The sequence below is a fragment of the Rhopalosiphum padi genome, chromosome 2 (genome assembly GCF_020882245.1).
Source record: "Rhopalosiphum padi isolate XX-2018 chromosome 2, ASM2088224v1, whole genome shotgun sequence".
NCBI classification, from domain to species: domain Eukaryota; kingdom Metazoa; phylum Arthropoda; class Insecta; order Hemiptera; family Aphididae; genus Rhopalosiphum; species Rhopalosiphum padi.
The window spans coordinates 19,898,816-20,010,166 of record NC_083598.1 but is presented as its reverse complement, the minus strand read 5'-3'; the positions used below and the strand labels follow the sequence as shown (position 1 = coordinate 20,010,166).

The window sequence follows — 111,351 nt, the reverse complement described above, 5'->3', positions numbered from 1 at the left end:
CCTAATCCGTGTGTTCTCTCGAACGGTTGGAATTTTCTTATTATTATATTTAAAAATTATAGCAAATAATAATAACGAAACTCGAATATAGATAATAATTACTATGTATTTCGTAAAAACCGAGAAAATCTGCACTGATTGCACTTGAGTACCAAAGACAATATATAGACGTTTGAAAACCGCGGGATTAGTGCGAATAGCCTTGGTTTTTTTAGTTCATTTATTTCTAAGGAGTATGTAAAATATTAGTAGTTCCAGTATCGAAAACAATTATTTAAGAATTATTATTTTCCAGATTCGATAGAAACATATTAATTTTTTACACCGGTGTTCAATTTCGAAAATAAAAGCGTTTATACAACTGCTGTGGTTCAGCTTCTCACCCATGGCCCGCGGCACAAACACCGGGGCAAAATAACGATTCGACAGACAGCCCCGAAAACAGAATTTTGTTGCACTCTGCGTTCACACGGCCGTACGCGCACAGGCGCACGTTATATTGTTATTTATAATCATAATCACCGACGTTATTATTATTGCTATACAACGCAATCGAAACGATGAGTGCGATCGGCAAACGCTGCCGCCGGAATCGCGACGCACGCAGCGGCAGCGGCGCAATCGCCGCACGACCGCATAGGACGTACCGGCCGAGTCGCGCGTCATTCTCGTGCAGCAGTGCACATTGACCGGATCTCGTCGTCGCCGTCGTAGTCGTCGTTGTCGTTCTCGTTGTCGTTTGCCGCATAACGCATTTCCGGGAAGAAAAGAAAACTAAAACTCATCACCAAACGATATAATTTACATATATTATTTATTCGATAAGAATCGTGAACTCCAAACAGTCGTCGATCAAAATTTAAAGTTTTCCCTCCCAGTCTCCCGCGAAGATTGTTACACACGCACACGAACCGTACACGTATATACTTGGAGCGGCATATAGCGCACAGCGAATATCGTTGTGCAACGAACCGACCGACCCGTGCAAGTACACCTGCACGCACGCACGCGAGTGTCCGGTGACCCGAGTGCACGCCCGCTGCATCAGGACATCAGAGTCCGCGGCCGAGGAGACATCCAATATTTTATACATCTACTGACGACGACGACCAGTGAAAAGTGATACGCGAATCATGTCGTCATCGAGTGAGTAAAACTACCACCTTGCAATTATTAAACGTTATGTTATATTTTAGTAATACGTGCATAATATACAGGGTGTGTCTATAATATGTATTGAATACTAGCTGGTAACTGGTATACAGTAGGTGTGTTTACTCCCGTGCAGTCCCGTGAAATGGTTTGGCGTAGGTATCTAGATACTGTGAAACTGTAGTAATTATGGATTGCTGTATAATGTCGATAGAGGCTGGTTGTGATGTGTAACTCAAAATATACGATTTTGATTTGACGTTTTTTAACGTAAAATTTCCAGACTCACCCTGTATATTATCCAGTACAGAGGACCTCGTATAACATGTATTTTTATACTTCATATTTATATAGCATTATTATTGCGTACAAGTTTTCGACTTGCACGCCGAAGACGGTGACTTTTTCTCTATCTCTAGCTATGTTTTCTTTGTTTCGTTGTTTCGTTGTTTCGTTCTCGGGGTGACGACTGGACCGCGACCGCGTGTTTTCTTACAGTCACGCCCGTCGTTGGTGGTAGATTTTCAGCCCTGCAATCACATCTTCAATTTCTGTGTGGATGTGAATGTTCCTAACCCGACAACCCGTACATCATTATCATTATACGATAATATCAATCGAACTAAAATTTTAAACGGTAACGTTTATAGTGTACGACATCATTTTAACGTATTTTTTTAGTAAAATGCATTTTCGAAACAACGAAAAGATCATTCGTCGAATATCGTTCATATTTGTTAATAAGATCGTGAACAACAACAACGTAACACGGCAATGCAATCAATTGCAATTTTTTAATATAAATTCGCCGTTTTTGCGCAACTAAAAGTTCATATAAGCTGAAAGCAATAAAACGATTTAAAAATAAATTAGTGCCTCGTTATGTAACTTATTTAATTTTTTTAAAACTTACATCCCCCTTCCAACACAAACCCCGTTGACTACCGTGTTGTTGAATGATACAGCAATCACAGTGATATAGCTATTATAGTCATGACGATTTTTCTAGTTTCTCACTTATACATCTATATATATATATCGTAGCAGTGGTCTGCTCTATTATTACATCAACGACTGCGCAGTTATAACTACGCATAATACTCAACTCTAGATTTTTAGTTGCGCGCTTTTTTGCTTTTGAATTTTGATTCCATTGATCTCGTATTCTTCTAGCTTTCGTCATATGTATAAAGATCGTCATGTGGTGTTAAATCTCAAAGTACATATAATTCAATGTGATCGAAATAATCTACATTTTTGATAGTGATGATATTTTGACCAGCTACAGCCACTACTCAAATGTTTCGTTTAGCTTATCATTAATATTTAACCGAAACGGAATTACCTGTTTGCCATAGATTATTATTATGCCAAAAGGTGTCCCTCAGATAAAACTTTGAAATATATATATATTATATATATGATATACCAATTACGCCAAATTATAATTATATCACTTTTATATATTTTCCACATTTAACACTGTAGATATTCAATTATATCGTTATATCGTTGAAATCATAGTAAACATTTAACTAGTATTACTATAATTAAAGTTGTACAATTCGATTGCGAGTTTTTGATATACGTATAAAAAAAGTTAATATATAATGCCGAGTAACAAAATAAATAAAGTACAAATTATATTTGTTGTACAGCTTTTATTTTTCAATAATGGTATTATAACACACAATTATAATTTATTTCTTCACAACTGTTAAAGTAAAAGGAACATACTCAAAGAGACAGTTAGTTTTTATAAACAATTCTCAATCTGTAACTTATAAAAAAAGTATAATATGTAATTTTGATTACCTACATTATTGTTACGTATGTAGAAATGTAAATGCTATGTCAAAATTATTTTAAATTATGGTATATTTTCTCTTATTTTTAACTTGGTTTCAAATAATTACGTTGACAAAAAATTAATATATTTCTATTATATCCATCATAAAGTGAAGAATTTTTTGGTGAGATAAATGAAAGTTTAATTACAATTTTGAGTTTTAACTTGTCGATAATACATTTTTTTTAAATAACTTATCAATAATACATATCACATTAAAAAATTATAATAAGATCCAGTACCTATAGGAATTGAAACGTATTAATATTTATTAGGTATACTAAATCAGATACTAATTCAGTAATGCCCTAAAATGGTACTTTACAGTATAAAAAAACTTAGATAAAGAAAGTTGAAACTATTTATATTCAAGACACTATTATATTATTAATGATTAAATAACATATTTTTTCATAAGCCAGTCACAACAGGTTAATGTTTATTATAAATGAATAAAAGGTAATAAGTAATAACTATAACCAATTGGCATGATAACTTTTGTGCAAACGCGTGTAAATTATATGGGTAATTAAGGTGATTTTAAAATAAATTGTTTAAAGTAGAATAATATATTATTTATTTTACAATTTGTTTAGTTTGATAAATTATAAATGGGTTTCTTAAAACAAAATTATACATAATTAATTAGTTTCCATTGATTTTAAATAAAGTTTGATTTGAATGTCGACCATAATTACACAACAATCGTAATTTAAACGATCTTGAGTGCACGTACTTACTCAAATTAATACTGAACTTGTTTAATAAATTTGGTAATACTGAATAAGTGAACTTGATGATTGAATATAAGCCATACTCGCTTAGTGATGCGATTAGTAGTTACGACCTTAATTTATTTAAAGGCCAATTATATACTTTAATACTCACAGTATCATCTCTCTTATTCTAAAGTTACATTAAGATTACGTACTCCAAAGTTCATAATTAAAAGTAATTCATTAGCATCATATTATATATTAAGTTACTAAATATTTTTATATACGATAAACATAATTTAATATTTAAATATTTTGTTCACTTTCATTAATAAGTTAAAAAATAAATATTTATAAATTATACAATATACATAGAATGATTTTAATATTTACAAGCTATAAATATATTACTTTTAAGTATGCTAATAATTTTGAATGAAATACTTACTTAAACATGTTTAAAAACAATCGAAAAAATAATACTCGTTAATCTCATCGACTGATAACAAAATATAAGTAGATAATATACCTATTATGTCTATTAGCCATATACCTATAATAATAGGCATATCTTAAACTTTTCCAAAACTAATTTTCTTACGCAATGAATACCCGTGAACTATTTGATAACTAACGTTCAAAATAATATAAAATATTATATTGATTCATTATCAGTATTTTATAATAGCAACTGTCTTCAGTAAAATTATATTATTATTTTATAATAGGTAGTAAATTTGTACAGTCCTATGCTGTTAAAATGTTCTTGCGTTAGTAAATTTTAACTCTGATAACTACGAATAAACATTTAGATTAATTGTTTAAAAGAACTTTTATACATATATATATATGTATATATTTGAATAGCTAGGTTTATAATAATTTACTATTTACCTGAAGGTCTTTAGATATAATATATATTTATATTTTTTAATGGCTCAAACGTCTTATCATGTTATTTTTAGATTCAAAGTCAAATGCCGGAATATATAATATTATAATTTAATTTTTAAATTATGATTGGTTACAGTTTAGTACACTCGTTTCGATGTAGATAATTCAAAAATTGACCTAGGTTGACCCTATCATGTATTTAAAGAAATTGCAATTTGTACAATTGAATTAAAATAAAATACTAATTATTATTATTATTATTGGTTAAAATACATCTTTGGCTTCATAGGCCGATATTATTTTTACGTTTACATATTATTATATAATAATTATGAATTAAATCCTATAGGTACTTTATGTAAAATTTAACGTATTCAATGTACCTAATTCAAAATTATTTAAAAGTTATTTCTCAATTAAATTTAATTATTTACATTTAATGTAACTATTACATTAAAAAAAACCGGTAATTTTGCTCTTCTCTGCCGGTAGTAGGTGTCGAGTGAACCCCGTCATTGAATAGTATTTCTAAGGTATTTTATTATGTATTTATGTGGCTTATAAATTATAATTGTTTATTTTTCTATTATTACTACGGCAGGTTGAACTAACTAACTGGCTTTAGCCAAAAATAAATCTTACGTATTTTATAGTTATTGTTTATATTATTTCACATAATAGTTGTTATAAACTAAATCAATACTAACATACCATAAAAAAAAATGAAAATATTTAACGTGTAAATAAGTTTATGGTATTAATAACTTAAAAGTTAAAATATATCTCAATATTTTAAACATTTAATTTTCAAATCACAAATAGTATCAAGTCTCTAATAATAATATTTTTGATAAACAACAATAAAATTAAAAAAATGATTACCTATTTTTCCTTAACTTGAAATGTCTAAATTTTATAGTTTTTTTTACACTGACTCTGCACGAATAAAAATGTTATAGGTCTATTAATCGAAAACAAGTTTTTTGAAAATTACATAATAGACATTTTTTACTTTTGACTCTTTAAAGTAAAGTATCAACCAGATCAATTTTCTTATAGAAATTACATAGTTGATAACAAATTGAAGATTGATACATTTTTACTGCTTCAAAGGTAGATGATAGAAATAAAAAAAATATGGTAAAACTATACTACAGTTATCAATGCTTCATAGTTCACTCACAATGTAAAATCTAAAATAATTTTATTTGTTGGTTTATTTATTTATTTGTCTATTTATTTCAATTTTTTTTAGTGTGGAAATTATACAGTATAACTAAACATTTTTAATAAATATAAACTACAATTATGGGTTTCAAAAATAAAATAAAAACGCTTGCCAAGTTAGAGATCTGCATAGAAACTTTCTTGATTTTCAATTTTTAGAAATGTATTAATTTTATGCAATATGTATGTATAATGTACTTTATTTTCATTTTCATTTAGTGAGATAGATCTCCGAAACCAGAGAGCGGATTTTGTTGTTTGAGGTCTTGATAGATTCTCATTAGCTAGGAGAAGTGCGGTGAAGATATTCAGAACATTATCTTTTATAGTTAATTCACTACAGAGCTTCATAGCGTTTTTTTATGTTTTTCAGCTTTATAGCTTTATAGTGAGTTAAAGATTGAAGATAAAGTTCTGAAAATCTTCACTGATGCACTTCTCCTAGCCAATGTAAGTCTAACAAGAACCCAAATAACAAATCCGTTCTCCAGTTTCGGTAATCTACCACGCTAAATGAAAATCTAGCAAAAAATAACTATTTTTTTTAACTGTGAGAAATTATTTTTTAGAATTAATTTTTTTTGAAAATTTTTAATCTCACATTTTGTATCTACTTGATAATCTCTTTTTAATGAGCTATCAGCCAAATTTTTAGCTACTTATAATAGTTTTGGAGAAAGTTTAAAAAAATAGACATTTTGGGACTGTTCACGCTGACGTTTTTGTAGATTCAAATCGTTTACTGCTTGGGTGTGATATCGGATCCCTCTCATTAATATTTTTTGTTAAAGCTAGTTTAATTATCCACCTTCTCATTATAACTGAGTTACATTTTTATCATTTTCCTATTTAACAAAAATTCATACTTCTTTCATTTCAATTATTACCATATTTACTTGATTAAAAATCAATAAAGTAAAAACATCATATATTATACTATTTTTATTGTTCGCACTATAAAATATTCGATTACTTAAACTAACAAAAATAACGACAATTTTTTAATTTATCATTCTAACTACAAATATTATTAGTATACAAACATTACTATGTAATAGTTATTAACATTAGCAATAGGTATTTTAGTTTACATAGGGCGTAGTAGTAAGACGACTTATCATATTATGTTTGAACTATTTACATATTTTTATACCCAGAACTAATTTTGTTTCATTTGTTCGGTACATTCCAAATTAATTAGAATCACAAAATTATTGATTATATCATTATTTAATACGTACTTTGACATACTAGTATACGACATACTACGATATTATACATAATTTCATTGATCAGAATAATATAATATTATAGTAAGTTATTGAAGCAACAATTAATTGAGCTCATAAATTGTACTGAGTCAATTCTAAAAGTGTATGTAGTTGTTAATGATTGATAAATCTAAAAAAAAAAAGTTGCACACACCTATATAAAATATGTATGTATATAAATAACGTTAACCTAATAAATAAACAATTATTAAAAATGCACAACTTTTAAAATTTAGATTGCCGATTACAATCTTTTAGTATTCTATTATTAATTATGTTTTTGTAATTTTTAATTGCCTAATGTATACTATACTGTATACTATTTATATGATAATGATGTATTATATTCCGCATTTGGATTACGATTACTTATAACTTATAAATTATAGATTATACCCATGTGTAGCTCAACTAATCGATAGTTCGTGTAGTTGAATCAGTAATATATTGGCTAAAGCAACAAGCATTGGAACGATTCCAAAACTTAAATTTACTTAAAAAAAGTTGTGTCATCTTAATCTCAACTCTTTTACGAATAATAAAAATATATTTATTAATAGTTATAATTGTGTGCACATATGTATTTAAAAAAAGTTTAGTGACAAATATATAAAATATATAGGAATAACAACAAATTTCCCGTTTATCATATTGATACAGATTTACAAAACTATTACAAGAAATTGTATTGATTATTTATTATCAAAAATAACATTGAATAAATAATAAGGTTTATCGAATATTATTGTATTATTGACATTAAAAAATTGAATGAAAAAAAATATGTGGCCGCATTCATCAAAATAGTTGATAAACAAATCACTCAGTTTATTTGAATAAGTCGTGTGGGATTTTAAATGTGAAAGTCCATTTGAACTTGATGATTAAACACGAACTGGAAAATTCCAAAAAATGTGCCCAAAATTCATGAACATAATGTCTGTAATGGACATAAAACGATCGAACAATGAGCTGCTATGTTGGTACACTGGTTTTACTAATTTGGTATATAATTGTTGAATCCCAAATTTGAAGTATAGCCACAATGAAATGCCAAGTTTAATTTCTTGGTTAAATGGTAACCAGTTAAACAACCTGAAAATTAAAAAGGAATACACACCATTGTATGTTGAAATGAGTTTATTGTTAGCTATTTTTTTTAGACTATTCTATTTTCGAACAAGTTGATTTCAATTAGAGCAGCTTTACAAATAAGTTATAAAATATATGATTATTGTAAATTTACCAGGCAGAGCAAATTCAATTTGAAATAAAATAAAATACATGGCCATACTTGTCGGTAATATATTCTACGACTGTAAAGAATCCAATCGTAGACCAGTAATCCATTAATGACGAACGTTCTTTACGATCTTCAATGATTATGGTATTGTAAACCATATATATAGATATAACTATTTTAAAAGTAACTATAATAAGACGACCGAATTCGATCATATTTAAATTTAAACTCTAAAAAAAAAAAAAGGTTTACATTGAATTGTTTACTAAATTACTGTCGACCAAAGGTAGCAACTTGAATTATAATAACGTGTATGGGAAAATTTCTAAGTATAAATAACTATAATCACTATGGATTTCATAGTCAATAGTATTTAATTTATTAGTTAATGAAATTTAAATATTTACCAATAGTATACCATATTATGTTAAAAAATATTTATTTTAAGTTTTAAAATGATTAATTAATATAATATGGTTCCCTTACAATAAAATATAATACCTACATTATTGTTTAATAACTAACCATGGTTATTCTGTAACAAGTTAATATGCCATACTATTAATTTGTATTGATAAATTAGCATATTGATTATAAAACACACGTGTCAGTAAATCAAAATAATCGGTAAACAAACCAGTAAACTAAAGCAGCATCAATCATTTGTAGCATTGATCTAATCATTAATCAGACTTCAAACAATGACGTTTAGGGATACTTGTGTTAAACTGGAAGTAATAACGTAAAGCAATTACTTATTTTCTTTTGATTAATATTAATTTACGTATGATGATTTGTAAATAGTTGATTTTCTAATTTAGTGGGTATATAAAAACATATTATTTGTGATTTTATATAAACTGAACCTACAAATTTTAAAATTATAATAATTTAATTTGAATGATGTATTTATAGCTCTTATTAATAGATAAAATTGTACTATATATTGATGGGTTTCTTTTTAGTAAATCAATGACTGAGTTATTATGTCAGTATCTATTGCTTATTATTTCGACTTAACAAATGTTTCATAATTTGTTACGTTCGACAAATAATAATAAATATTTCTTTTTCTAGGCGATATTTATTTTAAATAATTGTATTCTTCTTTTTTTTGTATATTTGTATAGTTGTATGTATTTTTAAAATGCATATATGTATACTATCTATACTATGAAATATTCAAGATTTGCTACCTATGTACGTTATATACCTAACATTTTTTTTTTATTGATTTTTCGATTATTTTCAGACAATGCATGGGTGACATTAGCCACGAACGATTCTTACTCCTTGGGAGCGTTGGTCCTGGCGCATTCATTGAAAGCCGTTAGAACAGTGCACAAATTGGCCATATTAATTACACCTGGCGTAACGGCGCCTATGAAGTACGATTGAATATACGAAACGCAATGCATAACATTAATTTCTGCTCCACTTATCTTCTTTTTTATTCGTGTAAATTCTAAACAATTTTATTTTTAATTGTTATGTAGACTACAGATCGAAGCCGTATTCGATGAAGTCAAAGTGGTGGACGTATTGGATTCCAAGGATCAGACACACTTGGCCCTGATGTGTCGCCCCGAACTAGGAGTGACTTTCACCAAACTGCATTGCTGGACGTTTACCGGCTACGATAAATGCGTGTTCCTCGATGCAGACACTTTGGTATAAGCAATAATTTTCTTATTAAATTTTAATATATCGTATTCACGATGTATGTGCGTACGATAAAATAAAGAAGTTTGTTGGTATCAATATTACGTCTATAGGTAGATGCTAGATTTTCTTACGGGATACCGAATAATGTATTATTATTATTCCCTTTATTATTTATTATACTCGTCGATATCTATAATATTATTAATTATATATATTTACGTTATAAATTATAATAATTATAGTTGAAGTACTCCATATTAGCTCCAAAAACAACAATACATTTCCTCGATCAATTATCATAAATATTTTTAAGTAAACAATATTATTAATAATAATATATGTACATTTTAAATTATTAATCAATTAATTATAAGAATACTTTAAATACTTTTTTAATATTAAGCTCAACTATTTCATTTTAAGTTTGAATTTAGGTATAATTTAAGACTAAATTGTTGGTCTAACAATAACTATTACTATAATATGTAATTATTCGATTTTCCAACCGTTATCTTATAATATTTTCATCTTAAAAATATAAATAACAAACACAGTAATTCCACATAAATTCCCTGTCCATTTCATTATTACATTGAGATTCAATTACATAACTACTTCTCGTGTCCTAATTGTAAAATATTTTTATCACATGAATTAGGTATGAATTGTATATGTATACTATATTAGATATGTACCAAAATGGTAACACCATTCATTCACTCGTATTTTTATTGATCATATTTCGTGAGAAATTTGAATTTTGCCAAATTTTTATCAAGTTATATGATGATACTTATTATTTAAAATACATAGTATATATTTATTAATAATAGTCAATACACATTAGTGTTTTGATTCTAAATAAAAATTTAGCCTTCCCTCCCTCTACATTTTTATATATAAAGCACCCTGGTATGTTAGTTTGTGATGGTGGCTGTAACGTTGTTGTACGGAGTTCAACATTATGGCGACAACATCCTTTTTAGCTATTTTAACTCCGTAAGAAAAATGTCATCTGTTTTTTTTCTATCGTATATAAGTATAAACAATATTTTTATAACAAAATATTATCTCGCCTATAAGTCTACGTATATAGCTGGTTACTAGTACGTTACTACCAAGAAATTATGATATTAAAATTTTAAAAAGAGGGATGCGACCGTTTTATACATGTACATGTTTATTTATAAAATACTGGTAATTATAATTTTCTTTGATATATCTAATATTGTCTAATCAGTGGCAAATTTTAGTTTAGTTTATTATGCGTAGTTACGAAAATGTATATTTATTCAGCACAGTTATTTATTAGTATTTTTAGACTCGTGCCAACGTCGGAGCACTTGAGACATTTTGTATTTGGGGTCGTTCCAAAGAATTTTAGGTTCTCTGCGCATTTACACGGTTCTAATATTTAAATGTGTGAATCACTTACATTAATGTACTGAAACTGAAGTATAATGTAAAATCGGAGATTACAAAAATACTGCTTAATGTTATTTTTGAATATACATTGTAACAGTGCTACTTATATAGGCTAATTATGTATTGCTTAATAAAACATTTTCCGACAATCCTACCATGTAAGCTAGAGCTATGTAGTATTTCGTAATAAGTCAAATATACAAATTAGGTTTTAAAACAAATTATTTTGTGTTTGCATTAACAATGTACCTGTAAGTATTCTATCGATACAAACAATTTAAAATCTCAAATATTCTTAAAAGCAATGCGATAATTATAAAAAATGATTATTAACTTTTTTTCGGCACTTGGGATATTACAAATTATAATGTATTTTATTTTAATGAGTATTACACATTTTCACTTTGACAAACTACTCATAGTACTTAGTACTCAATAATATATAATATATCTATACGTTGTAATGTATCAACAAAATGAGTATAAAGAAAAATAAAAGCGTAAATATTGTAAGTATATCGATTTCTGTTATAATAATATATTATTCGTTATTATGTATATGCATAATGTATATAATATATTGTGTTTATGTATTATGTATAATTGTATAATACATAACTATATAGGCAATAAAAATAAAAACTCATTTTTAAAAATTATATTGCAAGAAAACAATACTTCCCGAAGTAAAACAAACATAATATAATTCAATGATTACAAAGTTCACTTTGATTGTAATAAAAACAATTTTTAGCCGGACTTTGAACAGAAAACTACTTTAGGTAATGCGTCATTGTACGTCATATTTTATCAAATTAATTGTATGTAAAAGGTGTTGCAAAACTGTGATGAACTATTTGAACGTGAAGAATTATCGGCTGCTCCGGATCCAGGGTGGCCAGATTGCTTCAACTCTGGTGTCTTTGTGTATAAACCTTCTCAGGACACATTCGGCCAGCTATTAGAATTTGCAAGGACTAGAGGATCATTCGATGGTAAAGTGTATTTTATTATAACAGTTATTATGCATTGAATACGATTGCATCTTTTTTTTAGGAGGAGACCAAGGGCTGTTAAATATGTTTTTCAAAGAATGGTCTAACACAGATATTTCAAAACATTTATCATTTACCTACAATGTAGTTTGGTCATCTACGTATTCATATTTACCGGCACTAAAACAGTAGGAAATCAATGCGATCTTCTTTGTTTAAAAATGTAATATAACCAAAAAAAATTCTCAGGTTTGGTCAAAATATGAAGATCGTCCACTTTATATCTTCTAGCAAACCTTGGCTTCAGTCATTTAATACTGAGACTAGACTTGTAACTTCAACCCACGGAGGGTCTGGATTACAAGAATTATTGCAACTTTGGTGGGATTTGTTCTGTCGGCATGTCCATCCTGGACTTTCCACCGAAATGGTAACATATTACTTATGTATTACTAAATTCGTCAATTTATAAGGTTTACCTTTACATTTTGGGATCGAATACCTATGTACTAAAATCATTGTTTTAACTGTTTGCTTAAACTAACTTGTGTTGTGTAAAGCTCAAATAGGAATATTCAAAAGATCCAGTGTTACAACTACTCGAAAATGGTATGTAAAGTGATTAAACGCTTTACTAGATATTAGTCTTAACATTTAGTTTTTAAATTTTACATGCATACACTCATCCTTAATAACTGCTGCTGGGGCTTTCTGTTGATGGTTATTTGGCTTTTTGCATGCGATCATTTAGTTTTATATGGTGTATTTTTTTAATGATTTATTTTCACATGTTCTATAATTTTACACAAGTAACTTGCACCGTTTTGTTTTGTTTTTGCTTTTTTACACAGATAGAAAGTCGCCTCAGTAGCCGTTATTCCTATGATTTTCATCCCAAATCCCAAAATAACAATTATGCGTGTGATAATTATACTCCTTATAATAAAAATCATTGCACTCCTGATAATAATTATACTTTTAATAGCAATACTTCAAATAATAATTATTTTCCTACTCATGATCCTCCAAAAGAGGAACATTATGATTTTATTGACCCTTGGGATGAGTATTTGGTTGAAAAAGTTGAGCAAACAAATTATGAGATTGAAAAAGAAAATGTTGATGGTGATAGACATTTGGTGGAAGTATACTCGAATAACCATTGTGAACAGGAAGTGGTAAATAATTATTGTATAAATAACTTCCATACGGAAGAGCAAACAAGAGACTGTAGTTTTCAGAATAATCTAGTGGAAGAATTTAATACATTTGGAAATGATGAGCAGAATAGAGAACATTGTGAAGAAGTTAGAGAATTCAATGAGCAAAAGCAAGTGCAAATGCCAGAGCCAGATCGGTCAATAAGTGATAAACAAAATCCTGCATGTTCTGATGATATTCCCAATAACCCTATCTCCAGTCTGAGTGTAATTAACTGTCGTCCTGATTCTCCGACACATTGCGAGGTACCTAAGGACCAGATTTGTCACATAGATGTAAGTATTGTATAATTATTAAGTGTACATAATCGTATAATTTAATATATCGTTACATGTATAAAATATAATAATACGTACTTATACAATCAATTTTAGAAATATTCTAATTTCAATGTATGTACTTTTAATGTATACATTTTTCCAGGGTGGTTTGGCTGGACAATTCGCAAGGGTTTCATTGGGTGAAAAAACCATTGAACAAAAAGCTTTAGAAGATTTTCTTCGACGCCAATCTTGGGAACAAGGAAACATGGATTATTTAGGCAAGGACAGTTTTTCTAATATATGGTCTAAGATAAATGAAACTCTTGGAAATACTCCAGAAGTTAATATTGAGACTGTTGCTGTAAAAACATCTATACCACCAGAAGTTGTGCACACTGAAGAACCAAAGCCATTGAAATCTGCTTTGAAAAAAACATCAACTACTATTCCACCAGTGAGTTCTGAGATTGAAATCGATAGTAGTGATTCGGCTGTTAAACAACTGGAAAAGCTTGACCTGTCCAAGGATATTTTGAAAGAGTTAAAGACACCCGATACTCCTACTGTTACTGCACCAACACCTCCGACTACACCCGCATCCGTAGCTCAAGAAATAGTAAAACCAGTAGTAGTACCAGTAGAAGTACCTGTAGAATCTGTGAAAGAAACAATTAAATCTGATGTGCTTATTAAAGAGTCTCAAGAGTCAGCGGAGTTAAAATCGACTAAGCCAGAAGCGGAACTTGCAAAAGAACTGCCGATATCTGAAGCGTGTACTTTAAAATCAGTAGAACAAGAATTACCGATACCGGAACCAGTGGATCCTATAAAAGAAACACCATCTTCTGTTACCGATACAGAGCCAATAGTTGAAGAAAGTTCTAAATCACCTGTACCCAAAGCGGATGAGCCAGTAAAAAGCGTATCTCAATCTGTTGAAACAGCTCAAGCAACCCAAACCTCTGTTGATAATTCCACACCTTTAGTCTCAAATGATCCACCAGTAGCCCCAAAACGTACTAATAAAGGATCGCAGAGTGTTTCTAAAAACGCTAAATCTCCTGAGAAAAAATAAAACTATTATGAAACAATATTATAATCAATCCATATATTATTATGTACACGTTTTGTTTTGTTCCTCAGATTAATATAGTTTTATTGATTTTCTTTTTTATTAACAAAAAATAGGCTAAACTAATTAATGGACAATCGGAGCCAATAATTGTTTTAGGTTAAATTCTTGCACACTTTAATTCTTATTTATATGCGATTTTCATTAAAATATTTTATTAAACCAATTCACGCGAAATAGTAATTAACTATTTGATTATAATAATATTTTAATAGATGAATGGATTTATATTTTTAAAATATGTGAATACTTCTGTTGTTATATCAATGTTTGGTTGCCTATACGTGTTATTTTCAAGGAAAAAAAATAAATTTTCTCCTGAGTATAATATTATATTTATTAATATTGTTGTAATTTATTTATAATATATTAAATCACCCCATGTTTTTTTTTTTTAGTTATTTTGAGTAGATAATTTTAAAATTTATCTATTGATTTAATTTGTGTATAATCCAATTCGCCAATAAGTAAAAATGTGATATTCATTAATTAATTGTCATAATTTTTCTAATCATAAGTTAAATTAATTATAGTGAAAATATATCGACTAAAATAATAAAAATAATCTTGAATAAAATATAAAATAGGATCGTTCTTGTTGTGTCGTTACATCGATGAATCACATTATAAAAATTATCTGATTTAATTAACACATGACTAAGAAATAATTGAATGATAATATTATATTATAAATATGATTATTCTGATTATATTTGAACCAAATTAAGTTCCCAATAATTGATAATTTTCACCAAATGCTATGTTCTATGTTATATTACCAAATACTAAATAAAAATTTTACTATAATCTCAATCAAATGAGAATATAGATAGAATTCAGAAACAATAAATAGCATGTAGCATTAATTACATTTTATTATTTAAGACACGTATTTTTTATTTATAAATGTCATATTAAACTGCAGAACTCTTTACTTTAATTTATAAAAATTAATAAAATACACAATTATTTTACTTGTTTATATACAATAATAATATTGATAATATTATATATTTCAACTTTCAAGCATATATTTATATGTTAATATATACTCAGAATAATAAATAATTTTATTTATTTATTTTATGGACCGATCCATTTGATAAAAGAAAAATATATGTACAATTTAATAAAATAATAACAAAGACAACAATTATTTTACAAACAAAAATATTATATTATAACATATAGTATGTACAGTGTCTCGTGAGGATTTACCCATTGCAATATCTCCTGAAATAATGGATATAATGAGATATCATTATTTCATCTTATTTACGAGACTCGCGGGAACAAGAACTACTAATTTCACATTTTAATTTTAATTTAATGTTTTGGTAAAAAAAGTTAAAAAATTGTTTTATTAAATTAGGAATATTGAAAAAATCTAAGATAGCCATTTTGTAAAGTTTATTTTTCTGAAAATTTTGACGTTTCAATATTTCATTTTCAAAAGTTTCATGATTTTTAATATTTTTTCTAGTTTCGAGAAAAATTGTGAATTATATAGTACCATATAAATTACAGTGTTATCAAACTCGTGCCCATAAAATAATACGAAAAATTAAAAATATTCTCAAAATTAAAACAATATTAAAAATCACGATACTAATGAAAATAAAATGTTGAAACGTCAATTTTTAAGAAAAATAAACAATAAAAATGGCATAATTATTTTTGAAAATAATGAAATAAAAAAATATTTTTTTTAACTTTTTTACCAAAAAATTGAATTAAATTAAAATATAAAATACTTGCAGTCCTTGTTCTTTCGAGTCTTTAAAAAAACAATAGAATTTAGATATCTTCATTACTTTAATAGATATTGCAGTGGGTAAATCCTCACGAGACACTGTATATATATATATTATGTATACACTTATATATAATTATATAATGTTACAATAATATTTAAGTTGGTGTTACATTGTTTACATGGTGATCTATTGCAAATAACTTTTGATTAAACCATTAGAAAATCAAAAACATTGCTACCTACTCTAAAATCTAGATGAATGGGTTGATACGAGAACAATTAATCCAGTGTTTCTTATTAAAAATTCTACAAAATTAGATAAAAATAATAATATTAATCATCGATTACACAATGCAAAGGTTAGTACATTATGTTCCAATTTTATTTTTAGTTAATCACATATTCATGTACTGCAAATATTGGTAAGATCAAACTCCTAACTTTAATATCAATTTGTATTTTGACATTAAAATAATTAAATTTATTTTAGATTTGTACAAATTTATACTTCATATATTTATATATAATTTAAAATGTTGAATTGATTTGTGTTAGAGGTAATTAACTTTAATATGCATTATATATAATATATAATTATATGTCTACTAACTCCTTTTTTAATCAAAATAAATGTGAGAAATATCCTTAGATAATGGTGATTTTAAAAATAGAAAAATGATAAACTGCCTTGTAATGTTTTTGATTAAATCATTTAAATATTAATTTGTATTTTATTATATATGCTGTATTTTTTAATTTAAAAAAAATAATTTGAAAAATGAATTGCTATTAACAAAAAGATACGTTACAATCGTGTAAGACAATAGTAGGTACTTTAAAAAATTATATATATATATACTTTACAATTTTAGTCAATTTAATGTACCATCTACACATTTGTCAATATATATTATTACCTATAAACCCAAAGAATTTATTTAAAGACAATAATTGATAAATCGACTTTTAGGACGGTCGTATACTCGTATAACAACAGTTTTGGAAAATATACTAATTGAATTACATTTTTAATTAATTGGTTAATTATTTTATTTACCCTTTTTAACTTATAGATTTATTACTCACTTGAATTATTAATAAAAAAGAATATTATCGATTATTCAAAAAACTAATTTCAGGATTATTTCAAACTAATTACGCTTTTTCACAGATAGCTAATTTAGCCTAAGTATATCTATTATCAACACGTTTTTGTTTGTTAATTATTCATTATTATACATTGTATCTATTATACACATTTTATTATACCTACTATCCCAAATTATATGTTTTACAATTAGATAAATGTTTTTTTAAGTATAATTAATAAATAATAATCTGTTCATAAATATACTTTCTTTAAATGATCTGTAAGTGTTTTTTTTTTTTTAATTAATATTAATTATTCTTTAACAATCTACACTTCTACAGTTTGCACACAATCTTAGTACTTACCCTTATTGAATAGTTTTAACTAATGTATTTTTATATAGTAAAATTAATGTTTATTTTAAAAAAACCCTCATGAACGTACCTATATATAAATGAGTATTAGTCGTAGCCCGTAGTTAATCAATTTTCAGTTAAATTTGTAAAAATGCTTTAAAAATATCAATCCAAGTGGCTATAATAATATAATCACAGTAAAACAATATAACCTATATAATTTATATTATATTTCCATAAAATTGTACACGTTTGATCAATAAATTTAATAATTTATAATATTTTGATAATTATTCTATTAGTAATTGTTAGATACATAAATAATTATTATGTAGGTAACTGCTTACTATAAGAATAATAGTTTAATATTACATCAACGTGTAATATTCATATTTCTAGGTAAATGTATATCTCGATATCGCGTTAGCTCATATAATACAATTTGTAAACTTTTTATCATTGTTAAATATTAATACTTGTGACAAATAGAATTTATAAGACGTAAAATAATTTATAATAATTTATATTTAGTACCTACTTATCTGTTTTCAATTTTACATAATAATCATGATGTCATTATTTCATTAGTTTCGACATTATATGATAAATCGCTAAGAATAATATACCGAGAATAATATGTAAGTAGGTTTATTGGTACACCTATTCCATATTATTGAAAAGCTTAAAAAATATATTATTTTCTTGTTGGGTATTTTTTTTCACTATTTCCATAGCTCATCTGAAAATTTACCCACTTGCCCTGGTCGTCGAGGTCTTGTGAAAATTCTTATTAATATTCATCCGGTAGTTTATCAGTATAGCCGGATACACTTGCAAAAAGTGAACAAACCAAGTGGGTTAATAACTTCCTACTTAGTCTACTTCCTGTATTATGTAGATGCACTATACGTGCAGTTTTTATTTTTAGTCAATTAAATTTGGAAAACAATACATAATTATGGGTAGGTAGGTTTACTGCAATATTATTTAGTATTATAATACAGTATGTGTATGAAAAGATAACCGTTATTGTTGATTGTAAGTTAGTTCACGTCGAAGTGCATTATTTCAATAACTCAGTGACTATATGTATTATATATAATTATTTTTCTAAGTATAGGTAAATATGTATGTATCTGCAGGAAAATAAACCCTCAATTATATATACAGTAAAATTATTTATAAAACATATTAATATACATGGATATTTTTGGTTTTTTACTTATTTGAAACTATTAAACTTTATAAATGTATTCAACAAGTATTTACCAATTACTAATTTACACAGTATTATTGTCTTTCATAAAACATTGATTTTGTAAATAAACTACGGCTATGATAAACCAAAATTCCAATCCATGTGCAGAAGAATATCTAACTACACGTGATAATAATAAGAACAAAAAATTCTTTGTGAATTTATTAGTTGTCAAATGTAAAACTAAAAGGGCAACTTTCTTAAAAAAAAAAAAAAAATACTCAATAGGTAGATACTCTGGAAAATTATTTTTTATTGCTGTTTTAGAACTGACAGAAAGACCTCTGATCTTTTAGAATCCCAATACAGCAGAATTATCTGCATTTCCTTATTTGCATTACTGATCAAATTGTTACGTGTAATAGAATTTTGTAAATATATATATATATATAGGTACAAGAGTATATAACTGTAGCGTATCACTTAAAACGTAATCTTCGAAGAGTGTTATACGGCAACCCGTGTTATATTATTCAACAGTATTTTGTTTTAGATTTTAAGCGAAGCCCACGCAATGTATAATAGGTACAATACGATTGTTTTTAACGGAATTAGTATTAATCGTTACATGTTATACTTAAAAAAACAATAATCCTAGAGACTTACCTAAGTCTTTTTTAACGTGTGTGGTATGTATATAATATAATATCATCTATATATTTGTATTATTAAAATAGACATCATATTATTATATTAATTTTTATACTACCTACCAATCTATCACGCCACAACGGTAATAACTGAGTAAATATTCATAAAATCATAAATATTCAATGGTTTAAAATTTCAACATTGTATATCATCGGCATATTTCACTTTACCAAATATACCGAAATACCTACGCCTATATATAGTAATATATAATAAGTATATCTTACAGTTATTCATTTCTAGTGTACAATGAAGTAAAATACAAAACCCTTCCCAAAAAACTGATACACCCACGACCTTAAGTGTGAATATTATTTGTAGAATGTGTATACCTATATATATATATTACCTATATATTCAAAATAATATGATACTATATAGGTACAAACCTATCTATACATCTCGAGGGTAATACGCGTGTATAGGAATGAGCCACGATATATAGACTATAGAGGTACCTAACGCAAAGAAACTTGATGTTTGTTGGGTCTAAGGATTACCAGATTACTCATATGTATGTATAAATAATATTATATCGCTTACGTTTACAGGTGATATATTATATTACTTATAATGTTTGTTCAACAAATTTCACACAGCGCCTTAAAAACGTTTCGAGATTCTTTATTTCAGTGCAAGTACCGGCTATTGTAATAGCATGGAACATAAAATCCAATTCGTTTAGGTACATACTTAATAATTAATAATCAATATATAAAGTCCGAGTCTGCACCGTTTTAGCTTTTCTCGACATAAGTGCACACGGGAGGCAAAACGATAACTTACTATATATAACTATACAATATTATACAATTTATTTTTTAGGTACTATATGAGCATAATAATTGTCTACGTCCGTTATTGTTAACTTTGATCGCCGATCGTCCTGTTCTTAAACGAAGGTTAATTTTCGAATAATCGTGTAAAACGCTGATTACTGCTGCAGTGCGTGTCAATCAACGGTCGCGGGAAACGAGCCCGCGTGGCTAGATGACTTAGATGAACTGTATTATAAGAGTTCTAACAAGGATCTACGAAACAAAATTATATAGAGAGTTAGGTTAGGACGGTTAGGTTTGAGTTTCTACTTATTAAGTTTCTTTATATAAATTGCCATTATGTTCGATTTTATAAGTTATTATCAAAGATAATAATTGTACATTTTTAAAAGGAAAAAGGAAATATAGACTGGACAATATTCCTACAAAATATATTAGTAAATCCTTTGGAAAATTTTTTGTAAGCTATCTATGCAGTAAGTTTACCTATTCTTTAAGTATACATGAATTGACAATACAAAAGTATTGTTAAACAAATTGTACATAAATTGGTTGTTTTCGCTATAAGTTTAAATCATTTATTTTTTTGGTTAATATTCTCTTTTACTTTTGTATTAATATATATACTACATATTTTAATGTTTATAATATGATTCTAATTTGCTTTCGCGATAATTATTATTATTGTATCATCACTCTTTTTAGAGATCTAACACAATAGAGGTTTTAACTTAATATAGAGATAGACGACCATCGTGTTGACTATACATTGTAATATCGAATTTCGTTAATCGTGATGATTTTATTAATAAAACATATATATATTTATATTATTAATTATAAGTTTGGATTATACTGGTATGGAATATAATATTTATGCTACATATTATGGTAGGACGTAATCGATATCAATGCGTACAATAATATGACCGGAGATCATTGTCCGGCGACGGGATATGCAGCCGTACATAGGTAGGAGGTACCCATACATAATACACAATATTATATAAAGTAATAAATATTGCGTACGGATAAAATATAATTATATACACGGACGCGCGTGTGTCGGGCATAATATTTAACGGATCCATTACGGACGGGCGAAAATAGAAATAGAAAAAAAAAATGGTCTCGAAGTCTTCCGAATGGGACCGCCGCACGCGTACAGATCGACAGTACAAAACTGCGTACACTGCACGCGCGCGGGTAAAAAAACACCAAATAAATGAAGTGCAATGACGTAATTTATATTGTATACGTTTAACAAGTGCAGCAGCAGTACGCGGCTCGTGTAATTGGACGAAATCCGCCGCCGCCCGTTGTTTATGAATGACCTCTCTTTAGCGTTGCCGTCGTGGTCGCTGTACGCGGCGGCTGGACGGTGTGAATCGCACGCGCGCGCCCCACACCGGTGTAGTGCCGCCGGACGGCCGGGCCGATGAATCGCCGCGCACCGGCTACGGATGAACCGTCGTTTTACACTGTACGGCGCGCGCGGACCGAGCCGCCCTACACCGGGGCAGTGCGTCCAAAACGGCGGCGGCCCGACGGCATGAGCGGCGCGGGCCGCGTGCCGGTATGCGGTTACACTGCGCCCGACGTGTCGAGGAGTCCCCACCGCTTAGACGACAGCCGCGGCGGCCCCCGCTTGTGCGGTGCGTGCGTGCGGATCGCGCTGATACTAGTTGCGCTAGCCAGTTGCCACTCGCCAGACAGTTTTGGAGTGAACGCGTTTGTGTTCGGTCCGTCCGAGCCCGTTCGGTAAATGCGCGTTTGTTGTGACGTCGTCGAGAATTATAATAGAAACGTATATTATTCCGAAATCGTCATCGCACTTGCAATAGAAATTCATTCGTTCGAGTCGCGACCGGACAGCCGACGGTAAAATAAATGGTATATAGTACTTTAATATCATAGCGGTGACTGCTGGTGGAAAACGGACGTAGTGTAGAGAAGAGGAGAAGGCGTTTTTGTTATTGTTGGTTGTTGTTGTTTTGTTGTTGTTTGTTGTTGTTGTTGTTATTATTATTATTATTATTATTGTATCACTGTGTCGTCGTAATATAATATCGTAATTATTGCTGCCACCAATTATATTATAATACGCTGCAATAATATATAATATTCCTCCGTCGCCGGTATATACCTGTGCACCGGAAACACCATTACACCTTGATGTGCACCAGCGGCGGCTACAGCTGATCGACCTAACAAGACCACCCGCGCACCGAAGACGTCAACATGTCCGGTTTACAGCAGCAGCAACAGGAACAGCACCAACAGGTCAGCATCAAAATGGAACCGACGGGACCGAGCAGCCCTACGCCGGCGGTCAACAGCAACCTGGTGGTCCGGGTGGACCAGAACTCGGAGACGGACTTGCAGGCGCTGTTCGACACGGTGCTGAAGCCGGACGGCAAGAAGCCGCTCCAGTTGCCGTTGCGCATGCGCCAGCTGCCCAAGTCGTTCTTCAACCCGCCGTCCACTGGCTCCAAGTCGCCATCCATATCGCACAGTCGCGAAAACTCGGGAGACTCGGCGTTCGGCACTACGGCCGCGGGACAGTCGTGTACGGGCGGACCGGTGCCGATGCACTCGCGCGCGCACAGTTCGCCCGCCTCGTTGCAGCAGACGTATGCCGTCGGCGCGGCTAAGCAACAGCAGCAGCAGCAACAGCACGCCAAGCAGCGCAGCTACGACGTGTCCAGCGCCATCGACGAGCTGGGACCGCTGCCGCAGGGATGGGAACAGGCCCGGACACCCGAAGGACAGATTTACTATTTGAAGTGAGTACACCGCACCGTTTCTATACAGTCTCGCTTTACTGCGCCTCCGACCAACCCCCCCCCCCCCCGTCCCCGCTCAGCCGCTCCTGCGCGGTGCCTCTGACACCGTAGCCACCGGACGATTCCGCTTTTACCGGCTCAGTCGTTCCCGTTCCCCGTATAAAGAGCGTTTCCCCGCCGTCGAGACGCGGTTATTTTGGCGACCGCGGTGTCCAGACGCGCGACGCCGCCGGTCTATATTTAAACGGGCGCGCCAGACTAGCGTCGTCGCGCGACCCACGGCCGAACCCTTTTCTTTTGCGCGTTAACATCGCGTACGATATATTGAGTGTGTGTATGTGTATTATTGTATGTAGGTGTTTATGTTTTGTATAGTCATCGCCGTCGTCGTGATGATCATGATGTGCAAGGGTGCAATTTCACGGTGTAAAAACCGGGGGCACTTTTGAGAACTTTTTTCCGGTTATATTCTTGAGATTATACACACAATAGCACCAATCCCCCCCCCCCCCCACAATAAGCCACAATTTGATTTTCATACATAATTACGTATTAATTAATGGTTTTGTTTGCTGTTAAAAACTAATTGACCACGAGTGTGCCGATTTCAGAACTTGGGGTACACAACGTACACCCGAACCACTCCTTAAAATTGCCCCCATAATTATATTATATATGACGTAAACTGGTCTGACGTTGCGTATCATCGTATCAGCTGATGATCACTAGTGCAGACAATATATTATACTGCACAATATATACAATTTAATAATGTATATAAGAGTATACACAGGTATGAACGTACGGGTGAGAGACTTGTTTTCGCGATATCGGTATACCTATACCGTCAAGTCGTAGTAGAAGGGGTACAGATTTCGTACTGCACAATCCGTTAATGCAGTGTATTGCGTTTGTTTAACCATAATATAAACATAATCATATATACCAATATAAGTACAACGGGAGGGAGTCGTCCATAATTTACGCTGTCGCCGAGGAATACTGCTGCAGGTGTAGGTACGCGACGAACCGATTCCGGGTAACACCCCGACAAAGCGGTGCAAATCGCGTATCGCTTAGTTATTTACATTTCAAACCGATCAAACCGTTGGGGTTGGCAGTATCGGCGACGGTGTGAACTTGAAACGAGATGTAGGGACGGACCTCCGCGCTCCGTAGGTACGTGTCGAGTTTTATGTATTATTTGATTATTTCAATAATTTAGACCAACAGCAATATAATTATAACGTAGTTGCTACGTTGGTATGTAGGTGTATTAAAATGGATGGTATACCTGCAGTGAAGCACGTCGGTACTCGTATCCTTTAAAAAAATATTTCAACTCCGATTTCAATAACGTAGTCGTAAAAGTGTATAACATATAAAAAAAATTCGTTGATCGTACACAAATTTTTCACTACTTCGCAGTATTTTTTATATCTGAGCGAAACACAACTTATGACTGTATGTGTCAACAGTCTAATACTTTGTAATGCGTTATCGTTGAACTATCAGCTGTAAAATAAATAATAATAATTGTTGTTAATAATATAAAACAGAAAACTTGATAATGTTTATCTGTATGTATTTAAAGTTTAATCGTAATTATACACGACTCAAATCAATTTAAAAAATATTTCGACTCGTTCTATGATTCTATGAATTACCAATATCGATAAATATAGATATTTGTATGCTTATGTTCGGCGCGGTTATTGACATTGGTTTTCTCAAATCTATTAAATTCGTTGCTATCACCGTACCAAGTTCAAACTGTGTTTCTTTACTACCGGTTCGATCTGATTATTTTAATTTTATTTCAAAAATTCAAGATCCAATTTTAGTTTGATATTGCATAAAATATTAAACATTCATTATTATACATAATACATATAAATATATAATGCATGTAAAAATAATCAAACAATAAGTGCTATGTGTTGTAAACTACGTTTATTATATTATACATACCTATATATAGTACTGTGTGGTGACAAGGTAAACGAATAAATAATATTTTATACCTATAGCCGATAGGTAATAATTGATTTGATTAGTAATTATTTTTGAACTTGAACGATTGTCAATCATTACAGATAACCATGATTATAATTTATAATATACTGATATTAATAACATAGGTGTTTAGCACTTTATATACAGATAAATGCGAGCTGCTTAATTACCCGGCAACAATTAACTCGTTCTTGTAAACTTTAAACTTTTGTTTAAAAAAAACTTACTCTATCTATTATATATCAGTATCACTAATGGTTTATTTGTTATAAATATTACATTATATATGTTACTTATACTAGTTGTACTAAATGTAATCTAAACACGTTTATGGAAATGTGGTTATCGTCTATATATATATACACACACATACACACACAAACACTCGTTAGAATCTAGAATTTAATATAAATTTAAAATGTTCACAATTTACGTACAAGTGTATAATAATAATTATTTTATTATATGGTTAAGAATATAAGAGCAGCTTTATCACAATAGCATCATAATATTATACAGTCATGGTCAGTTTTTCTGTTACTTTTCGTAATTTCGCATGTATGAATGTGTCTAAGAGCCGTGCAGTTCTGCGAGTACTTATACGTACTTATTATAATATATTATGCTGAAAGTTAAAAGCTTAATTTAAAATTCGTTGCTAAACAAAATAACACGAAATTCTCAATCGTATTTCATAGTGTACTTGGATTCTATCACATTTTTATCAACGTGACTTGCTCAGGTTGATAATTTTTAATTTAACTCGACACGTTTTTTCGCTCGTTTAAAACGCCTCCTGGCTGATATGTGTTTAAATTCTTTGCGAAACAAAAGCACGTTTACAAATACGTATACTAAAGTAACTAATGCCCTAATAATAATTATTATTATCCCCAAGATTATCCCCTACCCACGTAATGTGCAAATAGTGAGTTATAAAGACCAATGTTTATTTTCGTTTGCATTTTCTAGGTTTGTAATAATAAATTATTGTACGCCTAAATAGCATTCATCGTCGTATTATACGGACAAGATCACAGAATGAGTGTACTAATCAAACTTAAACGTACAAAATCTTACTTATGGCATATATCGTTCGTCATCATACATTGATAGTCTCAGCGTAGGCGTTGAAAATCGTTTCTACTCGAATTGTGTAAATGTTATAATATATAGACATAATCGTCATTCGTATAATATCTCGTGTATTATGCATTAAGAGTTAAATCGTTGTAATTTTGTGTTGTTTTTTTGGTGTACACAGTTATACATGTATAATATATAAAGTATATACATACCACCCACGCTCCAGTTCAACGAATAGCTAAAAACATAATAATAATACATAATGTACATAATATATATATAAATATTATACATATATCCGCTGCTTCTTTGATATTTAATGTCTAATTTAAAAAATAACTTTTATAACGCTCATATATTCAGTATACACTACGCACATAATAATAATATATGTATCTACACTTCTTATAGTTACGAGCTAATTATTCTCGTACGAATTTCATCACTGGTCAATTTTAGATAAATGTATATAAACCATTTCTGTATCATCATCCTTTTACGGTTATTAAGTAATAAGATAAATAACTCAATTTTGTTGTGGTTTTTTTCCGTATAGAAAATTAAACAATTTGTTTGCAATCGATAAACTCGAAATTATGCGTTTAATAATAAGGCGGCGTGTAAAATTGCGGGTCAAACGTTTAAAACCATTATTAATCCGTGTGGTGTGTGTGTATATATATTTATATGTGTAGCAACTTTAGCTGTTATATTATAAACGTTGTAGAGCTGTCAAAATATTGACATTTAATTATACACAATTTTAAATCATATAGTCTCTATATATAGTATATACTTTATGATATATAAGAAAAACAAAGAGATAAATCTAGCCATAGGCTGACCTATTATATATCGTAATCGTTTAATGTTCGCATTGTTTTTAAATTTCAACCAACTATTTCCCAAGGGATTTGCGGTACCGGTTTTTGGACTTGGAAATAACCAATCGCGCGATGACGTGATGATCCAATAACGATTTTTGTCCCCTCGAAACCAAACCGCGCCAAATGTTCATAAGTGCGCGCGATTATGACGAGGAAGCTTATATGCGAAACCGTATCATACATATTATACCTAATAAATTAAACGCGTGCTCGCTCGTATATACAATACACTACGCGAGTATTATATACCTTTATGTCGTATGTTTTGCAGTACCCGCACTCGTATATATATGTGTATCTCCATAACGTATGTAAAGAAAAAAAGTGTTCGTATGTCCATGCGCGATATTATTATATATTATTATATTATTATAATTATATCTTATATATCGTAGAAGAAAAGAAAGCGCGGAGACCCATGCAAGCCGCCGGAGCGGGGTGTGATCGAGGCCACGGCTAGAAGACACACTCGTACTCGCACTCGCACGCGCACGCACCCCGAGGCGGCTTGGCAAACCGCATATATGCCGACTTTTTATCCGCCTCGCCTTAAAAAACACACACACACGGGCACATCATACACGCGTGTATAAATATGCCGCCGATATTATACGATATATACATGACGTATGTATGACGTGACGTATATAATATAATATATAATATACTACCGGGTGTGTGGTGCGTGTGCGTGCGCGCGCGAGTTTTGGAATAAAACGCCAGCAAACAACGCTATCCCCGGTCGTCTCGCGAGAGCGTCGACCAAAGATGACGAGGAAAAAAATATCGTTTAATAATATTAATGATATACGCAAAATTGTATATTATACAGGATGATTCACCAAGCACACTCACCCCTTTTTTACTATTGTGTAGCAATTGTACAAAATCTGATTTTTAGAAAACTTAAAAATAGGTACCTACTTTAAGATGATATTTTCAAATTTTTGAGATTTTTCGTACTACTTAAGAAGATAAAAACAACTTCTATTATTCAAATGACCCCCCTCCATTTTATTGTAAATTATTTAACGGATCAATAATCAATTTTCTGAAAATGTTAACGTATCAAAATAAAAATTCGAACGAAAATAGTTTTTAAGTTATTTAACTTTGTGTACTATAAATAATAGGTGCATGATGATGAGTTTGAAAGATATCATGACTATGGAGCTATGATGATTTGAATATTTTTGTAATTAATATTAATTTATCAGCGTTAAATACTAAAAAATGCTAATACATTTTATAATTTGTAAAAATGATCTAAATACACTATAGAAACAATATTACTTATTTTGTTTTATATCTTTGCAATATACCATTTTTAAAGACTATATTATAGAATAAACATTTTAATAACTAAGAAATTGCTCGTTCGAATTTTGAACTAGACATCACGTTAGAATTTTCAAAAAAATTATCCCTTAAATAATTTACAGAATAAAGGAAAAATCCAATTTGAAAAATAGAAGTTTTGTATCTTCCCTAAATTGAATCTACAAAAATCTCAAAATTTTGAAAATATGGCCATAAACATTCCAAAATTCTGAATTCGAATAAATTCGTTATTAAATGATAAAATAGAGGTAAACATGCTTGATAAATAATTACTTTGTATATTATGTATAGTGTATACAAAATAGTAAATACACATATACCGGACACTGAACAGGCGACAACTGCAGATTTTCGCTGTTTTTATGATTTGTGTTTTTAATTCCCGACTTGTAGTATTATATAAATATTATTATTATTATGATATTTCGACTCGTTTAACTATATGTACATACTAAAATCATAATATCCGAACGCGGCGGCGCAGTATTATATGATATATTTATGTATCGCCTATACATATTATAATGCGTGTGTGATGATTATGCATTGGCGTTTGGGTGTTTTTAAAAATAGTCGCGTGTACATATTATGCGCGAGTGCGTCCGTTAAAATTATTTATACGTATAATATATACAGCGCGCGGCGGTGCGTGCTTGCGTACGTAAGTGCGCGTGTGGAAACTTTGGCAACAATTCCAGCGTCCGCGCGTAATGTGTACGATGTGATGTGTACTGCACATTGTAACGTAGTAGATGAAAACGAATCCGATCCCGTCTGCGTGTGTATATCGTATGCGATTACGATATAATACTATATATTCTCGACACGACGAAAACGGAGGAATATATTTTTTTTCGACTTGTTTAATGTTATATATGATAATAATTTTTATTGTACATATTTTGTAAATCGACATTCTGCAAGAGTCCGGTTTATGATTGGCGCTTTTGTGAGGTCCAAACCCGACTGCAGCGGGTCTCCGCAATTACGAGTGCTGCAGTATAAAATATAATATTATGTATTGGTCGCTGCTGTTATATTACAATATTATTATGCATACCTATCTCCTCGTTCACACCACTGTGGCCTAACGTATTATATTTTATATGGTATGCGTGCGATGAGTTCGGGAGGGTTTATTTTTGTAATTATTTAAACGGTAATCATCTTAGTTGCAGCGTATATTATAGTATAACGGTTTACGAAAAGAATAACCTATGCATTAGTTAATTTTCCCGCACCCCACGAAAAAAAACCCAAAAATAATTACGACTCGTCTACTCTCTGTATATAACATTTGATGGCGGCGTACATATTATTTAAAGATAAAATTAGATTTTTTAATAATTATACTATACACATACTCTTATATAATTTGAGACCAGAGGGCAAAGATTACGTATTGCCCAATACTAATTCAATGGATATAATATATGTACGTATATAATATATTTATTGATAATATTAAAAAATCATAAAATCGTCTGTTATAATTAAATATTTATTCGTATATCATACTATAGTGTATAATAATGGCGCACCAGACTTTTTATTGAATATCTTTATTGAGAATAATGTTTAAATATTTGCTTCATACGAGATTATCATATCCTAGTTTGAATTTGGATTTTAATTGTTCATTAATTTCAATATGCTGCGAAACTTCCATTGCATCTAAATACCTATATGTTTTAGGCTATAGATTTAACATAAATGAAACATTTCGCTCGTATAACAATTATTATTATTATTATTATTTTTATGGATTACTTTAAACACAATTTAAATTTAATAGATATTTCTAAATAATAATGGTGCGTTTAAAAAATACGCCGCAGGTAGCCAAAGAACATAATACTCAACAGCGTAGATAGCGCATGCAAAAATGGTCGCATGAACTTTTTAAGATTACAAGAATCACGGTCGACATCCCAGACACTTCGGCAAGTTTAATGACTACATATGTATAATTATATATATCTGTGTATCATAAGGTCTGTGTACGCGCTTTGTGTCTTAATTTATTTTGGAATGCGAAAAATATACAACAACTGGTTATGCGATATAATATAGATATAGTGAAAAAAATTTACGAAAAAGTTGCTATATTGATTTATAATTTAAATGTCAGGGAATACATTTTTTTCTCCGAACCTCCACAGTGTCATAATAAAATTTTCGGCGTCCAAAAATATATTAATATAAATATAGTATAATGGTATAAATATTTATATTTATAATATTATATTGGATGTATGTAAATATATGTGTAATAATTGTCTGATCGAAAACGGGGCGATTAGGATAGATGAGAAAAAGCACTGTTATGTTGGAAGGGAAAAAGAGAGCGAGTGAGAGAGAAAACGAAGCGCATCGGATCGGGTTGCATAACGTCATCTGCTCCGGTGGAAATGGGGAAAATAATCGAGAGAAAGGAAATGGTGAAAATCAGTGTGAACCCGATCAAGGTCATGGCCGCGTCGAGATTTTCCACGTAATCCGTTGGCTGTTACTTGTATTACAACCGTAGGTTGGACACAATATTGTTATAATATTTAATATTATATTAATATGCATATATAGAGCTCTGAGAGAAAAACCGCCACTTGCGGCAGCGTGAACACAGACCGTTTAACGGATTTCGTGTATGTTATTATAAAATATAATCTTATAAATTATAATATTATATTATATATTATACTATAGAAGGCTAGGTGTCTGCGTTTTATTTAAATCGATTATTTATTTTATTTTTTTTTTTTTTTTGGGAACCACTAACCGGTCCTGTAAACACTCGTCAATGGGAGACCAGGCGCCCGAGCTACACACGAAATCTGGTCTTTCTACTAATAAACGGTCACACACACGCGCACCACAATATATACATGTATACATATGCTCACATAATATATACTATACATGCTCGCACAAATGCGGTAGCGGTCAATGGAAGCCTTCCTTTTATTTATATATTATTATTAATTTTTTTTTCTATCTAACGGAGCTGTGTGTGATAAATCTTAATTTATTAATGTCAATTTATAAGATCGGAAAACACTGGAGTGCATATGTGAGTCACTTTGTATATACGGAGATAAGTCCTACTTTGTGAGTGTGTGAGTAATGTGTAATTATTATAGGTCATCCCGTGTCAATTGGATTTATTTTGAGAAAACCACTGGGAACCAATTAGTTCTTGTTTCGGCATGGGTTTATTTATGTATGTATTATTATTTTTTTATAATATTCGATTTCATTAATAACACTATATTACATCACATTATTATTGCTGCGCACCCTTCTTTGACAAAAACAATCATTTTTATTTCTCTCCGGGCGCGTATTGTGCGTGTCACCTTATTTAGAAAATTGTAATAGCTTGTCAGCAGTTTGATAAATGTGAAACAATATTCATTATTATTATTATATTTAAATTAAATAATTGTGCCTATTAAACACAAACTAATAATATGTGTATTAATACGTGTACACATTTTCTTTGTCCACAGAGTATAATATTTTAAATAAAACATTTTTTAGCTTTTCCAACATAACAACAATTTATCTTATATAGTTTTTAATATCTTCACACGAAGACAAAATCACGACACACAATATTATATAATATATACGATGATTGTATATACGCACTTTTCGTTTTGTGTATCTATAAATGAGACTGTACTCACTGGACAAATACTACCTAAGACTTGGGTACATCATTCGCTTCATTATATATAATTTAAAATATAATGTTGTTCATCGTTGCAGTATTTTAAAATTTACTCTTGACTGGAACAATTAGATTTACGATTTTTTGATAATAGGCATAGTCGAAATGTTTTAACACCATGTAATTTTTGCGTTGCAAATTATAACTAATTTAATTACATTTGTTATAATTCAATCGAAGGTCAAAAAGGAAAACATTTCATCGTCATATTAATTTTAAGACTCAATTACGTAATAACTATAATTTTCGCACGTGCATGGTTACGGATGTAATTTAGGCTGTTTTATAGGTGTTTTATCGTATATTTTGATGATAAAGCTGTCACGCGTTTAGCAGAGAGAAATAGAGAATGTATAGTTAAGTGAAATACATCAGCTATAGCTATTATAGTTTTTGTTAAATTGTTGAATATATTATAAATTAATAAATTAAAATTTATCGAGGAAATTATTCACCAAATGACTATACATTGAAAATATTTTATAAATTGTATTTATATTGTTGGAGTTGGTTAATTGATTGCAAGAGAAAAACCGTTTTAAAGTTTCATAATTGTATAGTACATACAAGATACAACATAGGTTATAAGTAACCTTCAATAAATGCGAGTGTGAATTATATATAATACATATTATGTAGGTACCTAAGTTTTATAGATACAAGTTTTTTTTTAAGCGAGTGAGAAAAAAAATCCTGAATCATATTAACTGCACTATAGCATAAATATATTTTTTATTTAACTTCGTTTGAAAATTGTATACAAGTAATAAATCCATAGATGTGTTTTATTATAAAACCATCGTTTAAGACTTTTCGTTGGTGTTACTATTATTGCAGAATGTATCTATTTATATACATATTATGTTGCTTGTTGCTTTACAGTAGTTTTTGATAATAGTTTATATATAAAAATATTATCAGTTATCGTTTCGATTGATAATACAATATTTAAATTTATATCATTTTGAACACTACGACACGTACGTAAACGCGGTATAATATATAGCTTTAATAATATATTTCCTTAACATAATATATAGTACTTTCACTATTATATGGATTGTACTTGACCCGAAAAGGGTTGAAATTAATCATTATTTTCTTATTTTTTAAATCCTTGAAACAGTCGATCGCCATCTAATACCTAGTATATCATAGTATTAGTATATGTTTATATTAGTATATTACCAACTATAGCGCTGGAGAAATTGTAGGCTGCCCGCAGAGTCTATCGCGAAAAATAGCCGTTCTGTGTGTAACTACGTCGCAAAAAAAAACCACGCATAGGTTATGGGTGTTACACAACCGACAGGAATGAACTAGTCAGAAAGGAAAGAGAAAAAACTGCCGTCTGTATATTACAAGAGGTTATATTATGTGCAAACGAACACGACCAATAATAATATCATGTTATCTCTGACCCACACGTTGTATTACAGTTTATGCTTATATTATATTATTATTATTATTATTATTATTATTATTATGTATTGTATATAATGGTTAATGGTGCTCGTGCGATTATAATTATATCTTATAATAATATTATATTATTATTATGACGTGCTAATGTGCCATTTGTGTTATTTTATTGTATTCATACGATGAATTCCACGAAGTAATTTGACGCAGACCGGATGTGTTACTAAGTCTATAGTGCAAAATCGGGATGAGAAAAAATTGCCTAAATCATTTGTGACAATATATTAAGAAGTAGGAGGAGAAGAACGAAGGAAACGGACGGAACCCGTCGTAATTGAATAATATGTTGTACATATGTGGTATACGCGATCATAATGTGTCATGAACCATACATCATATATTATTAGTTGCAGTACATATTAAAATAAGTATATTATATATGTTACGTTTTTATTATGCGTATAAAAAAATAATAATCTTATTATAGTTCGGATTTACATAATACACACACACCTATCTGCAGTGTATGTTTTTTAACCTATAACATAAATATATTTTTATGAATGAATGGCCCACTTATTTTCTTCATCAGCCTATCTGTAATATAAAGTTATAAACAAATAATACATTTAATCTAAAACTTATAAACTTTTATTATACCCTATATTACTTATATTATCTTTTAAATACAATTTTTTTTATAGATGTTTTTGAACATCAGCACAAATTATTATATTATTATAATATGAAATATAATTGTAGCGATAATATGTGACAATTCAATTGTTGCGCGCGGTCGAACACATTTAACATGTTAGTGTAAAATCTTGTAAAAAACGTTGTATACTCACCAATATTATATATAGGTATCTAACAATGATATATTATATATTTGGACTTTGATCATGAGACCTTTGTAATAACTAATACTTGATATGTTATATACTATGAGACTATATTATTATTAGCGACCCTATATAGTGACTCACTAGGTGAATATTGATATTGCATTACTTTGAATAATCATAGTAATGGTTAATGAACAAAATGTAAATCTAATCAAAGAATTGTTTAATGTCAGAATTTGTTTAAAATGTAATAACTAATAAGCTATAAAATTACTCAACAAATTAATTGTTTAAAACGAACCCACATCCTTTAAATATTTTCTTATAAGTTTAAATACTAATTAATAATTAGATTTTTTAAAACTTAATTCGTATGTAAAGTTTATAAATACGTAATATATTCTATTTGGTGTAAGTATTTGGAAGATTTGACACTAATAATAATAATAATTTTAATGAGCAACTCTCAAATTCTATGTAGGTATCTGGTATACGTATATAATTCATAATAAGTAAAATTATGAACTAATTGAATTATAGACTATTTGTTTTACTCTATATCATGTCAGTTGTAGTAAGTTACACCAAATACACATATTATAATATATATATATTTAAAAAAAGAAATTGCATTATTTTTTATACATTATATATTTATATTATTAAATCCATAGTTAAATCCATTAAATATTTCAATATTTTTATTTAAATCATTTTTCATGAATTAATATTTTATTTTCATTTTAATATTATCACATATATATATGCGATCAAAACAAATATTGTGAAACAAAATTTGCTTATACAACATTATAAAGTAAAATATGCATCATATTTCAAATACATTATTTTTCTTATACCTAACATATGACATGGAATATGGTGAAATTCTATCGTAAATACTCAAGTACTTCAAATAGTTATGCTAAACTCGTTCTTATAACATATTATAGTTAAAATATTATTAATATTTTTTCTACAGATAATAAAATTCGTAAAAAATTGCCTATTGGAAAATTACTAATACTTTAATTGAAATATTAATTATTAAGATCGACTTTATTTTACTTTAAAATGATATGTATTTTTTTATAATATAAATAAACAGAACTTTTATTTTTTTTAAACTTTTAATAATAAAAGTAAAAAAAAATGTTAATATCGATAAAGAATTAAAATTATTAATATATTTCAATAGTATACTATATTTTTTTTTTATTATGTATTATAGTAAAAGGTTTCATTAATTCTTTTGTTAAAAATAATATGTTAACATATTATACTCTTTCATGTATGTACCAACTACCCGCTGATTTTATTGTATAAAATGCGTGTACCTATCTATACTATGTATAATGTTTATTACGAATATTTTTATATTGATATGATGCTCCTATGTGTTGCATATTGTGACTGAACTAAAATCTTTTAAATCAAACCTAAATATTTTCAATGCAATAAGTATCATACTAGTTTTAGTTGTTTTTATATACAGTTTTATAACTGAAGAATAATTAAAAAATCATTATATTTATAGATTGATTTATAAATTTAATATCATATCAATTATTTCATTGATTTGTATAATTCTATATATGCATATTTAAACGCACCTATTATTATATATCATTATTTTTTTGTTTATTATAATAATTGGCTTTACATTTAGGCATTCATTAGCCTTCTATATCAGTTTTCACTTATAGTATAATATTATATGATATGAGATTGCTGTCTTGACGAATTAGTCAATGTTAAATTTTTTACCACTGCCCCGAAAACATTTTTATTGGTTCGTGTTTATTCTATACTAAAATAGATAAAATGGATGGATTATTATTACTGTTATGCGTAACAACGTTTCTTTGGCTTATTGGCTCTTCACAAGAGGGGAATTTATAAATGATATAAAAATTAAAATAATAATAAGTAAATGTCGTATTATATACTCGTATAATATCATATGACTATAATATGAGTTGTTGATTGACACAATTTTCTAGTTTATGTTTGTATTCTGTATTGTTATATCATTTGTACGTTTTAAACATCCAAGAAAAAAAAATGATTATCTGTGGTAATACAATTAAAACATTATTATATAGCATTCTCGTGAAAACTGATATATAATGTTATTAAAATAAACGAACATTAATTGTAAATAAACACTAAGAGTAGACAAAACTTAAAAAAATTACATTTAGTAGCACAAAAAAAAAATGCGATGCAATCCAATTGGTTCAAACATAATTTACTATGATATTATATATATAGTACCTAATATCATACAGGGTGATTGAATTTATTTACATCCTTACACCCTATATATCCCTAATACTCGAAGTTATTCGCCAAGCATGCCCATCTTCGGTTTTTTTTCAATTACGCAGCTCATTAAAATCTGAGTTTTAAAATTTTTAAATATACTTGTACAATTTACATATATTTAAAATCTTATGATTATTACCCTATACCTAAGAGGTGTCATGTAAAGATACAAATTTCTGTTCTTCAAATAAGAACCCCCACTTTTCTACTAGATATTACTCTGGAGATATTTTTCCTAAACATTTTGATATACCAAAATCAAAATTCGAACGATAGGTTTTTGAGTTATTCAACTTTTTGTTCTAAGGGTACCTAATATAGATTAGGTTGTTAGGTATGTCAAATTAAATATTTAAACAATTATTTCATCAACATTTATAATTTGTAAAAATGATCATCATTTATCATACAATATGTGATTATATTATATATTGTAATATAATGAATACTAAATTTAATTTTTGTAAAATCGTTGATAAGGGTTATTATCCTTAGTATGAGAAATTAAATAATTGAGAAATTACTTGTTCGAATTTTAATTTACATTTTTACAAATAGTTACATCAAAATGTTGAGAAAATATACCTACTGAATAATCTCTTGTAGAAAAGTGGAAGTTTTCATTTGAAAAATATAAGTTTGTATCACTACAAAACACTTATAAATTTTAAAATAATTATGGTCTAGAATATTTAAAGATGGTAAAAATTTGAATAAATTCAATTTTAATTGAAAAAACGAGTATGAGCATACCCATATCAAATCACTCTATATAATATATATTTTTATTACATTACATATTTTAATAAACCTTTGAAATTGAATTCTACCCCGGTGTCGCGTGTAATATATTTGAATGTTTGCGGTTCGTTTGAATAATAGTATTATTAAAATAGTAACACACTATCGTCTCGTGTAGGTCATACCTACTTAATGCATCTTATATGAAATGCACGGAGCTTGTAAATCGCGCGCGTCAATATATCTTAAGTTCATGAGGCGTGTAAATATTTTATTTCGCGTCGCGGACGGCGCGCCCGCCAAAAGCCGGCAGGGTCGCCGAGGAGCACTCGAGCCGACTGCACGAGTCGGTGGCGTAATGTCATACTCGAATATTTAAAATAGTGAGATGCTCCCGCGATTCTCTATTTTTTCGTGATATGATACCTGTTGTGGTGACGACAGGCAGCGACAAACGACTTTGCAGGACGGCGGAGAGAAAAAACGGGAGCACCGCGGGATCTGAGCGAACAACAAATCGGCCGCAGACGAGATGAGAAAAAAGATCCGCCGCCGGTCGGTTGTTGACATGACGTCGCCGTCGTAGCGGATGACCAGAGCGCGGCCGTCCCGCCGCCGGTACAGAGCATTGCGGCGCTGCAGCGTTTATAATAATAGTAGTGTGTTGTTTTGTGCGAAGCTCACGTTATGGGCGGCGACGGCAACGTCGCACGGTCCGTGCGTACACATTATATTTAAACCACTTGTTGCCGCGTTAGCCATCAGCCGGCAACGTCGCGGCTGGCTCGTCGGCAGAGTGGGAGATCCACCTGAACAGGTTCACACACACACACACACACGTATAATATAATATAATATATATATATGTATGTATATATATATATATATAATATACATATACATTATACATATACACGCGGCCGACCGAGAGGAGGTTGGTGACTCTGGTGGTGATCCATCAAGGCCATCCGCCGCCGTTGCCATCCGTGAACAAACCCGTGATGATTACGATGTGATGATGATGACGGTGATGACGATGACGATGATGACGGCGGCGGCGTTGGAACCCAAATTCTCGGAAAACGCCGCCGCCGCCGTACAGGTAGACACCGAACCGGTGCCGGGGAGGAGCCCTTTGAACCGGACGCCATCCGCCACCACCACCACCACCCGCGGTATTATACGACGACGGATCCCACACCGGTTACAATGATTTATAACAAATAACAATAATACAACAATGTTATTATTTATCGTGATGTGTTCGAAACGGTGCCGTTTATAATACTGCAATAATGCACAACGTGGATATTATTATTATTATTGTATATACGTAGTGGGTACGTATATATTATTATGCGTAATTATAATATCGTTGTACCCACACCACCGGAGCCGCGCACATAATACACCGTGTCACCGTGTCCGGCGCAAAACGGCTTTCTTTTCCGCGTATACGCGTATATACCGCGGTATATGTATGGATATTTAAATCGCGGTCGGCAATCGGAAAATAAAGCACTATAACACTATCGTCAACGGTTTTGACGTTTTGAGCGGTTCACGAGTAAAGCACTGCAGTTCACCGAGGTATAGCCCACCCCGTTGTATCTATATAAACCGTATATTATCAGAGCTCGTCGTAGATGTGCAGTATAATACGAATTTCAATATTACAATAATATTACGTTACCACCTATATGATCTGTTAACTCTTAAACCATAAGCTTTTCTTTCTGCGGCTATTCACCGCGATTTCCGTATACAGCTATTATACCTATACGTTTGCCGCGGTCGGTCACAGAGTTTTTCGCCGTAAAACGCGGTGGGTGCCGTTCGATGCGGTAATAATAATAACGTCGCACATACAGTCCGACTATACAGCGGTTGCGCCTTACAATAATAATAGTTTATAATATACGACATTAATGAATAATATTATTATGGGCACATAATAACACGAGTGTAAAGCACGTATCGTCGTATCGACAACCTCGCACGGCCAGTTGAACTTGGCAAGGTCACGTTATTGTACATATTATAATATACGAGACGCGGGCGCGCGCACCCGTTTCATCTTCAAGTATTATACGTTATACTCGCTTCCCTCTACAATAATAATGATTATTTATAAATTATAATATTTACAAAACACACGCACGCGCCAGCAATAAAGTACGCGACGACGACGTGTGTGTGTGTGTGATGTGGTCTGCTCGGACTGGAGAACGGACGGACACATCGCCGTCGTCTCGTCCTCTGTGGCTCATCCGTGAACGGCAAGCATAATGAGCTTTTTCCACGAGTCTCCGGGCACGACGCGTACGACGGCGGAAGAGACTGATGCGACTATTGGCGGTTCGGTTGTCCGCATCAGCGACGACGTTATAATAATAACGATAATAATAATATGATATAATATATAATATGATATGACGGACACGGACCTGTCCATCACGATGACGGGTGGAGGGGAGGGAGAGAGACGGCGGTCAAGGCGTCCAATGACAGAACCCGCAGTGTCACTAACCGATTTGGTCCGATAGATACATAATAACGCGTATTATTATTATTATTATTATTATTTATTGTTGTATATATATATACATGATGTATATACGGTGCACAACATGTGAGCGCGAAAATTTCGGTGGGCAGCGGCGGCCGCGGTGGCGGCACATTGGCGGAGTACAATAGGACGTGGGATCAATGGCTGATGGGAAGATTTGTACTTGAAAAACCCGCGCCGGTACGTCGAACAATGGGTCAAAACGACGAAGACAGTATTATTATTTTTTTAAATTTACGCGTCCGGTACAATAAACTATTCTACCCGCGCGTTGTGCATGTGTGTGTGTGTGTGTGTGTGTGTGCGCGAGTGTGTTTATATTATGTTAAAAGTGTTTCGCAGCCGTTTTGGTTTACCGTCTTCGTGTGGGAAATTAAAACCCCGACGGATGGACGGATGACGGTCCATCAGGCTCCGCCGAATTCGATTCGGCGACATACACTCTCGTCGTCGACGTTTTCCATATCGTTCGTTTTGTGGGCAGGTCTAACCGCCGGCGCGGTGATGAAGACACGAACGCCCGCGACAAGAGTAATGCGAGCGAAATATAGCTGATCGGCCGACGTGAATACGATATAATAATATACGGATAATATTGTGCAGTCGCTATTACGACAACAATTTATATTATAGCAGGCGAAATATTATTATATTCACCGAGTTGTGACTTATTATAATATATTGTAAATCTATTTACGCATTAAAATACATATACCATTAGTACGCGGCCGCACAATCGTATGGTATAGGCTATGCCGTGTGTACACCGTTTAGGCGTTAAATTAATCGCTGTCGCTGTCAAAATTCTCGTTGTCGTATATTATTGTACATTATTATTATTGTGAGTACACGTTAACGCCTTTGGCCGCATCGTATTGTTCAGACGTACAAATATTGGTAATCGTAAAATAATTATTAAATAACGATATTAACAATGATGGCGTTATGTAAATGTAATAACAGTAGGTAGGCTGTTGGCAGGTAGGCAGATAAGGACGTACATAAACGAGCCCCCGTTTCGCAGAAGGAATACTGGAACACCGTGTACGCTGAACGATTCGTGTAGCGATAGGTCCCCTCCAGTTCGTATTGAATTTCCGTATACATGAATATATTTTGACGGGTGTTACTTGAGCCATCAAAAAATACCTGTTTAACAATTTAACAGGTAATTTGTTTACTGACAAACGATGGGCTTGGGATTATTATTTTCGTCCCGAAAAGATGGGTAGACCTCGGAGATTTCGACTGGAAAAACATAATAAAATAAAATAATTGATTATATAAGTTCACCAAAATTCTATTTTAAAAGTAATAGTACAGTGTGCGTCTTCTTCTATTATGTTATTGTACTTGTTATAATATATTTATACCGGTACGCACGGCTTAATTAATTTACCGTTAAATTTCATATAAACGTGGCAGAAAAAATAAATCGCATCACTCGATTGTACTCGTATTTGTATACATAATAATAATATAAAAATCGTCGATGTCGCTTATATATTTTTAGTTGGCACGTTATTTAAACTGATATATTATGTTACTACCGTGATCATATATTTTTAAATTATTATTATGATTATGAATGTATATAGGTATAGGTGCATTGTCGTTCCCGCAAAACCGCACGATACCGCTTAATAATAAAATAATCATAATAATAATACAACGGCCGTTATACCCACCAGAGATCAGTCGCGTCGTTGGTTTTACAAAAAAAAAAACGACTGAGATCCGTTCCGTTCGACGGTAGCCATGATGTTTTCTATTTTTCTTCTTTTACGCGATATATCATGTGGATTTTTCTACAGCCCGGATGGGATATTTAAGCACAACTTGAACGGGAAGGGACGGCGGTGGCGTCAACCGTATACCGGGCATGCGGTCTATAATTAGACGCACGTACCGCTATGATACGTGTATATCGCCGCCGCGTGTTTATACGCTCAGCAATAATGATGACGTATATACAGGGTGATTCACCAAGTAAGCTCACCCTTTTAAGTTTTAATTATTCGTTTTGGTATTCAAAACTTGATTTTTTTCAAATTTTCTTATAAATATATTTTCAAATTCCTGAGAATTTTTTTGTACTATACTCAAGGAGTTTCCAGTGGGCTGTGAAAATGCAAAATTCTGTTTTTCAAATAAGATCTCCCATTTTCTACTAATAATTATTTAATGGATATTTTTTCTAAAAATTATTAAAATACGAATACCTAAGTGTTTTTTAAATTATTTAACTGTTGTGCTAAAGATGATATCGGAAGGTTTTAGTAATTCATTTTAATTTATCAATATTTATATATTTTTTTTTTTTTGAATGGTCTAGATCCAATATTATAACATTTATTTAACATTTTTGTAAAATTAATTTTAAAGACATTACTATTATATTTAAAATAAATATTTTAATAACTACTTGTTCGAATTTCAATTTAAAATTAAGTAGGTATGCTTTAAAAATTTCAAAATATTTTTTCACTATAATTTACGGTAAAAAAAGGAGTTTTCGTTTGAAAAAACTGAAGTTCGCACATTATCACAGCATAATAGTACAAAAAATATGTTATGAATTGGAAAATATAGTATTAAAATATATTTAAAAATTTCATGAATTATAATTTAAATATGGGGGTGAGTATGCTTGTTGAATCGTCCTATTTATATAAAGCACGTGTATTATATTATAAATACATTATAATGCGTTTGCACGTTGTCGACGTAAGAGAACCTTTCAATTTTCGTACCGCGGGTGGAGTACAATTTCCGAGAGGATTTATGCGCTCTTATGTGTGTGTAATTTTTTTTGTACAATATTATATTATGTTAAAGAGTGTAAATTCGGCGAGGTGTGCGTGTGTGTCGTGTATGCGTACACATTATATGAGGTAAAAATTCGCCGCGGGACGCCAATGCGCTGCGGCACCGCGACGACGGTAATATTCCGGAGAAGAAAGAGAGAGAATGAGAGAGAGACTGTCAGAGCAATACGTGAAGAAGAAAGACCGACTGCCGACTCTATATCACGTTTTCACGGACAATAAAAATAAAAACCCAATTTATCTCGTATATATACATAACAATAATAATACCACCTACGACCTACCTATTTAGATTGGTATACCTATATACCACCGGTGCCGGGCCGGTGGTCGCGCGACCTAGCTCTGGTCTGGACCCGATTCAGGTCGTATAACGAGACGTCGACGACAATGTACTATGTACATAATAGTGTATTATATAATATAATAACGCAGTTACAGGCGCGCACAAGGCACAACACTCACACTCGTACTGCACAATATCACGCATAGACGTCTACATCATAGGGTGTTCCGCTTTCCAAGTCCCCAAATGGACCTCGGCAATAATAATAATAATAATAACGATCCCGTCCTGTTTACAAAACAAGTGTATACAAAAAATAAGAAAAACCGAAATAATATATATAGGTATATAATGTAGTATAGGTGTACTGCGTTTATGTTGTATATATCATGTGGTGTATGAGACGGTTTCGGGTTGATACTGTGCATAGTGTACAGTGTACACCGGCCAGTGGCAACAATTTTTCTCACCAAACAATAAAAGTGCATCAGAGTTAATTATTTTTGACCAAAAGTATCCTAGTTAAACGCTAAAATACAATGTTCTTGACAGTGTGTTGATAGCGTGCTGTAATCTGGTGCCGTGTATTATTAATTGTACAATTTACTCGTATTTCGTATTATATATCGTATGAATTCTATATATAAGTAGGTATACAAGTACTTATAGTAGATATGTATATAAGTATATATATGCATTTGTTTTCCTAAGTGATGTCATTGTGAATTGGTGAATATTATTATTACTTATATGTTTTATATATAATATTGCTGCTGTATTCATTCAAACATTGTATGCATATAAGATATTCATATTTATGATAACATGTTATAAGTATCAAGTGCAGCGTGAACTGTGAATCATCGTTCATTCGTCTTAGCTATAATATTATGATATAAAAGAAATTATTTGAATTTTTAAAATCAATAAAAGTAGGAGTTACACTTTGAACATATTTCAATTTTTTGATACGACCATGAATGAAAAAAAATCAAAAATGAACAAATGAGCGAATATTATGCTACACAGGTCAGACAATATATTAGTACGTATTAGCTTTCAAATAGATTGAACTAGAAAAATAATTCACGTGGACAAATCGTGCTGAAGAGTTACCCATCATATTATAGTACGCCGCATGTTTTATAAGAGTTTACTATCATAATTTACTTATACGTATTTCGTTAAGTTTGTGATAGTAGTTTTATACATCTTTTCTTTACAGATTAACTAATAATATTATGTTTTATAATATGGATATACTTATAATCTATATTAGCGCATTTAACGTTTTGATTAGGAATATCTGTATCTACACGTTTTTTTGTATGCCATTTGGATTTGGTATTCAAAGTGTTTGATAAAATGGTCAATATATCTCATAAAATAAAACTTAAAAATAAAAAGCTAATCAATCAATTTCTAATTACTAATTACAATTCTTGAAACTATCTCAATAAAAGTAGGATAGGTACAATATAATATACATAATTGATGATATCAAATGTCAATAATATAGACAATGGTGTGGTAATTAAAATAATATAATACATGTTGAATATATCTATATCAATATAGACTATCAAAAATGTCACTTAATCCTTAATCGTATTCTGTTAATTTGGTATTCACACCGTGTGAACCCAGAAATTGTATACAAATTTACTTTCTAACTGCAAAATATAACATTTATAACCATTTACTAATATATACACAAAAATAAACGAAAATACTTACCATAGTTATGACGTATCTAATATATATTTTGTGTACCCACGTGAATAACATTACTTATACAATAATATTTCGAAGGCACACTATATTATATTGATTGTCCACGTAATAATAAATTACCTATTATATTCGTTTCCAAATGGGTTTACCGTATACCATACACAGTTTCGTGTATAACTTTGATAAGTACTATGTTGGTGAATAATTTCAGTTAATTTTGTCTTGGTGAACGCACACACGTAGGTATCTGTCTTAAAACAACACACACATATATATATTATTGCTGCAGTGTAAAAATTAATTAATCTTTATCCTATATGATACCAACTTATCCAAAACAGTAGAGTGGCGGTTCTGCATTTATAATGTTATAATAATATGCACGTCTAGAGGATTAATGCGCATTACGTTATATGCAGGATATTGTGTTTTATCTCGGTAAATTGTACTTTATGATATAATAATAATATTATTGTGTTTATATTAAATTACACATTCATAACATTTGTTTGGGCGATATATTTTTGTAATACCGCGGTTTTTTATAGTTTTTTACCCGCGCGCATTATTCATTTTGGTGTGAGGTGTACCGTCAATGGTAAACATGTTTTCCGCGATAGTTTTCCGTTGAATTACGTTCTTTTTAAGGCACAGTCCGCCGTTCGAAAAGCTTACAAATGGTTATTATTTACTCCTCCGTTTGGAAAAAATATTATTTAATGTGCAACTGGGTCGTACACTTGTTATACTTGTATTTGTATATTAAATATATAATGAGATTAAATCTTGAAAACAATTTAAAAACTTCAATGTCAATTTACGAACTAAAATACGTGATTAATTTATGGTACAATAATGTACAATATTCTACTGTTTTTTTTCTTCTATTGTTTTGTTAAGTCATTGATTAAAAACACCGAGATAACCCACGTATAATACAGAAAAAAACCAGCAGTAAATATTTCAAGCAATGGTGTATTAGTCGGTGCATGATGTATTTGAGCATATATATTATTGTTATGCACCTATACATGTCTCATAATAATATATTATTATTACCCATAGAATAAGATAAATATATTATATAAAAACAATACGATATTGTTATTGAGTTAAAATTTTGCTTGTTACTGATGTATATAGCCAACCAAAATATTGTTAAAATACTTTTGAATAATTCTTTTTATTTTTAGTTGTACATAGGCACTATATTTTTTGATTGGGGTAGGTTATTACATATTGTATAGTATGCCAAAATGTCCTCAAAGCTTAAATCCATCACAATCAATGATTTTGAGTTATGATCGATTTACTAAAAAATAGTCTTCTTAAAAAGCATTTATATAATTGTATTTTTTTCACTGTTTTACGATTCGTATTTATACAATATGACAAGCTTTATAAATTAATCATTTTCTAAAGATTTATGATTTAGAAGGATACACATATGGTTACACATATATAGATATATAATATGGTATACCTACATATATATATTATACATCTATATTGACATAATTATGTTATATAACGGGCTATATACTATCGCGCGTAACTGCAATTAACTTTGTAGTTATTTAATCAACTTTTTATGGTAAAATTATGATAATATATTATAGGCTCTATGTCATGTTCGGTTCCAACATTAAAGTCCCTGGCTTAGCGTCTATGAGGGTTGCTAATGTGAAGTAAGTACAGTCGACAATGTCATAATATGCCAACGACGTACTTTTTGTTAAGTTTTGGATGCAGTTCTTCGTTGAGTAGGTACTATACAATCTATATTGTAAAATTGGATACTTATAATGCATTTTGTTTTTAAAACGTTCGGCGGTAGCGTGTGGACCGTGTATATGTGTAACGTCACGCGCGCTGAGCTGTTGCTTGCCCTACTAATGGTGCAACAGTGCAATGAGGGAAAACAAAACAAAAAAAAAAAAACCCAGATCATTAAATAAATCTCTCGGATCAGCAGTCACACTCGTGTTCGGCGTAATTGCTGCTGTCGTCGAGAAGTTTTCCAAGTGCTCAGATTGTATAATTGATTTAAATTTAACACACGTAATTATTATCACTGCAGTCTGCGACGTATAATTTTTCCGCGGGTCACACAATACGGACACGGGCCAGCGCGAGCGAATGAACGCGTCATGTGTACACGCGTATTCGAAATAATAATCATATAATATTATAATAACACTGAAACTTCTTGGCAACCATGTCGTCGTTATAATAATAAGCTCGTATAAACCTCGTAATGTATATACTTACAGTATTATAATATAATATTATGTATGTGTAATTTATTTTTTATTATTTTTATTGAAGCTATTAGATTACCGGTAATTTATGTTCGGTTTCCATTAAAACAATTTATGATATTATCGGATTGTTGTATAGTTTTTTTTTCATTTTGTATAATATACACAGTATTTTTCTTTTCTATCTGCGTCGTCCCTCTCTTTCTATCTCTCAGTCTCTCCAATCTCTTTGTCCGTCTCCCTTTTATCTACAACCGTTTACGATATGCGTCTCTTTCTCGCCATACATACGTCGCAATATCCCGGCACACCATCGCCCGTCATAAATGCGCACAGTATATACTACGACGCTTTATAGTCTTTACTCTTTATACACCACTGCGGCTAATGCAAAATGCGCTCGTTGTATCGAAATCTTGTGGGAAAATCGCGGGACGGTGCAGGTTATCGCTGCAAAGTCTACCGCAAACATTATCATATTGTAATATTATTATTCAGTATTCACGTGAAACGCGCACTTCGCTTAAACTTCGTCGTAGTTGGGGCCGTCACGGGTCGCGTCGCAAACGACTGTTTTTTCATCTCATTTCTCTCTTGTCGTATAATATTCTCCGCGACCCATTGCAGACTCTTATTGCGTACATGTCGTCATCTCTTGTCATCATATTGTGTATTAACAATAATCACGTAAAATTAAAAGTACAGATTTATCTGTTACCTAATACCTGTACGATAATTAATATAGAATAGCAGTAACGACCAGTGATACTTGCTGATACGCGAGTAGTACCTTATTATAATATAAAAAATGGTAAGAGAAGAAAAATAAAAATAGATGCAACGAGAGAAACCTGTTAATTATTATAATCTTTATTGGGTTACTTCATATCGTGTACTTGCGTGTATAATACGTGTTTAGAACGACAACGGTTCACCACACGCGGGACGACCGCGCGGAGAAGGGGCGAATACTCATTGGGCGAGGCATGAGTGTGTGTGTGTACAGCTGACAAGACTTGGTGTACCTCTCGTGTTAGCGTGTATAATATATAATATATATTATGTTATATATTTCAAATACCTAAATATATAATATAATATCCATGTACGTACTGATAAATATGTAATATATAATATATGTATTATGGTGTTAGTGTATGCTGTATAACACAATAATAATATATATACTAGGAAACAATTTTATATTGTCTGATTATCCGTGATGATTCATTTCGCGGACAATTCGAAGGTTTCAAGTTGGTACGTGAATTATTTTAGCTTTATATATCAATTCTATTATTACGTTTATATATAATATGTAATATGTAATATTATAATATAATAATAATAATAATAATAATAATATAATATGCGTGTTTACTGTTAACGTGAGAAAAAACCATTGAGAGATATCAATAGGAAAAATTGTTGAAATAACTTATTTCCGATTGGGGGAGCGAGGTCATGCCCTCCTATGCTTATCCAACGCCAACCCCCCGATGAGAGTACCTGTTGCGTATATGTATACGAACTAAATTTTTCAAACCTCTGTTGTGCATATACACGAAAACGAATAACGATACTATTATAACAGGTATACTCACAAACGGACATCGCTTAAAATATTGTGGTGCAACGAAAGTATTGAAATACGTGCTCATCGGGCGTGTGAGTGTATTATTTGCGTTTTCATCGAAGCCTGTCGGCCAGTCATTCGGTTCATTGGTTATTTGTGGGGTGGTCATACCAATCGTATACATTGTATTTGTATGGTATGAAAAAGAGTAGCGACTGTTATTATATTATTTTGTGCTGCCAATAATATGAATCGCCTAACCCACGGGCCTGTGTGATCTGGAAGGGGAGGGTGCAATAACCGATCCTTTCACGATACGAGGTTACCGCGGAAACGTATATATACACGGGTGTAGATTTAAAAACAAAATTAAAAATCTGTACAATAGTTTAAAAAAAAATGATAATAATAATAATCTAATATTACCAAACACGAATCTTGCCCGCCAAACACGCATAAATAATAATAGTAAAACGCGTGTGAGTTTTGGTTGTGATGGTAATTGGTTGAAGAAGAGGGGCGATATAGACACTCCAATTATAGGTGTTGTCGTTTCCAAAACGTACTGGCATTAATCGATATACCTCACAAAGTTTTAATCAGTGTTGCGGGACGATCTCGGTTAGGAATATTGTATTATTTGAAATGTACAGGAAGGATTAAAAGAACCGTCGCCGTCGTCGAATGGGACGACTATCGAGCGCAAGCCGACGAACCGGTTTCCAGCTACAATATAATAATGGCCCACCACGGCACTACTATAATATAATAATACTATATATTGCCGACCGCACACGCCGGTCCGGTACAGACGGATTTCTTTGCGACTTGTGTTGTACTCCATACATAATATATTATGTACAAGGTGGTCGGGTGTGAGCAACGAAGCTTTCCGCAAAACAACTAAAATTCAACGTACCGGAGACAGTGGCACCCGTGTAATGTGTGTCAGTGGTTATACGAGTGTTTCTGCCAGCAGTATACACGGGCGGACTTTTGAATTGATATTTGTCGGAGTGCATCTCATACAATTTTTAAGTATTATAATAGCCATTTTTTTTTTTATTTGGAATTTTGAAGAAACTTTTATTTTTATTCTCAGAGTATAGGAAAATCTGTGGTTAAATTATGGCCAAAAATGTTTTTAGTGCAGTTAACAAAACATAAATCGTTTAATCCGACTTACAGGTCTAAATTTATTTTATTTTGGGTAAGGGAATTATATGAGTACGAATACAGTCGAATAACAGATACAATAATACTATACTATAGCGGTGTACCAGAGACTCCAGTACACGGGCATTTATATGTATTACATTGTTTATTATTCTACAAGTACCTATAGTATCTTACTGAGAATTCTACCGACCGCTTGTCCGAGTTGATGTTGCACTGTTTAGATATCGCGTAGACATTTTAAAGTCAAAGTCACGAATTGAAATGTTCAAATTTTAAACGCGTCCACCTGTTATAATAATATATGATATTAGTGTTACGGTTCGTATGAAATAATCGAAGTACACGCGTTCAAACGTAAAAAATCACGGCTCTTAAAATAAAACATGAGTCACGGTTTTGTTTTTCCGCCGCCGATGATGATAATAATATTACTATATTGTGCGCGCTAACGATTATTTTAATTTAATATTATTATTACAATATAATATTTGTGTCGAGTGTGCAAATAATATAAATCGCAAACAACGTTATAGACAACGTCGATAGTGGTGCCAGTAAGTACTAAACATGAGGTGGTTTTTTGTTATTTTTTTTATCTCTGAAGGAAATGCCTCCTCGAATAACGGATTATAATATTAAATGAACGCGCGCGCGTGTGTGTAATTTTTTTATTAATATAATTATTACTATACGATAAAGCTTTTTATGATTTTTGTGTGTACAATGAAAAGGCGGTGGCTCTAAGATGAGATAAGGTTCCACATCGAAGGTCGGCCGCTTATCAAACCGCTCGTATGCCGAACAATAAGATGCCATTTTTATTTATCGTCACATTGTGTACTATTATTGTTGTTATTATTATTGTGTGTGTGAGTGTGTATCGTTTTGTGTTGTCGTATACGTAAAAAAAAAAAATAAAAAATAAAAAAAACAACTGATTAAACGGAGCGCACACGAGTGTAGTTATTTATATTCGCGTCGCCCAAAGACCGTGGGAACGGTAAGACGCGACGGTGGCGACGACGTCGTCGACGGCGGTAGAAACGCCGCCGCCTCACGACGTTCGACGCAGTGGAAGAAGACCGACTGAGAAAGGAGAGAGAGAGAGATAGTTAGAGAGGCTGCAATATAATGTATAAGTGAGTGAGGGTGAGACGGGGGAAAAGCAGATCGACGAGCGTGTGAGAGAGAAGATTTGGCCCGAACCGCCGTCAATAGGGTCCGATTGTTAGCGAGACAATATTTACGAGCTCGAAATGTTGACCGTGTGAGCACGTCAATGATAATTGATAACCGTGTGTGTGTGTGTGTGTATGCGCGCGCGTCTGTTTTGCCGAGTCGAACGGATTTACGTATTGGGTCGCTTCGTAAAATATATTTTTTGTCGTCTATAATATAAACGCCTCGCCGCTTCACCATTGACCCTTGTATAATATATTATAGTCCTCGCCGACGTCGTCGAGAGCAGTCTCGTTTCAGACCGGCCAAAGGGATTTGAGATTTCGTCGTGCGGGTTGTATAGGGATCACGGTTTCCCTCCATCAAAAATTTGTATTTCCATTAAAATATTAGTGTCGAGCCCAGCAAATTGTTATATGATATGCTACAATATTGGATAATCAATCACATATTTTATATGTTTTTTTATAGTCTGCGATTATGTGTCTAATGTCTTGTAAATTAAGTAAATTTTAGACTAAGAAAAATTATATCGAAAGTACAGAACTTTCTAAAACGCTTCTGCAAGAGCAAGACCATCGATAAAAGTTTACGATATCGCACGATAAGAGATGGCTGCAGCACAACACGGGGTACAATTATTATTATTATTATTATAATATACTGCTATACTGCTATAATCCACAATAAAGTGTTCGAAAGATATACGCCGAGACGGAAAATAGCGATTTGATGGTATACCCACCCGCTGTTGTAATAATATTATAATATAATATATACGTGTGCGATGTATAGAATATAGGCCAATGTTGAAAGATATCTACTACGATGATTTACGCGTTCAATATTATCCGCCGACTGTGTTAATGTGTTATCCGCGATGTTCCATATTATTACGAGTGCATCGACACGACACGTAGACGGATATTAAAATGTATATACGTATATATATGTATAGTCCAATCCAGGCAATTGGTCGTCTTCGCGTTATACATAATTATATTGTTATACACTTATACGCCGCGCAGAGGTGTCGGCGGCGTAGTACAACTACTACACAGAGGTCTGAAAATCTTACCACCGCAGTCGGTTTGCGGCCAAATTTATTCCCCGCACCCGACGTGTGCATTTACATATATCATTATGAAAATATGCGTAAATATAATAATAACGCCATGGTTAAAAATATTTTAACCTAAAATAAATAGGCTCGTCTGTACATTAGATTTATTCACAAATATTAAAGTCGACGTCGGCGCGTATACATACATCATGATGCAGACGATGCAGTACATTATAATATTGTATACAACCGTGTGCTCGTCTGTTTCGTCGGGTCGTGTGGGCGTCACTTTTGAGAAATATCAGACGCGCCGGCAATAATAATATTATCGAAAACTCGTAATTCATAATATTATTATTATATATTATTTAGCTGCTGCGGGACGTTAGCTGCTGTATATTATTATTATATATATATACGCTTGCCAATACCAGGTCAGTGCGCCTGTAAGGCTGTAATCTGTGTACGCATTATTTATACAAAATTATATAAATAATATGTATGTATACTGCACAGAGGTACGAGTAATTATTATCGCTTCAGAGTTCAGACGACGGCAATAATTCGAAATGTTTGTACATATACCTATATAGTATATATGCTATGCTTAGTTTTTAAATAGTGTAAATAGCTGGCACGTACTACGTACACAGCTTCATTATGATGTATATCCGGCGCCTGTGTATTATATAATGTAATATTATGATATATATGTACGTGTATTATTATACATGATGTATGAGTATATTATATCGTTTTCCGTCGGCGCGCGCGCTTGTATCAAAATAATATATAAACTTGGTTAACGTGGTTTTTTTTTATCTGAAAGTACACATCCATGAATGTATGACGCGCATTCTATAATGCCGTTGAGATCTGTAGCAGATAGCTCTAGACGATCGACACAGTCACCGATTATTGTAAACGTATTTTTTAAGAAAAAAATAAACAAAAACATTGAGCATTTTTTGCCGGAATACTTACTAAAATTATAGGTACTAAACTGATGTTTTTCGAACACGCATCCGCGGGAAACCGACGCCTGCACTGACCAGTGTAAATCTCATAGCCCGCCCCGCCCGCGCGATTACTCAAGTCGACTTAAAACTCAATTATTAAAACGGTGACTAATGTCGAGTAATATATACGTATATATAAATATATTATATGCATTCACGTACTTATACTATTAGTTAGGTTTTTGTAAGTAATAGGTCAAGTATCCATTCAAATATAAATAACGCGTTATTATCGTGCAATAATTAGTTTTCGCAGTCATAGCCACACTACGTGTACCCATCTTTAATATAATATAATATTATATTATATAATATTACCATGCAATAATATATATTTGATTTATATACCTATTATGCATACACACACATTTTATATAATTGTACGGCTCGTTATTTCAAAGAAATTTGTCGATCGCGCAATTAAATACATCATATTATATAATATATAAGTACGAAGAAATATACTTAATTTATTATTCAAGAGTCCGACAATTATTGTATTTGGGCTGATATATATTATTATTATTATTATTATTATGAGTTGTGACTAATCCGTTGACGGTATTAAACAAGGTTGCATGTCTGGTATTTATATTTTATACGAATAAAAGTTCATTATCTGCACCCTACGGGAAAAAGTATATTTTTTTTATAATGTATGACGTGTTCGCAATCAAAAGTTTATTTTTTGAAACCGCCCTATATATAGGTACCATCTAAAACATAAACCAAACTCCTCCCTAGTATAGTATACAAATGCCTTTATATGCCAATAATATTATATTTTACTATTGTTGTTTTGTCACAAAAAAGTCTAAATTTGAATATTTTTTATTTTTACCATACAGTCACCTCACCAGAACGACCCAATGGGAAGATCCTAGAAAGAGCTTGGCTGCTCAAGCAGCGAACCAACACCAGCGCAGCGCCGAACAACTGCTTAGCCCCGGCAATGACAGTGGATCTAGCACGAACGCCACCAGCACGCCCACGAACTCGCCACCGCACATCCATTCGACCCTCCAAGGTGAATTAAAATTATCATTCATTTCTTTTATATCACAATATTATTATAATATTTACTTCAAATATTTATCACACTATGACGAGGTTTATAGTGTTATGTGTAACGTTTATTACTTTTATGAATCTATATATTATTAAGTGCGCCGTGCGGTCGTCGCTAAGGTGACCCACGAACGCAAACAAAAACGACCCAGCTTAATTATTTTTGTCGACTTTTAACCCTGTACGTTTCGGTGTTTGTATATATTATTATAGGAACGAACAAAAACGTGACACTAGGACCGCTACCGGACGGATGGGAACAAGCCGTCACCGGGGACGGAGAGACTTACTTCATAAACCACATTGCCAGAACCACATCATGGTTCGATCCGAGAATACGTAAGTATTACTTAATTATTTATTTATACATACGGCATACAAATGTACACGGGTATAGATTTGAGTAAATCGATCTAAAATGTGGTTTGTTTGGGCGAATAAGTACCTATAAATGAAGTTTATAGGTAAATTAATTTATAATGTATACTTATATATATTATAATATTGCATAATATAGTATGATGTACATTTTCATAATTATAATAAAATAAAATCACGTGATGCTGCATATTCAATTCCTTGTCGTTCATGCAGATAAAAATAATTTCACTCGTCCAAACAGACTATTAATATTTTTGTCAAAATTATTTCACTCACCCAAACGACCTTCGTCCGTGTGTCACTTGCTAGAACAATTCACACAGGAACCTATACCATGCATTATAATCTATAATATAATATAATTTGTTCGTGTTTATAGCCGTTCATTTACAAAGAGCGCCAACGTCGGGCGCCGTGTTGCCTTCCGGTTCAGCGTCGTGGCTGTTGAACGGTGCTTCCGGTTTGTCACAGTCGCTCCAAGTCACTCAGCAAAAGCTCAGGTTACACTCACTTCAGTTGGAGCGCGAACGTCTAAAGAGTCGCCAACAGGAAATCATTCGTCAGGTAAGCAGCAGCTATATTAGCATACCAATAGAGTATAGACTGCTATTATAGTCAATATAATAATATATGATGATATATTGTGTTATCTATAAAGATCTGCACCTAACAAACCTAAATCATTGGTGCGTGGTTGTCGGGGGGGGGGGGGGAGAAGTTGCTAACATTCTATATGTAAATTCACTAAGGATATGTTCAGTGCTCCCTTTTATTTTGTTATACGTACATAATATAGTACCTACATTTATCTAAATTATGATTTTTTGAATTTTAATAAAGACCATATTTTCGAATAGATTCTTCTATGCCGCTAAAAGAGAGTCTTGCGGTGGTATACAAATTTATTTTTTATCATTGTCTAATGGCTCCTTGATGGCGCCTGTATACCGGTGTGAGACGGCCTGTAGTGACGGCGTCATTGCGACGAAAAACGATTGATTCAATCGGCGTTTAAAATATTATCGCACTGTCATGTGATTATAATGTATTAAAATATGTGCATATATGCTTTTGTGTGTGCAGCAAGATCTGATGTCGCGCTCGGGTCACACGAACAACGACCTCGATCCGTTCCTATCGTGCAGCAGCAGCAGCGTAGATCATTCGCGGCAAGAATCGGCCGACAGCGGCTTGGGCCTGGGAAACAACTATTCGCTGCCGCATACTCCCGAAGACTTTTTGTCGTCAAACATGGACGACAACATGGACTGTACTTCAGGTAAGGACCAGAGACTTTTTTGTATAATATAGATACTTATGTAAACAGGTACATACGATAAGTCGTTATTGTTGCTATTATTATTACAACAATATCGTAACCTGACCTAACGGTATTTATTTTTTATCATTAATATTAAATATTTTGTTTCTTTGTTCGGGTACCTGTTGTGTACACAGAGAGCGATAATCCGGGTCCTTCATCCGATATGTCGGTAGTCGATTCACAGGAAATGGCCTCGTTGGATGTCACCGACGACTTAGTCCCGTCGCTTCAAGTAAATACAATCATCTTACTTATAAACTTATTGAATTGCAATATATTATAGCGAACATACCCGACCTGCGTTGCGGCCAAACTCGCCTGCAGTGTTATTGTAGTTGTTTATTATATTACTTTTTTTTCTGTTTTCTAGTTAGGGGACGAATTTGGTAATGACATACTGGACGAAGTACAATTGTTGATCGACCCGAACAATAAACCAGGATCGATTTTGACTTGGCTTTAAAAACACGTCTCGCACATTAACTGTTTTTCTAAGTTTTTTTTTTTTTTAATGTCACCCTCATTAAGAAGTTTAAAAATTATATATATTTATTTTGTGTGTGTGCGTACGTGAGCACAAAATATGTTTGTCATATTAACCTAGTCTAAGAAATATGTACGTATGTATGTGTGTTGAATGACGTGTGAAAAATTGTGTATGACGTTATACTATATTATTATTGTACTAATATAATGTAGAGTATCACCCCGGCGCGGCGGCGTTATTGCACGTATGTCACGTAACCGATTATCGATTGTTCCGATTTAGGTTTGTATAGATTATAATAAATATTATTGTTATTAAAGACCAATGCGCGTAAGCATTGGCGAATCGGATTATAAAATAAAAACAAGACTCTGATATCGCTTGGAGTCTAAATGTCGAAACGTCGTGGTTGAAAACACCGCCGCTCCAACACCACGCAAAACAAGCATTTAAACGAATTATTTGGCTGATCGTATATTATAGTAGTTGTGGACAGTCCATTTATATTGACGGAAACTCAAATAAAATTATCGTTTTATTTTTTATTTTCGTTCACTGCCAAAATTAAAAGGGTTAAATTTTACAGGGTATAACATTTTTTCACTTTAAACATATACAACATGATATATTATAAACATTTGTGTTTATAAATTATCTTTTCACGCAATATATACATATGTAAGGTGATTATTTTTAATATATATTTTTCTACGCGTCTCTATAAAAGTAGGTACAACATGATTTCTGCAGATACTTCGTACAAATCTCCAGAACGTTCAAACATATTCATACATTTTCGATGTCCATAGACTTTTATAATAAACAAATCCAGACTACAAATAAGTGTATAGAATATAGGTATATACGACTATACATTTTAATGAATTTACATTATTATAATTGCCGTTATCGTCTATACACGTATCAAATGCGAATACATATTATGTATTAAATTTTTCAAACCAATATTGGACGATTTGCGTTAAAATAATTACCCTGCGTGTTATACATATTTTTAATTTAAATAAATATGACAAATTGTGTGTGTTGTGTATTTGCGTTTAAATAACGTTAATTATTAATACGATAAAATTTTTTCGTACTGATCAAAACAACGAGTGCCTTAAAAAACTTAAGCAATATTTATGTAACCGTCCTTATTTGTTGAATATATGTTGATGCGCGGAAACGTTTTATTTATCTTGTTGACAGTATTAAGTTTATATTATTATGTATTTTTGTTCTCATAATATATTTTTAAATTATAGAGTTGCAAATGACAATCGTACTTAAGTTCTCGCTACGAGCGTATTCATCCACCTAGAGTGGAGCGCCATACGGCAGCGAGTTATAAATCTCCCCTCCCCTACCCCTTTACTTTTACAATAGCACACTTAAATTTGTTCGTATAAAATTTATTCTTGTGCTTCATGAATCATTTTGTAATAGTATAGCTGTTTAGGTTAGGTTGATGTTTTTATTACGAATCAACTGTAAATAATAATATTAATTATGAAAATAATTATAATAAGATTGAAAAAACAACAACAAAAAACCGCCATCAGGCATGGGCTTATAGATGCGAAGTTGTTGTTATAATATAAATAAATATATATACATTCATAAAATTATTATGTTTAGTTAAATTTGCTCAACTGTGAAGTTGGAATATTATTTCGATTAACTATATTAAAGCTGTACTTCTTTTACGTGTTAAGTTTAAATTAATTGTATGTTGTTCATAATGTATTTCAAAAATTTATAATTAAGTGATAAGGTTAGTTAAAATTAAAAAAAATTTAAAAAAAATAGAGCTTTGAAATTATATACTTAGTTGATCACTAATTGTTCTTTTTGACATCGTTTAAATGAATTATTATATACCTATGTTTTTTTTTTTTACTAACTCTAAAATTTACGTTTTAATTTTAAAACATATATTAATAATATTAAGACTGTTTGTTCTTTATATAAATTATTATATCAATTGTGTCGTATATTATGTACATTTATATTATTAGTAGTTGTAAAATTGTATGTAAATGTGTGTGCAATCCAGCCCTATATATTTATCTAATAATAATAATAAAAAAAAGAAGAAAATAATCCGACCATGATAAGAAACGATATTATTATTAATTGTGTATAAAAATAAAATCATATAATGTATAAGTATAGACTGCAGACGACGAAAAAATACTTCGCCAAACCGCGAATATATCGTTTTAGCAATATGCCTACTATATATTATGTTATATATTACTTTGTTTGTGCCGAAAATATACCGTATATTATACATGTCTGGCATCTAAATTATAATGTATATTATAAATATATATATATAAATAATATATACGTTGGAGAATTATGTGCCTATTTTTGTAATGTTAAACAAATTTATATAATATATATTACAAATAAATGTATTTTTCTATTCTTAATGCGTAATCCGTTCAGATTTAAAACTACCTATATATTCGTGATTTTAAGTTATATTGATGAATTTTATAATATTTTATTTTCGGTTTAATATTTATTACAAAAATTACAATACAACCAGTAAAAGATTTTGATACCGGTAAGAATTTAAATTTCATCACAAACGTATGCCTGAAATACAACTACTAAGCGGTAGTGAACCCGGTGAACGTGTTGCATTTTTATTATTCAGGCAACGCTACTGAAACTACTATGTATATTGACTACATAACTACATACTATAATATAGTAATATATTGTTAATACAACAAATACCTGGTATAATATTATGTAATGATTGATGCTATAACTATATGTTAAGCTTATTAAACTTTAATAATTTGCAAACCACATGCAACTTGTTCGTGGCCAATTATCTGAATCTCTTATTATTGATTATTTCGATCGCGTTAATATTATAAATATAATGCAATATTAATAAAATAATAGCAGGACTTCACTGATAAATTACAGTCGGTTAAAAATTCAGATCTTCCCGTCTTACGTGTGCTACCACGCCATCACCAATCATATAAATATTTTTTTTTTTGAAATGCCTTTATAAATAATGGAATTTTAAATCTTAATTTTGATAATTTAAATATTAAATAAAGGGAAAATATATAAATTATAACAAGCTTAAGTGTTCTTGTAAGATTAATGGTAAGAGTAAAATAATTTAGGTAATATCAACGTTTAGAAAATGTATAGAAATAAAAAAAAACTGTTAAGTAATATAATATTATAAATATGATGGATAATTATTATATGCTAAGTATACAATAAATGCGTATTATTAATTAATTATATATAATAATTAATAAGTAATACCTATTTGAATTCTGTCCTAAACAAAAAAAAACATTTCAATTATTCACATCTAAACTGGATTATAAAGTTATTACAAATTATACTTACATATTTGTTTAAATGGTTAATGGTTGACTACATAGTATATAATGACTTTAATTAATATTTAATTGTTATTAAAATATTTTTTAAATATTTAATAATGACCTAATGTTTAAAATCTAAGGTCCCGAATTTTAAATATTTATAATATATATGTATATATAGGTTATACCTATTACCTATATAGTATATATACTACACAATACCTTCACAATATATCAATATTATTTATATTAATTTTTAGTGTGGTACGGTTTTTATAGAGTAGGTAGGTAGTACCTACATACTATAATATTTATAATGTATATTGGTATTTTCAGTATTATATTAAAATATTTACTTTTTTTTTTAATGCTCATTTACAGCCTTTACAGGTATAAAGTATTATACTTATAGTTTATACTCTATATCTGCAGTGTGCTCATTATTATTATTATTATTATTATTATTTTATTATTAGAAAAAAATCGTATTATACTGGCATAATGGCATCTATATTAGTCATTATTGAAGTATTGGACGTAATAACATTGATTTTAAATTATAATTATTATTGATTAGGTAAAATAATTAAGGGGCGCCACACCGACATTGTTTGTTTTCTCTGTCCGTCTTTCAGCACGTATAAAGTAAGTACCTAGGTCCTAGGTTCCTAAGTATATCTAACAAAAATATTACGTACTCATCTTAATAAACTTAGTTCAGTTTAAGGAAAAAGGACCTACCAGTTCTACCATATATTTTTTATAAAATAGATTATGAATACCACTTACCAGTGACTTACAGTGGGTACTTATTTGAAGATTGGTAAGCACTAAACAAAAATCCCAGTTAGTGTTGGGTATCAGAATATCCGTTTTTAATATAAAAAATTAACAAAGTCTATTAAATCTTAAAGAACCCACATTATAACATGATATATAATTATGTATATATAATATTTATGTATTGTGTAATATTACCAATTTACAATATAAATAAAATAAATTGTTTTTATTTCTTTTCTAATTGGGCATGCGGCACTTATCTCACTTGCTCTGATTTTTGCTTCTTGCTCTCAAATTCAGGCCGGAAGATTGAAATTTATTACCTTTTACCAATTAAATCACCAAAAAAAAATTTCTTGTTCTTAAGTATAGTAGGTTATATTTAATATATTTAACAAATACATTTTTAATAAATAAATATATAAATTTATTTTTGTTAGTAATATGATAAAATATTAAAAATTATACAAAACAAATTACATATAAAAAATATGTATACATTTATAATAATATTGTTATCTAATTCCATTCTATGGCTATTAGCATAAAAGATTCAATATCGTCATTGGATTTCTTTGTCCGTTTTTCAAATATTTCAATGTAGAAAATTACCTTTCACTAGCAACTTGCGTAACAAGTAGGGTTAAAATTTACGGATATGCTATTATTATAATTACAAGCATTAAAAATATTCACAATATTCTATGTACACGGTCAAAAAGAAATGTATTAAAATATATCAATTAAAATTCGATAAATTGAAATATAATCATTATTTTATTGCTCTTAAATAAATAAAAATTGTCAAATGCTTTTATTGATACTTAATATAAACAAATTAAACTTTCATATAAATGTTATTAAAATAAGGATATAATATGCCTTATATCACAGTATACCACGCACACAGTTTTTTCAATAGATAATGAACTTTGAACCCTTCTATAGTACAGCTGGCATCAAATTGTATACAATTGGGATTTGTATCTAATTTTAGTTTATCACCTAATTAAAAAGTACCTAGGTTGGGTTAAATTAATATTTCGTATTTTTGAAGCAATGAACAAAATTCTAAAAGCCCGGTATTTTTGACCGTGAAGCGTGTGCTCTACGGTTAATGTAGGATAAGCATTTGCCAATAAATAATATTTAATTATTACATTATAACAACATATTACACAATTTGTACAAGACTTTTTACACGGTTTCACAACATTAGTACCTACTCTCTAAAGTAGTAGTTTAAAGTTTTCAACCTTTTTAACCATGCGGCACACTTCATTTCTTACAACATTTTCGCGGCACACCAATCCATATAATATGTGAAGCATATTTTATGTATATACCTATATATACATATAAATACATACTAATAAAACTATTAACAGATTTTTGGCGGCACACTTTAAGAACGCTCACGGCACACCGGTTGAAAACCACTGGGCCACTTTAGAGTCTATAGGTCATCATTTTCAATCACTTACATATTGTTTTGGTTTATTACAGATATTATTATTTATTTATATTTATATAAATTGCAATAGTCAATGACCCCAATGGGACTAATAACAATACTATGTAGGTATTGATAGTTATTATTAGATTAGTTATTGCTATATTCGTCGCCACTCTACAGATAAACAATTTTCATGTGTTAAAAGGTACAGTGTCAATGAGCCATATCAATAATTTATAATTTCTTAGTAATTATTTCTGCTGGACTTTAGCTAAGACCACACGCCACTCGGGTATTTAATTATAAAAATATCCACTGACATCGAGATAATGTTTTGACTATTTGATATCAATATGAATTTGGTATTTTTTAATTTTATATCCGATGTTTACTCATACATACAATTATCATACGAGGCTATTCAAATGTAACATTATTGCATTAATAATAAAATACAATAATTTAATAATTTTTAAAGTTTTAATACAAACAAATTGTGGACGCATTTACTAATTTTATAAATAAAATTTAACATAAAATGACCAGGCCACTAGGCCAGTGGTCGGCAACCTTTTTGCCTACACGGGCCATAATTTGTTTCAGTTTTTTATGGAGGGCCGTATACAAAATTAAAATATTAAAAAATATAATTTTAATATAGGTATAATACTAATATATTTACAGATAGCAACAAACATATTACACCATGAATTATATTTGGAGGGCCGCAGCAAAAAGTTCCGAGGGCCGCGGATTGCCGGTGCCTGCACTAGGCCATAATATGCTCTAGGCATATGGAAAATTCCCATTTTTAGACCGGCCACTCCGCCCCTGCAGTCTGACGGCTCTGACCTCACGCCACTAATGTATACATATATTATAAATGAGGTCCATTGGATGGATAGTGTTTTAATATTTTAATTTTTTAAGAAGTTATTATTAATGGTTAAAAATAAGAAAAATTTCCTAAGTTAAATCAAACCACCCTTATCTTGATGACATAAAATTAAAATATTGAAAAACTATACAGCTAATTTACAAAAATTTCTTTTTGCACGCTTTAAGAACGCGTTTGAAATTTAAATTTCGACAAAGTTGTACTTATTGTACTTCTAAATAATATAAAATTAAACGTAGAAATTGCAGAAGTCTTAAAAAATCCCCGTTCTATGTATGACTTAAACAGTTAAACCACCATTTTCCATACACAATGAAAATTTTATATTAATTAGAGTAATTTCAGACTAATTTAAAGCATTTATAGATAATTAAGTGGCTAGCCATGGCTCTTAATTCCTAGTGCTGTAATAGACTTTAATAATATGGTGTTAATGAGGTTCCCGCGTTTTCATCGGTCTCTTAAAATAACAAACCTTGAGGAGAATTGTGAGTATACTGACTCAATTGGCGATTCACAACCAGTTGTTTTATATGAGAATGTGTTTATTTCATTGCATCACTCTGTGTTATTTGTGATTGGATAAATGTAGATGACACTGACCACGCCCCACACACTGCTGTCGATGTGATTGTGCGCCAGCGCCATTTGTATGCAACGCCCCGCGGTAGATTCATTAATTTCATTGGTACACAATCTTAATTATGTATGTAATGTGATCATGAAAAGTGATATTTGTTAAACTAATAGGCCTGCATATTTTTTTACATAAAAAGGATATTTTATTTAATTGGCAATAATTGCATTATTTTTGCTATTATCCCAATATATCCATTTAATTATAGTTTTACTCGACCAAATTAGCTTAATTCTAACAATAGGTAGGTATGTGCTTATCTTAATATAGTATAGTACCATCATCGTTAATTGTTATCACAATTCACAGGCCAACCATACGGTTATTAAGTATAATCCAAATTTAATTGAATACTTTGAAGTTAATAAGTTTGTACCTAACATATAACAATAATACGCGTTAATACAATAACAATTTATGCTGATGATGCCTATTAGCAATAATATATAATAAGTACCAACATACATTATAATTTTAGTATACCTATTTAAAATTAGGTATATTGATTAATAATGTACACGATGTTTTAGTCAAAAAATATTTCAATATATCTAGATATACAATATACATATGGGTATTAGGTAAGTATATATATAGGTAATGAGTTAATATAAGACGCTGCAGTTAATATAGGGATAATGTTATGTTGGCTGTCATTGTGATGGTACTACGAATCTATTGGTATTGTTCTGGACCACGTATTTTGCTGGTTCTATTCGGTCGGTGGTTTCTTCGGGATAGTCGTAGTTCTTTTCTGAATGTTGTCGATAAGGATTTTGCTCGAAATCTATGCAGTGGTCGTATTGTAGAATACTGTAGTATTTTCGTATTGTTTTTTAGTATATAGTCTTCAACTAGGAGCAAGTCCTTATTTTTGTACCTGTATATTCTTTTCAAGGCTGGATATAAGCACGGCCAACTCCACAAATTTGTAATTTATTTTCCACCCGGCTGTATTATATGTAAAATATATTACAAATGTATAGGTCTATTAACAGCTATAAGTACCAAACATATTTTTAGTTTTTAAATTTACCATTAAGCTATTATTTAGTAAATATTATCTGCATATTATATTGCACGTCTGAACATACCTTTATTTAACCATTCTTTAAAAAAATACGAGTCAATTTCTGTTTTATTTTAAACATGCAAACTTGCACAATACACAATGTATACTATAACAACTAAACTGATATCTGCAGCAACGGATAACGATTTAGTGTTCGTGCAAAAGGATAAAACGATAACGTTATTTTTACAATTGAACGACATAACAACGATAACTCCATGACACGTTTTCATAAGTCTGATTAGCAGCGTAATTAACGATAAGAATAATAAAAAAATACTAAAGAAATATTAATTTTTAATTTATTTTGTACCCATTTTAATATGAATATACCTAATATATTATATTAATTTTAATTCAATTTTTCAACTGTTTTTATGTAAATAATGTATAAATGTATAATATGAATAGACAAATGAGTAGTCAACAATAGTGATTGAAATTATTCAATTATTGAATATATAAAACATTTTCCCGTGGCCACTGTGTTGGATTTACGGATGGGATACAGGTCGTATAATATGGTATACCTTTTCCATAGGACTCATAGAAAATATAGTAAATTATATAGGTATTAAATTATAACCATACATCTGTGTATCAAATGGTGAAAAAGGAAACATTTTATACCTAATTTTTTCATTTTAATAAAACCATAAGCAAATAAATATATAATAAAATTCAAAAAAACAATTGAAATACAGTTGTAAAAATGAACCAGCATTGAACCTTTACCTTAACTCATAGTTAGTTCTTCGGCCTGCTTGAAAATGTATCGAAGTCATTGGTAAATTTAATACGTGTATTTACTATAAAATTAACGCGACTATATGTATATAGTTAAAATACTGCAGAACACAAAAAAAACGTAGCTAGGTATACCTTCAACCTATTCTATGATAATAATATATTAATATATACCTAGTAGATAGACATTAGACACCTAATTAAAATTAATATAATTTGTAAATGTAGGTGTTTTATTTCATTAAATTAATTATAGATGATAATAATAGTCATTGTTTATACTTAGGCACTTCTTCACCAAATATTTCTACATAATTTACACTCTACACCATACTTATACATTATTATTGCTCTGGTGTTGATATTGTACGCAGGGCATTGCATTTAATTTAAACGAAAGGATAAAGTGGTTTTGCATAGGTGTAAATTTACATTTGTATACATAATTGCAGTTAATGACGAGTATTAATGGCAATTAAAAATTAAAACAAATATTCACCTGACGATTGTAAATCGTACACACAATTATACACGAGTTTATACCTATTAACCGACACGTTAATTTCCCTATACACATGTGATAAGTCAACAAGTGGCCGAGCATTCGGACAATCATATAAAATGTGATTATTTGATTATGGTTACGAATTATACGATTATCGTTGTCGTCTAATTACTATTGCATGCGACAATATATAAATATGTCTAAATGTATGCATTACCCCTCACCTCTACCCATTTCTAGCAACACACCGACAAAACTCAAAACAATCGCCGAGTGCAATAGTTAAACAAATAACGAAATACAATTTAACTCCCTGCAGGTGTACCGCGGTCGTTTTACTTTATATCGACTGGCAATTCTTGCAGGCTTATAGTCGGTTTATCCACCACATCATAATATATATTTTGTAATTTAAACGTGTACTGGGATAGCACGCATATATAGGTTAGGTATATTCCTATATCCTATACAATATATCCTAGAAATGAAATTCGTAACAACTATTACTGCAGTAGTTTTACCACTGGTCCTGCTGTTTGAGATCAAGCCGATCAATGGTTCGTATATATAAATTATCTACTGTTAGGAATAAATTAGGATTTGAATTTGTCTAATCGTTAGTATATAGATAAATGTTTAAATTTACGCGAAATTATCAAATATATTATTAGTTCCTGATAGATGAAATAGATGTAATAGGTGTTATTACTCATTTCACCCTAAATAAACATCACCGCAGCGCAGTTTATAGTATATTGTATTTTGTTTTTTGGTAGTAATAAAATATTATACGTTAATAACATACATTCTTCTATATTACGTAATTTTTTTTTTTAATGATGTTGTCAAACCCTTTTCAACATTTAGCTCGTATTTTGAGATCCATTTGGCAAAGTTTGACCAGTAATAAGCCGGCCGAAAATTACAACGCCCCGGTTTCTCAAGACAACGCAGCCAGAAGTGAAGACATCGATCAGCCTGGAGATTTAGACGATCGATCATTATTTGTCGATGGCACCAGTTTAGATTTTGTCTTTTGGAACTCGTATGTAACATTTTTTTTCGTATGTCCAGGAGTAGGCCAGAAGGCCTAAGTTCGGATGTCTATTTGGCAGAATTTCTATAGTTGGGCACCCGTAGGTTTCTTCCATGCCTAATTGGGGGGTGGCGACCTCGCCCCATATAAACACAGTTGCCTGCCCAGAGAGAGATGCCACCCGTCAGAACCGACGTCGTAGCCCGCTCGGCCACTCCATCCCCTGTATGTAACGTTATATAGGCTTTATATATATTATATAATAATGTATTACATTCATTATGCCTTATTAGCCAAACATTTTTCTCAATTTTTTCCATCTAAAATCAATTTGTATTAAATTAATCATTGTGCTTTATTCCACTGAAACCATTGGGTTGCGAAAATCTATAATTTTTATTTTATCTAGTGTTTATTGTGTGTGGTAACTATAATAGGTAAAACTCTTAAAAGTACAATTAAAATTATGATATTTTATAATATATTTTATTTATTTTAGAGACCTTGGAAATAATAAATCAATAATATTTGAATTTGGCAATGAGAAACAAATAATCGAATATTGGATTAGGGGTAAACCTTTAATAGTCATAACGCATGGATGGCGTGGATCAGATGAAGACGACAAAGGAGTGTTTGCTATAAAAACCGGTAATAACAATTACAAAATTCAATCAAAACCGTAAATTATTTATCTTTGATTATATGACTTATAGTCCAATTAACATAATATAAGACCGGAGATTCAATGAAGGAAATAATAAATTCAAAAAATATTAAAATAATTAACTATATTTTTGATTGTTTTAATTACAAAATATCTACTTAAATAGTTGAATATAACAATAATGGTTTATAATACCCTTCCAAATTTAAATATATATGACATTTTATACTTGTCAATAATAATTACTAAACAAAATCAAATCGCAGCATCTAGAAATATTTAGGTAAAAACGAATAGAATTAAAAATTCAGGTTTAAAGGTTTTCAGATGTTCAAATTTTTATAAGTTTTACAGATTCTAATTAATTTGGATACAAATTGTAAAGTATAGTAATCTGAAGACTGTAGCTTATATAGTAACGAAAACGCTGTTAAATATTATTAAATATTATGAAACATTATTTTTAATGCAAAACAATTTTTTTTTTTTTTAATACCTATTTAGCATACGTGGATATTGGAGGATTCAATATTATCACCGCAGACTGGAATCGAGTGGCAAAAAACTTACTGTACCCAATGCCGGCCTATTTAACCGTTCAGGTGGGTTCAATAATCGCAAAATTGTTGGAAAATTTTGTTAACCTTGCGGTGATTGACCCGTCTGATATTCATGTTATTGGCCATAGTCTCGGTGCGCATGTGTCTGGGGCATGTGGTGCTGCATTCAGCCTTGGGAAAATTGGCAGAATTACAGGTATAGACGTCTTAATGTTAAATAATCTTAATAATTCTCTATGGTAATAAAAATAACTAATAAGTAATAACCCAGGGAAGTTTTGAAATTTAATACGTTAAAAACAATGAAATATGTAAAAATAAAAATCTTAAATATAGAGTATTAGGCACAATTATGTTTTGATCAAACATGGGAATAAACTTCAAAAAATGAATATATAATTTTTTTAAATTTATAGTAATATTATATAAAATAAAATATAATAATTAAATTCATAATATGAATCAAATTATAACCCTGGTAGAGAGTGTAACTGCGTGAGAGCACTTTATTTTTAAATAATTTTTTCTTTATAGTTAAGAATGCTTTCCTATTGATTTATTAACAGTAAATGCGTTAATATGTATATAATCTATTTAAACAAAATTATATAACATCACTTAGATTAAGCAAAATAATTTACAAACATATTATAATACCTACATTTTTCGAAATTGTTGTCGAATTTGTATTGCGTTTGAAATTTCCTTATTACTATTTGTTAATATATATATATTGTATTTGTGTATATATAATCAATAGTATTACACATAAACCTATTAACACGTAATAATTATTAAAATTAAAATAAATATTTTGCCATTCATGCGCTAAAATAATAATTGCATACACCAATAATGTACCTTGTACTTAGTATGATATATATTTCAATTACTTACTATTTCTCCTTATAATCTTTAACCCATTTAATTTTTATTCTACTACTAAATTCAGGTCTAGACCCAGCTGGTCCTGGATTCGAGTACGTGTCATTGCGTTCAGACCATTTAGACAGTACTGATGCAACATTTGTGGACGTGATCCATACGGCAACGGGGACAGCTGGATACTCAAAACCCTTAGGACATGCCGATTTTTATCCAAACGAGGGGAAACCCCCTCAACCGGGATGTTTAGAATCATATAAGCCGAGCGCGTTTGTAAATCTCAGTAAGTTCGTACAATGATGAAGTATTTTTTATGCAAATGATAGAAAATAAACTTGTGTTTGGCAGTTTGCATTCAAAACAATAATTAAAAGCCTAGTATTCATTTTGTAATTGTATAGGACAAATTATTTTAACTGGTGACAATATAGGCGGGTTTCTTGTCATAAATTATATCTAGGAAACGGATTTAAATGCTTTAAAAAAAAAAAAAAAAAATGCCTTTCAATAATACGATTTAATGCATCCACGCACATATTTTTAAAAAAAAAACGCTCTTAAAATTATTTTTAACATCAAAAAAATTTGTTTTGTTATTATATAAATTCTTATTTTTATTAATTATTAATATCATCTTATTATTCACATCATATTCTTTTTACCTTGAAAATTATTACCAAAAAATTAATAGCAAAAATATAACAATATAATAAAAATATAAGTAGGTACACGATCAGGAAAAATGAAAAATATTTAATTTTATTCTTTTAGAATTAATTTTAACTAAATTTTTTATCAGATTTTATCCATTCTTATATAAAAAATGACTTAAAAACTTAAAAATGCAAAATAAATGTCACATTTTTTTCATTCTTTGATATATGAAATGAATTCTGTGCTTGGAAAGCAATGTTCCCTAAGATATTCAGAAAGAAATGCAATTTGCATTCAAATCCGTATCCTAATCATAACATATAATAATATTAATTAAACGTGTGATGGATAATTTACAGTCGGTTGTAGCCATTCCAGATCGCATCAATTTTACACAGATTCCATTTACCATAGATACTCCATGATAGCTACAGAATGTCCTTCGTGGGACGAGTATACGAGTGGCGAATGTAAAAATAATAGCAAAAGTCCTATGGGACATGACGCAGATCCAAAGTAAGAACACGGCTTGTAAAGTTCAATTAAAATTGATTTTAAGTATACGAATTAGTATGATGACCTAATTAATAAGTTGCCTATATAATGCTCCTTAAAACCGAGTGGAGTGAAATACTGAAATAGGTAGGTGTTGTTTGTAAATATTGTAAATGTAAATTGCTTACTCAAGTTCTCAACTGGAACAACTGGTAATATTATCAAAATTTGAAAGATTATAAGAATTTATAAGACAGTAATAATGAGTTGATAAATATTTGTATACTTACAATTTTGCAGAAAATATATCCTGTTGAAATAAAATATAACTATGGGAAGTACTGCATTGTCTGTATTCATATGATTTTTCGGATTGTAATCGTTTTTAAAATTTTAATTTTCGTACTTGTCTTAGGTATTTACTTATAAAGTAAGTTTAGTTCTTTAAATTTTAAGTTACGCTTCAACGTTTAACTTCTAATCCGTCTATCATATTTTTGATACTTGTACAAAAAGATAAAAAAATTAATATCAGTCAAGTCATGAATATTGAGTTTAAAAAATATGTGAAAGAAGTTAAACAAAGATTTAGGAGTTATAAAGTGAATAATTGTTTGAATACAATGCAAATTATATACATTCATACTTTGTACTTCACAAATGTATATTTTCAAGTGTTTTGTATGGATTTCAATTATCTGGCCAGTAAATTTAATTTTAAGAAAAAATAAAAAAAAAATTATTTCTAGAATACAAAAAAAAAAATTACAAACCACAGGTACTTATGAATTAACTTTATAACAATTACCTAATTCCTTTACGTATGGGGTCGTTGAATTATTATCACTCCATTTTTTTAGTATCTTAATGTAGTTAATCGTATTTGAAATTATAAAGGTACATTATGCTAACATTAAATGAATAATAAAACAATTAAATGATGGCCACAGGATATCATGTATATTATATTACGGCAGCATTAGGCACAAATATATTACATTATATAGGGGGGGACGAATAATAATAATAATAAATAATAATAATTGTTGACAAAATGCAAATATATTATACCTACTAATATTAAGACAAGCCATTAAAAATTTGTAACGTTATACGTAATAACTATATAAAATATTATTTATACATGCGCTTTAACTATTTAGAAAATTTCATTCATACATTTTGTTGTCATCAATATTTTACAGAGCAAGTGGACTTTTTTATCTGGAGACCAACGGCGTTGCCCCTTATGGAATGTCGACAGCTACACCATGAAAAACTTAAACAATTTACACTCTTACGTACATACGGTTTTTTATATTTATGTACAGTTTGTTTACTATTGTCTCATTCTAATTTAAACTAAGATGTGTATGCTTATGATATTTTTAAGATTTATGTCGAATTAATAAACAGTTTTTAAATATTTATGTATATATTCAATTATATATTACTATCTATAAATTATAGTTTTTCAATTTATATTGTATATAAGTTCGTATATGCGTCGGCTGTTTGATAATTTGCACCGACGGCAAAACTTACAAAATTTGTATGTTCACGAACTTAGATTTAAATCGAAAAACACGAGGCTGTGAAATGGGCCTAAGAATGATATTATTACAAACTTGAAGCTGGTGACAATTATTCACATGTCAACAACTCAGCCACTCAGGGATATTTTATTATTTAAAAAAAAAATTAGTCGCAGTATAGTCACAAACAGCGCATTAGGTACGGTATACATATCGCGATGAAAAATGAAAATGACGTGCCGAAATTCACATCGTGCGAACAACGGTAAATTAAATAGCGGAGATAGACATATAACATATACTTATTAGCAGTATTTTTATCGGTATAAGACACTAAATGTATAGATAGTGTCTATACATTTAGTGTCTTATACCGATTACCGATAAAAGATTCAAATTTTTAGACTAAAATGTCCATTTAGTTTAACTTTTTTAATAGGTATAGGTACACCTATCAATACACTTTCCTCCATATATTGTTTATATTAATAATTATTAATTATACACCATACAGTGTTGTGTAAATACGTAGAGCTAAATATCTTCAGATAAGGTGTTACAAACATTTCGTTACCTACTTGTTAGGCTACAAATTAAATACACATAACTGCATTCTGCATCGCATCCGACTGATGCGGCATTGGACTATTGGAGACTGGAGAGACAGTAGAGACACGACATCATAGTTTAGTGTGTAATACTGTAGTGTAGTTTAAGCCCGGTTCTACACACCTACTACGTAGTCTTTGATTTCTGTTATCATTCACAGCGATAAATTTAGCGTGAGACAACATAAAAGCCATCTATTCGACTAAAGGACGTCAACTTTTTTGGGTCGACAATTTTGTATTTTAAAATTAGTTATATTTTAAATTAGTAAGTGATTATAGTAGGTATACCGTATACATCTACCCAATACCTATACTGCAGTTTCATAACCCACCCAAAATTTAATTACATTTTGTCAATATTACCGTTTTAATTGTCAAATATGAATAAACGATAAACTTCTTCAATATTTTACAAGAAAATCAGGACTGTTACACCACGGACGCGTATTCTCGCCTTTACGTATTGGCATACTGCACGTTTCGAATTACCTATTTACCTACCTGTATTATTTAAATTAATCGATCGTTTCACATGTGCGCATTTTTCCAATTTATACGTGGAATAAGAAAACCGTACGTGATTGCGATTGCATTGTATTGGCAAGTATTTTCGAGAATATTGTCAATTATCATTCACTATATACCTATATAATTGTGTACTTATGTTGTTTTCACGATTAAACGATTAATGAAGTAGTAAGTATTATGTACTATGTAGTACATAGGTACTATGTAACTAAATAATTATTAGTCAGACCATATGTTTTTTTTAAATATAATGTGCACGTCATGTAAATTGTAAATACTTAGAAATAATGACGTCAGTTAATATAGTTAGAGAATATAAAAAAAATTCTAACCATACGATAAGTGATATCTATTATTTCATTTAATACCTATCTATAGTAACCTATTGAAAATAAATGAATATTTTATAAATTTATCAAACCATTTTATAAAACAAGAATTCCTATAAAATTTGATATTTTCTATACGAAATACGATTATACCTAACCATTTGTTACAGATTAGTTTGTTAATATTTAATACATTTTTAACAACAAGTCAACGACAATATTCATTATAATCAACGTTGTTACACTCTTAGTCGTCTTTTACCAGTCGTACCTGTGATCACTACGTCTTACTTATACTTTCGCATAACGTGGTAAATATTATGTTTAGAAGAATTATTCATTTTACATTTTACTGTTTTATATTTAACCTTAAAGTAAATTTACCTACTACCAAATTTAAGGGTAATAATTATTAATTAGTAATATTTTCCAGAGCCCATCATAATTTTTTTTTAGCTTAGAGCAAATAGATACCTATATGAGCATATTATTTAAAAATTTAAAATTAAAATCAACCAAACAAAACGAGACTAGAAATTTTAATCAGTTGGTAACAATGGTTACAGTGCCTCCACTTTTCGCAGATTCTTGATTCGTGTTTACATTAATATTGTGTACTGTGCGACGCGTTTGTATGTTTGTACTTAGTACTTTAAATTATCGTAGTCCGTGGTCTTTACTGTATGGCGGTGCATGTAATGCGCCTGTACGTATTAGTATCATAATCTTTTCACTTTTGGTTATTACTTTATTAGTCTTTTTATTTCAGAGTCCACTCCACTTTGGACTGTGTCAATTTTTAGCACTCCAGTTTACATAATATATCCTGTGTTCAATTGCTTTAATTTTTTATAATTTATACGTTGTCTAACGTCCTTACACGAATCGATATTCTCTGTTAGTCAGTAAATTCTCTTTCAGAAGTCGAATTTTCCATTTGATCAAAGCCATGTCGTTCGTCCAAGTATCTGAAACAAATGACAATGATAAAGAGGTGGTGGACTTACCGTTGGAAAAAGATGGCACCCTCTTATTGTCTACTCTTCATGCACAATATCCGGATGCTTGCGGCTTGAAGTATGTAGCTCCGGATAACGGCCGAACCCGAGCTCTTCGGCTTGCCGATGATAAGCTACATCCACCTACTGATGATGGGTGGGGCGACATTGTATACTTTTGTTCGTTCAACAAGGGTAAGTTTATTTTATTTTTAAAATTGTATACACATACTTGTATAATTGATTAATTTAATTTGAGACAATACCTGTGTATGAGAATATTGGAAAAAGGTTTCAGTCAATTGGGATTGTCTTTCAAACAGACTGTAACATCTTTTTATAATTACAATAAGTATCTATTACTAATTCATTCCATATTATTATGGTGAAGATATGTGATAAAAACTCTACAAGTGTTGGAACTAACTATTCATTCTCATGTACATGATCATAAACTTGTACTCTTATAGATTCATAGAATTTATGAAATAAACCTTTGTGAACTAGTCCAAAAACTTATTTAAACGTATATATTTATCAACTATTGATGACGATTGATTTTTAAAATATTATCTATTTAAATTATTTGCATAATATTTCTTAAATAAGTGATGTATTTAAAGAATCAATGTGAAATTATATGTAACCATTTTATAATGTTGAGGAATGATAATGATATGTGTGTTCAGATAATGGACAGAAAAGGAAATTGAACGAAGAATTTGAAAGTGATGTTGAGCGAGCATCCAAGGAACCCAAGTCTGAGGCAACATCAACGGCTTGGAAGAATCGAGATTTACTTGTGCTCGGTTTACCATGGAAAACGACTGATGAGGACTTAGAAAGTTACTTTAGTAAATACGGTGAACTGCGCATGGCACAAGTTAGTTAAATAAAAATAACAAAGAAAAAAGGGTTTGTAAATTAGGAAATGTATGAATGTGATATAAAGTTATTTCTTTATATTTGGTTTGCGAAAATACTTTTTTAGTGTTTGAATTTAATCTTCCAGATTATCAATTATGTTTTATAACAAATTATATTATTTTAATTATATTATTTAATTTAGATTAAAAAGACAACTGATGGTAGATCCAGAGGTTTTGGATTCATACGATTTAAAGAACAAGAATCTCAAGTGCGGTCAATGTTAGATTCTCATGTAATAAATGGAAGGCGATGTGAGATTAAAATACCTAACATTAAGGTACATATAATGTATTGCTAAAATATTAGTTATATACAATTTTAAACATTTTTTAACTGTAATTAACTTCTAATTTCATATAATATCTGTAAAATATATAAGCACAAATTGGTTAGATATAAGGTGTTAAATATTCCTTTATTATTTATACAATACATAGATTCAATTTATTAATTTTTATATAGTTTTGTAGATATGATGAAAAGACAAAGATCTATTTTTTCTGCATTTTTATTAAAATAATTTAATTAATTAATATAAATATCTTGTCTAAGTTTTTATTTGCATAGCAGAAAAACTTTTTGCACAAGTTGATGATATAGGTGGTAATAATATTATAGCACTAGACTAAATTAGTCATACAATAAAATCTCAATTTCCAATAAATTATTAACTACTTTATTTTACTTAATATCTTTAAAAATAAATTGAAATTATCTTATTGTTTTTAATAACTATTCAATTGATTTTTATGTAATGGAAAATAAAAATTTAGTAAAGAATTTACAAACTATAAATATTTAGTTTCACAATAATTGTTGATATTATATTTAATGTGTTCACAACTCCACTGTACAATTTAGTATTTAAAGAAACACGTAATTTTTTCATAATCAAAAAATGTACCCATGCATATCAATTTATAGTTTAATAATAAAATAATTATAATTTAATATGTATATCATGTATAATATACTAAATAATCATATTATTTTTTTTCTTTTCTAATTAACAGATAGTATGTGTGCATTTATTCTCTCCATGTAACTAATGCATGACATACTAAATTTTATGTTAAGAATTTTTTTTTTTACTTTGTTATTTTGAATATTATAGTGAATATTATCAAATTTAAAGATACTCATTTTTGATATTTTAATTTCCAAGCATATATTTCACATTTCACAATTTACAAAAATTTATTGACTTTAAATTATTTATTGATCAATGATCAGCTATCCAAATAAATTGTTATTTTATTCTCACTTCTGTAATGGTTCTTAATTTATTTTAATTATTGATATTCTATTATAAATGTACAGTGTATACATTTTAGCTCTTTAGTTTTTAAATTGTTGTTTTAAATAAACCAAAAAAAATTCCAGTTTAACAAAAATAGAAGAAAATAGTGTATTATTTTAAATCATTTTACAGATTAGAAATTTAACTATAGCACTTTAAGTGAACTTAATTTTATTTGAATTTACTAGATTTTTATGATTATTTGATAATGAAAATAATTAATAACATATTCTATATTATAATATCAAGATGATTGATTAAACATATTGATAACGACTATTGTTATAATTGAAACTAAAATGTTTGATTTACCTACTTTATACTTATATTGTATTGTAGTTTATAATGTTTCACTATTTAATATTATATTTTAAATGAATATTTTATAAATTTTATAGTATTTTATGATGTGCCTTATGATTATTTTTTTTTTAATATCTAAAGGGTATTTTGTGTTTTCTGTTATAAAAGTATAATTATTTATGTTTTATTTTTTTTATACTTCATTAACATAATCAAATTGATTTTAGGATGCATTTATAAATGAAGCGCCGAAGAAAATATTTGTTGGTCAACTAACTGAAAGCATAACTCAAGAAGATTTAGAAGACTATTTTAAAAAATTTGGAGATATTGTTGAAGTCTTTGTTCCTCGTCCATTTAAAGGCATTGCCTTTGTATCATTTACCAAACCTGATGCTGCACTCACTGCTCTTGACCAGGATCATACCATCAAAGATATTCGTCTCAGTGTGTCTGTTGCTATGCCTAAAGATAAAGACCAAAGGTCACGTGGTGGACGTAGTAGTGGTGGTGGTGGTGGAAGTGGTGGTAACCCCTATGGTGGTCGTATGAGAGGAAGTCGAGATTCCTACAATAGTCGTGATCACTACTATGATAATGGTGGTTGGGATGATTATGACCGTGGTAGTTATTCAGACCGCTATAGAAATAGTCGATATGATAGAAAACCATACGATAGTGGCCGGTCATACAACTCAGGGCAAGTATGGAGAAAAAATGAATACTCCGATTCATCGTCTGTATCTCAATCTAAAGATGTGGGTGGCCAGTTTGATCCAAATTTAGTTGCTGCAGTAGTAGAAAAGACAGTGAGAGGAGTAATTGGAAATATGAGCAAATATGAATAATGTACCTAATTCAATCTCATCTTACTGGGAATATATATTTTGACTTATATTTTTAATTTTAATATGACTTATAATTGTAATACAATTTAAACTAAACTGAGTACTTATTTTACTTTTCTTACTAATTGTCAAAATCACTCAACAAATTTATAATTTGTTAAATAATATTTGTGATAATCAAAATCTTTAATGCATAAAATAAAAAAGATGTACACATTAGTAAACATTAAGCTTAAGTTTTAGTATTTATACAATATACATATACATATATATTAATATGTGAGATAAAAGAATTTTTTTCCTCAAAATATTTTAAGTATTTTACTATTTTGTTATTATTTTTTTTCTAGTAGTGATTTTTTCAACTAGTTGAATTTGATTGTTCTCTTTGAGTGTACGTCTATATTATATTTAATATTTCATTTTTACATTAGTATTGGTTTTTGAACGAATACTATGATTTAATTTAGTTAAATACATTTTTTTAATCAATTCACTTCTATAAATTAAAAAATGGCATTAAGCTGAAAATTTTTTGATAAATAATTCATAAATAATAATTTTAATAAAAATTGATTACTTTACAATAAAATGCTGAAATAATGTTATATACATCTATTGATTTATTAATATTAAAAAAAAATTCTATTGATAAAATAAACACTGTGTTATTATAGTTATATTTGTTGACCTTAAAAGTTATCATTGAATCGATTTCAATACGATAAAAATATGATTCTTTAAGTTCATATACTAACTAGTAATCGAAATTCTTGTGTAATTTAATATAATATTAAGTACTCAATCGTTTCATGTTTGATCTATAGACCATGTCTTAATTATTGAAAAATTTTGGGAAACTTATGAAGTTGAAAAAAAATGTATTAAATTACATAAATAAATTAGGATCACGTTTTACGGTAAAAAAAAATTGAGCCAACCTACTCGCGATGTTCTTTGAGTTCTGACCTTCTGGGTAAAGTTAATAGGCTCAGATTTAGAATAATATACTAATATATGTGCCCAAACGTGCTATTATGAAGGGAAATATTACGCCCAAACGTATGGATATACGTAGACCCTAAAGTGTTCTGTTTTGGGTAAATGCATCCATAAGAATATAACAAGATATATCGCAAGTTCGCGATATAGCCGATATAGGAATGCATTCCAGAAATAACGAGGGAGAGTAAAGTTCAACAACATTATATATAATTATGGGTAGGCTACTAGACCTAGTATATATCCTATATCTATAGTCCTATAGATATGTAAACTCATCAATATAAATCAATCATATAGTAATGATTTGTACTTTCGAAAATCGTAAAACGCATTTCACATAATGCAACTTGTTAGGCGTAAGTGGCAAGTGACTACGTAGTAGCGTTGACCGGATAGATACGTATAATTACAAGTTCAAGCATTTAGGTATAGGATAAATGAGAAACCATGTAATCCGGACCTTATTCGATAATAGGACCATCACAGGTACGCATGAACTCGAGGACGTGCAAACTGTGGGAACACTACGATGTGGCATCTCTTGACTAGCTGTAGGGACATGACTATGTATAGAGTGGAAAAGGATCTTTATGCCAGTCTACATCAGAATTTAATTATTTGGACTTAAAGTAATTTCAATAAAAAACACTTAAGAAAACTTTTCGACTATTTCATTTTACCACGACTGTTAGGTACACTGTCATTCAACGGTTGCTCATTTATGGCCTGCCACACAACGTAAATATCTACAGTTTTGAACTTTTCGTACAATGTAGATCATTTCGGAGTACTTACCTATACATATTATAGGTATATAGTGTGTCTATATTTATTGAAAACCAATAATAAGTGTATTGACAAAGTAATAAGATTTACCTCTAAAAAATTAACCTAAATTATTCAAGGTGAGTTAACTTATAGCTGACGCCTAAGTATTTAGAAATAATAAGTTTCGTGTCTATTTTCAGCTGCGTAATGAAAATTAAATAGGTGTTCATGCTTATTAAACCAAATATAAATTTAAAAAAGGTTTTATATAGTAAAGGCATCCAAAAGAGCGTCAAGTAAGGTTGAAACTTTTTCTATTCAATGAAGTTTCAGCATTTTAAGTCAATAGATAATGGTCATAATAATAATATAATACATTAATATTGAAATTTACGACATTAATAATACCTATCTAAATCAATTATAAGTATATATATACTATATATATATATATATATATTATGTTGAAATAGTCAGTCCACATAACCGTAAGAACTGATAGCATTAATTCATAATTGTACTACCACAATGATTGTTGCATAACCACTTAAATGGTTTAAATCCATGAATCCATCCATCCCCGTTAATATAACTCGTATAGATCTATATTTTGTTATCAACTATAAATAAGGCGTACCTAAAACCGATTAAAAATCTCCCTTCACTCCCAAATTTACATTTATGCTTGGAGTGCTTGGACTCGCATTAACATATTGAGAATTGAGATCTCAAATATCGAGGGAGTATACCTATCTATACGACACGCATTTTAAATAATATTTTAAATTTCAGAATATCTATAATTTCATTTTCATCACTATCTATAGTAGTATAAGTCTATAGATTATGTGTATTTAAATAGGTATATAGTATAGGTAGGTACTAGTGTATCATAATCGCCCGAAACTGGTATTAGGACAAATAACATTAATACATACATACCAACCTAATTATTTATCAAAATCTTCACAATTCATGTATTTACATTATTTAAAAATAGGTAATAAATACAAATAATAAATAAATTTAACAAATTATAAATATATATATAAATAAATAATTTATTGCTTACATTCTATAAGACTGACGGTTGCAGCTGATGAGAAATAATTTTTGATTGAGAAAATTAGGAATACCGCTCCAATGCTCGTGTAGTAAACAGCATAAATCAAAAACTGTACAAAATATAAAAACGAGTTTAGAATTACGTTTTTTAAAGCTTTTTTTTAACGATTCTAATTATAAGGTAAGTACATCTATATTGTATATGTAGAGCATTAATGATAAAATATAATGTGTTAATTCCAACGTTGAAATTTCATATCATATCGTACCCTCAGAAAGTATATATTTTAATCCACTCTGTGATATTATTATATAGGTACAGATTATCGATTTATTAAAACGTCTACACGTTAAATAAGCTTATAGCTATAACAGACTTTCAGAGGTTCTCAAATTGCGGTATACTAGTTGATACGACGCGGAAAATCACATATTGGTGGTACAGGAAATAAACAAAAATATACAGATGGGTATAGGCACTTATTGTAACTCAATAACCTAACCCATCTACGTTAAAATTCATCATAATATTTTATCGATTGGTCGTTTTAAATGGTTTTGTATTTAGTCGTTAATGATGGTGTACAGCAACTGGTCTAGCTGCCCGGCGTACAATACAATACACGATGTACGACTAGCACGTGTAAAAAGGTTCACTGATATTTTATGATATTTAAAAAAAAAAAATCCTCTGATACCGTTTATTGTTTTATTGATTTATTTATTTACTTGTTGTATCGTCGAGACCGAGATAATGTGTCCTTGCACGATGCCGTAAGTCATTAGCGTGTGCAGGAATAGAGCTATAAATGAGTTAAATCCAAACACGAGACCGTAACTATCTCTGCTTAATCGTTTTGCGACTTCGGATCTAGAATGCACAACGACACGCCGAACGGCTATTTAAATAAACGTACAATTTTTCGTTTTATGAAGATATTCAAATATTAATTACTCGGCGACTGTCAACATCGTTTGATAAAGACATCCGTAGATTATGTAGAACGCGTAAATAAACCACATAGTTCTCGTGTAAAAACAACCGAAAAGTACAATTCCGGCGAGTATTGAACCAATTCCTAAAAACAAGTCTCCCACTTTAAACCAATTCAATTCAAGTTTGCCAATCGAATACGCAGCAATAGCCCCTAGAAATATAATTCATTTCAAAATTAAAACCAAATTAATAAGTATCGTATTGTTATAATTATGTAGATAATATATACATATGCATATATACTTAACATATCGTATTATTAAGATATGACGACCGCGAATTACACGACCGACATCCTCAATTTCCGTCTCTCTACGACGGGGAATATAGGTAATATTAATATATTATTATCGAACATTGTTTCGCAGTATATTTTCGCTAAATGTTAAGATCCGTAAGTTTATTATTAACTTAATTATAAAATTGAAAAACGAGAATATATTATGTAGTCAGCTATATGATCGTAGTCCGTACACAGCTAGGTTCCATAATTAGTATTTTATACATTTATTTAATTTTTTTTGTGTATATTAAATTACTTTGAAAAAAGTTGTCGATAAAAAAAATAATATGTTGGTCATAAACTAAATTTCCATTTTATTATTTGATTAAAATAACTTTTTCCTACTTATGACTCGATTAAGTCCATTGATATGGATTGATACGGAACAAGTACATTTTCTATATTACCCGTCGTACAGACCTTTAAATACTATAGATAAATATAATACGTCAATGCAGCGTCGTATCACATTTTTCAATTTTTGTATTATGTGTACCTATTAAAGTGTTAAGTGATTCTGCCGCACCGTTGTACAAAGTAAAATGCGAATCCTCGTTTAGATCTAACACATATGTGTATAAAACATTAATGTAAGTGTAAACCTGAAATGAAAGTATAAATACAAATTTTGGACATTTAAAAAACCTATTTACAAAAAAATGAATGTACTGTGACAAGTTCAGTAGCGGGAATTCCCTTAAGTGTGGATCTCGGATGATGGTGTTCAAGGGGAGTGAGTGGAATTCAAAAAAATATTTATATGATGTTCATATCAGTACTCGATATATTAGATTTATAAGGGGTTTGTATTTTATGTGAAATTCAATGGCCACTGTTGCCAGTAAACGCGTAATAATATAATAATAATAATGCAACCATGTATAAATAACTAATTACTATATGATGTTATAATAGCATATAAAAAAATGATCAAAGACCTATTGCCTTATACAGTCACTCTTGTATACACCACTGACAAGTGAGGTCTGAAATTTGGCCAAGACTGAAATTGCTTCGTCCCCGAGAGCTACACATATTATTTTTTGTCACGTCTTCGCTGCCTCCGCCACTCCCTCTCTATTGACAATAATTGTAATCTGTGATGAACTTATTGCACAAGTCGCTCGCGACTGATATGGCTCACTATTTCCGCCCTTGTCACACGATATACTATTTAAAATATTTAAATATTGCATTGCGTCTATACCTGTACATACGCTCCGAAAGCGAAAGCCCACCATAAACATAGTTTTCTAACATATGGATCTGAATACGACCGTATGAAATCCTTCTTTAAGTATAATAATACTTGACCCAGACTTTTGTTTTTATTCATTTCCTTATCGGTCACCTGAAAATTAATTTTATAATTTAAATTAAAAACGAAATATCATTAGACAGATAGTGTTGACTATTGACTATAGTAGGTATCCGAAAACCATGATGAGATGACCCCTATACCAACAATACCAACAATATTCGTATCGAGTGAGTGTTCCATATTAATTATTAAGTTACTTTTGTTTTTGACGGTTGAGATTCAATATCCTTAATGATTTTTGATCCACCAGAGATAGACGTGGAATTTGAAACTGGCGGCGTAGGTTGATCGATTGATTCAGATCTTTCATTGTGAAAATACACACTGTTAGTGACATTAGGCATTAAAAAGGCCCAAACAGCGGAGAAAAACATACCTTGAAAATTAAATTATTTAAATTTTATTAAAATATAATATATATGTCGCATTCATATCGCGTTATTGTACGTTTCACGAAATGGACAACGTTTGCATACAATTTCACGAAATGAAATCGCGATTTCTCCACTTCACGTAATTACACAATATGGATTATATTTCGTGAAATGGATACCTAAACGTCCTAAACCGTCATCAACGGAACTTGGTCCGTCATTTGCATGTCCATAAAGCAAAAATTAAAAAAAAATTGTTATATACTATTCTTTAAATATCATTTATTATTAATTTTTTATAAAACTCATTTTCATGCGGATGCAAACGTTGTCCATTTCGTGAAACGTACAATAACGCGATATGGATGCGACATATACATATACCAATAACCAATATACATACGTTTTAACTGAATGCGATTTAAAGACTTAAAGACTATATCTATAGTAACAAATTAATAAGTAAGATATTTACCGAATATACTCAAGTAAACCAATTCAACGTAAGGAACTGAACCGTTGACGAGACTGATAAGTTGTGCGAATAAAGACGACAAGAACTTGCCCGATAGACACGCCGCTCTAGCTTGTCCCGTGATCCTTTGATAGTAACGTTTATGATCGGTCATGGCGTATAAGTAACCAAAATAAGCCACTTCAGACGAAAAGAAGAAACCGTAGAACATTTGGCCAATCTGTAAAATATTTTTATCGTTACCTAATATTTAGTATTTTTTTTTTAAAGAACGATTTTATAAATTTCGATTCTCGATGTAAAACACAATAAGGTAATAATATTATAATATTCTAGCAGAGTCATAACGACAGTGTTTCGCGTATTGATATAGCTTACCTGCATTCTCAATAAACTCGGATGTCCAACGATGCTGCAGTAGGTTATTATACCACATATACCATCCATTATTAATACAGGCTTATATTTCAGATAGTCGGTTATCAGGAACACAATGATGATGAGACCAAAGCACGAATACGCTCCGACTGCATAAACATCCCTAGCCGTCTGTATATAAATCGCAAAAATTCGGTGAGCATATATTATATTATACATTATACAAGATGATTCGGGAAGCATATTCATTTCCTATATTTCTTTGGTGTTTTTAAATATGATTAAAGACCATATTTTAAAATTAAGATTTTTAAAATTTTGATTTTTGTACTACATACTTAAGTTGTTAGGATTCCTGTGGAGATACAAACTTATATTTTTCAAACTACACTATTTTTCTATTGTAAATTATTAAATGGATAATTTTCTAAAAATTTTTACATGTAAAAATTATAGTTGTTAAGTTATTTAATTGCGTGTAATAACAATATGTTAAGAAGGTATGGATGCTACACCTCGATTTCCTATTTGAAAAATGTATAAATTCATATTAATCTATCAACATTTATAATTTATAAAAACGGTCAAGTAATATAAGTAGGTTAATTAACACTAGATACAATATTTTATATTTTTATAAAATTTTCGAAAACAAATATCCTTTCAGCAATTTATTGTAAAAAAGGGAGGTTTTACTTAAAAAAAAAAAATTGTATAATCATGGCAGGACGATACGGTCTACTACTAAAGTAATGCAAAAATCTCAAGAAAGTGAGAAAGTGTGTTCTTTATGTATATTTAAAAATATCATGAATCAGAATTCGATTGTATTCATAATTATTAAAGGTAAAACGGGGGTGAGCGCTGAGCATACTCGGCAAACTCTATTATTTTACACCGTTTAACATGTGTACCTACTTATTGTATATTGTATATGATTTACCTGAGTTAACGTGATGTTTATAGCTGGACTTGTCATGTAAGCCGTATAAAACGGTTCGATAGGCCTAAGTTCTCTGACGAATGCAAACACGCACACGAATAGAGAGATCTTTTTCCATTTCTTCATGATTGTCGTATCGGGATATTGAAATGAAACGTTTGTATTTGCGATCAATGTTTTTCTAAAAGAAAATTATCATTAGTTCAATGATAATATGATACAGTAGTCATTTTTCGGTCGTATTTTATATCGTATTGAGAGTGGCTATGGTCGCGGTTATCTTGAAATGATTAGCTGTAAGAGCTCGGCTGAGATTAAGAAATTCACTTAAGAACTATTGGTATATCAGCGGGCAATTAAACACATTCGTTATTTTTCTGAATAATAAGGATTTACATTTCAATTAATGAACAAATAGCAATTGAGTGTTCTGTGTTTAATTTGTTTTGACGAATCCACTCCCCGGATATCAGTTGCAGTGTATTGTCTTAGGAAAATTGTCCAAATAAGTTTCGATTACGCGCATTCGGTGTTTGTTAATAGATGTATTAAGTAAAAACATATTTTTTTTTAGTTAACGATTAAAAGTGAACAACACGTTACAAACCAAACCGGAAAAAACACTAGTAGGTACTTGTGTAATATATAATATATTACGGGGGTCGGCAACCTGCGGCTCTTAAGGTCCACACACAACAATAATTATTTTATTATCAAAAAAAAAAAAGTATATATATATATTATTTTGCATTGCATATTTGTTGATTTTAAGAATATGAAACAATTGAAATACCTGCAAAGGCCACCATAATCAACTAAAATTAAAAGTGTGTACCAAACTTTCCAAATGCATGCAGTCAATGCTCCAATTGATGTAACGATATAACCATCTATTATGCAATAACTGTATTACTTATTATTATAGCTAAAATAATTGAATATGTTTTGTGCTAAATTATTTGTATGTTTTTACATGAATAAATATTATTACATGCATAAATTCGTTTATTTTAAATCGAAAATCAATTACCTATATATAAGCAAATACTAAAATATTGAAACAAACATTTTTAGCGGTTCTTTAAAAACTGAGAAATTATGTAAATTGTAACTTTTCAACTTTTGGTTCCGCTGTCTCAAAAGTTTGCTGTTAAGTTAACACCTGTACATTTACCTGTATTATTTTTTTCACCAGAAAAATAATAATTAGGAGCACCCAAACATTTGTTTATTTTTTTATTTTCGTGTTTAAATACCTACATTAACTATCATCAAAATAAAGCCCCGGCTTTAGAGTTAAGATATCAGAAAACGAGTTCTCACGTAGAGATATCGGCACTTCGGAGTAATACTGATCAGGCCCGTATACAGAAGGGTAGGGGTTCACCCCCCCTCCCGAAATTTTTAAAGTTTAGGTGTATCGTTTTTCAACCTGTTACTCATGAATTTTGTTTCGACTCACGAAAATCGAATATTTATTCGTTTATATTTTATAAGGTATTGTTATTGGTTACAGTCGTTACAGATAATAAAATAGTTAGATATTATCAGTGGATTTCATATACTCGTAATGTATTATAATTTGTCATTTAGGCTAAATTTTAGCTAAATTTTAGCTAATCTATATAAATTTAAAATTTAATATTATCTATTATATACAGGGTGTAACAGGACTATTTAACAAATATAGTAACATTTGTAATGGAAGTTTTTCAAATAGTCTTGTTACACCTTAAATAAGAAGCGAAGTGTATGGTCGAGGCTTGTTTATTAAAAAACTAAAATGTCTTCGACTGATTTTAAGCAAAGCGGAGAGTATAGATAGATTATTATAGATAGTCAGGTTTATGTCTAATTGACATATATTTAATACAAATAAATATACAATGCATAACATATATATACAACAATTTGAAAAACCACAGATTTATACCAAAATGTTGTCAATTTTGGCACCAAACTGTGTACACAATAGGTACACATATTATTTGGGATCCCAAACGGGCCGTAAGTGTATGTCAATATAAGTCACGGGTAACAGTTATTATAATTATTAAATAAAAGCCAAAGTGCATGACTAAGCCATCACCGAGGTTTATATAGAACTAAATAATACTCGACCGATTTTGACGATTCAAGGAATTTTAAGATAATACATTGAACCCATTCTTTAGGAGTGGCTTACCCGTTATTAATAATATTAAAATCATAGCTGAATATTCATTTATTTCTGATTACAATTATTGATGATGACATAGCACAAAAAAAAAAGTCACTCATTTTTATCCACCGCAGGTGGTTTGACCATCTCGGTTTTATTTATTCCCGGACGACGCCGGTAATACAGCTAGAATATGTTAAAAATAATGAAAACTTTATGTGTGAAAAAAAACTCAATCGACAATGGTCAACATAGTGTCTATAGCAGTGGTGGCCAACATGACTATGTACGCGAGCCACATATATTAATGCAATTATATCAAGAGTCAAATTATCTAATCTGTACTTTTATACCACAAAAATAATAAAGATAGCTAACATCCGATAAACATATCAAATTATAAAATAATAATAATAATAATAAAAACATTTTTTTTTTTTATAAATGTATGCAAAAAAATTAAAATTTTGGTTTTTGTAAATAAGACCGCGAGCCGCATAGAACGACGCGAAGAGAGCCGCAATTTGGCCACCCCTGGTCTATAGTATAAAAAACCGCAAATTGCGCAGAACTCGGGTATAGATGAACTACAAGTTTCGACGGTAACCAAAATATTGAAAGTATAATAACAAGCCACACCAGAAATCGGTATATGGCGGTTCAATATAGATCCAACGATCAAAAACATGCCTGCTAGGAGCACAGTACAACAGAACACATAAATCTAAAACTACTTTATTTATTATAAATCTTCTTGAACTTTACTGGTTGGATGTTTTTTTTTTTTTTGGAAAATTTTAGGTTATATTTTAAAAGTACCACAACTTTAAACTTTGTAGTTAATATACCTATCTTAAAGTTAAAATAAAAATAAAACAGAAAGCGATTACTGTTTTGCTATTCCATAAATAAATATAAATTGTGTCAAGTCCCTACACACGTTAGATTCTTTGATTTCGTTAATCTGCAGGTCATTAAATCAGTGTATCGCAATAATATTCATTTATCGATTAAGCTATTAAACAACACATGGCAGTATAAAGTTAACATTATGCCCATTATATGGTTATCATATATTTTATGCTGTTTTTAAACATTTATTAAAATATTGCTAAGATTAAAACTTAAAAGTACCTACTGGTTTTTTTTTAGTAAAACAATTAATCCGCTATGTAAATGTGTTCTACAGTAAAAAAGAACAATGACTTAATACGAACTCAGACCCTAGAGGGTTATTAATATACCTAATAATTGGATTTCAAAAAACATTTGCAATTAATGTGATATTATATTCTATGAAGAAAATCATCATGTTTTTATATTTCTTTTGTGTGTATACTTGTCTTATCATTAATATTTTAAAACTTTTAACAAAGCTAATTATATATTTGCAGTGGCATCAAATAATGCAAGTGCATGGGTTGTCAAACCTTTAATTTTTAGGGAATCTATAGATTAAATTATCCAGGAGACCAAGACACACTTTGGTCTATGGGCGGGTGTCTATTTTTTGGTGTTGCATGGCCTTTTAAAAACCCTATGTACGCCATTGTATATTTGTAATTATGTTTTACCTAAAATTTAAGAGTAAAGCTATTTTGTTTTGAGGTTAATAATTTCTGATTTAAAAATACTTATTTACTTATTAAAAATGACACAAAAAAGATAATTTATGTACGTACCATAATATTATGAGTACTAGTGTACTGTTGTATGTACATACTTGTATTCATTAAAATATATATTATATTGTATTGTTATAGTTATGTAGTATTGCTTTGTGTTTAAAGAATTTAAAAATATAGGTATATATATAATATATTTAAATTACTATAGACTTACTGTCTCGCATATAACTTAACATGTTAGTAAATAATTTATTAATATTAGTAATTAATTAACTATTATTTTGTTGAATACGAAACTAAATTTTTTAGTTTTGTAATGCCATGCAGATAGTATTTCATGTGATTAAAGATACCAAAAAGTTCAATGACAACAAATTTAATCATATATGAGTATATGACATAATATAATACATATATGGTACTACTATAAAATTGTGAACATTTCAACTAACTACTCGTTATTCATTATTGAGATAAACTAAAAAAAAAATTAGATTTTGTCATAAACTGGTTTTGTGTTATAAGAAACCTCGCTCAAAGTTGAAGATATAGTAGTATAATATTATATAATAATTGTCCTATAATGTGAATTGTGATTTAACATAATATAAAATGTATGCATATTATGTTATTATAATATTCAAAATAATTTTGTTTTGAAAATTCTGTAAATTACTTGAATATTGCTGATTAGCATAGACAATAGAATGACACAAATCAATATTATTTACAGACCCGTTGCAGATATATGAACTGATCGCGATGATGTATTTGGACGGCGAATTTTGAAATCAGCAAAATGATGAACAAATAAGTGGTTTAAAAAATACAAAATTTGATATAATTTGAATTTTTTCATAAATGATTTTTATCAAACACACTTTTAAATCTCTAACTGAAATAATACTACTAAACTATTTTTGTATTTGTAGAACTTACACAAATTAAATGTAAAAGAAGGTTTAACTGTGCACCGACGTAGACCACGTAGGTATGTGGTAATCGGGGGGGGGGGGGGAGGGGCAACAATATATTTGGTTTGTATTTTTATCTACTTTTAAAGAAATATTAATATCTTTTTCCCTGAAAACGGCTTGTTGACTACCGTCGACAGTTGACACTTTGACCGTTGATTATCTATAATAAAAATCATAATGGCTTTAACAAGAAAATTATACACGTTTCGTTTAAAATAAAATTATTATTATTATTTTGTATACAAATTGGTCATAGTATTGATTATAAACTTATAAGCACTAGACAGTATACAAAATATATACTAATATTTATAGTTTACAAACATAATCGATTAGGCGTCACTGGTCCATAACATTAATGACTCAACATTTTAATGTATTTAAGATTCTGAGCTGAGCAAGAATGTATTGATTTTATAATATGTGTGCCGTGAGTAGGTATGTTTTTAAATTTTATTTGAAATTCAGTACTATAACAACTTACGCGGAACCTTGTACAGTGGACGTCACTTATAAGACTCACGGATATAAGGTATTCAGTCCATTAATAGACTCAAAATCGTCTGTAACGGACCGGATTTATCCAAATACATTATAAAAAATTCGGTTTTAATACTCATCACTTTGTTTATAAGACTCAAATTCGTAAAAAAAAAATATGATAAAAATGAACATTTTTGGTTAAAATTTAAGAAATAAATTGGTTTTCAAAAATAACATATTTTTTGGGTTATTTTTTGTTTCGATTCAGTCTTTATAACGTGTGTATGTACAACACATTTTATCACATTTCATATTTTTCGCAATTATCATTATTATAATATGAGTACGAGAAATATATTTTCGGAATATTAGTTTATAACTCAAAACAAATCAAAATAATAAACGTTTTTCAAAAATAATAAATACATCATATATATTTTATAATTTTTTATTAATATGTAATAATTTTTATAATATGTATTATAATTTTAGTTTTTTTATCATCATTTTTAAATTTATTCAATAATAAGTATGTAACATGTAATATTATGTATTAAAGTAAATTAAAATTAAAGCAAAATATTTAGTAAAATAAAATTCATAAATACCTATATATAATTAAATTTTTTTTCCCACTTCGTCTATAAGATTCATTCGGTTATAAGACTTATGTTGTGTTGGTCCCTAAGTGAATCTTATAAGTAGCGTCCACTGCATTACAGTTCCTAAACTTAGGTATGAATAAAATCAAACATTTTAGGAATTTTTAATTACAACGAACTGAAAATTCGTCAAAATTCTATAAATTTAAATGTATTTATAAAAATATTATGACATACAACATTGAAGAAAATTGCATGTACCTATCTATGGTTTTAGAGTTACTATAGTCACAACGAAATCGCTTTTATCAAAATTTGATTTTGTGTAAAAATTTCTGTTTTCCTTAATGTTTTGTTTGTTTTTTCATATTTTTTTAAAAAATATTGGTAGTTCAACGTTTCCAAAGTAGAGATAAATCCAATTTACTATCAGAAACCAATCGTAAAGTTATAGATCGAGTAATTTTGTCGCAACTACTTATTATATAGGTATAAGGTATACATAGACAAATACATCATTTTAAAATCAATGCATATACATCGCTCCGCTCAAAATCTTTAAAGTTGGTCAATTGACCGGAAAAAAGGTCCTACACACAAATTAACATAATTACAACGATTGTCGTAAAAATTATCTAAACCTTGACTTAAGTTTTCAGAACGACGCGTTTCTACATGCGTCAAAGTAATGATCGCAAACCCAAAATCGTTTTTGACATTTAAAATTCTGAGCGATGCGAGCAGTGAATAATTTTTTGTGTTTCTGTATTCATTTTAACCTAACACAATAGCCGTAACGTCCTATGCACACCAAAACACTATTCGTCAGTAATGGCTTAAAAGTGATACGCAATGTTTTTTGGCAGCATTAGTTACGTTTTTATTTATTACAAAATATTTCATGGTAATATTAAATTGTCAACAATTATTCGGGCAAGTTTTTTTTCTATTAGTCCTATTTGTTAATTTATCAAGCATATACAAATGTACACTCGCACAGAACCTTGGTCATGTTATAATGTTCAATATAATCAGTTCAAATTAAAAAAAAAAATACTATTCGCAATCGATATGTAAAAATCCTACAAAGAAACATCCAAATAAAAATATTATACGTATAATAGTGGTGACGTATTTTATGGGATAATAAATATACAACTTGGTTTTCAAGTAAAATTAATTGATTTTTTTTGGAGGAGTTTAGGTTTAAGATATTACTTTGCAATAATACTATAGTGACTACTTTATTATTTACTGGAGCGTACGACGAATGGACGATGTGTATTCATGTTACGGCCAATATTGTATCTCTAAAGTAAATAGAAAGTCAAAATTAAATTGTTTAATTTTTAACTATTTGTGTACCTACCTATACTTCTGTAATAAAAATAAATCTTAACATTTTTAATTTTTAAAACAATTATTATTATTTCCTACCGATATAAAATAAAATATACCATCAATATCATAATAATAATAATAATAATAATAATAATATTACACTTCTACAATATTGTTACTTTTATTTTTCTATCCGTCAGCTGATCATTATATAAAATTGTATTTTCTTAGCGTTTTCATTGCGATTTTATTGTAATCGCTTTTGTGTTTCGTCTTGTTAGTTTGGTTGAGTAATATGATAAATATAAGGCGCAGTAATTTATTAGAGGTAATGTAATATTATATTATGCCTGAATCCTGAATTATGATGGAGTATCACTGTAAAGAATTAATAACAAGTGTTGTTTCGGGTTCAGACTATGGTTTTGATATTTTAGCTTTATCTCAATTATTGAAGTGCTTTTCCTTAACCTAACTTAACCTTGATGTATATTATATAAACTAAAAAATTATCTGACAAAAAAAGCTTCGATAAAATATTTTTTAGAATTGTAATATGTGTATAATTGATGACGACGAATGATGACTATTGATAGTTTTGAATTATAAATTAATAATTTATAAAATATAATATATTTACTGCACTTATGACTTAAATATATAGCTATAAGCTTCTGATTTTGCAATTGCCAATTTTTATAGCTATTGAAATGTAAAACACTTCCACATTAAAAATCGTCAAAATATTTTTAAATTTTTCGATTTCGTTCCTATAGATTTTATATGAGTTTTGGTCTGATGCGGTGTATACTAATATATTTGTTTATTTAATTTTTAACTTATCGATAACGTTTTTTTTTTTTTGCAAATTACATAATGTTGAGGTGTAGACAGTGTAATGATTAAAATATGTGTATAAAAAAACCAATTTAATTTTAAACACCAAGCCTAGCTATGTTAGAATGAACTTTCATAAACAAAATAAACTAATATAAAAAATAGTATGAATTATTAATAATATAATAATAACAACAAATTAATGATCGACTAACATAGTATATTTATTGTCTCATAATACAATATATATTATAGTTGAAGTCTAGATCACTAAAATAAACATAATATACTGTAATTTATATTTTTATTTCTTTATTATAAAGAATAATAACATTTTTGTTTTACAAATATACATATGTATATACTAAAATAATAATTTTAGTTATTATACAAAGTGATTCATCAAGCATAATATTTTCTATTAGTATCCTTTAATAATGGACTAAATATTATATTTTCAAATACCTACTTAAATTGTATACACTATTTAAAGTATATTACGTAGTAAAACAAATCTTTAAAAGGTTATGAAACATTTAAATCAAAATTTGAACAATTATTATAAAATAGTAATAAATCATTATTGAATATTATAATTTTCAAACCATCATCCTAGCTCCCATATTTTATCAAGTGGTAATCAATTATCATAAACTGTTTTTCTACATTAGTACTTAAAGAAACCAAAAACTCAGAAACTCTCGGTTAAATTTTAATTTATTTACATAAAAATTTAAAAAAATCTCCTTTATCGTAAAAAGAGTGGTTCTCATTAAAAAAAGTTTGTATCAACACAAGACACTCCTTCAATTACATAAAAAATCTAATCTAAGTATTTTAAAATACTTTTTTTTTTATAAAATTCCAATTTCCAAAAGTTAGTACTTGAATAAATTCATTACCTATCAAAGAAAAATTAGGGGTTGACCACTGAGAAAACTTAGTGAATCACTTTGTATAATTTGAATAAATAATTGACAATTGTCCATAAATAACAATATAAACATTATATACTTAGCTAGTTTACTTAAAAATAATAGTATACTTAAGAACACATACATGATTCCTTCAATGCCTTAAGCTATACTGGTATACAAATTCATATTAAGTCTATTTGTTAACAAAATTACTTTTGTTCTAGGGAAAATATCTATAGTTCATTAATAGGATACGTTCAGGCTTCAGTTGTATTCTACAATTCCTTCGTCTTTGAACATTTTCAAAATGGATGAGCCGAAAAAGAATAACGCAAGTACAACATACAACACGGTGTATATCAAAAACTGAAAAATAAAATCGATTTTAATTGGTATTGTATCTTTAATTATCTACTTAATGCAGTTGTATAAAATTTAATTTAAGGTTATATGATTAAAATTGTCAATGACAAAAATGAATAACATAATATAGTAAGAAATATATCTAAATAAATAGCCGTATTTTATTATATTTGTGTATTACTTGTTGTGCTATGTTGATCTTAATAAAATGACCTTGAATCACTCCATATATAATAATAGTATTAATGCACACTGCAATAAATGTATTAAATCCAAAAATCAATCCATAACATTTTTTATTTAATCGTTTTGCTACTTCGGATCTGAAAATTAAAATGATCAAATATTGATATTTTATTATCTAAAAATTAACTTTTTTTTAACTTAATTTGTAATTTGATTGTCCTGTGTGAATCATGTAATTAATTTGAATTAGTTAATAGTTCGGTATACAAAATATTAAATAATAATAATAATAATAATAATATAGTATTTTTCGATAGGTAACGCGAGTGGAAATATAACATTTTGGCATATTAGGATAATCGAATTTCGACCATATCGATTTGAAAGATTTAATTTTAAGTTAATAATTATATATGCACAGCCGCACAGGTATAGTAGGTATGACTCGAGTATGGTTAATAATTATTCATACATCTGATTAAAAGGGGGTACAGACGGTCAATAGGTATATTTTTATGAAACCGATAATAACCACTGTGTAGTGGTAAATATATATAATGGTTGTTGAATATTGGAAAATTGTATAGGCACTTAATTAATAATTATAATATTATATTATTAATATACACATATAGGTACTAGAATAATAATACTATATATATAATGTTATGTGTACCCCACTCACATATAAATTATATATATACAATTTAAGTCATACACTCATGTAATATGTATAATCATATCATAGGATGAAAAGATTAAAATAGTCACTATTCAAATATTAGAAAACTACAGTTTCTGACATACAATATAGACACTAGTGCACCACCTCAAGTCCTCGAACATCTGTCATATAGTCTAGTAACCTATCTAATACCCGATGAGAATACTGTCTGAATATTTATAGTATATTTTAAACGTTTTAAAGTCCTACAATGTGTAAAATAATATCGTAAAACAATTTTAAAAACCAGTGGTGTAGCTACACATGAAAGTGACCAGCAGAGGTAAAATGTTTTTTTGTCTTTATTAAATAATAGAAACTATACTCTTAAGTTTTTACGATAATCACTAATGATCATCACTATCCCTATTTAACACCTACACACCCTAAAAAAATTTGCAACTGCCTCTGTCTCGTTTACGGTAGCTACACCGCTGTTTCAAATCCATACACGCGAAATGAACTCACTCGGCAATGGTCAACATAGTCTGATACATCATTCCGTAGATTATGTAGAAACCGTAGATGTACCACAAGTTTCGGCAGTAAACGCAACACAACAACACAACGGCGGCGATAATAGATCCAACGGCGAAGAATATGTCGCCAACGGAATACCAATTCCAATTCACCTTGCTTATAGCAAACGCAGAAAGGGCACCTAAAAAATAAATCCTGTTCGATAAAAATCATTTTTTATATAATGTACGAAAACATACTATAATATATTATATTAAGAAAAACTCGAATGTAGTTTTCGTTCGGTATAGCGATGATGGTTTATACGTTTATATAGTTAAACAACAAAAAAACGCATAGGTTGTTATTTTTCCCATACAGTTTTGTCGTAAAAAGTGTTATTACGTTTCTACTTTCTACGAGTGATGTTGGTATGTAAAAATGTATGCACATTAGCCATACTCATAAACGCACTTTGAACGTAGAAAATAAATAAATATTTGACGATTTTACTTAAACGTACCATTATACCATAGATTCACAAGTGGGTTAAACCTTCCAAATAAAAACTAATTTACGAAAATTACAATCTTTTCGAATGATATAATCCTTAGACTATACAGTGAAACAATCATAGACCTTATACGTATAAGGTCTATGGGCACAATGTAATTATAGTCCCTATATATGGGGTGATCTATTTAACGTAAAACACTTATTAATTCAGAAAATATTAAAATTAAAAAAAGATTTCTTTAAGATAATTTTAAGTCATTACACAACCACATTTTTGGAGAAAAAAAATTATAATATGTTTACTATTTTTTATAGTTATAATTTTTAAGGTCATTATTTTTTTTTTTTTTTGAATGACAACATAATTTTTGATTTCATATTTTTAAGTAGAATATTTTTTGGAGTATTTTTATATTGTATATCGGTTTATAAAATATAATTTAGGACAAGTAATTTATTAGTTATAACTATTTAGATGAGCAGAATAGTAGTCCAACATTTTTCGAGGTACTCTTGTACCACTACAATATGCAGCTCATTAAAAATTTAAATACTTAAAAATTAGATTTTTATGTATAGAAATTCGAAGCACTGCAAAAATACTTTGTTTTGGAATAAGAAATTAAAATATAATTAAGAATTTAAAAATGATTTTATTTTTTTAACGACTTAAAAATTAAAATGATGTAAATATTTTAAAAAACGTTAATAGCTTTAGAAATAAAAGGAATTTCGTTAGATGGATATGAATCATCCAAAATCAGTTATGGAAATTTTTTTGATTATTTTGTTTTTCAATGCACAATAAATATAATTTACCATGGATCAATTTGCCTCACAAGAGTGTTAATTAATTTTAAAATGCTATCGATTTGTTTAAAACAAATAGACAAATTAAAAAACAACGACATTTCCACAATGCGTTGCTACATCAAACCTTAAAAAATGATTTCGAATGCACCCGGACTTATTATTAATGATTATATTTTACTTTACACACCGGTGAGTGTGTTTAGCGATTCCGCCGCGCCGTTGTACAGCGTAAACTCCGTGTCTTCGTTTTCTTCCAACACGTACGTGTAAAGCACATTTATGTACGCATACACCTGTACAATAAATATTTATGATGACGTTATATCATGAATTATTTTACTATTATACTAATAATTTATGGATACTGTATTACATTATAACATATACATATTACATTATAGTATATTGTGTGTATATACAGGTGTCGCGCAATAGATGAAATAGATGGCATGTGGATGTCATCGAGTGACATGTTTAATCATTATATTAAAATTGAAAATGATTTACTTTAATAGTTTTGAAGATCTTGGGGTAATAAAGTAAATAAATATTTTCTGGGGATATACGAAGTTCAATATTTGATAAACAAAACAAGACTGCAATATGATATGGTATATCATTTAATTCAGGGATCGCCAAGTAATATTTAAATTATTCGAAAACGCTACTATACTAATTTATAGTATTGAAACACGTGAAGTTATTTTTTCTATAATATTATGTATATAATATAGGTATATACTGACTTGTAAGTAACCACCCATCGCAACTGCCCACCAAAAACAGAGCTTACGGACGTACGGGTCGGAATACGATTGTTTGAAATCGTTGTACAACTCATTGATCACGCTGTATTCTGGATCCACAACGTCGTTATTCTCGGGTTTGTCGATTTTCTAAATAACATAATATTATGTAAAAATATACAAGTATAATAATTAGCGGCGTTGCCAAAATTTTGCTTTTTTTGAGGGGGTGGCTGGAGGGTTCCTGATAATTAGTTATATAGGAGAGGCTTCATAAGTGTGTTATAATATGCTGATTCTGTGCCGGTGTTTATAATATGTTAGTCTTTTGCACTAAACAAATATACAAATTATAATTTTAATTATACGTTTATGCCCTATGTAAAACGTTCATAGAACACTGGGAACATTTGTACATTTTTCTGAAATTTTGGGAATGTTTGCAGTCCTCTCAGCGCCCTCTAGCTAAGCCACTTATAACACAGTCTATATAATTTGGTAGTTATATTATAAAAAATATCATGTATTATTGTAAATGAAATGTTGAAGATTTTAAATAGTCAATATTTTATAAACTTATCACTTTATCAGTAATCCACCATTATTGGGACCTTGGTATTTTTTGAAATAAATATCCAGTTGAAGTAGTTACGCAAATAGTAATCAATTATTACAATATAATTTCATGTACAATATATTGCACCGGTGTTTGACGTTTTTATATCACGGATAGGCAATGTATACGCCACGGTGTAACAATAATGATATTTACCTACCTACATGTTGTTATTTTCTGGGAATTCTTGAAAACCATATATTTAAGCAATGATGCGTTGGAAATATAGGTAGGTACTTTAATATAATTTTCTTAGAAAACTATACAAAAAAGAAATATTAAAATTCACTATTACGTTTTTACTATCTTGCGCGCAAATAACACTGCCTAAATTACGTTTACTTAGTAATATATTTAATTATTATAAGTATAACATCTTATAAATTATAACACTATAATTTTATCATATAGATATCACTGTATTTCCTTGCGTTACATACCTCCTCACTGGGAGCTGCTTCAATACTCAGCTGTGAATCTTTATGTTTTTGAGGGTTATAGATAGTGACGGTGGATTGTCCCATCGAAGTTTCTTCGATTTTTTTCTTATTGGGGAAGTAAAGACTATGCTTAACTGGTGGCAAGAAAATCGCCCATACAGTCGTAAATGACATGCCTATAAACATAAGACGAAATGTTATTAGTGTACACAGTGGAAATAAGGTACAATAAGTACTAAGTACACATTATTATTCATTATAAAAATTAACTACAAGTGCACATAAAATAACTATCTTAATATTTAAATATATTACACATTATCTTAGTTTGTTATTCTATTAAAATAAATGAATAATTCATTTTTTTTTCTCAATTGTTGAGAAAAGATTTCTTATAACAAATTTTAAGTATCTTTAAGCTAAAATAAAATAAAAAACTCATTTAACCAAAAAATCAAAATATTTATATTAATAAAATTTACTTTAGTTAGGCACTCCTGTACTTGCAGCATGTATAAGTTGAACCAGTTATCAATGGAAATTGGCTAAAATTATGTGTGCTAAAAGAGAGGGTGGTTGCAACTTTACTGAACTACAATAAATCGCTTTGTTCGTACAAACGTTATTATAATTTCATAACATCAAGTCAATAGATAATATTATAAGGTTTTTAGCAAATAAATTGAACACAAATATTTCTTTGAATTTAAAATTAAAAAATCCAAAGAATTTTTAATTAAAATAATATGGTTAAAAATAAAATTTAGTTTTACTGACAAATTTAACTTAAGTAATAAAATATGTTTTTTAATAAATTATTATATCGTAGTAGGTATACGTACTCGTTATCAGATAGATAATGGTCATTATGTGTTTATTATCTATAATATTATAATGATTAATAACATTATTCGGCAAACATAAATTAGAATTAATCCATTACCTCTGCCTTTTATTTAGGTCTATAAAACGTGTAATATTACTAATATGTATAAATAAATATGAGTAATAATTATTAAACTTCTTAAAGAATAAATTTGTGTTAAAATGCCATTAAGTCTATAAATAATTTTTTATATGGCGATGCTAATTTATAATGTTTTATAGGAATAATTACCTATTTAATTGTATTATTTTATCATTCATTTTTGGTTTTTTATCCACTATTGATTATTTTGTCTAAAACCTTTAAATAGGTATTGAAATGTTTTTATATCACTGAAATTAAAGTAATTGCAGAAATACCTGCTAAAGGTACCAAATATTATAAGAAATAATGATTATTACACACATGTAAGAATAATGAATATTTATATATATATATACATAATGACTCGCAAAATACAAATTATGATCATATGATAGAACGTGGTATAAAATATATTTTTTTTCATTATCAAACTTTTAGTTGTCTACAATACATCGCGTAGGACATATAATAGTTATATATATATAACCATTATAACCTACAAATAGTTTTTTTTTATTAAGAAAACAATGCTTTATGTAATAAGTAGTGGCCGTTGTTACTGTTGTAGTATATACTACAAAATGATGTACAGAATGATCCTTAAAACAGTAAACATGTGCCATGTGGTCACTGGTCAGTAAACAATAGATACTTATAATAATTTTTAAAAGTTGTAAAACCATAAATTATATACTAAACGTATATATGTGCAATTCTAACATTTTATATTGCCTTTAAGACTTATGAAATCTGTAAAAAAGTTTAACTACTAAGGTTATTAATACATATGTTGTACTTGTATACTTATATCTATGTTAGGTTATCTATATGAAATGATCAATTACCGTGACAATTATTATTAATTAAGACCAAATTATTGACATAAAAAAAATTTAAAAAAGAATATTTTAATATTATTAGTATTATTAATTAAAATGGTTCTCATTATTAACGAATCAATCCAGTATTCATGACTTTAAAATTAAGCTAAAACAATCACATATATTATACAAATTGTGTATTGTTACAGCTGTTTTTATTATTGATGTACCTATACAAATAATGCTCGTAAGTAAGTATATGTGTATCGGCTCAAAAAGTGTCATCAAGTGCAATGCATAAATAAATTTCAATTAATACCTATACTTATAGTTTGTGCAATATAAATATATACTTTTTAGTATAAGGTGATCAATTAATGTGTTTACGGTATTTATATTACTCACAAATCATTTAATTTAATTTCTATATATTATACTCTATTCTTCGTAATTGCGAAATGTCCATATTAGATTTACCATTTTATATGTAATGTATAGGTAAACGTTGCAGTTAAAAGTTAAATTTCGTGAATTCCAATTGATAATTCTTAAATTTACAAACTTGTAAGTATAAATTTACCACAACCACAACTGCAAATTTACTCTTATAAGTTTGTAAATTTAAAAATTAGTAACAGTTGAAATTCACTTATTTTTAACTTGTACATTTAACTATTAACCAGTAACTAATATTATTATGAATCGCATATGTTGGTAAATTTCAACCCATAAAAATAGTTAAATTTACAAATCATAAAGATAAGTAAATTTCAACTATGACCTACTGATAATTTTACATATTACACATCAAATAGGTTAATAAATTTTAATTTCACTTTGATCATAAATTTACATGTAATGTGTTGTAAATTTAAACACATAGTGTTATTAATGTGTGTGTTGCCAAAAATTGTATGTAAATTTACACAAACATTTTTTTTACAGTGAAGTTATAAGTTAAACTTACCGAAAATCTTTAAAGATCATAAACGTTTAGTGTGTTAGTGTGTTTACTATATAATATATGACGTATGCTTGATAGATAGTCTATAATATACTCAATAGTTTTATTTAAATTTGTAAAAAAATTAATGTGACAGTATATTTTTTCAGTAAAAATGTGTGCAAATGTCTAGAACAAATTTGAACCACATTCTGTACCTACATACAATTTATTATATTTTTTATTCTAATAAGTATAATAACTGATATTATATATTCATATATTCTAATTTTTTGTAATGTCATTTTGCTTAAATACTGTTGTATTGTTATATAAATAAAGAAAAATATAATTTTTTTTAGAAAAATTTTGTCCTCCAATATTGAAGCGTTAAACAATTAACAGCCAGTATATAATAATAATTTTTACTTACTGCAGGTCAAAGTGCTTAAATCTTCAACTTTGTGTAATTTACATAAATAGAACTACTTCTAAAATTCAATTTTGTCATTTGTACAGGTTCTACGCTTGCATATTTTTTTTTTTTACTCGCAATTTGATATGCAATTCGACATGCAAATTATTTAACGATTAGGCTTACCTACCTTACTCGTTATACCCTTTATTTATATCGAATTAAAGCTATTTATTGTTATAAAGTAAACAATCGAACTTGTTTATGAATACTTATTTCATTTTAAGTAGTTATACGTAGGATCCTAATGGCTAATACCTTACCTAAAAATGTAAATATTGTTTTAATCAGTTTCTATTGAAAACCTTTATCCTTTTTAATACTGATATACTTTAAATATTTGAATATATGATAATTTTTTATCATATGCTATAAACTTTTTGACTACAGACTTGTTACAAGTAATCGTTATTATATTAGATTAATTATTTATAATTCTATTATATCGATTATTATCCTAATAATTTATTGTATACCCATTTCGCATGACAGTGACAATAGCAATCAAACATAAATAAATAGTATTTTGTTAACTGGTTTTCCAATACATAATAAACAGTATTTTTTTATCACATTAGAATTGTTTTGCTCTATGTTTGTTACATTAGAACAGCAATCACCAAAAACATATATATGATTTAATGTGTATCAGTGAAACGGAAAAAATATCAAGTTTTTATTTCATATTTTTATCAAACTGTGATATTTCATGTAAAAACCATTAAATATTAACTATCTATTTAAAATTCAATTAAACGTTATGAAATGAATTATTTTATAGTTTAAATTTTTTTTTAAAAACACAGTTGCTATAAAATATATTCTATTTGTTCGCTTTGGCATTCTAAAACCGTTCGATTAAAAAAAAAAAAGAACAGTAATTCGAAAACTATATTGTAACAAAAAAAAATATCATAATCCCGGGCCACGGACCAAGTATATAGAGTGGGATTAGAATATTTTTTCAGTATAATATTATAGTTTTCGGATCACCAGTTTTTTTTTTAAAACTTAACTGTTTCCGAATGCCAAGATGAACTAGACGGGATATACATATTATACCTATAACTAATATAATATTTTTATGTTTGTAAGTACATTTCTTATTCATTTTAATTGTTATGTTTGTCATACTTTTATATTAATATTACTACTGTAGAATTTAATAATATATCATTGAGAGATTCATTTTTTTACATTGAAAACTCTGACTATAACCTGAATGAATCTATAGATAATATATGTAAAATAAATTATGATGTATATTTACCGAAAATAGACATATACACGAGCGCGTTGTATGGAGGAGTTCCATATGTAGTGGCTAGAATTTGGGACAAACACGAGGAAAAGAATTTTCCTGTCAATGTTGCAGCTCTCGCGTGACCAGTTATTTTCTGATAAAATTCTTTTTCTTCTACCATCGCGTATAAGTATCCAAATAAAGCCACTTCAGCGGAAAAAAAGAACCCATAAAACGCCTGTCCAAACTGTAAAAATGAAAAATAAACCATATTATTGTTATTGCTCAGATTTAAATGCATATTTGTTAATGGACAAATTATTTTAGTTTTTTTTGTTAGCTTTTAATACTATTACAGCTTGATAATTAAATTATTATACATAATTTTATACAATTATGCACTATTATTGACAATACCTATACGTAATATGATAAAAAAAACAATACAATTATTAAACAACAATTATTTTTTTGAGGACAATTTCAGATTTATTAGAGTTGAGAATGTAAAAAAGATTGAATGGGATAATGAGGGCACTATAAGGGAACTAAGCAAAATTAGACTTTGGAGTCTAAAGACAAGAGTCGTTTAAAATAAGTTTATAGGCGTTATTATAGAAGCGAATGACCCACTTGGAGTCGGTAGAAAACTAGAAACGGACAATGGTAGATCTTGTAAATCTATATTGTTATACATAGTTTTTTCAAATTACTTTATGCCAATTTAGCGTTTACCTGTATTTTATTTCATTATAAATAAATATATAAAGTAAATATTATAATAAATAAAATTTATTTTTATTGAGTTTTTTTTTATTTCCATACTCTCTAACCCGCTGGATTTTGAAGTTCTAAAAATTGGCCCTCTAGTAACTTTGAATTTCCTATCCCTGTATTAGTTTAACAATGTTTAAGCATAACGTAACACTTTAAGTTTCAAGATTTTAATTCTGAATAGTTTGTATTATTTATATTTAAAAAAAGAAAAAAGTGGGGAGATGAAGGTTCATTATTCCCTTCTGATATGCCACTGCTTATCTACTATAGACTTTAAATACGATTTTAAATATATACCTACTGAATTTACGCATTCGTAAAAGATATTCTATTAATAATTTTAGGGATAAATAATACAAATGGAAAAGGGCTACTCATATGTACATAAAATATATTTATAATAATTAATAAATGTTTTAAAAAAGTAATATCACAAAAAAATTACTAATTTACCGAATTTTATATAAATTGACCAAAAAATGTTTGCAAGTACATCTCTAATCATAGTGTGTTAATTAATAAATTGTTATATCAATAACAAAAGTATTATGGAAAGTCTTTTCGAAATAGTTTATGTTAACTTTATATAACTAATATAAGTTGGCTAGAAAACGTAATTTGAAACATTTTATCAATATTTTTTTTAATTCTTGATTGTTGCGTAATCCTAAGTGTGTTATTGAGAAGTGCAAATATTTTCATATTCTTATTATCTGCATTTTATTTTAATATATCTAAATCTAATATCTATATTCCATATTTTTTGTAAGTAATCCTCTATTTATAATATGTGAAAAGGCGATCAAATGTTTATAGAAGCTTAATGACAGACATAATTTATGACTATATAATGTCGGGTTTAATTACATTTTTGTTGTAATACAATTTAATACGAAATAACAAAATAAATAAATAAATTACCTGTATTCTGAGTTTTGAAGGACGATTTGTTATGGCCACATAATGAAGTACTCCGCCAATTCCATCAACAATTAGTACAGGTTTATATCTGACATAATCGGTGACCAAAAATATGATTATGATCAACACAAACATAGAATATGATCCAACAGCATACAGCTCCGTTGGGACCTAAAATTCAAATTTAAATTTTATTTCAGTTACATAATATTATATCAAGTAGTCATTAGGTAAATATTATTACTATATATATATATTTTAAGTATTTAAAACACATTATTTGAAATACGAACAAATACTATTTTACACTACTTATAGTTGACTTTAAAATAACATTTATTTAATTTCTAAATCAGTTGTATTTATTTAAAAAGTATCTATCAACTATATAATATAAGTAATATCAAATCTCAATAAATATATATATATTTTTATCAGACTTGTTCAACAATAACTATTATTGATTACTTAGAGCTTTTAAGCTTTAGAAACTAGAAAGCGTATAGCACGCGAAATGTATTAATGTATTATGACGTGTATTTCGTAATTATATACAATCGCAGCTTATAAATGGAAATTATTGTTGTTACTGCCTACTGAGTTATAATTTAGGTAATATTTAAATGTCTTATTTATAAATAAGACAAACCTGTGTTCACATATGTTTAAAATTAATATAATCTATTTTGACCGTATATCTACAAATCTTACAATTGCGCGACAATATAATAGTTATTGATTACATTAATAAATTATATTTAAAAATATACATTGATCGTATTAAATATTGGTTAATGATTAATATTTGTTGAACTGTTAAAACATTATATAGATTTTGATATAAAAAAAAAAATAAATAATATACCAATTAGTTGTCAACATTTAACAAGATTTTGTCACGTGCCATTTGAGATTTAACGTTAAATTTGGTTAATTCGATAAAAAAAAAACTAAATCAATTGTTCTTTAACTACTTAACACATACGATTAGTAATTGGTACATATATTATAGCTTTTGTTCCCCCCGTGTTATTGTTTAATAAATGTATTAGATGAATTAAATGTCAGACTTTGAAGTGCAATTGATCAGGTTTTTTAAAATTTCATATCTATCGACTTATACAGAATAAATATTTATTTTAAGTTTTTTATTGTTTTATTTTTTATTTAAAGTTGTCTTGAAAAATTAACCACTATTATTTTTTTAATACTTTCATATCAATACATTTACTTAATCGGTGTATGCAATCTAGCATAAAAATGAATAATGTACTCATATGTTAGATTAAGTCTTAGAACACGGGCTCATTAAATTATATGAAGTTTAAATAATTTTATTGAGAAAAAAACAATTATATTACGTTATAGGTACCTATACATAACAATATTTTTATAAATTATATAGTACCTACTTAATTTCGCAAATAATGATTATGCTATTATAACTATTTTTAAATAGTTGTATAATGGTACAATATTATGTTTAGCAAGTATAAATATGCTAATACTAATAATACAATAATATACCATTAGTATTTAGTTTACAAAATGTAATTCATTAGTACATTTTTCATGTAAAAATAATTTACTTTACGTGTGATATATTATAAATAACTATGATAGAAAATTTAGGATAGCTGAATCTTTAAATTCAATGTTAAAATAAATGTCTTAGTAATTATTGTGAAAAATAAAAAAATCATGTTTTAAATTTATAACATCTACGGTTTTAACTATAAGAAATGAAAAATAAACAAAATTACTTTAAAATTTTTTATTTTGATTAGACAATTGAAAATAATATTTAATAGATTCAAAAGAATTGAAGATTTAATTGAAAAGAATATTAGTTATTAATATACAAATAATATAAAAAATTCAATAGAAATATTGGTTTTACAATGTTTTGAATTAAAATACAATTAACAATGAAAGCAATTTTGCGTTAATTTATCATTTATGACATTATTTTCAGTAATTATTATACTTAAATATGAATAATAATTAAACACTTCTTGTAGAATGCATTTGTATTAAAATGCTATTATGGCTATAAATAATTTGTGATGTAGCAATACTAGTTTATAATGTTTTATGTAAATAATTACCCATTTAATTGCGTTGTTTCATCATTAATTTTTGGTTTTTTATTCATTATCGACTATTTTGTCTAAACATTTTAAATAGGTATTGAAAAGTTTTTATATCACTGGAATTAAAATAGTTGCCTGCTAAAGATACCATATTAAACCTACAGTTACCCGCTATTACATTATTTTAATGAAAAATTGTAATATTATTTATTAGAAATAATAATTATTATACACGTGTAAGAATAATCAATATTTATATACAGATATATGTATAATAATTCACGAAATACAAACTGTGATCGTATGATATTATATTCACTGAAATTCACGAGACAATTAAAAAATGACATGTTATGTAAATTATCCAATATTATGATAAACTTTACTTTACTTAGACTTTTTAAGTAACTACTATTTTCCACGAGAAAAAATTATGACAAACATAAATAAAAAGATAAAATTGTATTGTGTGATATGAATTTATCTTCTCTAAAACACAAAACTGCAAACAAAAAAGCTTATTAACTCAATCAATAATTTTTGCGATTTAAGAAAAACAAATTTCACTGTAATAATTTTAGTAGTTAAAATAAAATAAATTATTTTTATAAAATATTAATATTTGCTCCAGAAGAGGACGAGATAGAGCTGTGCTGATTAAACTACTTGTCCACCCTCATGTACATTATTGTATTATTATAATCTTAACGGCTTATGTTTAAAGCTCGATTCGTTAAATAAATTATAATATTATAATACTCGTGTAAGACAAATATGCTTAAGACTTGTCATAATATAGTTATACATAATATAAACCATACAAATACCTATCAAACTGTTTTAAAATTAATAACTAAATGAATTGTACGAAATTATTATCAAATACAGCTGTAGCGATAACTCGAAGTTGATGGGAAACAAAAATTCGCTTCGAGATATGTATTATTCGAGATATCTAACTCGAATTTATATTAATTTATATTTCTAGGGGAATAAAAAAAAATCGAGTTGTCAAGTTTTTCGAATTATTGCGACTAGACTGTATATTGCTATTAAAAAAACTATCCGTGTCTAAATTATTAGCATAGTAATAGCTAATTTATATTTAATGTTAAAATGTAAATAAAGCTTTAGGTAATTTATCTACTGTTGAGTGTTGATCACAACGATAATTTTTTTCATAGAACATCTACCAAGCAAAAAAAAAAAAAATACTACCGGTCTTAAACTTGGAAATATAATAAATAAGAGTAAATATGTATTAAATATATGGTCCATCAACCCCGTTTTAAACAATCATTTAAATAACTTCCGAATTGCTCAATAAACTTCAAAACAATTATATATTTAATAATAAGTTTTACTTTATCAAAAACAAAAGTGAATTAAAAAGTCAAAATTAAGTATAAACTACGTTTATTTGTATAAGACGATAAAAAAACAATATCTTAAGACTAAATTAAGTATAAATTACCTGTTCGACTGTACAATTAATGTAAGGACTAGTCATATACGCAGCATAAAATGGTTCGATGGGTCGAAATTCTCTAATGAATGCGAACACACCGACCAAAAACGATATTTTCTTCCAATTGTCCATTTTGATGATAATATTTAGAACACCTATAACAACTAAATTATAAAGTTATTGATTAATAATTAAACTCCAATGTATAATATTTAATCCATATCTTAACTTAAACATATTTAACGCATATCTAATAAAATAAATAAATAATTGTTCACGCTGAGCACAAACAATAACAGTCATATAAAAATAATAAATATTAGCCTCTTCCAGAAATTGTATTGTTGTTAGCTTAGCATATGAATAAAATATTGATTATGAGTAAATTCTATGACAGATTTTCGGGTGATAAATTATTAAATAATTTTAATTGTGTGCTTTCATTTGACTAAATTGTATCACTGTTTTTATTAATTTATTTATATAATTGAAATATTTTATGTGTATAAAAAAACATATAAAACAGAATTTTTATAGATACATATAGTAATTAAGGAATTAAGTGGATGTATGTTTATATTTTAAAACAAAATCTTAATCGAAAAAAAAATTGATGCAAGAAATTGTATTTACAAATTAATAGTAACACTAATTTCAGATAAAATTTAAAAATAAAATAAAGTCTGTTATATAACTGTTATCAACACGGTTAGAACCTGTGCAAAGGCTCATCAAACATCCAATCTTTTTAAATTGCATTCAATAAAAATATAATACATTCTTACCTAGTTCGATTATCAACCGTTTTAAATGTTATCGGTAATCACGAAGAGCAAAATTTAAAGAACAGCACAACAGTCAATTACTATATCTATTTATTTACTAATATATTTCCTATATTAGTTGGTACGTGTACTCACTTATTGTTTTATGATTCCATCAATCACATTGAACTGCGCCGATGTTTGTCGATCAGTTTTGTTATATATACACTCAAAACTGAACGCGTTAATCCGCCCGGACCGCCCGGCAGATTATATATTATAAGTTGTAATACAATTATAGGATATCAATTACTTCATAATCGAAAACAATAATAATATAATTGCGTTGAACAAACAAAAAGTCGAAAGTATAATAAAAAACAAAATCACGTGATTCGTGATTACGTCGAACACACGCTAACCAAACACGGGAGAAGTGACCGGATCGACTAGTACAAAATATGATCTGCAACTGTGGTTTACAGAAACTTTAAATATAAATATATATGTATACATACATGTGTCTATTATAGTAATATACAGAGTGATTCACAAGCAATATCACCCCCTCCTTTTTATATTTTAATAACTCATTTATTAAAATTCTTATAAATTAACTATTAGACCATATTTTCAAAAAATGTTTATGTTTATCTATATGCTATTTACCTATTTAAAGCGTGTTCTATGGCAATACAAATTCCTTTGTATAATATGTTTTGGCTGGGTACTTACAAACTTTTTGAATTTCTGAATGTAACACCGTAACGTTAAATATCACTACTATTATTATGTTCTTTCACCCATTATTACTTTACAGTTAATATAGTATTAATTCATAATAACCAACAATATATTATATTTTTTATTTAACTTAAGATTTTAGGTATCTAACCTTATCTAAGATACTTAAATTGCTAAATAATGGCTAAAACTCCAAAAGCATATATATTTATTATTCATAAATTGTCCTTGAAGTGAAAAATATAGTATAGTTTTCTAATGAGAACCTACCTTTCAAATGTGCATTTTTAAGCGAAGGATTTTTATTGAAAATATTGATGTATATTTAAATTTAAATTTTAAAAAAATGTTTCTGAGTTATTTATATTATAATAAAAGTACTAAAATGGTTTTATATATAATTAATCAATATTAATTTATTACGATTTAAAAATTTGTAAAAATTGTGCGAGTAGCGATTATAATAAGTATACTAGAT

The 111,351-nt window shown here is 29.2% G+C and overlaps 7 protein-coding genes across 10 annotated transcripts; 4 read left to right on the top strand and 3 right to left on the bottom strand.

The window, feature by feature from the left end:
- The first annotated feature begins 603 nt into the window (after positions 1-603).
- On the top strand, positions 604-15,396 carry LOC132919532 (glycogenin-1). Of its 2 annotated transcripts, XM_060981208.1 has the most exons (8): positions 604-1,146; positions 9,605-9,740; positions 9,849-10,023; positions 12,275-12,437; positions 12,499-12,625; positions 12,687-12,867; positions 13,289-13,933; positions 14,082-15,396. In XM_060981208.1, exons 1-8 carry the CDS (start codon positions 1,134-1,136, stop codon positions 14,994-14,996), a joined length of 2,355 nt encoding a protein of 784 aa, XP_060837191.1. In that variant the 5' UTR covers positions 604-1,133; the 3' UTR covers positions 14,997-15,396. The 2 variants fall into 2 exon arrangements, with proteins under 2 accessions (XP_060837191.1, XP_060837192.1); XM_060981209.1 differs by lacking the exon at positions 13,289-13,933 and having other exon boundaries at positions 608-1,146.
- On the bottom strand, positions 7,994-8,567 carry LOC132921652 (uncharacterized). Its single transcript, XM_060984795.1, has 2 exons — positions 8,404-8,567; positions 7,994-8,204 (listed from the first exon to the last, which is right to left on the bottom strand). The coding sequence occupies exons 1-2, from the start codon at positions 8,565-8,567 to the stop codon at positions 7,994-7,996; spliced, it is 375 nt and encodes a 124-aa protein (XP_060840778.1).
- Positions 15,397-22,627: 7,231 nt separating the features above from the next.
- Positions 22,628-59,526, top strand: LOC132919461 (transcriptional coactivator YAP1). The gene is made up of 7 exons (XM_060981096.1): positions 22,628-23,729; positions 54,674-54,852; positions 55,107-55,232; positions 55,654-55,838; positions 56,358-56,553; positions 56,733-56,830; positions 56,969-59,526. The coding sequence occupies exons 1-7, from the start codon at positions 23,185-23,187 to the stop codon at positions 57,059-57,061; spliced, it is 1,422 nt and encodes a 473-aa protein (XP_060837079.1). The 5' UTR covers positions 22,628-23,184; the 3' UTR covers positions 57,062-59,526.
- Positions 59,527-66,806: 7,280 nt separating this feature from the next.
- Positions 66,807-72,284, top strand: LOC132922599 (lipase member H-B-like). The gene is made up of 7 exons (XM_060986187.1): positions 66,807-67,114; positions 67,425-67,602; positions 68,093-68,244; positions 68,765-69,016; positions 69,773-69,988; positions 70,719-70,875; positions 72,060-72,284. The coding sequence occupies exons 1-7, from the start codon at positions 67,042-67,044 to the stop codon at positions 72,127-72,129; spliced, it is 1,098 nt and encodes a 365-aa protein (XP_060842170.1). The 5' UTR covers positions 66,807-67,041; the 3' UTR covers positions 72,130-72,284.
- A 2,220-nt stretch (positions 72,285-74,504) lies between these two features.
- On the top strand, positions 74,505-78,339 carry LOC132921457 (TAR DNA-binding protein 43-like). The gene is made up of 4 exons (XM_060984495.1): positions 74,505-75,050; positions 75,545-75,738; positions 75,925-76,062; positions 77,616-78,339. Exons 1-4 carry the CDS (start codon positions 74,807-74,809, stop codon positions 78,234-78,236), a joined length of 1,197 nt encoding a protein of 398 aa, XP_060840478.1. The 5' UTR covers positions 74,505-74,806; the 3' UTR covers positions 78,237-78,339.
- A 2,620-nt stretch (positions 78,340-80,959) lies between these two features.
- Positions 80,960-90,471, bottom strand: LOC132922898 (thiamine transporter 2-like). Of its 2 annotated transcripts, XM_060986641.1 has the most exons (10): positions 90,370-90,471; positions 85,846-86,026; positions 84,903-85,073; positions 84,525-84,744; positions 83,873-84,051; positions 83,562-83,705; positions 82,851-82,956; positions 82,030-82,222; positions 81,804-81,945; positions 80,960-81,184 (listed from the first exon to the last, which is right to left on the bottom strand). In XM_060986641.1, the coding sequence occupies exons 2-10, from the start codon at positions 85,969-85,971 to the stop codon at positions 81,071-81,073; spliced, it is 1,395 nt and encodes a 464-aa protein (XP_060842624.1). In that variant the 5' UTR covers positions 85,972-86,026; positions 90,370-90,471; the 3' UTR covers positions 80,960-81,070. The 2 variants fall into 2 exon arrangements, with proteins under 2 accessions (XP_060842624.1, XP_060842623.1); XM_060986640.1 differs by lacking the exon at positions 90,370-90,471 and having other exon boundaries at positions 85,846-86,096.
- A 3,608-nt stretch (positions 90,472-94,079) lies between these two features.
- Positions 94,080-110,589, bottom strand: LOC132922363 (thiamine transporter 2-like). 2 transcript variants are annotated; one of them, XM_060985843.1, is made up of 10 exons: positions 110,286-110,589; positions 109,372-109,529; positions 105,805-105,975; positions 104,134-104,353; positions 99,655-99,830; positions 98,599-98,748; positions 98,040-98,145; positions 96,533-96,725; positions 95,336-95,477; positions 94,080-95,157 (listed from the first exon to the last, which is right to left on the bottom strand). In XM_060985843.1, the coding sequence occupies exons 2-10, from the start codon at positions 109,495-109,497 to the stop codon at positions 95,056-95,058; spliced, it is 1,386 nt and encodes a 461-aa protein (XP_060841826.1). In that variant the 5' UTR covers positions 109,498-109,529; positions 110,286-110,589; the 3' UTR covers positions 94,080-95,055. The 2 variants fall into 2 exon arrangements, with proteins under 2 accessions (XP_060841826.1, XP_060841827.1); XM_060985844.1 differs by lacking the exon at positions 110,286-110,589 and adding an exon at positions 110,151-110,277.
- Between the last annotated feature and the right edge of the window lie 762 nt (positions 110,590-111,351).

Bases quoted from the DNA above. Each gene is read 5' to 3' on its own strand.
- LOC132922363 (XM_060985843.1), bottom strand. From the start codon at position 109,497: ATGGACAATTGGAAGAAAATATCGTTTTTGGTCGGTGTGTTCGCATTC. The intron at 98,146-98,598 runs GTCAGTATATAC...TTTATTGTACAG, and splicing joins CGATGGGTGGTTACTTACAA to GTGTATGCGTACATAAATGT. The intron at 95,158-95,335 runs GTAATACACAAA...TTTATTTTTCAG, and splicing joins AGATCAACATAGCACAACAA to TTTTTGATATACACCGTGTT.
- LOC132921457 (XM_060984495.1), top strand. From the start codon at position 74,807: ATGTCGTTCGTCCAAGTATCTGAAACAAATGACAATGATAAAGAGGTG. The intron at 75,739-75,924 runs GTTAGTTAAATA...TATTTAATTTAG, and splicing joins GTGAACTGCGCATGGCACAA to ATTAAAAAGACAACTGATGG. The intron at 76,063-77,615 runs GTACATATAATG...AATTGATTTTAG, and splicing joins TTAAAATACCTAACATTAAG to GATGCATTTATAAATGAAGC.
- LOC132921652 (XM_060984795.1), bottom strand. From the start codon at position 8,567: ATGATCGAATTCGGTCGTCTTATTATAGTTACTTTTAAAATAGTTATA. The intron at 8,205-8,403 runs GTATGGCCATGT...TTTAATTTTCAG, and splicing joins GTAGAATATATTACCGACAA to GTTGTTTAACTGGTTACCAT.
- LOC132919532 (XM_060981208.1), top strand. The intron at 9,741-9,848 runs GTACGATTGAAT...ATTGTTATGTAG, and splicing joins GGCGTAACGGCGCCTATGAA to ACTACAGATCGAAGCCGTAT. The intron at 12,868-13,288 runs GTAACATATTAC...TTTTTTACACAG, and splicing joins CTGGACTTTCCACCGAAATG to ATAGAAAGTCGCCTCAGTAG.
- LOC132919461 (XM_060981096.1), top strand. From the start codon at position 23,185: ATGTCCGGTTTACAGCAGCAGCAACAGGAACAGCACCAACAGGTCAGC. The intron at 23,730-54,673 runs GTGAGTACACCG...TTTACCATACAG, and splicing joins GGACAGATTTACTATTTGAA to TCACCTCACCAGAACGACCC. The intron at 56,554-56,732 runs GTAAGGACCAGA...TTGTGTACACAG, and splicing joins CAACATGGACTGTACTTCAG to AGAGCGATAATCCGGGTCCT.
- LOC132922898 (XM_060986641.1), bottom strand. From the start codon at position 85,971: ATGAAGAAATGGAAAAAGATCTCTCTATTCGTGTGCGTGTTTGCATTC. The intron at 85,074-85,845 runs GTAAATCATATA...ATTTATATACAG, and splicing joins TAAACATCACGTTAACTCAG to ACGGCTAGGGATGTTTATGC. The intron at 82,223-82,850 runs GTACACATAATA...TTATATTTCTAG, and splicing joins ATCACTTAACACTTTAATAG to GGGCTATTGCTGCGTATTCG.
- LOC132922599 (XM_060986187.1), top strand. From the start codon at position 67,042: ATGAAATTCGTAACAACTATTACTGCAGTAGTTTTACCACTGGTCCTG. The intron at 67,115-67,424 runs GTTCGTATATAT...TTCAACATTTAG, and splicing joins TGAGATCAAGCCGATCAATG to CTCGTATTTTGAGATCCATT. The intron at 69,989-70,718 runs GTAAGTTCGTAC...GATAATTTACAG, and splicing joins GAGCGCGTTTGTAAATCTCA to TCGGTTGTAGCCATTCCAGA.